The following is a 140,067-nucleotide window of genomic DNA, read 5'->3' as shown; positions in this document are numbered from 1 at the left end:
AACTTTCATGGCCTTCGATTGGCGCCGGAAATGAGTGGGGTACATCTAGTCTTCTCTCTTAAGTAAGGCGTCAGTAAACCAGTGGTGTCCGTTTAGGGACACCGCCAGCGCGATGAGCATGCCATAAGGGTACCATACTTATGTATTATTGGCGTCTATTTTTCTAACGCATTCGGTTTGAAACCTAATGCAACGTCGTTTAAAAAATCCCTGTATGGTGTACACGAAGCGGCTTCCTTATTTGCTCTGACTAGAAAATCTGGTGTTCTAGAATGAATATCATAGGTTACAAAACCAAAGCCAGGCACGTAGCCAGGTTTGTTTCTTTTTTGTTCGGGGGGGGGGGGGGGGCAGGGCCTAATTGTTCGAAGAAAGTCTTTCATACCTGTACTTGTGCTCTATGCTCTTGGGTTAATGGCCGACATGTAGAGCCGATATTCAAATGAGTTAGCCCGGACTTGTCCGCGAACTGCAACTGCTGTAGAAAACGGAATATACATTTGGCGCCACCCACAGCGTGCCGCCTGTTCGGTGTTATCTCTGCAACCAAGGACGTGACGTCGTTTTGCGAGCGACAGCGTGCAAACAGAGAGGTCGCCAAACGACCAGCATCAAGTTGACATTCCGCGGTCCTTTACGGTCTTCCAAGCACATGAAAGGGTACGACGGGACCAACTTGGTGTACTGTGCTCATTCTTTTTTTCGTCGGGATTTATTGTGCTATGCGTTCCTTCTATACTGATCTTTACGACGCATCGAATGCGCTGACAGATGGAGAAATACGGTTATACGCGCGCATTCGAAGTAACTGGTTTAGGGTTGCGCTGATTGGTGAACCTCCACACTGATCCTGCCGGTGTCGTATACACCGACGGGATCAGTATACGGCGCTGACTTCCCGGTGGTCAAGTCGCCGAGTAGTCAGGTTTCACATCGAACGTCCAGATTTATTTTTCGACTTTGCGCTGCTACGGGCGTACATCGACGAGGCAGGTGAGTAACGAGAAATATTGAGGCGAAGTTAGCTTTGCAAACTAATGCGGTAAGGTCGGATTTCTTTGTTATAAAGAACCTCGGCGGGGTACATATACTGTTGTATGTTGTAGATCAGTTACGTTTAATGAGTTTAGGTAAGCGACGGAATCAGCGTTGTTGAGTGAGTGCTGCTAATGCTAATGTAGGAAGATAAAAAGCAACGCAAAAATGGATAAAGTGGCAAGGCATTCTTTCATAACTGAATCTTGAATTGGAATGCTTATTTCTAGGAAGAGAAAAGTGGCACTACTTTCTGCAGCCCATAGGGGAACACGGCTCAGTGCCACCGGCAGTGTAGTAGAGTGGTATAGAAAATAAAGCAGGGAGGAGATCAATAGAAGAATAGGAGAGATAAGAAATAGATTTGAACCAGCGTTCGGAGTGGAAACGTCGGCGACTTCCGTCTACCAATCTATAGAGAATTTCTAGACAGAGAAACGTTAATTAGTACTGGTGGAAATGAAAACCATTGTTTCATCGCTTACATCTTGGGCCCGCCTTACCCTGGCGCTGATAGAGATTCTGTGACGCCGCAAATGTTGCGATATCTCTTTGCATTCGAGGTATTTGCTTGCAGCAGAACTTTCCCAGGCACGATTCCCGTTATGCTATTCCATTCTAACTATCAAGAGGTGCCGATAAATGACCTGGGAATAATGAACACTGGCGGGGGTCCAGTGATGGATGAATCACCCACGAGGGGTTAAGAAACTCGCATAAGATGACAGCTATGATATGCATGATTCGGAGTGTGGCATAAAGGCGCAAGAGACACAGCGTTATTGGTATTTTTCTCTGCAGTGACGGCTCAGGGTTTGCTGGATACTTTGGATGCTTTGTCATGGAGCACTCTAGTCGTCACCGCAATATTATCTTAGCAACATCGTACTTGAACATTATGTGTGAAAACGAGTGATTCTCAGCGGATAATAAAGGTAATTGAAATTATAATTAACATATTTTTAAATAATAAATGTACTCATTAAGACAAAACGAGTTGCAAAGGGCTCTGAAAATACTGTTCTGTACGTATGTCTGCAACATGAAGAGGTCGCACCGAATGAGTGAAAATGCCGCGCTGGTCGCACCGCCGATAACGCTCGCGGGTCAGAAAGTTTTCGGGAGCATTTTATAATGCACACAGTGCAGGGGACGACAGCGTCTAGACGAATGACGGATTGCAGAGCGCCGGCACGCCTCGACGCCAGCCTGAACGGCTGCATGCCCATAGGCATCCATCCCTGATCGCAAAGGACACACCGGGAGGGGCAAGATTGATCGCCTGACATTTTGCTCACCTCGCCTTTCCGAGCTTTAATCCATTTCTCCTTGCACTGCAGCCTCGAGGGTGACGTTCTGAATAGTTTGCTTTACTTTCTTTTTCTTTTTTTTTCTTCTACATGGACCAGCAAGACTCCCTTTCGTCCGACTGGAGCACAGCACTCCAGACGTGTGCCAGGCAACAGCTGTGTTTAATTAGCTGCCCAACTAATTTGTCGCGCTCGGCTTACATTTTAAGTGCCCTGAATAAACAAGTGATGAGGACGGCTTGGCTTCTCTCAGGAGAACGTTTTGGCACTCTCTCCCTAATTTTGCCTGCGCAGCCTGCGAGTACTTTCGCCTCGCTAATTAGCGAGTGGTTATCACTTATCAGCGTATATCGTGCTGACAAGCGCTGCTATTTACAGACATGAGATCCGCGCACCAGTTCACGCGAAAAGTAATTATGTGCATACACTATCCCATGTCGGCTCCCCGAGTTCCATACGAACCTGCACTCTCACTTGTGCTCGTCATAAAGAAACCGCGGAACGGGCGGGAGAACTATTACAAAAACTCTATAAATCATCAAAGTTAGCTATTTCTTGTCATATAAGTTGTGCTGGCAACCCATCTAAAATATGCACTATCCGCCATAAACTGACAACGTGAGTGGATAACGAAACCAGAACTTTTCTGTAAAACGCAATGCTATCTAATATGCCTCTATAGTTTTCATTTCGCCAATCATTTTCACAGAGACAGAGAGAGAGAGAGAAGCAAGGAAAGACAGGGAGGTTAACCAGACGCACGTCAGGTCTGCTACCCTGCACTGAGGGAAAGGGATAAGGGGAAGAGGGATGGACACAATCACGAGCACACTTGGGGGAGCACATCCAGTCTACAGGCGGTAGCTCTGATCTGTTGCTTTCACGTACTTCAGTAGCGCGTCAGTTGCCTTCTGCGCTCTCGAAGCACATGTCCAAGGTGCTGGAATCTTGTCTACAGAAAATGGTCTGGAGTCCAGTTGGTCCAAAAGCAACCGGTGAAACACTGACCAATCCGTAGTAGCCAAAAGCGTGTTAGTGCATGAAAAGAGTCTTCAGGTGTTCGGGATGTGTACGAGTTGTCTGTATAGCGACGCTGTCAGTTAATTTATTCAGTTTGATTGGCGCTCATGGTTTCGAGATGTATGGACTTATATTCTATACTGAAATAATAAAAAATGGGCATTTTATTCGTTATTTTAGCATGAAGCTGTGAATAAAATCTATAGGATTTCTTGGAGTCGTGCGCGTCGAGGATTCGAACACGAGATTAACGCCTCTCGGGGCGGTCACTCCCATCTAAGCTAAGCAGGAGGCCAGCAGATTGCAACATGTACTGCGGTGAACTAATCGACAAGTCGAACAAATGGACTCCAAATGTAGCAAAACACTAGTTCTGCGGAAGCTCACAAGGCGGAGACATGTTCCTGAATGGGACCAGTTTATCAACCCACCAGAGTCTGTGACAAATTGGATGAAAATATTTGGATAACATTGTAGCGCAAGAAAACGGACAAAAGAAGCAACAAAGAGACGGACACAGCGCCATAAAAAAACATAAGAAATTGTCTTGTTGTATAGCATATTTGGTACAACAAATTGTTCCCTGCTTGGGTCCTCTTTCGTTCGCTACCAGTGTTATTCAAATAAGCCATACCAACGTGGATGAAACTTTCTCTCCCTTTGTGACCTTCACTCCCCCTTACGGGCTGCCGCGGGACGTTTTTGTTAGGTATATATGCTGTGCTACGCTGCTGTAAGAGTTTTGTATAAATCATTTGTAACACCGAACAAGAATATTAGTAACAAATATGGTCTGAAGCCGTCCAAGCTTGTGTTCGACCAGATGCATGCTACGCGTGGTTTGGCATATATGTACACGCTGAAAACTCACAGGTGGCCAAGGTGGAAGCCGAACCAAGGTGGTAACGGTATGCTAAAGCACTCATATCCCTCATCACAAATTTCCCACTCCTCTGATGCATAAGCAAAGCAGGGTGCGGCGTAGAGCTTGCGTCCCGCGTACCATGCACTCTGGCTGCCCCGCATTCCTCTGCCTTCTTCAGAAGCGATTCCGCAAGGACACTTGAGTATAGCAGGCAAGCGCACACACCCTCCGGCTGCCACTGCCTTGCACGCATTTCCCGTCGCTTCCCGAGGGCAGAGGCCAGCACGCAGGACACCTGCATACCTGTCCGGTAGGAAGCGGTATCAAGACCCGCGGGCGACTATACACACGTAACCAAGGGGCGTGCAAAGGAAAAATGGAAAGGAACGCTAATGGCGACGTGCCGGTTTTTCCGCGCCGCGCAGAGGCGACAATACATGCTTCAGGAACGCTCGCGCACGCCTCGTGCTACAGCGCGGCAACATATGCGAGCGGCACGTGAAAGCTGTATAGGCGCGGCAGTACACGGGACGGAAAGATAGGCTAGCCGGCCGGCGCCGAGATCCATCATCGCACCTCGCGCGGGCCGCTCCGAGGCGCCTGTAGCTATACTCGTCAAAAGTGGACCAGCGCTTATCAAAGCCGCTTAGTTGCTCCTTATACAGGAAACCGCAATTTGTCGTCGCGCGAAGCGCACGTTTTGCTGCTCTTCGCTTGGCGCGTGGAGAAACGAGATAAAAAGAAACGGGTGCGCTCGCCTCGGTTTCCGCGCCTTGAAACGAGGCGGCTACTCATCACCGCTACCTCCCTATACTCCGCCCGGATATCTGTGGAGCCATCTGATCAGATACGTGCGTTAGGTGCAGGCCACGTTCGAACGCGATACATCAAATTTCGATATTGATATGCATATGAGGCGGCTAGCGCTGTCTTCCAGTTCTGGTGTACCGTTTCGTCATTGCCTTCCCGTATATGAACCATGCAAATTTTCCCCTCCTGCATATCACTCTTCCTCGTTTACATTTTGTAGCAGCATCACTTAGGGCACTTGCGAATGTATACCGGTGCTCCATGTTTCGAGTTGCTCGCAGACTATATTCACGAAAATGATCTACTAGATGAGCTGTCTTAAAATCGGGTGTCTCCTAAGCAATGATGGTGAATCGAGAATGACTTCCTTCTTGAAGGGGAACCTTATTTAGAAGCACACATTTTCGTGTGCTACGCTCTGCGTGCGATAACCTTAATGCGAATATGGCAAATCGTAGTGGTGGGTCTATTATTTTACCGCATAGGGATTCTTGATACACACCCGGACCTAATTACACAGGCGTTTTTTCATATTGTTACTGCCGAAATGCTGCATCGAACCCCCACCTTCGCGCTTATAGCTGCGCGACGCTAAGCAATAATAAAACATTGTTAGCGCTTGTCACCGCTTGTCCTGCGCGCTTGCCTGTTTTCAGTCGTTATCCGATTCGCGCTGTGGTTATAATGAACATCAGTAACCTCGCCTACTTTAGCGCTATATTGCACACACAAGCGGTGATTAAAAAGTTGTTTAACTCGGATATCAGGAAAACTGCCAGACCTTGGAAAAAAATCTTTTTTCAGCGTAATCTCCGCTCACACTAACGCACTTCTCTCATTTTAATAATAATAATATCTGGGGTTTAACGTCCCAAAACCACGATATGATTATGAGAGACGCCGTAGTGGAGGGCTCCGGAAATTTCGACCACCAGGGGTTCTTTAACGTGCACTTAAATCTAAGTACACGGGCCTCAGACATTTTCGCCTCCATCGCAAATGCAGCCGCCGCGGCCGGGATTCGATCCCGCGACCTTCGGGTCAGCAGTCGAGCGCCATAACCACTAGACCACCGTGGCGGGGCTTCTTTCATTTTCCTGGAAGCCTTTTGATACCATGCAAAAAAAAAAAAAAAAACTTTTTCCTGGGTGCCATGCCACTCCACTGCGGCAGTTTGAAGCTAGTTCAAATCATCAAACCTCATTCCTCTTAGGCGTTCCTTCAAATTCGGAAATTAAATAAAAGTCACTCGGGGCCAGGCCGTGACTGTAGGGCGGGTGGTCCAGCTGTCAGGAAACACACTCTCGAATCTTAGCCTGGACAACACGAGATCTGTGAACCGGGGCGTTGGTGTGCAGGAGTAGGACACCTCTTCTCACTAATCCTCGGTGTTTTTACCCGTTGGATTTACGCAGTTTTCAAAGAACGTTGGCGTAGTATTCGCCTGTAAGTGTCCTACTGTTTTCAAGATACTGAATGATCAGGATCCCCTTCGCGTCCCAAAAAAGTATCGCCATCATTTTCCACCCTGAGCGTTGTGTCTTGAATTTTTTCGGGGGAGGGGACCCCGAATGACTCCTCTGCATAGACTGCTGTTTTGTTTCTGGGTCCCACTGATACAGCCACGTCTCATCCCCAGTCACAAGGCGGGATAGAAAATCTTCTGGGTCGCTTGAACAGAGGTGCAAAAGTTCCCTTGATGAATGCACGCAGTGGTGTCGACCTTGCGCTGAGAGGTTCCGTGGCACCCATCGTGCCGAGACCTTCGACATACCCAAAACATCGTGAATGATAGTGAAAGCACTGCCATAAGAAATCTTCAATTCTCCGGCTACTTCGGACACCTTCATTCGGCGATCATTCATGATAAGGCTCTCTGCTGAGGCTGAATGGCCCAAATCGGTTGAAGTGGTCGGCCGCCCTGACATTGGGTCATCTTCCACGTGCACGCAGCAACGTTTAACTCATTCAACCACTGAGTCACTGTATTATATGAAGGACATTGGCAGCCATTCACATTCACCATGCTACTGTGGACTTCTTTGGGGGAACTTCTTTCTTTGCACAAAAATTCGATAACGATCGGGTACTCGAGCTTAAAATCGTTAGAGGACGCCATGTTTGACTGACTGATGCAGACCAAGTAACGAACTGGAAGGCTTTATGCTCAGACTTTGCTAAGCTGCAGAGATGACCTAAAGAAAAGGTAAATAGAGATCGCTGTCAGATATTTGCCAAGCTACAAAACTTTTTGATCACCCCTCGTATAAAATCGTCATGACTAAGCAACCCGTACTACTTATTTGCTTTACCGTTCATAAAGCTGTCAAAGCTATAATCGTTACACATTGCGAGCCAGGCCATGCTGCAGAGGCCGAACAGAAAACACATGACAGCGAAGCCCCGTTCGAGCAGTCGAGAGGGAGAATCAAGTACTAAGACCTATCAACTTCGAGTGCGCAATTTTCAGAACGGTCAAGAAGAGCCCATCGTAGCAGTTCTGCAGCGCTGTGCGTCGACTCGAAGTGCAGAGAAGCTTCCCCGAAACGGAAGCCAGCTTCAGGACTGAATGGCTGCCTCCTCCAGAAAGATTAACCGCAGTCGCTGTATACATCGGTGAGCGCATGCACGGTGCTTCAGCCATGCTTGCGTGGAGTGGTAGCTCGATGCATCATGACGCGCGGTAAAACACCGCAGGCCCGTCTGGCGCATACGTCTTCGCGGGACCGCACCGCGTGTGCCTACCGTACACCGTCCTAAGCCTCCAAAGGAAACCGCTCCGTGGCTTGCAAGAAGAAGGTATTAATGCCCTCACGAGGACTCGCGAAACACGGAGGACGCAGCGGCGGGTGGTCCGGAATTAGGGGCTCGCACCGAGTCTTCAATCCATCACTGTAATCCCGGGGGGCACCCTCTTATAATTAAAATGCTCAGCCTCCACAGCTGCTCTACTGTGCTGCTTGTGTCGCTGCTGTAAAGTGAGGCGAGAACACGCGTTCTGCAGCGCGAGAGCCATATACAGAGGCGCCCCGCCAAGGGATGCTTTATAACATCCTTGGGAGCACCGAAGCAGAGGAAGGCAAAACCTCGGGTTGGCATGCGTCCTAGGTGCGAGGTGTTCGCGTCACTTCATGAAACGCGTGCCCTCTTCGTTTTAGCTAGCGTACAGGCAAGACCTCATCTTGCAGCTGCTCTTCTTTCTGCGAGGAGATGACGAGCTGCGCAGGTTGCGCAAATGATTCCCAAAGTGCGCGGAAAGTCGCCCAAGTCATGTCACTTGGACCGCGGCGAAGTAATCATGATGTTGTTTCTGTACGCCATCACCGTACCTCAGACTCCACAGCACGCATTTCGCGAGACGGGGTGTATATAGGCTAAATGCTCGCGTTTGCGCGCAGTACAACAAAACATTCCAGTCGCGTTTTGGGATCGCAGAATGGGGGTAGCGTTTGGGCGCTCTCCTGCGGCGCCTCCTCGCATTTCCACAGTTGCCGAGCCTGACTGATTGGCGGAGAAACGTCGACAACACGGCGGCTGCGGCGGCCCTGAAGATCGAGCGACGCGCACCCCACGAGCTACAGCCATGCCGCCTTGAGGCCTCCTGGTGCCAGTATATGGCATGCCTTCCCGTTTACAGCCAAAGCTACGTGCGCGCCATTCCGCGTCGCGCGAGATCCTGGAACGACGCTAGGTCTGGGCCCCACGAGCAGCCGCGGCAGCCCTTTAGCTCCAATAACGCGGGGCTCCATAACTCAGGGTTCTCTCGCTGCGGGATGGAGCCATCAAGACAATCCACGCCCACGGCACGGCCTCTGCCGCGTTTACGGCGGAATGCCGTCAACCCTGCGCTTCTCTTCTTGCGCGCGTGGATTCCAGGACCATGCCGCTGATTCGACAGAAGAGGAAGAGTTGGGGTGGCGCTTTTCCTGCAGCAAAGGGTTTACGCCCAACCTGTCTCTGGAACGCGCGCAGTTGCGGTCTTTATGCTTCCTCTCTCGTTGCCACCAGTCGTTAGAGACTCGTCTCTCCTTGGATCTCCTCTTCCTTCGTATAATTGCCGTTACGACGCTCACAAAAAGGGCAACTCTCTGGCGATAGGCATACCTTATTTCCAACAGAGATCGAGACTTCCCGCGCATGCTTCGCTGGAGAGCTTCCATGGACGGCCGCCATAACAGAGAGCGCCAGATTAGGGAACTCAAGAGCATTGGATTCCGCATGCGTAGAGAGGGGGCTTCCGTCCAGGCAAAATCCGGGCCGACTTTCTATTACTGGTAGTCGAGTCACTTGCGTCCCCTCTAGACTCTCGTGAGTGCTCGTGAGCCTTTCTAAGATGCAGCAGGAATTGCAGCACGTGCATTTTGCAGTTACGTGCAACAATCGAGAGGGGAGGTGCTCTCTGTTCCCGATCGAAAAGCACATATACTTGCATCCTCGCTTGTGTCTCAAAAATGCCTACGCTCCAACACAGCCAGGTCTTCAAGGCGGTCCTGCCCTACTTACATGACATCGGGTTGCAGCCTGTTTGCAGAGACATCCTCCCCCTCATAGGCGTGCGCATGGTTCCCTAAAGGTGGGGGGGGGGGGGGGGGGGGACAAAGATTCATCCCCCCCCCCTCACGTTGGTCAACTCCAAAGAACAACATGCTTCACAATGAACGAAAAAAAAAGAAATTGAAGTGAAATGAAGTGATGACACGTTTTTCACAATGGCCTGCCTTCGGTCCCTGGCTTTTCCGAACATGGGAAGTAAGCAGTTCTTGAAATGCAATATCAGGGGTCATTATCGGCGAAAATATCCGCGGCCATAACTGAGTAAACGTATGGGACAGCTGTGCCCCCTCTCCCCCTGCCCCCCTCGTGCGCACACTGATGCTCCCCCTCACCTGAATTATTGATGCTGCCGCTCTCCTCTACACAGTGCAACAGCGAGGTTAAGGTGTCCTCCCCGAAGAGAGACAGCTACTACACTGTGCAATTTTCTCTCCCCTACTCTCTTCCATAAATGCGAGCTGTGTATTGTCGCTCCTGATCACCACTTATTTTGCGACACGCCTTTGGCGGCAGTGGCACGCCGTCAAAGGCCAAGCGAAGCCGTGCAGTCTATACAGCCATGTAGCGAAATTGATACAAAATAGTTAGCCACATAAGCGTTCGCTTTAGTGTCCACAATGCAGCCTGAAGCAAGACGGCAAACCCGTGTCTCTGCCCATAATTCCAGTGCGGGCTGAACGGCCGTGCAGGCGGGGCCGCGCAGACACGCGAGATAGCCGCGATTCCCGGCTAGTAGTTATAGTGTAAAACTCGCGTACGTGTGGGAAGACGCTCCTGCTGCCCCTCCGCCCTGCAGCGCTCATCCGAGGCGTCACTTTTCTCACATACGTATTCCGGCCATGTGCTCGCCCACTCGTAGCGCATTTACGAGCGCGGGGTACTTTTCACCGCGCGCTGATTTTGACGCCACAACTGTGTCTGCCCTTTCGCCTAGACGGGTTGTCTTTTATTTCTTTATTCCTTTATTTTGCGTATCTGTACTACCTCCTCCGGGCACACCGCAAGGTATACCATCACGTGTTGCCCAGTGGTGTAGCAGCAAGCAGAGTGCTCGGGGCGTGCAAGCCGCCCCCGCAGCTTCGTCATATTCGGCGAATACGGCACTCCACCCGACGAGCGCTTGCTTCTCTTCCTCCGTGAGGCTGCATTGAAGCTAGCTTCATCTTCTTCTTCTTCTTCTTTAGTTTTTCCGGCGCCCTCGAACGATCGCAGAGGCGGGGGAGAACGCGTGGCAGCTATACGGGAAACGCGCCCGCCAAGTTCGCGATGTGTGGTCTTTTTTGAGGTCGCTTTGCACGAAAACTCACGCGTGCCGTTGCGTGTATACGTCGTTGAGAGCATGCGTATTCCACATTACCCTTGACCCGCACGTATATTCACTTTTTTCCGACTGTATGTTGTTGCCGTTCTCGCTTTGTTGCTTCTGACCAGAAGACGTGAACCGTCATCGCATCAAAAGGTCGCGTACATACAAGCAATATCGTGCTTTTTGCAATCCATCGACTCGAGTGAACGCCTCTAGCACTTCCTGTCTCTCTGTCTTGCTTGTTATTTCTCTCTCTTTCTCGTATCTTTTGCACTTTGGCACACCCATAAGTAAGGTAGTCCCGAGCCGCAAAATATAAATCTAGTCAACATGGTCGTTTTCCCTCTCGTGTTGTTACTTTAAATAAAACGGAAAGGCTGGGCTACTTGGTTTGAATTTGAACCCGCCATACGTTTTAAATATGCAACACCCAAGGAAAGTTGTGCAAACTGATTATACATAGAGAGCGATGGCATGCAGTCGGTTGCTGCCGTACCGTATTGTCCTGTTTTTGCACGTACTTATACACCTGTCCTACGCCGCTACTAGTTCTTGTAGATGTCACCGTGAACTCACATGTCCGCAAAATGCATCCAGTGAAGTTCGTGAGACAGATTCTTTAGTCCACTAACGGTACAACGTGTGCAGGCGTTTGCCGAGAAGTTTAGTTCCGTTGAACAAGAAAATCATGCGCGGAAGCCTAGGCCGGCGAACTTCGCGCAATAGTAAATAGTGCTGGGTGGCTCACTTCACGAAGCTAACGTCACTGTGATGATTGGCGTTTCCATATTGGCGACACAGAATACCACAATTAGGCGGCATCCTATACACATAGCAGACCATGCACTGACAGTCACCTCTTGCATGAACATGCTTTACATTGTACAATGTGGAAGTGTGCACCTATATAAGAGCGGTGGACAGAGCATGTCACCCAGCCAGTGGCATCTGCAAGCGTGATCTGGACGGCCTCCTTTAAGGCTTCGAGCAGAGCGGGGCGTGACAGGAAGACAAATCGTTTACGGTCTTCGACACGACGTCGCGACCAGAGACTTAATTTTCGTAGAGCCGAGAAAATTAGCGGGTATGGATAGGGCGGCTCACCGTGTGCTGCTCGAAGGATATTTTGTTCACTTGCTCTCAGAGCGCATAAGCATACCGCTTCTCGGCAATACCGTGCAGTGCTACTGAAGCATGAACGGGCAATTATCCGACATAGTTTGCCGAGTTTGCAAAGGTGGACTTTCACGGGAAAGACTGAAGATTCCTTAGAAGCAGCTAAAGCACCAGTCAAAAATGCTTGCGGCACTTTTAGCAGACCCACAATCGGGCATAGTGATCACATGAAGTGACAAACATAGATTATGGAGAGCTACACCGTTTTCAGGCCACCTCGAAGACGTTAAGTATACTCTCACCCATATGCGCCTGATCATGAGTGCCGGTCACATTCCTGAATGAGTGTGCGCGTTTTTTGCGGCGCTTTCTTTCCGAGACGTGCTTCAGTGTGCAGCCACGCTTAGCCCCATTCCGCGACGAACTCGTATAGGCATTATCCTCATTAATAATAAACCGTAACCGCTTATCTGACGTAAGTGGACGTGTAGCTAGCCAAGCAGTTTCGTTCTTCGCCAGACGGATAGCAAGGAGTGTATAGTACTGAAGCAGTGCCGTCTTTTTCTTTCCCCTCTTATTTTCTTCATTTCTCGTTTCACTGACCAGAGAGCCTCATAGAACAGCAAGTTATAGATATTCAAAAGGCTTCAACTTCATAATACATGGCGGTGAACTCACCGCACTATTGAACGCCAGGCCGACGAAGGTCCCCGAAGGAAAGGCGGGGAGATCGACAAGGTTGAAAAATTCGATTTGATACTTTACAGCTCGAAACATGGGGGGGGGGGGGGGGGGGTCGTAGAGATATAAGAAAGTAATCAAAGACATACAAAGTCAACAGGCACGCGATTAAAGCCGGTCGCGATCATGGCACGTTGTCGCAATGCACGATCACGTGCAGCACAATGAATACCAACTCAGGCTGCAGCAGTATGTCCGGGCCTTTTGTACCTGGAAACTGTAGCAGTAACTGCAGGATTTCATCACTCTTCGCTGCAATTGCTTCTAAGGTTTGCATTCCGGAGCGGATTGTTCTCGTCTAGTGTATGTCAACATGTCGTGGGCTGTCCAAATTACGTCGACCCTCATATTTCGTCACTCGCACTCCAAGCCGCCGGTAAGGCAAGAGAACTCTAGGCGGAGCCAAAGCACCTCTTCTCTCCTACATGTATATTCAGTATCCTTGCGGGAGAAAAATTCTCACTTGCGCTTGAGTGTGGGGTGACCTTGCGTTACCAAAGCAAAGCATCAAAGGTTCACCACCTCAGAGTATATCAACGTATATCAGACTAGCCTTTCTCGAACGAGGCGCTGAGACATGGCTACTACCATCTAGAGTTTCCTGCAAAACTGATGGGATTGAACTCTAGAGCTATAATGAACGCATAAAAGAGCTGCGTACGTAGCGATTAAATCGATCAGAATGGATTAGCTTAAGCTTCGTTCTTCGCACTTCAAACAGCTTCCGGACTTTGATCGTTAAACGTGCTCATTTTGTGAGCAAATGCTGTTGTACTACATGTCTGCAACAATTTGCGATGTTCATGCATGCGCGCCCGAAGTTGTTGCGAACAGTTAATAAATAACGACGCAACAATGTACCAAGGTCGAAGCACGAAGGTTATGTTAACTCTTGCACTGCTACTACATATCGTTCCCATGGTGGCTTAACGATCGCCGCGCCACGGCTGCCTAATCTATACAGAGAAAACTGTGTGGTCGCGTGTATATAGATAGACCGAAGACAGCAGCGTTATTTTTTTTTGTGCTATCTTGCTTGATGTCAATCGCCCGCGCGCATAGAACAGGAATGCCTTGTTGCTGTAAAGGTTCATTACACCTTTCTAACCTCATTAATATTAATTAACGCCATCCTTTGGTTCGCGCATTTATTTACTGTTCCATTGTGACCTGCGGCTTACTTATTACCATCTTTCTAATATTATATGAACATTCGCGAACTTAACTGGTTGCCAGAGAATAACTTGGACCATTCAAGGTCAGAGGCAGCAGGGCAGCAGAGCCGATTTCGCAATCGTTCTCCGGGAAACGTCATCATCCAGGGTCGGCCAACCCGAAGTTAAACAGCGACGCAGCCGGAGGCGTCGCCGCTGTGACGGAGGTTCCCTCTTCTCCGCTGTTGATTCAGCGAGCTCATCCGTCAGCGCACTCTGAGGGGGCCTCTCGCAATGATTGTAATCAACCCCGGAGTCCTCCCCAACCTCATTTTCATTTCTCTAATTACACTTGCCGCCAGCGCGTGGTGCTCCCCCCGCTGAGCCCTTCATTCCCCGGAGAAGCCTTTCACTATTTCGCACATACACAACCCACTTAAGGTCACTTTTCATCGAGGATCCCTTCTCAGCAGCCCCTCTCCGTTTTCCATCTGACCCGTCGCATGATCTTTCGCAGTGCCTTTTGGCAGGCTTGGTAAAGAGCGCTCTCTTTGAAGCCGGGACACAAGAAGCGTGAAACTGAGGTCAGCGGTACAAGCAAAGATTTGAGTGTTATGTGTACAAGACTCGCCCCCCCCCCCCCCCCCCACCACCACCCCCGCCTTATTCATTTCTGGACTATAGGAACCTCGAGGAAGACTTGGATTTGACGTTGTTGGTATTTGCTGCGTGACACGTTTACCGCTAATCAAATGCGAGCACAGCTCGAGAAAAGCACGAGCGAACGAAACGCGAATTCGCGTTTCGTTCGCTCCTAGTCTCGTTTCAGCCAGTCCTCGTCTTTCACTGGCTGAAAATTTTCCATACCAAACATCGTTCCTGACTGAGCTCTACAGGCAGAATTTAAGCAGCCGGTTGCAGTTCGGCATCTGTAGGTTGTTAATCTTGGGGGCGAAATAGTCATAGGACAGTCGTACATGTGGAAAGGAGCCGGGTAATGTCAAAAGAGATACACAAATCTCGCAGGCGAAACACTGTGAGTACGCCTGCTGGTCAGTACATATAGCTGTTACTGAAGATATGCGCACGTGTCTGCTAATGGAAAGGGAAAAGGCTCGTGGCTTCTGTTGATGCTGTTGCAGCAAGTCTTGGATCGGGGGCCAAATACCCAAGAGTTTTCGCAGAAAAATGTCACATTTACCTTCGGCCCTAAAAGAGGCTCAGGTTCGGTGCCCTTGCTAGTACGTTTCAATGCAACGCAATTCCTGTGCAGTGTTCGCTAACTGTATTGCTCTCGCGGCAGTTGCAACGCCCTCAAGACAAGTCTGTGAAAGCTATAATGATGATACTGCCAACGCTTGCAAGGACGCTGCGGCACAGATTGTTTTTGCCTGTATGGAAAATATACCAAATTTTCGTGACATGACACTGGAAACTCGAGGTAACTGCAACGCACTACCTGCACGTTTGCAGCGTCTACAGGACTACACCTTTGACTGCAGCCGGTACGGAGTCTCAGGCTTTACTGCGCTGCACGTTTTTACCGGTCCAAACAACATGTGCGTAGCTCAGAACGAAGGGGCGGCGGGCGCCCGGCACGCGTGTTGGCGCCCTGCACACGTTGCGGGGCGACGCTTCGACCGGAAGTTGGCCATTACTGTTCCTCGTTTTCCGGCGTCATTTAGTCGCCGCTGTTCTCGGGACTCGGAGAGGCTCTAAAGAGCGTGCCACTGTCGTCACCTATTTTTCCTTTATCTTTTTCTACCCATAGCTTAGCCTTTGTTCGTACAGCCGAGGAGAATGACTCCACAAAAAACTGAGGGGATATCGTGGATTTTGTACCCTGATACTTGCTCTCAGGGAGCGGCAGTTACGCTGTAGAAACGTTTCTTCGTCCGAAGGATCATGTAGTCATCCCACTGCCGCCGTTTGTTCTCCAGCTACAGAGCTTCGTGCTCTGACTTTGGAATTGATAAAGCTTGGACATTCTCTGTCTCTCCTTTGCTAGTTCTTTTTGTTGGGACATCGTTCACAAAGTAACTAACATACGGCGGTGACGACTGCAGCGAACTACATCGAGCTCACCAGGAAGCGATAAAAGATAAGAACCTTTCACTGCGAACCACTCAGTATAGTGTGGAGAGCATTATGTGCTTTGAGTACTCTAAGTGACGTGTAAGATGAGTGAGTGAGTGAGTGAGTGAGTGAGTGAGTGAGTGAGTGAGTGAGTGAGTGAGTGAGTGAGTGAGTGAGTGAGTGAGTGAGTGAGTGAGTGAGTGAGTGAGTGAGTGAGTGAGTGAGTGAGTGAGTGAGTGAGTGAGTGAGTGAGTGAGTGAGTGAGTGAGTGAGTGAGTGAGCCAGCGATTTAACATATAATGAAGGTATTTGATCCTCTGGCATGGTGGGAGAATAATTTTGCAGCGATCTATCGCATGTAAAAGGCATGCAAAAATGTAGCTACATGTGTTGGTCTTCTCAGATCACGCGATAGCGTATCCGCTCATCGTAGGCGTTTGTATGATTGAATGTACGTGTACCTATGAAGCACATCGTGTAAGACATCGAAAAAAAAGTAGGATTCTGTAAAATATGCTGCTAAAGCTTGCGCCTAATAGGGAAGTGCAGGATAGCTGCGCGAAACAGAAAAATCAGACATTCTACTCCATTCCTCATGAACGCAGCACATGGGGAGGCTCGCCCAAAGAAAAACCGAGCAAGAAGCATGAATCGCATGCGCGCGATTTGCAAGGATAGGATGGAACACAGTACAGGCTTTGTACTAAACGGAGACAGTCGTTATCGTGGGTTTCCCCTCAGAAGCAGTTCCAGAAATACAACACACCCTTTCAGATTTCCAGATTTCCGGAAGAATTGGAAGCAGCCGCGTCTGCATTGAAATAACTTGCACAGACTGGCGTACATATCTCACCGCACCACTTCCGAGCCAAAAATAGAGGCCACATAAGCAGTCTTCCGACAATGCCGAGTGAAGGGAATGAATTGCATATGCACTTCGCAGACTAGAACACGGTTTTTTTCGCACAATATTCAAAATGTGGCACGCACACGTGCATCTGTGTTATTCGTGTAAAGTTCATGCGAGTGTGGTTTTTAGAGGGTGGTTGGTGAAGGCTTGGGACGATGTAATATCAGCAAGGCATCTCTTCGATGTGTTCGCCCCCTTCTTGGATATAGTAGGCAGTTTTAGAATAGCATGCGCAAAGCTTCGCGTTCGCGCTTGTCGCAACTGCGCATGCGTCGTACGCTACCCTCTTGCGGGCCCCCGCTAAGTGACGGAAATAGCGGGCGACCGCAAAGACCGCTAACTTAGCGTACACTATTCTGAAACTGCCTAGTAAGTGGTACTTCTTCCACAACGAGCATGCGCACAGTACGCGAGATGTACGAACTGTTACACAAATACGGCGCAGCACGGAATCGAATACATATAGTTGACCAAAGGGGCTTTACTGTTGTTGACCTCATAAGTCCTCATGACTGACCGTGGGTGGATCTTGTAGTGCATTCTTGTGCGCTATGATTGATATCATCGAGCTTTCTTACATGCGGCTTATATTTCAAGATGTCAAGTGTAGAAGTTGGTGACCTAACCATGCGAAGCCCTTTGCACAGCCAGTCATGGCTACCAACCACACAAAGAACATAAACTCAAAGTACGCGGGTCATCGTAATTGATGTACTGAAGGTGTTTCCTATTTCCGCATGTTTCATAAGTGAAACTACGTCTATACAGAAACACTTACGCTTATGAATTTCGGGGCTGAAAGTTGGGATAGTTCGTTCAGCGTTAAGAAAAAAAAAGGTGAGCGTCTCTTTGTATGATTTCTTCCTTCTGTTAACGTTTTTTCTTTTTTTGTTGTTAGAAGCTTTCATAATGCACTTGGCTTATGAAGGACCTCACAATCCGAGAAAAAATTGTGGGCAGTTTGCACTAAGTGGCGCAAAGATTGGCACAACGAATCACGGACCCGTCGCCGCTCGTACTCCCCGTCGACTGATACGTCTAGCTTCTCGGGAGTACGCAGCTAGGTTATACAGTAAAGAGCGGAGGTTGCGCGCAATGTCTCCGTCGGTGGGCGTCGCTTAGCTACAGCGCATGCGTGGCTTGGCCAGGTGGTGCGGGTATCTGGTCGCTAGACGATGCGATGCTTGCTTCCTGTTTCTTTCTACCTTTTAGGGGCGAAGCTCCTTAAGGCGGCACCCATTCGTCCCTCGTAGTTGTCGTAGTCGTAGTGCGTAACCAGTCGTAACGCTAGTACCAGATCTTGACCTTCAAGGTGGTGCCGGTGGGAGATTTTTCCTGTGCGTTGTTGAACAATAAAAAATTCGCAGCGTGCGCGTTAACTAAAAGCCGAATTCTTCTGTCTCTCATTCCCCCTTAGTAGCCATTGACATGTTCCAGTAGGAAACGTTAGTAGAAGTAGAAGTGTAAGTGTTAGCTAAAAGCCGACTTCTTCTGTCTCTCATTCCCATTAGCAGCCATTGTTTACCTCCAAGGTAGTGCCTGGTGAGATTTCTCCTGTGCGTGATTAAACAATAAAAATTTTGTTCAAAACGCCGTTGATTGATTAAATTAACCAACGAAAGACGCCAGATGTTTTCTAAAAACAAAACGAAAGAACGCCAGATGTTCCTAAAGCAAAACCAAAAGACGCCAGCTGCTTAACGAAAGACGCCAGATGTTTTCTAAAGCAATGGTTTTCTAAACAATGAAAATTCACAGCGTACATGTAAAATTAAAGTGAGCTGCATGTCGTCATAACTCATCGAACCTTTAGTATAAACGCGCCCGATCTCACGTCGGTGATGATGTACTGGGCAGAATTCACGGAAGATTCACGGTTTACCGATGAACCTCCGCAGCTTCGCCCACTCATCATCATTCACTCCGTGGATATGCTGTGATTTTTTCTGTCTTTCGTTGACCTTCTCTCTGTCTCTCTATTTCTTTCTGCATTTCTTTCTATTTTTTCTCTTCCTCATTCCTTCTGTGCTAGGCCTTACTCATTTCTCTCCTCCTTTCCCTCCTCCTCACCATCACATCTCTCCTCCTCACACTCACTTCTCTTTTCCACCCCCTTGCTACACTATACTGTACAATGCTGCGCTATGCTCTGCTAGCGTGCCTGGAAAGCCGAGTGGTTAGGATCCTCGCCTTCGGATCAAGGGTACGAGGGTTTGAATGCCGCCTCGTGAAGAATCTTTTTTGCGGCAAGAATTTTTCTCTTTCTCTTTCTTTATATCTTTCTTTCCGTCTCTGTTCGTTTCTCTCTCTCTCTCTCTGTACTCGTTTTCAGGTAGCCGCGCAGTGGCACATACCCGTTAAGATGATTGTTTTCTGCGATCGACTCGCAAGGAACGATTTGCTAAACAGTTTCGCTTTTAAAAAGATTTGATACAAACAATAAATTCAGCTTAAGAGAACGGGGGCTGGCTTACGAAAGGATTCTCCCAATTCGATTCTGTTCATTTGGTTATCACCAATCGGAGCAAGTGACATATGTTCACGATGACGTAAGAGTTCCCTTGTACTGTGCAATCACGAAGGTTTAAAAGAATTAAAAACGAAACGGTTCTTTGCAGAATATGGCCTATAGCCGCCGTTTGTGAATACCGCCCGCTAGACGGCAGGCCCTTTAACTGCGAAAGCCGACGTACGCTACAACAAACGACTCTTCGTCTGACGGGTTCTATGAAGCTGCGGCCTTTCCATGAACCTTTTCGGCACCCTGAAATATTTGTCCAATTTGTCCCTCGGTTAGGCGACGCCAGCTTTCCACGAGCCAGGCCGCTCGCCAATACGCTGCACCGTTTTCGCCCAGACATGCTGCACGAACCATTCTCGCAGCTCGCGACGGCGCGTTCGTCGGAGCGGAACGCGATCATCATACACGCACAGCTGATGATGGTTCGCAGTAAGCGGCCTGGCCTTTGTACGGGAGGGAGGGTAGACGCCTATCCCGAAACCAGCTCCATCGCCGCTCGAGCAAGGAGTGGGCGGCGGCAGATGCGGAGGGCGTCCCATGTCTGCTGCTGTCCGAAAACAAAGCGTTCCCGTTGTTATCCATACCCAGCCCCTTCGCGAAAGCCCTCTATCGGTCGCCTAATTACCGTCGCCTGCTGGCCGCTCTCGCAAGATGGGAGCAAGAGGGTAGACGCAGTGCACCACCGCGGCTTTCGTTTCTCAGAAACTACAAGGGGGCTTCGCTGAGCCACCGCTTCCGCCGTTTGCTCGCTGGCCTTCGCTGCCGTGTAGGAGCCGATGAAACCATCGCGTGCGCAAACACACAACTCGACCGCGTTGTGCCGAGCTCTCCCGCGGCTTTTTACGAGCGCTACAATGATTCGACACTTGTATATACTACGCGCCTGCGCACTGACACTTAACACAGGCTCTAGCCGCGTTGCTATATCGGAGGCCATTTGCCGGTTCGCAGTTTGCTTCTTTGTATTCTTGGCGGGCCCTTGAGGCGTCCTTCCTATTCCTGATGCGTCAATCGTCAGGAAGACGCTTTGGCCACGTGGGCACCACGTATATAGCCATGCGTCTAGATAAGCCACAGAAATAGCGTGCTTGCAACTGAGTCGCGGCGCCTTGGAGAAAGTGGATAGAACGTCACTTGGTTGCTATGTTTCACAGGGTACTGCGCTTGCGAGTATTCTCGGTTAATGCGAACCATCATACTCATAGTGATTTACCTTCGCTATCGAATACGCGCCACATATAAAAAAGACATCAATACCGATTTTTTTTTAGGGGCGAAGCTCCTCTTAGTCTAACCTTGTCACGTCTCCGTTGTCCGGCGTAACCACCTTTGCAAACTGCCCACTACTTCGTGTTTGCAAACATCCCACTACGATCCATCACCGATACATTACTTCACCGACCATAACGCCGTTATAATGAAAGGGGAACGGAAGCCACCTTTGGAAACTGCCCACTACGTCTTTGCAAACATCCGACTACGACCCATCACCGATCCATCACTTCACTGACCATAAAGCCGTTATAATGAAGGGGGAACGGAAGCCACGTCTAGCTACCACTTACGATTAATGAAATTTCTTGTATAAATGTATACAGTGTTTGTCACGTCTTTGAGGATGTACTGGGCTATTGCTTTGATTACTGCCGGGCGAAACCACTGAAGATTTCACGGTGTAACCATGATTGCTTCAGGAGCTTCGCCCAAGCTCTTCATCATTCACCCGTGGATATGCTGTGAATTTTTTTTTTCATGTTCACCAATCGCAGAAGGAGTCACTGCAATGTATTGGAACGCGCTTCAGGACAGCTTACTGCTGTTTTTGCTCTCAAATGCGCTTTGTATAAGACCCTAAGTCGCTAATGTCGTGGCACAATCTGTAGTAAAACGCCCCGCCATGGTGGTCTAGTGGTTATGGTGCTCGACTGCTGACCCGAAGGTCGTGGGATCGAATCCCGGCCACGGCGGCTGCATTTTCGATGGAGGCGAAAATGCTTGAGGCCCGTGTAGTTAGATTTGGGTGCACGTTAAAGAACCCCAGGTGGTCGAAATTTCCGGAGTCCTCCACTACGGCGTCCCTCATAATCATATCCTGGTTTTGGTACGTTAAACCCCAGATATTATTATTAATCTTTAGTAAAATATGATAGTGAGATAATGCTTATCGTTAGAATATTTTCTCCTCGCTGCTGTATCTCACAGTAGAATTAAGATTATGTCGGTATGCGAGAGAATAATTTTGTGTGGCCTCTGAGCTAAAATTTGTTTTACTGATACCTTATATATATGTTGAACAATGAAGAACAAGAAAAAAGATAATATTAGGAGAAAGGGTAACGCGCCGTGTTTTAAGCAAGGACTATTACCTGATGACCTTGTTTTCAAGCACGGATGCGTCAACTAGGTCGTGAAAAGCGTGCGACACCTCTCTAATGGCTCCTAGCGTGCGAACCGAATTCACTGAGTTTTGTACCGCTGGCGCTTAATTGACCTAGGCTGTATGTATATATAGCGCACGTCGGTGTCGTCAAACGGTGTAAGACTATCTTGATAGAGCCCGCATAAAGCTGTGGTCATTAGACACGTGTTGAGGTTGTTACGAGCACGGGCTCTAGCGTGTCCTCTCGCTCAAGCGACCGTAAAAGTATCACAGCGCGCAGTAATCACGTCTAAATGAGCTTCGCCACCGACAACTATAGGCGTACAGCTTGTGCCATTAAAGAACGTGACTGCAGCCATAGTAGGCTTGTCGTAGCGAATTCTCTTTTTGTCTGGCAGCCTTTTATTTTTTTTTTGGAGACTGTGAAGATAGGTGTGGGCGCGTCACCAGTGAAATATATGCCATTTCTTTTGTCGGAAGAACAAGAATATCAAGTGCGAGGGCTTAAAGACGTATTACGCGCCAATTATCTTACCACTGCGCGAATAAATAATTTTTTCAATGAGAAAGGCCGTCGAATCTGAACTAAATACGGGTTGTTCTAAAGGGGTCTTCAGCTTTAGCTCGCGACGTTGCATATGAAATCTCGTTTTGTCAGAAAAAAAAATTGACACACTTCCTGTTGGATTGTTTCATTCTGGCATCAGGCAAGTGATTGTAGATACCGAATAGAAATAAAAGATTAGCAATAAGGTCGAAGTCTGGGTCAGTGGGTGCATGACTCTGAGGCAAAAACCAGTCACAAAGACGCCGGACAAGGGAAAGCGTCACTGCTTTCCCTTGTCCGGCGTCTTGGTTTTTGCCTCAGTGGAAAGATTAGCCCTTTGGATAATGCCACTCAGACGTTCCTTGTAGAATAGCCACCGTTCTTACTATTATACAGGCGTGTCACGAGACACTTTCCCACAATGCACATGAGGAAAGCATCTGTTAAAAGAAAACGAGGAGGAAAAGGCAGAGAGAAAAAGACGCACGTGCTTGTGAAAGGAGCCGAGGACGACGCCATCGAAAAGCGCGGCGAATCCCACTATGCCTGCAGGGCGCGGTGTTCGTTTGATTCGTCGGCGCCATGTTTTGTCTCCTTTATCTTTTTTCTCAGGCATTGGAGAACCAGAGGCATCACCCAACTACGCCTTGTCTTTTTTCGATCTCACTCCCATTCACAAAAATGCGCCTTGAGCATTCGGCGGCATCTATTGAGATCACATCTGCCCTATAGTCGCACACAGGATCCCCTCTCCCCCCTCAGTCCTTTTTAGTGCAGCGTTCGCATTGACAAGTACGCGCGCCGCTCCACCGCAAAGGTGGTCCTCCTTAATTGGGAGTGTCCGCGCGCCGTCTTTGTCGCCATTCAGCGTGCTAGCGCGTCTCTCTTTTTTTTGTCCCTTTGTTATCCGAGCCGTGTTCTGCGCGCAGAGTATTCGGCAGTACAACTCCCTGGTCGGTGTAGTAGGCTGCATGACGTCATGCGTTCCGGTCTTTCCTCTTGACCTTCTGGGCTGTGCACGCCAGCAAATGAAAGAAACCTTCAGGAACGCGTTCGAATGCTAACACTATTAAATCGTCGGGGCATTTTCGTATGGAAGGCGCCAAAGAAGCAGATTTATTGTGTAATGATTGCTTTGTGTAAGTATTACCTCATTTCTTGTTTTGTTTGCAAGTAGCTATAGCTGAGCAGAGTATGCTAGTACTTAATATTACTTGAGATAGTTAAGACCTTGATATAACTTCATTACAGTCATCCCGGCTTGCACTCCTGCTCGCGGGCTGTATCATCAAAAAAAAAAAAAAAAAAAGAAACGAAGAAAACCACAGTGCAGGGAGAAAACTGGCAGTTCATTGAAAATCTACGTTAGCCATACTTTCTAGATGCTCTGTTCGGTTTTCATGCAACGCTCACGAACACTATTCAAAAGATTGTGGCGTCGGTAGAAAAAATGGTACATGGCCGTTTACGAATAAGTGGCCTTCTTCATCGTCAAATAATATGATCATACTTTCATAGAATGGACGAAGAAAGGCATTCTCCCAGCTACCATTACTACATGAATTAAATGTGCACCGAATCAGCGCGTATGAATCCTGAGCGTGCTACCACGCTTTATAATGTGAACCATCAACAAAAACAGTGTTGAAATGCCCTTTCAGTTTACTTAGTGTGCCAGGGTGGCCTACAGTGCTTTCAGTTGGCATATATATAGATACTGTTCTTGAATTAAATGTTCAGATCCCATCTCAATTGGTTCACGCCATATCTGAATAAAGTAAGGATTGCAGAAGCGTAGACATTCGTTTTTATGTACCTTGCATCGATTGCAGTTTAGCTCACGTATTGATTACACTTTTTGAGCACTGGCTGTACCAGGCACGTAGCCAGGATATTTTTTCGGGGGGGGGGGGGGGGCCAAGGCTTAATTGTTCGAAAGAAAGTCTTTCCATGGCAAAAACAAAAAAAAGTTGCCTGGGAATAGAGAAGGCTGGAAAAATTTCGGGGGGGGGGGGGCGGGCCCCCCGGGCCCCCCCCCCTTGCCTACGTGCCTGGGCTGTACCTTTATAGCAGTACCACACCAGTTTTAATATTATTTTTTTTTTATGAGACGTGCGTGTGAGAGAAGTTAATTTGCATCATACGTGATGCCCAACAGTTCTCGCTTAGGCTAACAGAGCACGGCAAAATAATCTGACATCAAACAAACAAACAAACAAACAAACAAGACAGGCTAGCAGACAGCAAATAATAACCAAACACACCACACGAGTTATCAGAAAGACCACTAAGCGATGTCGCGACTGGGATTACCTAGGTGGCTTCAGTACCATAGTAACCACCGCAAGGCATCGACCAACATGTGACTGGATTGCCCATGCGTTTCACTGTGAACTTCTAGAATTAGTGTAATGAAACTGGTGTGCTCCAAGGAATTCTTTACAAGTGAACACGAGTTGAGTGCTAAGCGCAACCGTTAATTGTTAACTGGAACCGTCAATTCCCGTATGTGCCATCAAGTAGTTACTTAAACACTTCATTAACGAACGGTTAACTCATTCATTACATAGCCGATGTGTCGTCGATGCGATTATCATTGTAAAAATATTGAAACTTTCCGTGCGCGTCATCTGACTTAAAGGGGCCCTGCAACACATTTCTTAGTTATATTGGAATAGTCTCATTATTGATGTATGACTCTTCACGAGTCATATGCCGCAAAAATTTTTCGAATCCGTCAAGTCTAAGTGGTGTTACCAAATTATAGAGATCACGTTCCGCAGCTTTCTCCCTCCACTCAACGCCGCGAGCGCGCGGAAGCTGCGCGGGGCGTGAAGGGAGGGAGGACGGAGGTGCGAGGAGGCGCCGAAGAGTTACGTCAGCGCCGGCGGCATTTTTTTTCTTCATTTTTTTATCTCTGGCGTCTCGGCGCAACCACGTGGTCTGTGGCGCTACTTCCGGTCGGCTTGCGTGGTCGTCGTCGAGCGGAGCCCATCGCACCGTGTATCACGCGTGCTTGAAAACTGCGAGTCGGTTTGGGTAATGTTGGGTGTGCACCTCGAACAGCCGTAGTGTTTTCATCGCTCTGCCAACCATGGACGCAAACCTGCGTGCGCGTTTGGAACGAATGACAGCTGAGACGCGTTTCGACCCACACTCCCATACAACGCCTCGTCGCACTGCTCGCGCTTGAATCGTATTCAACACGGCAAGCTGCGTGCACCCTTCTCCCAGTGGCGGTACTTCGATGCTATTTGCTCTTCGAATGCGGGCACGCAGTGAGTGCTGGCTGACAACAAAGAACTAAAGACTAGAAGAAAGGATCGTGGGGCATCGGGCCGGCGCGGACTCATCCCCCGGCTGTCTGAAGCTACCGTGAAAATGCGAGTCTGCTTGGTTGCTGTGTCGCGGTTTCTCGGGAACGGGAGACTACGGGGAGGATACGCCGAAGTACGGCTCGATGACATACTGAACAGACAGCGAACGGGACTCTCGCCATACAGCGAACACAGGTATCCTAAACCAGCTGGCGCCAGCATTGTTATCGGAGAAATGCTGCACCGCTGCCTCGGTCGGTCGTGAGAACGTGCCGACGATGCAGTTTCCAGCTGACGAGGCAACACTCGAACGGCTGCCACTCTCAACGGCAACCGGCGATGGTCAAAAGCACAGAAATATTCACGATTTCGGCACTGCGCATGGTGAAGAAAACGCAACCACGCAACTACGAGCAGACGGGCTGTCGGTGAGACCGGAAGTGCTAATATTAATGTTTGTTTGGTGTTTTAACGGCATAACACAATATAAACATACATATTATCTACTTATTGAACTCAAAATTAACAACGAAAGTAATTATGAGGGTGTTATCGTGATTATAACATCAGCCAATGGTGGAACTGCCGACAATCGCGTCATGTATTGCGGACTAATACATCATTTGTCGAGAGAAGAGGGAGCGGTTTTCAGCTGACTTTGAGAATTTATTGTAAATTCCAGGCCGCTCGCTTCGCTATAATAATTGGCTCGCGTGTTCTCGGGAGCCTCGACTACCAATTGGCGGCGCTTTTGGACCCTGCTCAAAAAGTGTTGCAGGGCCCCTTTAATGTCGTAAATAAACTTGACTTCACGTTTCGATTTCTAACGCAAGTTATGTCCGCTTGAGTAATCTAGCAACATGACTAAAATTGTGCCATCTGTGACATTCGATTGTCGAGAATTGTGTAAAAACTAAACGAATAGCAGCCGAGATATTAATTAATTAAACGAAACATATCGGGTCAATAAAATAGCTGTTAGTACGGGAGCGCCGCAGAAACAATAGTGACTAGATGAGTCTGCCAACAAAGCAGGCGTAGGTGAAATAAGCCATTGTGCAGTGAACACGTCTTCTTCACCCTTTTTTTTCGTTTTCCTTTCCCTCTTTTCTTTCCTTGTGGTCATCGTGATTTCTTTCTTTCCATCTTCCATCCTACCTGACGAGAAAGCAGGGTAGTCAAGCCCAAGTACGCCCTGTAAACCTCCTCGCCCTTTTACAAACATCTCTTAAGCCTCCCAGCTATGATATTTTTAGCTTCCTTTCTCTGCGCCACTATATTAAATCGTTAATGAGAACTAACAGACAACATCTCCTATACTTTCCTTGGCATTATTGTCTGTTAGTTCTCATTAATGTTGTGTCTAACAAAGAAAAACGAGCCCTTAACAGTAATATTCTTTCCTTCATTCATAGCAAGGGTCTCGTTCTGGCAGACATGATGCCTTCAGGCAGTATGCGAGGGATTATTGGTCAGCTGCGGGCTGGTAAAGATCACGTGCTCCGTGACGCCAAAAAGGCAGAAAAAGAGTGTTCCACACTCGCCGCCATGGCTGCGATCGGCGCTGACTAACACTCCTAGGTTTAAATGCACATATATACCCTCTAAAGTGGACGGGGGGATGACCGCCGCCGTAGCTCAGTGGTAGAGCATCAGACGCGTTATTCGAAGGTCGCAGGTTCGGTCCCTGCCGGCGGCATGTTATCTTTTCGTCCACTTTACTTTCTTCACATTTATATCCCAATTATTAAAAATAACATCTCCTATACTTTCCTTGGCATTATTGTCTGTTAGTTCTCATTAATGTTGTGTCTAACAAAGAAAAACGAGCCCTTAACAGTAATCTTCTTTCCTTTATATTAAATTGTGAAGGATTCCTCAAATCCCATAACGTGGTTGCCGACCCCTTGGAGATGATTCACTGTCGAGGCGGCGAGAGCACGTGTTTCCCTGCAGCGGTCAAGTGTCGATACAGCGCGTTCACCACTCAGGAGTTTCGGCAACTCTTTTGCTTTCCTAGCATATGGCTATAAAATACGTCGAGTAGATAGCATAATGAAGAGACAGCCGAATACGAGTGGGATTAATGGCTTGCGGGGGCGAGCGAAAGTGCCGCAATATTGCAAGTGGTTAAAAAATAAAAAAAAAACGACCTGAAGCTGTCACATTTCGGAAGCAAACTTCTTGATCAAAATCATATTGCCTTCGATATTGCTGGCAAGGCACATGCGGAACCCTCGAGAAGTCGAGTGCGTCCCCTAGCCACCGGATATTGCACACCGTGGCTGCTTGGCGTGCCCGACGTCTCTGATTGGTTGCTCGAGCTCCTGCTTGGTGCCCAGACAAGAAGCGCCAAGGCGGCAGTTCCTGTCTTCCTGCATGGACAGCCCCGCTTCAATAAAAATAGATCTTTCCCCGCACGCCTTCAAAATTCGCGGCGGTGGCACCGATTGCAGGCTGCTCGAGAAAGAGATTTCGAAAGTGAATGAAATGGAAGCGCGATTTTTTGTGTCTGAGCGTCTGAAGGCGGTTTGAATTTTATGCATGCGTGGCAGGAGGACCGTGCTGCCGCGTCAGGAAGTCCTTCCGAGTTAATAGTTTCACCTCCTGGGTGCATTGCATTATTCTCACCCAGGCTGTCACGGAGTGCAGTCATGTCTTTTTTTCTGCGTTTGTCCGATCCATGCGAGACCAAATATAATGTGATCGAATTGCCAGCAGAATTGTCGTCACACGTTTGTGCAAATAAAGGGGTTTGAATTTGTCATGATGGCCGAAAAACCATAAAGACGTCTCTAAATTATATGTTTCATAGAGCGAGGGGGGGGGGGGGGAGAGGGGGGTATGTTTCTTGCTGGGCAAATATGATATCCACCCGCAGTATATAAAGTGACGCATGCATGTAACCGGCTGGTGCGATAATATCAAAGCTTATTAGTTGTTTTTGGTGAATTCCCAGTCTAATTAAACGCAACTTTTTTTCATTTCAGACAAAACAGCTCATTTACGAACAATGTAATTATAAACGTATCTCTACCGGATAATTAAAGGTAATAAATTAACGTCGAGGCAATTATGTTATACGGCAGAAGTGAAACGGTAATTATTATACTCTTTATGAGCATATATATACCAAATGGGTAAATCCATAAATGGTTTAACTTGTCCGAAATTTTCGACTTCAGTTTGACGACATGTGTTTATTGTTGGTTTATTATTGAGATTGCCTGCTCACGGCTCTGTTCTGCCTGTTGTGTTTTCTGCAGCCTCAAGTCACGGAGGAGGCGGTGGCCGCGCGCCGCGCATCACGGAGCAGCCGGTGGACGTGGTGGTCCGCAAGCACGAACCGGTGACGCTCAGGTGCGGCGCCGACGGCGATCCTCCTCCGCGAATCGCGTGGTTTCACGATGGGAGGCCCGTGCGCAACTCAGCCACGCGCATGGTGTTGCCCGAGGGACAGCTCTTCTTCCTGCAAGTGCAGCACAGTCGCCGGGAACAGGATACCGGACTGTACTGGTGCACGGCCACCAATGCACTGGGCACGGTCCGCCTCCCGAAACGCAAGCGTCGAGCTCGCTGGTGAGTGAACCCCCGGCCTTATGTATACTTGCAGGCAATGGAAGGATTGGCGGTTGATTTGTGCGCGGTTAACGTCCATTAAGAAAGGTAGCACTACCGTTTACGCTCCTGTCTGTCTGTGCTCAAGCCACGCTGCATTCCACAAAGAGAACCAAAATTTCAGCCTTCTACGCGCGTGCATATTTGCCCGGTTGACATTCTAGAGGACTGCCTTTTGTTGCGATTGCGGTGCAGAGGTTTGTGTATGCTGTCGAAAAGTAGCGCCAGTTCTGACGTCACCGGTGACCGCATTCCCTCGTTGCCTGCATGCGTAGCACACGCCTTGGAACTTCCGAATATCAAGACATCTTTTAAGGATAGAAATGTGCAACATTCGAATGGAATAAACGGAGTGCGCTGCGCTTGTGCCTCCTTGGGAAAGAAAGATGCACTTTCGGTTTGTTCGTAGAGTAATAGATATTCTGAGCGTTCCTCAACATTCGAGGAAGACGGCACAGGCGAGAAGGAACGGCAGGGATGTTAACCAGCTAGATGGGACCGGTTGTCTGCTACCATACACTGGGGACGGGATGAGGGAGATATAACTATAGGAGAACGGGCGAGGATAGAAGGAGAGCACGCACGCACAAATGTCACACCACATCTAACAGTCCTGCTAACGTCCGTCAGTCTATTAACCGCCGAGAGATCAAGAAAACATTGGCATATTTGCTTTCCTACCTCCAATGGATGCGTTGTAAGCTAATAACACCCAACTTTATGGGGAAGCGGGCATAGTGAAAGTGCTCTCAATCGACGGCATAATGCTGTGTTTGATCTAAACAGCGACTTGAAGTTGCAATACAGATTTACATACATTTATGGCCTGACACTAGAACAAAAAAGTTCAGGTCTGCCAAAAGTTTGCTGTATGATACAATTCTTACGGACCATGATTACGTATTTTGGTCCCCGGAGAGCCGGTGCGTGCGGACGTTAGCAACCGTGATTTATGCACAGTTCAGTGACCGTTCGCACAGGTGAGGTCAAATATCATGAAAGAGAAAACCCACTCCAGGTCCCTAACCAAAGTTATTCACGATGTTGACAGTGCAAGAAGGAACGAGACACAACCTACGTAACTGCACCGAAAACTTAGTATTTCTGAAAGAGGTGCACTCACCCACGCACGCTCATGCACATGTATGCACGCACGCTGGCATACGCAATCGGAGCTAGAGCGTGTAGGTTGGCGTTTTACGGCGTCACTCGACGCGTCGCGACCGCGCAGCGAGATCGCGGGCATAATCGGCGTTAAAAGTCCGCGTTGCTTTCTCGTGCGAACGAGATTCCCTTTCTTTGGTCAGGGCGGTAGCGGCAATAAAGAAAACAGAACAGAGCCCCCGAAGCGGATGGCCAGTGGTGCCATATTGGGCACCGATAAGCCGGCGTGTGCGTAAAGCGGCTTTGAACTCGGACGCCCTTCTCGTGTCGTAACGCGCTCGTTCCGACCGCTTTTTACGACGCCGCCGGTGGCACAGGACACACTGCACCTGTCTGGCTGTGTTCTGCTGCTCGCTGCCTTTGCAGCCACTCAATCGCTGGACGCTCCCCCCCCCCCCCAAACCCCCTCCTGGAGAGAGCGACCACTGCCCTAATCTCGTTCGGCATCCTCTGCTTCGACGAGAGCTTGAACCTGCGTGCGTACGGGCTGTGGGCACAGAATACGCGGAGCGTTACAGATATAGAACGGCTGGTTGTGGTAAAAAAAAAAAAAGGAGCGATTCGCTGTCGTGTGAACGTCGCGAATGCCTCCGCCAGGCGCCTGGCGTATCTTTTATGCCGCCGACACCGCGAGCCTTCGGCCCCGGAAAGTCGCCGCGTGGGACCGACCAGCCCGTCGCGAAAATAGCCAGCTCGACAGGTCCGTGCAGGTGAGTGTCGCAAGAAAATCGCGGTTCTCGATGCTTATCCTCCTTTCCCTTTGTTGACGGATGCAAGAGAGTAAGACAAACGACTGTCAACCCAGCGCAGCCAAGGCTGTTTACGAAACCTTACGTGAACGCTGAAGTGAGGTGGAATTGCGAATGGAGATAGGAGTACGCATACCTCACGCGATATCGGTTTTGTTCACTGGCAGGCGAGGCCATTAAGAGAGGAATGTGCCATTCTCTCATTGAATATGAGGGTGGCGATTCTAATGGTGCGGGAAGGACGAAGACGCGATAAAAATGGTCGCAATCTGACAGACTTGTTTTCCGCGCTAACGAAAACGGGTGCTAAACCACGGTGTAGTATGTGCTGGAAGCGGGTCTCATGCCTGAGGGAGATACGCGAATATGTAGTGGTTAAATACACTACGAAGCCGCCGTGATTCGTCGCAATCGACCTTGTAACTGTTTTGATGCATGTTTGCAAGCAATCGTTTTCAAGAAATTTTGCTTTGGGCTCTATCACTAACCTTTTCAATGGTAGTGATAAGAGCCGTATGACTGGAATCCATTTGAATTCAGACGGCTAATTATTGCAGTGGGTATTCTCGTCTTTGGCTCTTTATGACAGGTGACTTCAGTATACTCAAAGAAGAAATGGCCCAGACTGCAATCCAGTTTCTGTCGTTGAGTTCATGATATATCTGGCGCAATGTCCACCTCAGCGTCTGCACTGGACTCTTAATGAAGTTATACTCTCTCTCTCTCTTACTTCCCGTGCTGCAAAGAGGTCAATATATATAAATCGAACTCAAAGCAGTGGTTAATATTCACTAATTAAGGCGCCACAGTGGAAATATTTGCCGGTAGCCTTGCATCTATTTTGCATATGCTTCATGAACCACCGGTATAGGGGCTAAACAACAAATACGGAGCTGAATTTATAGATGCGCGAATATATATATCCATATATATATATATATATATATATATATATATATATATTAGAGCTGTGCACGGGTCGTGTTTCCCAGCCCGAGCCCGGCCCGGGCCCGCTGACTTTGTCGACGGCCGAAGGCAAAGGGCTGCGAGCCCGCCCGGCCCGGCCCGACGTACGCCCGAGCCCGAAGGCAAAGGGCTGCGAGCCCGCCCGGCCCGGCCCGACGTACGCAAACACAATCCCGGGCCCGGCCCGGCCCGGCTTTTTGAAGGTTCACTGCGAAAACAAAACATCATTTTCCGTCAATTTGGCATTTTATTGAGCATATCGAATATGATCACACGACACACGACGAACAGTCTCTATTACACAGATTTACAAATTACAAGTAGACGGCCTCATGCCACCAACAATGGAGTTCACTCGCCAAAGCCGTCACGTGTATGGGGTATGCCCATGCAAGCGTCAGCTTGCAGAAGGCGATCTACGTCGAGTCGCTGTCGCGGCATTTTCCACTCATATCTAACGCGAACAGTCGCGTGGCGCCATCACTAGCTCGGGTGGTGTTACTTCTCTGTTGTCGGAGTGCTCCCCTTTTGTTTAAAGTAGCGAATGGAAAGGAAAAGCGGTAAAGGGCGGTCGCGGAAAAAGGCGCTTGCCTGCGGTGCTGGAAAACAATTCCCGCTCATTCCCTATATTTCGGGGCTTGAGTCGGGCTTTTGCGCCGGGCCCGAGCCCGGCCCGATAAAACTGCAAGTAGCTGAACCGGCCCGGGCCCGAGGTGAAAATGCGTCGGCCCGCCCGAGCCCGGCCCGCGGGCCGGGTCGGGCTCGGGCTTTACGGGCTTACCCGGAGCCGTGCACACCTCTATATATGTATAAGTATGAGAGGCAGCACTTCAAGAAAACATATTTATTACGTCGACGTTTCGGTCAGAGCCTGACCTTTCTCAAGACGAAAGAAAGGTCGGGCTCTGACCGAAACGTCGACGTAATAAATGAAGTTTTCTTGAAGTGCTACCTCTCATACTTATACTTATACGGCAACCAAAGGCAACCACTCCTTCAACTATATATATATATATATATATATGCAGCCGATTTAAAGGTAGGCACAGCAAAAACGTATAAAACAAAATTCTAGCCAGTTTCACGCCATAAAAGCTGTCGGACAGCGAAGATGTTGCCCCTTTCATTCGGTCCCTTCAAGTCTCTTCTTTCGTTTTGCCCAGTTACTTCTAAGTCATTTCATTGATGTTTCTTTATTTAAGCTGAATCTGGTCTTTACTTCCAGTCGACGGCTCTGGTCGGTGTGTGTCAAGGAGGTTTAAAAACCTCCTTGGTGTGTGTTACCCTAGACTCTTCTCTCTTTCTGCTAAGTCTTTTCCTGTCGCCCTCAGTCCGCCTTATGCCCACTTCCGGTGCAACAGCTCCCCTCTCAATCCGCTGTTAGAATCGGTCGCCTTACATAAGCACCATCACAATCATTACGTTTTCTTAAGTTCTTTGCTCCCACCTCTGGTCACGTGACCGGCGTGACACGCCTCCTACTTCTACTGCTACGACGACGACGGCACAGGGTAGACGAAGACAGCTTCAAATGTAATACTTTTCTGCGAGTTGTAGGCTCAATAATGCTGCAAGAAACTGAGTAGTGGGTTGGATACTGCTGCCTCCTCTGGTGATTCGTGACTACTACTACTACTACTACTACTACTACTACTACTACTACTACTACTACTACTAGTACTACTACTACTACTACTACTACTACTACTGCTACTACTACTACTACTACTACTACTACTACTACTACTACTACTACTACTACTACTACTACTACTACTACTACTAGTATACTAGAGCAAAAAATAATTACAGGAACACACGACCGCATGATCGACGCCCGTGCACAGTGAGCGGCCGCCATCACGGGCGAGCCAGGGTGCGCACTGCTGCGTAATTTATGCGGGACCGAGCTCATATATTGTTGCCCGCAGAGGATTTTGCGTATTTTCATTTGGCTGCTTCTTTCGCTCTCTTTTCTTTGCCACAGCAGCTCTGCGTGAAATATGAGGCCAATCAGTGAGCAGCAGCGAGGAAAATTAGCGTGTCCGCCATCTGCGTACACACGCGGGACGGTGCAAGGACCGAGCGAATGGAAACGGGCCCGCATCTCGCGGGATCGCGTATATCTGCCGGAATTTAGCTGATTGCTTCGCGCGTCGCATACGTTACGATGGTGAGGCCACCCATTCGCGCGTTTATTTCTCCATTGAAGAGTTTGCGCTTGCTTTCCCTCGTACCTCTCGTGTTTATTTTGTTTGAAGAATATTGACTTCTGGCGATTATACCGATGACACAAGCACCGCTATCGCGTCTTATCAGCTGGCTTCGACTGGAGACCGGGCACTATAATTACCCGACAAGTATCGCAATCTTTCCTGCGGCTCGGTGATACTCGGAGCTCTTGCCGGGATGGCGTAATTTATATACTACTCCTGCTACCTCTTGGATCGGGGAATTGGTAACCAGGGACCCTAGAGCGTGCGTTAAGTGTCCACCTGGTTGCGCATTGAGCGAAGTCTTATCAGCTGCTACAGTTTTGCTGTAGGAGTGTAGGGTCCTTCCGTGCTGATATGTTCGTGCTTGGGTGGAAGAAGAAAAAATACAAGGCTGTTTGCGTGAAACGCGCGGGCTCCTCCTTTTCTCCTTCTACGCGTAATGGTGGCGGAAACGTGAAAGCAACAGTTTATTACCTGGCACCAGTAATGTCGCGAGGAACGACGAAGGACATATTCAGCGAAACGAGAGCGTCGCATAATGTTCCAGCCAAGACCGTACGTATCAATGTGGATGGGACATATATTGTGGCAATCTGCCGGTATTGGACACGAGTCATTCATCCGAGGTCACGAGTGAACGTGTGAAAGGTGGACACCTGTTTTTTAATGGACAACAAATTCGCAATGTATTGTTGCAGTATCTCCATTACAAAGGACGTTCACTTGATGTTCTGTCATACGATCCCTTACGCTAATATTTCGAACAAATATAACAAGATGTGTCTAGCCAGCAATATCATATGAAGTTAATCATATCGCGATGCATATTGTACTGAGCAGTACCGAAGCCAGGCAGAGCTCTATATTCCATCACATATTTCGCGAGCACGGGATATTTCGCGAAGCTCCGCTGAGTTGCACGGAATGCTGAAGGGCGAAAGGCGGTATCGGGTCGGGGCCATTTCCGAAATGTACTGGGCATGAGGGGAGAGAAAGGAAGAAGGGGATATTGGCCTTCTTTAATTAAATGGGAGGAATCTTAAGAGAGAAAACAATGACGTGGGGAGCGACTCAGAGAACGAGGTATGCTGAGTGAACGGTAAACGGTAGTAACACGCTGATGAGAAAGGGAGAGTGTGAGAGAGAGAGAGTGTACGACAGCAGAAGAGTGCACAGATTAGGCGTCGTCCCGGTGGAGTGAAATATCTAGCTCATTTCCAAAAAACGACGGTGGCTCTTGCAAAGTCCGGAGAAGCCCTTCAACGTTGCGCTGAATCGCGTGCCTACGGCCCCGAAGGGCGTCGTGGCGACTGCCTCAGATTTACGGCATTAGAGAAACGCAACCAAAAATAAAAAAAAATAATCAAAGAAAATCTTGCTCACTGCGCCGGCACTTTAGTGCTTGAGAAAATGGACAGCTTTCTGCGTATCCCTTTGTTCTTGCCTTCCTCTTCTTCTTCTATGCCTCCGCACTTACGCACTTCTATCGCTCTCCAACGGAGTGGGGCTCTAAAACGATATTAATAGGCTTACGCGTCGAGACACGCGAGCTAAGGGTGAATAGCCTCGCCGGATTCTAGAAGGAAAATGTCCGGATTCCGCCAGCTTGACGGCGAACAAAGCGGTATTTTCGGGATTTTCTTAAACGGGCTTCAGCTGCTTTTTACATTACGTGCGTGCGTGTGTTCTCTGAGATGGCGTATGAAAGTGCTCGGACTGGACGGCGGGTACGTCCTTCTCTTACCTTCCTGAGATTTACCGCCTGAACGACGGCATTCATTGCGCGCGCGTGTCATCGTACCAGCACGGCACTTTCCTCGTGGCCTATTTCGTGCTTTAAAAAAAAAAACAGCAACGAGCACTGGTGTCTGTAAGTAGGCGGTGGCATGAAAGTGACTCTAACACTGAATTTAAGAGTTGCCTCGTACTCTCTCGAACTGTCCCTGAATGTTCTTCACGCGGCGTCAACCGCGGTCAGCTTCAAAATCAATCGAACGTTAAAGCTTTCTCCGTGAAGGAAATACTCGCAGGAGGCGAATAACATTGCAAAATGACATTGGCAGACGTAATTTCTGTAAGAGGAATTAGCTTTCACCATGGCACTATAGCTTTCACGAACAATTCACTTTCATCGCCTTGGGAAACGTAAGAAAAGCCGCTAGCGTCGCCAGCCGAGGAACCATTCTGACGTTCTTTCACTGGAATTGTAAAAACGATAAGACCCTGAAAGCGTTAGTCTACGCTCAGAGGAATCCGGCAAGTCTACAGTGTTCGATTTCGTGAGCGTGAGTATAAGTGGGTGGCAATAGTACTTTAAGGGACATCATGTGATGGTCGATTTTATCGCTATGCTGTTTGTCGGCTCTGCTTTTTAAGTCTGCGGTTTCCTGGTAACAGGGGCACCTAGCTCTTAATGCGTTACCGGTGAACAGTATTAAAGGAGTAGGAGTTAGCTTGGTATTAGGCTGGAACTGAGCGACAGGTGGCCTAACATTGTTTAATCGCGCCTCCCCAAAAAAACACAACTTATCCAGCTCACATTGGCATTGCGGCACATTGGACATTGCGCCGTGAAGCTGTTACATAGATATAGAGAGAAAACGTGTGGAGGAGTATGGAACGCACAGTACGACGAACACAGAGGAAGGAGAGCGCGTCTTATTTGGCGAAAAAAGAAACATCGCTGCCCAGTTTCATAGACAGTACGTATTCACCACATGGTTTCGTGGCAACTATATATATACTGCCGCGCGGATTTCGGTACACTAAAAAAAGTCAGTGGGTACAAGGAGGAATGGAAGATGAGGACAAACCTGCGTTTCTGTTTCGTTTCTTTTGTATTTCTCCGGGCGTTCGTAGAGCGACCAAATCAAAACGCTCGCACAAACACGCACGTGGGCACCATTGGAACATAGAAGAATGCGCGCCCCATCGAGAGGGCCGATGCGGGAGGTGGCCTCCGGGGGACGGCAATTAATTGCGTCTAATTGGCGCTCCCAAAAAACGTCGGCCCACTCGCTTCACGCGCAGACCAGCCCCAACAGGGCGCACATTGGAAGGGAGATCACCTCTCTTTGTTTTGTCTCTTCTATCTTCACTTTTTTTTCCTTTATTCCGTGGAACGAAGCAACGTGTGTGCTCGCGACTGCTGCAGCCCGCAGGGTCGACTGCAACCAGAGGAAGAACTATCGTTATGCTTTCCACACACGTAGGGCACGGTGTCCACGGGCACAGGCACACAAAAACACACATAACGCGGCGCTCGAAACTCCGCCCGCGTGTCGGCGGCGGTGGGCTCGTTCTCGGGGCGGAGTGCGGACCTCGGCACTCGAGCACGCAGCCCTGCGCGGCCACGCCAATTTGGCCCACGTATACTACCACAACGCGCGGGCCCACGCACCGAATCTGGCCTCCTCCCGAAACGCACAGGAAATTGCGATCGTATAGAAAGGTCGCGGCCGCGCGCTTAGGTTGCAGAGCAGCTGCTGCTCCAATTTCTTCTTCATTTTCTTTTTTTCTTCTCTTCCCTCACTGAGTGAGCAGCAGCGTTAGGAAGAAGGCGTGCAGAACGGGAAGCAGTGTTGTTGTTGCTGTGGCCGCGTGTTTGTACGAGGAAAGCGGCACTCACTCCGCGCAGGGCACCGCCGACTCTGTCCAGCGACAACGCCTCCGGGCGTGCACACGAACATACATCAAAGGACTATCACGCTCATCAGAAAAGGCGTGTCTCTGCCCGCGTGCGGCTGATCTCGGCCCCCGAATCTCCCAGATGTTTCGATTTTCTTTTCCGTGTATACGTACACGGCGGGTGCCGCACCATGCCGCTCCGATGGGTGCAAAAGCCTCGCGCGTGCACTCGTCTTCTCCGCGCGCGCGTACGCAAACAAACACGGCGTTCGCCATAACGGAGGAGATTCATCATACGTGGTCAGCCACGCGGACGTTGAGCCCGCGCCGCGCGCTTAGAATGCGAGCCGCGTTTCACGTGCGGCACGCATGCGCCTATACGAACACACACCACCGCCCAGCACTGATATCCTTCCACCCTTGCATTCGAGCCGCACCGCAGCCATCCCTCCATATCTCTTGAGGCAAGAGGGCGCTGCCAAGAGCATCGAGTCTCGTTTAATTAGCGTTCGCGTCTTTCGCCGACGACTGCAGCCCGCGGGCGATCGGCCAAGCTAAGTATACATCTTGGCCGCGTGGAGCGCGGCGAGCGGCTTCTTCCTGCTGTTTCAGAATTATATAGCGACCCAAAACGCTGTCGTTTGTGCGATGGGGCGTGTGTGCCGCATGCCTACTCTCAAAGGCGTTTATAAGGGAGCAAAGTTTGCTCTTTTTGAGCACGACGCATTTAGCCAGCTGTGAGGAATCTATAGGCACTATGCTCTTTACGCGCCAGCCAAAGAGGGATGGTCATTAGCATATAGGAGGAACGCTTGCAGCTCTGCGCTTATAAGCGGAGTTGTCGGCCTATATAATTTCTCACGGCCTTACGTGGGTGTCCGATGGAGCTGCTAAGATGGCGCAAGCATTGAGCAGTAATTCGGTCGATGACCGAGAGTTGTCGCACCTTCACCGATCTGCACCTCGTCAGGAAAAGCAACACCTGTGCATCACCTGGTCGACACTTCATAGCCTGACGAGAGGGCATGAAAGCCACGTACGTGGTGAATGGTTTTCCGCCTTCATTTTGAAGTCTACACGCACCTGGACGTAGCCAGGGGGGGCGTTGGGGGGGGGTTCAAACCCCCCCCCCGAAAATTTTCAGTTTTGCTTGCGTATATATCACGCACACATACAAACGCACACACGAACATACATAAAGTATGGTTGAACCCCCCCCCCCCCCGAAAAAAATATCTGGCTACGCCCCTGACACGCACCCACGCTTATTGTAAGAGTCACCGCTTAAGTTGATATAACAGACATGTTTGCGTCTAAATTATGTTATTCCAAAAATGGGCGACACTTATTTATTTTATTTTATTTCTTAAACATCTCACCTGTTTTCCTTTCCCCTTCAAAACAGAAGTTTGGAGTTCAGCCTATTATTGTCAGTGGCACAAAACAACAACATGCAGTTCATTAGGCGCTCGGATACCCATCGCCCAAAGCGCAGCCCGTAATTACTGCCAAAGCAATGCTTTAAAATGAAACACAATGAAAAGGCGTCCCATGGTTGCCGATCTGCGCGCAGGAAAGGGTATGTATTGAAGCTTGCCCTCCTGCTTTCCAATATAAACACGTGATCACAGCGATCACATTGCAATTCGAAGCACGCTACATCTGATACTGCTACTGCCAAACTCGATGATAAAGGACCCTGGAAATCTTTGGCTAAGCTCGCAAAAAATAAGCCGCGGGTAACCGGTCAGCCACGCCTAACATCACCATCCCTTTCTTCCTGCTCCTGCTAGTCTTAAGCTTCTAGGAACTGATCCCTGGACTAGCCGACTGCTTCCTACGCCACTAGATCACAGAAGGCATGCACGCGGAACCTGAAAGTGCGTCCAAGGCAGTAATCTCCGTTCACAGATCACCGAGAGGGCTCGCGCCAACGTGTGGTTTTCACGGTGCTGCCTATGCGGGAACCCGACTCTCTCAAATCGATATCCGAGAGCTTCGCGCCGATTGAGCCCTACTGCCCGCCTGAGTGCGCGTGTTCGTACGCGCTGAAGACCTTATACCACCGCGTTCGCGCATCGGTAGTCGTGGCCTGTCTTCACCCTAGCCGTTTTATACACCGCGGGATCAATCGCTCCCCGCCACGCGAAGAGCCGGATCGAGAGAGGCGCCGCCGCGACTGCGGATCCTCTCCCTTGTGGGGATTTATATGGGAGCCGAATCTTCGCAGTGCCGAGGACGGCTGGGCTATGGAAACTTTCTAGGCTTTTCGGGCTGTCGCTATTACTACCCGAAATACGCCCTGTATGTATGGCCGGCAGATGGTCGGCGAGAACAGGTACTGGGCAGGGCCAGAAAGTTCCCCAGGCGCCGCGGCGCAGTGTACGAGACCGGGAGAGCGCAGCCGGCTCGCAAGCATGGGCTTTACCGTGTCAGCGGTTAATAGGAGCTCTTAGTGATACGGCCGCCATCCGATGAGAAATTGAGTGCCCGAGTTTTCATAGTGATTATTGCCATCCACCGAGCTTTAGCGTATCTTGCCATTTTCACGTTTTCGAATGCATTACGGTATCATTCATAATCTATCTCCAGTATTCCAACATTCTTAGAAATTGACTACCCAGCGGATGTTTAATTCCATTCGTTAGCGTTAGCGGTGTTGTCGACTTTTCTTTAGTATGACTACGAATTAAAAAAAATAATTGTATGGTTAATGTGTTTTTCAGATTGTTGCTGTTGTGTTTTTCATGAAATATTGATGTCACGAGAGGCGTTGCAGTCTTACTAAATTGCGTTGCAGTATTTCTACCAGCTCTCGCTTTTACTAACCTGAATACTGAATGTGCACGAAACTATACAACGAATGGAGCGAAGTCCTGTTGATTGAACATGTGTCCAACTATGTGTTCTAGGAAATCAAGTTTCTGGCACATTTGCTGGCGCCATTTAATTCTTGAACTGAATTTTGCTTGATATATTAGAAAAAATTGGCCTTTTTCCGGACGTCAATGTTTCTTTTCGTGGTTATTGGGTGCCGCACATCCTCCCGCAGGAAACAGGTTAAGCTCCGCTCCTGAGACAAGCACTGGTTTACATTCTCTGCTTACTAGCCATTTTAAACTTATGTCCCAAGCAACAAACCTGCACTAACCAACTTGGAGTCACAAATGTAACTTGCCGCGCCCTCGTTCTCCTCATCAACGTCTAGAGACCATACCTTGGCTCAAGGTAATTTCAAACGTGAAGGCGGCATTCATGCACGACCTCACATCAACAAGTCGATCTTACAGCAAAGTATCACAAGGGAAACGCAGCGGACAGCCACCGCCCACCCAGCTGTACACGTAATCTGGGCTTTCATCTCCAATATATATGCCATATGCTGCGCTCAGATATGTATCCCACGCTAAAACGAATGCGATGCGCGCTGGAACCAGTTTATTCGTGATCGATCAACTAGTGTCTGAATCGGTGCTTGCAGATTAATTTCCTGAAATCGTGCACCTGCTGCGCAAGATGTGAAGACTGGTGCGCAACAGAGCACGCAGCGGCGTCGCACGAACTACTGCCTCTCGTTACAGGCCGTGAAGCGAGAGCGAATGTGCTTGTATGCGAGCAGCGTACGGAGAGTGCGTGAAACGTCCTATTGCATGTAATTTGCTGCTCGTCTTTCTTCTTTTGCCCGAAATTTAAACGCGGACGTCAGTGAAAGAAAAGAAAACGAAGAAACATGATAGATAAACCTCCACAGGCTTTGTGACGCGATAGACCTACGAGTAGTTGTCATTTTGTGAGGTGGTTCAATTTCGTCGCTCATTCCGTATACCCGAAACTAGCGGATGTATCGAATGTACGGGCTGTGGGCAGTCAAATGGAGTGTGAAACGATGCAGCAGAACAACACGCATTGTTTGTCAGTGCTGGTTGTGTCACGGCGATGCAGCTTAACAATGTATAATGACATTAGAGAGTTTTAGAATAGGGTACGCAAAGCCTTGCGTTAGCGTTTGTCGCCACTGCGAATGCGTCATATGCATTATCCTGTCGGGTATCCACCTCAAGTTACGAAAATAGCGTACGTACGAAACGAACGCTACCTTTGCGTACCCTATTCTAAAACTGCCTACTGTGATGTCGTTCGCAAGTAACAGCGATAGTGCGCTCGCTCGCGCGCGCGCTGCTTAAACAATATGAGTATGTGTATTCTGTATTCGGGTCCTCATATGCGTCCCTGTAACCAGGAAAACGTGCGATTTGTAATCGCAGGCATCATACGATACAAAACTAATTTCAAGTGTAATCTCGCTTTGTTGTCTAGCAACGTCGGCTTGTGCTTGTTAAAATGTGCAATGACTATGTATTGTGATTGTGAATACATGCCTACCTGAAGACGTACATGGAAGAGTTGGGAGCGGTGAAATAGCATGCTTGCTCTGGCGTCGCGTGCACACACAGGGAGAAAAATGCGCGGGCAATAAACCTCGCGTGTTCAGTTCTTCTTCGCAACCATTGCGTTTCAGTTCTACGCTGCGCTGCACCAAAGCTTTTGAAAGCCAGCTTCGTGCGCGTTTTTCTTCTTTCTTGCTTTCTATTCAGGCTACCGTTCCAGTCCGAGTCAATATTTGCTGACGCAAAGGAAAAATTAAAAGCTTCGCAAAAATTGGAGAGCAGAATGAGGTGTAGAGTATACATTTTTTTTTATGTTGTACCAGGCAAACTGTGTGTATATGCGCTGCCGGACAGCTTCTCGCCTGCCCTTACTAACGTTCCCCTTGGTAACCAGATTTCGTTGTTTGGCCATGTTATTTTATACTGCAGTGAAGTTTAATACGCGATGGTGCCTTGTCGAATGCTTGTTGGGGAGCGATACGTTACCAGCAAATTGAGGAATGGTACACACTTTATTCACGAAACAAGACGCTAGTCAGTAAACATGCAACACCCCCCCCCCTCATTTTTGTTTCCCATTCTACTTCATTTTTTGGAATTACTTGGTTTCGTGTCTGCGTTTAATGTAATTCATCTCTTGCTTATTACGTCGCTGCTGTTCTCTCTGACACCATCTGGTGGCATTCTCGTTGTTAAGTCACCGGCCTTTTGTTGACACTTCCGTCTGTAGTCTATATGCCATGCCTCATTCGTGCAAACTGGCTGAACAGTTACGTGTCTTGCTCCACAATTAGCAGTTGCGGGAGGCATACAGGCTCCAGCGCTTCCCCCCGAACCATTTTGATATACGTCGTTGGTTGGGCTCAGGTCGAAAGGAAAAAGTGCCCTCGTATTCTTGATATCACCATGTTTGCGGCATGCCTCAAACAGCAATACAGCATGGCGTACACAGCCGAAAACCAACCATTTAGGCACAGCATGTGTTGTGCAGTACTTCTGTTCGGCATAATAAAACATAAACATTCCAAAAACGCTCAATGTTAGAACCGCAACACACCGATTTTTAATATGAACCCGCCGGATTTTTAACGCTCTTTCAGCGCGAATTCGAATTATCAGCATACTCTATCTGTCGGCCGAAGCAGCCTAGTCCATGTAAAATCCACTTATGCACACACAAACATAGAAGCGGCACTAGCAGGAACGCCGGCGAAGCAGTGAGGCGCCCCGCCGATTGTGACAACGTAGGGAGGAGCACGGCCGAGTGAACGACCGCTGGCGATCCAAATTTCCTGTGCACTTTTCGTCGTCGTTCTTTTACAGTTTTGCCACGTCTTACGGAGTGATGTAGATATATGTATACCGCCGGGCCAGCAGGGGCGTAGCCAGAAATTTTTTCGGGGGGGGGGGGGGGTTCAACCATACTTTATGTATGTTCTCGCGTTTGTATGTGTGTGTGCCTACGCAGCAAAATTGAAAAATTTCGGGGGGGGGGGTTGACCCCCCCCAACCCCCCCCCCCCCCTTGCTACGCCCCTGGCGCGCAGGCACGGTCGTCACCGTGCGTAAGTCGCTGCTGTACACCGCCGGCCGCACGTATTCGTATCGGCTCGCCTTCACGCTAGATGTTTGACAACGTTGTCGCATGAAGAGAAAGACACGATTGAACTGTACTTATTCAGAAGACATTATTCTCTGTGAAACAAATTCTACGCAACATTTCTTTCACCTGCCCGGCAACGAACTCGCACCGGCCGCCGGTCGGCTTGATGCCGACACGTAGCGAAGCCTACTTCGTATGCTTCGTGTTGTACCGGTGACTCTGCGGGAATACAACCGCGAGAACCGCTTACTTTTGTTGGCACTGAGTGTTCTTCGTAGTTATTCCTAATTCGGCACATTGAAGCGAGAGATCCGCGGTGTCCGGACTGAAGGCTTGCACTTGTTTGGGTCCGGCAGCTCGACAGGGAAGAAACGTGGGTGAGCGCGCTCGCTCGCTGTGTGCGCCGGCGCGAGTTGAACTTGACTCTCATAACTGCTTCTATTCGTTGTAATAGTGCTTCGCTTTCACTTGGCGTGTAAGCCATGTAACCGTAATCGTGCTAGCCGACAGGGCCGAGAAGTGCAGCGCGGCAGCGGGCGATCGGCGCGCAGTTAATTGCCCCTTCTTGCCGGGCGTTTGCGCACGACACGCACTGTCTCGATTTAAACCGCGTTCGAGGCCTTTGGTTTACCGCCGATCCAATTTTGGGGCTTTTCTTTTGAACGTTTTTCCAACGGCCGCCAGGCCTTATTTCTCGCAACAGGCACGCCGCATCGCAGCGGTTGGAGTTCGGCCGTACGCGCATACGCCAGAACACACTCTTGCGTGACGAAGCGAGCACTATAGGTGCAGCCTGGGCGCGGCAGTCCGCTGTAGCGCTTTTAATTGCAATTGAAGTTCCACCGCCGATGCTTTTTTTACATCTTCGTGTGTTACGCGTCACGTGGCTGAGTGTAGGGCCCTGCAGTCGTTGTTGTTGTCAATGTTGTTTGCGTGGTTGGAGGGAGCAGTAAAAAGAAAGAAGCACGCTTCAGACGAAGGCTAGAGAGAGAGAGAGAGACAGAACGACTTGGTGCAGCCGTCTCACTTTCACGGCCGCAGACCCCCAGGGGTTCTCCGCATGCGACGTGCTGCAACGCTGAGCAAGGAGCGCCGCACATTGCGACCGTAATAGACAACAAATGAAGCGGCTCGTATACAACAACGAGTCGGCGGGAAACAAGAAGCCATCGTTTCCCACTGGAGAAAAAAAAAGAAAAGAAACAGAATCGAAGTCGATTTGAGGCGTGTGTATCGAGCTATCTAGCGCAGCGCGTGCATTGAGGCGACCGGCGGCAACTGAAGGGCGGGAAGCCCCCCGACTCCGCCGTCGGCTTTGCAGCTAGACGTTATCGATCTCGGCCACACCGCGATCTTCGGCAACCGACCAAGTCAAGGAGGAGGCGGAGAGGGCGGGGGAAATATGAACGGCGGCAGACGGGTGCTTCCGCCCTCCTCGCCGTTGCTAGCATGCCGCGCGGTGGCTAGACTGGGGAGAGTTGGGCCTGGTAGGGCCCCCTGAAAACGCGCTCTCTACCGATCGCTCCGGCTTCCGGCGGAGAAGCCAGCCTTCCAGAAAGCAAAACCCGTCCGTCGGCCCGTAATTACATAGGAGGTGGCCGTCGCGGGGGAAAGGAGCAACGGAGCTGCGTCAACTGGCTTCCCGTTACCGATGCCTTTTCGTTCATTACCTCTTTTACCCTCTCGTTACATCTGGTCAGGCACTGTGTACACGCGTGTTGAAAATCATCAGTTGTTTACGCGCATCTTTTGTCTGGCCAATAATACCGCCCGTAAAGTATCTGCGCGGCCGCTGGCCGTGGTATCTGTTGCATCGCGCTAACAAACGATTCAGTTCATTACTTCCTAAAGCAGAAGGAAGGCTAAGATTTGGAAAATAAAAGAGAAATACATAGGAACGGGCTGAAACGCGGCTACTGTCCCAGTCATAGGCAAGCAGTCACAGTAACCTCTCCAGAGTCGACGGGCACAGGGCATCATACTTTATTTCTTGTTTTTTTCTTTTATTAGATGCGAAGCAGCTCTTTGACTAGCCTTGTGTAACGCTGTCCCTCCGTCCGCACAAACGCGAGGCAACGCGCTTCCCTCGGCGCAGGTGTTGGAGCGGTGCCAAGTAGGTCACGCTGCAGCTGGGCGTTGACGTCACGCTCCCCTCGCACGCCTCCCTCGCAGGTGCGCGCGTACCTCACTCTCTCCCTCACCCGCCGGAGCGCCCGCAGCTGCCGGCTCCAACGCCCGCTCGCCTCCCGTGTCTGCGTTTCAAACAAACGTTTACACCAGTAACCACTACACCGAGTTTTGCTTCAAACGAATCTTCCAGCGCTCACCGCAGCACCCGCGTTAGCGCCGTTCAATCCGTGACGCCACCCGTGCGCAACGCTGCTGCTTCACATCCCATCAGAGTTCGCTTCGGGGAGATGGCCCAATTCTTTTTTTGTCCCGAAGGCCCATCGGACATTACATGGGGGGCAGGGGGGCATTTTAGTTCACAAGACACTGAAAATTTCATGCACGTGCGTAACAGAGATTACAACGGCGCCAATAATAACGATTGTTTTACTTCTGCAATGCTCCTAGAATATCACGATAGCATACTGGAAGCACTACAGCAAACAATACAACAATTTGCACATGCAACAGCCACAGCAACAACAAGATCACGGCGATAACAGTTGCACCATGAGCAACATGAGCACAACAACGAGCTCCTTGCAGCATGCAGTGCTTCTGTCCTTATTCGTTTGGGTGCCCAATCCTCGCGCCGCGGGCTGTTGAGTCTCTCGCAAAGCAAAGCCCACCGGCGGGTGGCGGGCACCAATAGCACCGCCGTGGCGTCACGGCGCAGCCATAAAAATCTGTGACAGCGCCAGGCACGTCGCCCACGGGTGAAACGCTCCTGAGCCAGTCTTTCCTCCCGAAACCGCTTCCCCATTTTCCTGCTCAAATACCTGCTTGCTTGCCAGTGTATGCCCCACTACCTCCGGCAGACAGAGAGAGAGAGAGAGGTGGAAGAGGAGGAGAGAAGAGGATTCAGGGGAAGTCGGGGACACAATACGTGATCTGCATTGTCTAGCTCCCTGGAATTTTCCTTCGCCTTCATCACCTATCCTTTCTTTTTTTTCTTCGTCACCGCATCTCATTTTTTTTTTTCATTGCTTTACTTTAACGTGACCGAAATCATCGTACCTTCCGCTGCCCGTACTGCCTCGCCTCATTTTTTTCTAGACAGGAGGGTTCTCTTCTTTTCGGTTGACGCCATAGCTTTCTCTCTCTCTCTCTCTCTATAACAGCCTCGTTCTTCTCCCTTCTTTAATGGGGCACGGGAAATAGGCGAGGAGTCGTGAGCACGGTTAAGAGGATCGATACCCTCGAGTTGCTCTTGACGACGCCGTCCAGTGCTATCGGAGCAGCGTTTGCTTCTTGCGACGGGAATATGACATTATTTCAAAGCGGGCCAAAGAAACCACGCCTGTACAGAATAAAACGTCGACGAAAATGGCCACAGCGAGAGGAATAAAGGCCTTCATCGTTATATGTATGGCGTGGGTGTTTTACGAAGGAGAATCTGTTTTGTCCAGGCTCTCAGAGAAAGGATGAAAAGGTCGGAGAGAGCGAGCGACCAAACACCTAAAATGACCTCGATGATCAAGATCAGTGTCCGACCAGGCAGGGGCACGCAGGTAATGATAATATCTCAAAAACCACGATATGATTATTAGGCACACCGTAGTGGAGAGCTCCGGAAACTTCGACGATCTGCACGCGCACCATCGCACAGTACACGGGCCTCCAATTGGCCTCGATCGAAATGCGACCGCCGCGGTCGGGGATCAAACCCACGACCTTCGGGTCAGCAGCCGAACACCGTAACCACTGTACCACCGAGGTGGACCGGGTTACAGGTGCTACGCAATGAGTGTCAGGTGAAATCGTATAGAGGGCCCTGAAAGGGCTACAGGTTTTATCGACCTGTGGTCTTTTACGTCGATATTGACATTCTGGCTTTGTTACGAACGCTGCTTTACCGAGCCCTAATATTTCGGCAGTCTGTAATGTCCAAGCGAAAGCTTTACCCATTGATAGTGCGATCAGAGAAAGAACACATGCTTGAAGCCGTTTATCATTACGGACAAATGAAGTGCCTTTTGTTCGTCATCAATCTCCGCTTTTTCTCATCATAGTGAACAAGAGATATTTCAAGGCTTTCGGTGTTTAGTACTTCTACGCGTATTCTTATTCCTGTGAACCCCACGCCTACATGCATATTACTTGGGGACAAGAGCGCTAGAAATATCACGTGAAACTGTCCGGCTTGGTCATATAGAGCACGCTGAGTAAATTTGCCGCTATAGTTGAGGCAATTTGAAAACTGTAGTCCTGTTTTTTTTTATGGGTAATTTTTTATGGGCAACGCGCTCTCGCAGAGAACGTTGTAACTGATTCCTCGGTGTGGTGTTTCATATCAAGGAAACAAACGAAAGATGCCGCAATAACTAAAACTATGTATGTCATCTAATACACAGAAGAAACAAACCGGTAGATTTTGTTTTTCTTTTTCAATTAGTACCCATAGAAGGGAGCCGGCCTGTAATTGAACACAAAATCTGAATTTCCAAGGAAAGATGTACAAACTGCGTAAATGTTCCTTGCACACGCTATCATCTTGTGAAAATCGTATTGCTCTTGCTAGCAAAATTACTATAAAACAAAGCCAGCCGCGACGGCGCCACACAGTACTTGTTTAATGTCGCTGGCGCTTCATCTTGGCGTGATTAAATGTAATTTGTCGTGCTCGACGCGCACTTTCGATCCAGTAGTGGGGCATATGAGTCACAGAGTTGCCTTGCCGCTGCACGCAAATCCAGATATATAGAGTCCAACTAATGTCATTGCCACCGTCCACCTATTCCTAAGAAACGCGCAGTAAACGCGCCGGACTGTGTATACGGAGGCGAGACACAAATATAAATGGACCGTGCTGCTCAAACGACCCATTCACCGGTGCCGCCGTTCATGGGAACGTCGGCTACCGTGGAATCGAACACCTGCCACGGCGGCGCCGTCTCTTGTGCTGGGTGTTTGTGCAGCATTCATTTGGCCTCCGGTGATGTCATCGCCATGGCGAGCGCCGAAACAGCGCGCATTGGAGGGAACAGCTGAAAGAGGGATGGTTACGGGAGTACGGTTGCTGCAAAGAGCGTTTGAGCGGCACTGCATCTCGAATTCTGAAGAAAACATCAGAGCGGTCTTTACTGATCGTTTAGCCACTCTTTCTGAAACGCGCAAGCAGGCGGCTTTCGGAGAAACAAGCCATATACAGTAACTCGCAGAACTTGTTGCTGGGCTAGTTGGTATGTAACTTCGCGAAAAAACCTAGACGCCTAAGCACCGCTTAAGTACAGTAACTCTATCTTGTGGCCCAAAAGTCGCTTTATCACTGCCTTCGGAGAAGACCACGGAACATGGCTCACAGAGACGTGGTGGCGCTGGCGGCGGTCACCGCTCTCAGGTGCCGCCACGTCGCCTAAGTCAGGCGATTATAAGGCATTTTGACCATGTCTCCTAAGACAAGGAGAAAACAGTTTTGAATAACCTGAATGAATGAATGAATGAATGAATGATACGGGTATTTCTTTTCATCTGAGAGTTTTTCAGAGGAGCAATGGTGAGCCATTCTGTAGTGCGCTTTCTTCTCCCTTTGCGTGATTGTAGTGTTTGTAGCGCATTCGCCTCAATTCACCTTGCAGTAATGTGCGAAGTCCTGCGTGCAGGCAATTCTTTACTTTCTCGAATTACCTCCCTTACCAGTATTTTTGCCGTGTGCTTTGCTCAATCCGCTGTTTCCTTAGCAGTTCACTACTTATACAGATTCTTTATGTTTTGTTTCAATGAATTAATATTACAAAGACTACAATACCCAGCCGACATTTCGCCCAGTAACACTGCTGCGCCGACGCAGGAGGATCCGTCAGTCTCTGCAGCCTAATGCTTCTGTACACTCGATGTCGATTATTTTTTCGAAGCATATGCGAATATTACCGGAATCATTCCGTTGAGCCGTGCAGGCGATGCTTCAGCGCATATACAAACAACTACGCGCCTTGCTGCGCGTAATGCAGCGCGACAGGCGTTTACCACCGACTCGGAGGCACTTTTTCTCTTTATTACGCCACCACGTTCGGCGAAAGACCGGCGCCGGCTCTTCAAAGCCGCGTGCCGACAGGAATAGATCGTCCGGAACGGCTGCGGGTGGCAGGTGTGACAGCTTCCTCTTCCAGGCGTGTGTGTGTTTGTGTGTTTGCGTGTGGCATGTGTGTGCGTGTGTGTGTGCGTACGTGCGAGGGCGTGGCCTCTCACCGGCGCAAAGCCGGGCGGTGGGTAATGGTGGTGGTGGTAGAAAACATTTTTATCAGGTGAAAATTAACCAAGGAGTTGAAGGTGAGGCGCCATGGCCAGACCCTCCGGGACGCCAATAAGGCGCCACTGAATCTTGATGTCAACCGTGCAGGGACTTCAACTGACTATATGTCGGTACAGAGTACAAAGGCGACCACACTGGCTGCTGCGTAGTCTAGAAACACTTTCAAAATTCAAAATGGCGCCGACACATGAATGGTCCCCGTTGCGCGCATGAGTAACCCTCATGATAATGCGCTAACTTAGGATCACACAATGCGCGTGCACATATTGATGTGAATTTCCTTGCAATACACGGCTTTCACCGAACCCAGGATGTGTAGCAGTGGCGTGACTGAGTGATACTCTAAACGAAAAAAAGAAAAACTGCACAACAACGTTGACATGGGCAACAGGAAACGCTCCTGAAAATGCACGATCACGTTTTGAGAAACAGAGCCGTATACGCAGAAGATTTGTTGTGAATGTCACTGAGTAATGGAAGAAGAAAGGTGAACTAGCACAAGTCGGCACAAACAAATACGCACTCTTTGGTACCGAAATTGTCAGCCTGTGCTTCGAGACAGTCGGTTCTTACCTTACGAAACTACAGCGATATGAATTCCCCTGCTTCTAACATCCTGCACCTCGGGCATCTCCCCCGCAAAGAAAAAAAAATAACAGCGACCGTCCCCACGACAGAAGAGCACAGGACAAGCGGTATTATACTGCTAGGGATGAGGAGGCGCCGCCGCACGGTTTCACTAAACCTCCGCCCCGCTCGTCTTCAAATTAATTGACCCTTTACCCTTTTTTAACACAGTCTTTACACTCAATGAATAATATACAATGCAGCTCCGCGCATTGCAACTTGCGCAATATTCCGAGCAGTTACGTGCAGTGTGATGCTGAAAACCAAAGCCGCTTTACACATGGATGACATTGTAGGGCTGGAAGAGGCGAGCATAGCCACTTAAGACAGTGCACTCCGGCTTCCTACAGAGCCGTCAGGATCGGTTGCGGCACGTCTAAGGACTGGCCGCCAAAAAGACGCTGCGTTTACGCGCCGTGCGCGCATTGGGGTCGGTATACGCGCCTAATGGAGGCACGGTTATTACGACTCGCGTTTCGGCGATACGTGGGCGAAATCGGGCACTGTCCGCTGCGAAAGCGCCGCGCTCGTATAAACCAGCGTGCGTGTTGCGGTGCTCATTCACGCAGTGAACTCAGGTTTTGGCGTGGTATGAAATCTGACGTTCGTGAGAGAGGAGGCGTTTCCTATAGGTAGCGTTCTTGTGCACAGCGGTGGCGCCCCCGTGGTTCGGGCGACGGCTGGAACGCGCGTTTCATTATTCTTCGGCCGCGCTACGGGTGGCGCCGTTCGTTGGGCCTATGGGTGTCCGGCGAACAGCAGGCAGGCGCCGCCGTTTCATGCGGGGGCGACTAAAAGACCAGCGTGGTTGCGCCGCGCGCGCCACGTGAGGCGCCAGGGCGCGACTCGTACAACTCATATACACGGGGCACCACCACCGCCAGGAATTAAACGTTCGCTCGCGTTTCACGCGGCGCGACCGTTGGCTTAGCAGTGGCCACGCTGCGATGCTGCAGCCGGACATGCCTGTTCGTGCGTGCATGTACGCAATCCGTGGTTGCACTACACCGCTGCTGCTCTTCCGGAAACGAAGCCGCCGGTGGCCCATTCCTTTGCCCTCTGGTGTTAGCCGCCGAGTGACCTGCCGCAATCTCTTCACTCTTCGCCGCCCTCTGGCCCTATCTGCTCCGTTCTGTCATATTCACGGCGCGTTTCGAGACCACCTGCTGGAGGTTGTCCCGGGAGCTGTAGTTGTACGAATAGGAGGGCATGACCTGTAGCTGTCGATAAAGTGAATCTCTCTGCTTGGATTTCATCTGCGTTCGCGCAGTGTCGAGAGCATAGCTATGCTAAAGCGAGGTGAACTGACACGTTGACGCCATAATGCACAGCGGTATTAAGGGACTGTGAAAAGTATAATTGCGTAGAGTTGTAATGTCACGGTCACGTTAGTGTTCGAACGCACAGTCGTATAGAGGTGAAAGCTTACGAAAGGAGGATGGATCCAGGGCAGTCTCAGTGTGTAGGGGAGTGTGGGAGCTGGAAGGTGGTGGGGTAACTGAAAGAACGGTTGCCAATAGACAATCGATATTCGTACTGTGTTATCTCTCCTCAAACTCGTTCAGTACCGTATTCTGGTTCCCTGGAGCTATAAAGCAAATTTGTGCTTTTAATGTGTCATTCAAAGAAAAATGGATTGTTACAACGCTGTGGCCAGATTTTTTCTGCTAGTAAAGAGTCCACTTTCTTCTCACGTGCTTCAAATACCGTAGTTACATTGAGAAAAATAGTTTATAAATTCATTCAGCAGGACTCCCTTGTGGCTAGGTGGTATCTTTTGGTGTTAATTTACTGGCAACATTGGCTGGCGCTGAGCAGCCTATAGCATTCCAGAGTCTTGCGTACAAGGCATAAAAATCTTCACTTTCCATACCTACGCAGTAATAGTCCCATGTACAGACCAGGCGCTGCCTACACCATAGGTCAACATTCTTAAAATATAAACTGAAGCCACAGATTACTGCGGTGTTGCTGTGTGCCTTCCAAGCATGCACGAAGTAAATCTAAGATGACTTATGCGAACGCGGCGCCGAAGCGATACATTTTCCACTCCGTATTTATACGGTGCCTCCCGGAGCGGTGTACCTTTCGGTGTTTCACACGCCACACACACACACAGGGCACACGCTGGTTTCTTACACACACCTTTCTGTCTACGTGTGTATTTAACACACACACTTTCACACACACACACACACACACACACACACACACACACACACACACACACACACACACGCACGCACACACACACACACACACACACACACACACACACACACACACACACACACACACACACACACACACACACACACACACACACACGCACGCACGCACACTAGTTGTAAAAAACATACATATAATGCAGGTGACTGCTGGTGCTCTCAGGGCCCACGAACCTGTACATGTCGTATTTTTCGAATCTTTAAAGCGACAGCTGTCGAGTAAAGAATATACGGGCCGATGATTTGCGGCCAGTGTCTACCCCCCACTGCCTGCTCCACGCCTGTCAGCGTCTATTATCGCGACTGCTCAGAGGTTACTCGGAGTGTGTGATTGGTGCGCCTTATAACTTAGGCCGAATGTCGTGACCTTACCACCGTCTTATCGTTCAAAACCACTCCATTGTATACTGCTGAGGCGCGGCTGGCAGCGGCAGCGCATCGGAGTGCTTTCCATCGGAGTTCAACCGACGAGTGTGTGCTGAGAGTAGGCGTAAAGTGTTCCGCAGAATGATCCAGAATGGAATGGATGCATTGACCCGTAGGACATTCGAGCCAAAAAAAAATTAAAATGAAGTGTCTTCCGTAAGCTTGCCAGAGCAACTCCATCGGCGTCTACACTTCGCCGCTGGACGCGCAATTCGACGGAACATGTTAAACAGGAATACTAGCAATTTTGGCCCTATAACATATGTAATTCGTGTATTTTACTCGAGTTGTTTACGTTGCAATAAGCCATATCTGCAAACCTCATATACAAGCAGTAATTTTTCTGTACAAAAATAAGAGCAGTTCTGCACAGTCATTCATGCCCTGTATTAAACTAAGTTAAAGCTTTAAGGTTGCGGTAAGCATTCTATACCGTGTACATGAATGTCTTTTTTAAATTGAGATAGAGTGATCCAGAGATACAGTATACAGACCAAATGCTTGTCGCTAATCTAGACCAATGGCAACCACCATCTGGCGTTCCGTTGTTGTTCGTTTGATTTTTGTCGGGGTGGTATCTGAATAAAAGACTTTGAAATGATTTGTCCGCGAACTTTAAGGGAGTTCGTTAATCACTTATATATTCAATTTACGCAAATATATCCATACAAAGCATCCATTAAAGAACAAAAGCTGTCGCTTCTTAACTTACATAAGCGTCGGAAATGTTCTGTCAAATCAAGTTAGAGGTCTTAGGGTGTCTTCTAAGAAAATTGTTGTTGCTCTTTAGTAATAAAACTTCGGCTTTGTCCAGTTGCTCGAATGGGGAGCTTAGCTCATAAGCTGCCTACTTCAGGAGACTAACTGCGAACGCTCACGATTTCCTATTATCTCCGCCACGGCGTTTTCCGGAGTGGCCAATGAGCGCGACTCCTTCGTTTTCGAAATTTTTAATCTGGAGCGAAGCAGCCTCGGAATTGGGAACAACTAGATGTAGCGAAACAGTAACAGACACAAAAAGATTACTAAAAGTATTCGCATATATATCTGGAACATGTTCTAACTTGGTATAAAACAAGCAGTGACTTCAAGCATGAGCAGCACGCACGCAGGGCGTGAGTTTATTATTAATCTTTATGAATCATTGACATCACCCTCCTCTAGCTACAAGGCTAGCTCACGCAAGTTGTGGATTGTCAGTGGCCTGTTATACACTGAAATAGTCTGTGCGGAGTGTGAAATGAACAGGTGTGGTGAATTTAAGAGATCAGTAAGAAAATGATTATACGCGTCACATGTTAACGGCAGGTTGAGTTTCTACGCTGTTCATGTCAATTTTCATGCATGTGTGCTTGCCACTGAATACTTCTATCGATTGCTGATAATTATTGATTCCTTATATTCAATTGAGTGTCGACGCAAAGCGTTCTTCTTCAAGATTATGAGCCAACAGATCGTGCTGGTCTAGTATACTTTTTATGCTCATTATGTTTAGCATTCCTAATTGTATAAAATTGTAGAAGTGAGTAGTGTAAATGCGTTAATAATAATAATTGTTGGGGTTTAAATTCCCAAAACCACGATACGATTCTGAGGGACGCCGTAGTGGAGAGCTCGGGAAATTTCGACCTCCTGGGTTTCTCTAACGTGCACCTATATCAAGCATTTCCAGCTCCATCAAAAATGCAGCCGGCTCGGCCGGGATTCGATCCTGTGACCTTCGGGTCAGCATTCGAGCAGCATAACCGCTAGACCACCTTGGAGGGTGTATGTAAATGCGTTAAGACACGATCAAAAATTAAAGGATTCAAAGCGAGAGGCGTATTTAAAACTATAAAAAGTATAAAAAGAAAATAACGGCTTGGAAAAGCATGCGTGTACCCTTTTGTAGCAGATATTCAAAGTGAATCAAAGTTAGCCAAGCTCTTAGAAACTGATGAAACCATGAGCCACGTTTGGCACAGTGGCAAGCCATTTGATTTCTCTAACGACGAACGCAAGCTGCACAGAAGAAATACGTATATTAACGCAAAAATCTAATTTCGACGATTCATGTATGTTTGCGAGTAGCACACACACGAGAAAAAGAAAAAAAGAAGAGGCATGTAGGTGGACCGAAACTAAAGGAACTAAATCTACTCTCGGGCATTATTAGACATTCTAGGGAGTGCCGTTGGCTCGCCTGCAAGGCTGTGCGCCATGTCCAGCGAAAATAGGATTGGAGAGGGAGGGGGAGAGCAGAATCACTGGCACACATTGAAAGAACGAAGCTGCAGCTAAGAAAAAAAGAAAAGCCGGACTCCTGCCCACCAACCCCCAGAAGTCTTTAGGAGCACTCTACCGCCGTTTGGTCGCCATATAAGTTTTTTTGCTTCGCGATGTACTTTGATCGCCGAAAAAGGTCAGCAAAGGAGAATATATATATATCACCTCTCAAAAAGGTTCTTCATGTCATTGACTGCTTGTTTTCCGTGTTGCTTCGTTTTGCGTCTGCCTAAAGAAACGTGAAGCGAACGCGACAGTGTAAGAGGGGCGGGGTAGGGGGGAGAGGGTAGATAGGAAAGGGAAGAGGGGTGGAACGATGTTGGGCGAGCAGGGTCGCGGCTTCGTTCGTTCTCTGGAGCGGACTCAAGCCCCGGATAGCCTGAAGGCAACATTGGCGAGGAACTTCAAACGATAGAAACAGTACGGTCCCGAAACAGTGCCCGCCCGTGCCCTCTTGGAAGAGAAAAGTTCTTGAAGATAAATTTGCTACAACTTTTTCGCGTTCTTTTTATCGGTACATCAGGCGATAAAAGAAACCGCAAAGCATGGTTGTTGTTCAGAACCCACTGTTTTAGACTTTCGTGTGCTTTTTTAGAGTGCAGATGAAAACAAAACGTAGGAAATGGAAGCGAGAAACACTTGGCTTGCCGACAGACATTCCCGGCGAATACCTCGCCCAGCAGGAAAGATGGCAGTCCCCATCTGCGTTGCCTTCTACCCGAAAAGCTTAAGGCATTCACATGTCCTCCTCATAAGGGAGTGGCAGTGTGTCTATTTCCTGTTGCGATGGAGCTGCCTGTGACGGACGCGACGTGGTCTAAGCTTGCAGTGGCACCCAATCTGTTCCATGGTATACATTCTATGGTATTTTCAATCTATTCCATTCCGCTTACGGAAGCATTGATCAGCGAGAAAACTAAAATATCCTAACACTTCGGCGCGTACCACCTTTGTTAAAGAATTTGCTTGTAATTCAGATGCTCTGATGCTTAGTGCTCTTGGAGCGCTATATTGCTTCAGCTATAACTCCTCCACTATAATGCTCTTGCAGCGAATGCGGGTTTATGTAATAAATAAATAAATAAATAAATAAATAAATAAATAAATAAATAAATAAATAAATAAATAAATAAATAAATAAATAAATAAATAAATAAATAAATAAATAAAATATCTGCTACTACAACAATAAACAAGCACAAACAACAGCGGTATCTAAGGATATCTTTGCTCCTTGTGAAGGACTGTGACTACAGGAAAAACAAGAAACTGATGATTTGTAACCTTTGCACAGAAGTCCCTTCTAATAAAGGGACACAATTTCATGCAACGCGAGCCGACATCGCGTGTTGTTTTACAATGCGTGAAATGGTGGCCTCCGCGGCGGCTTAGTCTTACACTGATATTTGTGAAGAGAAATAAAACAACTTCAAATACTTCATTTCAACTTTAAGATGCAGCATTCATGAAGTGCTAACAAGATGTCTCGCTAATACTGTACAACCATAGTACGTGAATATGGAACAACAAAACCTCAGCTCTAATGAAAACATGGCTACGAAGACGTAAAGACATGACTACAACCTACAGAACGGGTCCATCTGAAGTATATTTTCGTCGTATTAGAAGCTTGGTCCATCGCTTCACATTCGGGTGGCAATGAGCGCCACGCAGTCACGAATGCTGTTCGCCGTTTTAGGTAACGTGGCAGATTTGATTTTTAATGCGTTATGTTCCCATAATTCCGAAACGAGGGGGTATTATAGACGAAAATAACTCGCTCTCATTTCGGGGCTCAGAGCCATTCTGGTGGGGCTCTCAGCGATGAGCGTCGTAAGAAGAAGCTGTTTTGAAGACGGAAGCAGCAGCATCAACTCCATAGTCTTCGCGCGTGCTCTTTTCGTACTAATTTGGCTGCCCCGCGGGAAATAGATTACACCTTTTTGTTTCTCTCGCATTTTCTCTCGACGGACGTTACTGCGGGCGAAGCCCGCAATCGCTGCCGCGATAGCGCACTGACGCTTGTTAAGTTTTCGGGTTTATGTGTATTTGCTTCTGAAGTTGCTTTCTGTGCCTAATTTTTTTCTTTTCTCAACCAACTTCTCACACCTTCTAGCGCATCCTCCATTCAGCTTACCCTTCCAACCCAGCTCTAGCTCCACTTTTCACGGTTGTTGTTTCTTCTTTTTTTGAAGGTTGGCACATTTCTTCCTTTCTTTCCGAAAGAAAAACGTTTCCATTCACGTTTCTAACCGCTGACTGAGTTTGATTGGACATTATGTCAACAGTGACTTGATTCTCGTTTGTTCCTTGGAACCACGAAACAACTAAAAGAAAGGTATATAACGTATTCTGGAGTGCATTTGTTTCTTTTTCATTTTTGCAAAGCTACAGGTGTAGCGGCATCGCAGACTCTTTTTAATTGACCTAAATTGCACAACCTTAACGTCGATGACTATTCTCTGTTTTCACAGTAGTAACGATTTTCCGTTGGTCTAATCTCGTGCACGCACCTGAGGTGCGAGGGCTCTGTACCCCCCCTGGCGGTGGCCACATAATCCCTTTTATAGTGCAGTGTCCATTGATGCTTTGCAGCAATTCGGGGCCATGGTATATGTTTTTATGCCGACTCTCACTAAATAATTTCACTGAGGTAAAACCTTCGCATTAAGTCCTAGTGCGGCGATGAGTTCACAGAAGAAACCAGGTTAGCATTTTGAAGAAGCGTTAGCGCTCACCGCATTACAATTGGTCAGAGTGGGCGCACCGAGCGCGGCGCAACATGTGAAAACTTTTACAATCATGCTACAGAATCGTTCAATGTTATAAAAAAAAGTTACATGGTAAGCTTGGAGGCCGTCATTCTAATCAACGTCGGTCTGACTTAGATACGCATAAAATTCACAAAGTTTTTTTAACCATCGCTATTTCCTTATTAACCGTGAAATATGGCACTTCGGTACCCCAAAGGGCCGCTTATTTCTGAAGATATGCGAAAACATCTGCAGTGCACATCAGCTATTCCTGAACGCTCAGCATATTCACTCAGCAGAACATTCACTCGGCAAAGTATTTTATTTTGCTGGCGCTCGTTTTCCACCGATGCTTGCGAGTAATTTGTGACTGCAAACGATGTGACGAAAAGAAAGAGCGCTACGTCATAGAATAACCAAAATTCTGGCAAACGCGAGTGCTATAGTTTCGGGAGTGCTGCACGCTCTTCGAATAATAGCGCACGTGATGCCCCCCTCCCTCCCCCACTTTCTAACAACTTTCCTTGGTCGGCCGGCACGCGTCAGGCCACGTCAACGCACACAGCACGTGTGTGCTAGGCGCCTCCGCTGCCAGGTTGTCCCGTCACACCCGGCGCGCTGCCGCACCTCAATGGCGCATGCGCGGTGCCATCTGCACGCCCTCGTGCTGCCGCGCCTGGCAGAAATAAATGGCCGCGGAGATGGACGACCTGTCCGACGCTGTTTACATGGCCCTGAGTGATGCGCATTTTTCCCGCCTGCCGCCTGCTCTTCGACGTTTCGCAGCGTTTGATGACATCCCCCTTGCTGATCGAGGATGTAGCAACACCGGTACTTCATAACTTTGCCTATGATGTTCAAGCGTCGTCGAAAAATTTGCCGTCCGAAGGATGGGAAGGTTAAATGTAAGGCAAGAAGGTTAAACAGGGCTAGGCTCGTTTGTATACTGTACCATGTACTGGGAAGGGGTACAGTAATACTATGAGAGAAGAGAAAGTCCGGTATCGATGCCGCCGATGTACTAACAGTTGTGAGCTCTTTGTTACAGATGGTCAATCAGTATGGTACGTAGCGTTTAGAAATAATAGCCGCGCTATCGTGGCCTTGTTTAAGTGCGCCGCGTGAGACCAGTGGTGTCAAGATCTTGATCATTCTGAAAGCGCTTCACTTACTGATAGAGGCTGTGCGTTCGTCAAGTCTTTCAGGTTTCGAAGAGGCTCAGTAGCGACAGGAGGTGTTTCATAGCTTACTCGACACCGCAACTGCATGCATTTGCAGCTGATCATACATGCAGCTGATCGAATTTTTGCCAATAGATTTAGACAATTGCACGAAGCAGTACAGCAACACGATTGAGGGAAGGCGGTTTTTCTACGGCGCAGATATATGAGTGCGGCTAACATGCTTAGTATCGCAAGCTTGCTGCCGAGAGCATCATTCAAATAGTTCTAGTTTTGTGTTTTCAAGGGTAATTGATGTATATAAACTGGTTTCATAATCGTAAACACAATAACGGTGCTTAAGTTCGGCAGAAGTACTCAGAGTTTGGGAAAACTGATTACGTAAATCAGAAGAAAAAGAAAAGAGAGAAAAGTAATGTGTTGTGATGAACAGGAATATAATCTCTCTTGTACGTTATGTTGCGATGCCCATTAATTCGTCTTCGACGCGGACAATTATTTTACTTAGATGTTTTTACTTTCGTCATTGTTGTTGCTTTCGTTATATTTGGCGATATGTGATAATGGCAGGTCTGCTCGAAAAGGCTGTCGAACACAGTAGTTTCGCATTGCACGCACGTTTGTCAGTCGTTTGTGGTTACCATATTTGTTTAGCATAGCAACAGGCCTTTTTTATATGTATTCCCATTCTAGCGTCACATGTATGGATATGGCTCCGGTGTCTCAGGACCCCTTCGTCCGAGTGTCTTGAGACACTGGCCGACGCCATTCTCAGCACAGAAGGCTTCGAAAGCGTTGTTGCTTTTTTTTTTGCGGACAACTGGTCTTAGAGACAGACCTTGAGCAGTCTCGTCTTGTCGCTTCGTTTTGCTTTTTCTTTTTTCGTGTTCCTCCCCGCTCCCTTTGTTTTTGTAACACCTCTTTTCTAATAACTTTATTGCCTTTACCCCTTTTCCACAGAACAGTGTAGCCGGCCGGTCTGAAACTTTCTGACCTCCCTGTCATTCCGTCTATTCCTTCGTCCCTGGAGCCACTTATGCAGATTTCCCATAAACTTGTCCGGATGTACATTGCAGGTTGCATACGCGACAACAATCACGGACCTAGAATTCTGTTCGAGTGCCAAATATCGTGTCCCTTATTCCCCTTGTTTCTCTTGCATTCGCAGTGCTTCGCGACGAGTTCCGCCAGCTTCCAAAGAGCATCCACGTTGCGGGCGGAGAGTCGGCGACGCTGGAGTGCGTTCCTCCCAGGGGCCACCCCGAGCCCACAGTCACCTGGTTCAAGGACGGCGTCCAGGTGCAGCCGGGCACGGGGCGCGTTCGCCTCCTGGCTCAGGGCGCGCTCGTGATCGCCGACGTGCGCCCGTCCGACCAAGGACGCTACGTGTGCCGGGCGGCCAATATGCTCGGCACCAGGGACTCGCCGGCGGCACAGCTCTCTGTGCACAGTAAGCGATTGTCTCTCTGACGTCAAGCTGCGCACGCGCATGGCGCACATCTTGGATGAGGCGATCATGAGTCTTATGTTGCGTTCCGGTGATTAACTATGCTTACAACACAGGCACGGGCTATGTCGTTATGCCATATACGAGTTTATATATATGGCACAATGACAGAGCCGGTTCCCATGCCACTTAACTGACTCGCTATCTTCCCCACCTACTAGTCTGGGAAGATAGCAGTATTAGTAACCGAGTTGGGCGAGTTCATTTAGCATGATGATTACGGAACACATTTAAGGACGTGAATGCATAGATGCGCTTTGTTTGTCTTTCTTCACTCTATCGTCCACGTCTTTTAAGCGCATCTCCATCATCAACGAGATAATTAGTGCTGGTGTCTCCCAGAGCCTCTCATCTAAGCAACGTGTTTGAGGGGTTGTGTGCTCAGTGTAAAATGCATTGTGTCACGGTTAGTGAGGTTGACTTTCCACCACAGCTACGCCGTATTTCGTCCGAGTCCGGAGATGTGACGTCACTGGCGGACAGAGTCCGTCGAGTTCCAGTGCAAAGTGAACGGCGACCCCAAGCCGACGGTCACGTGGAGGAGGCAGGATGGCAAGATGCCCGTGGCAGGTGAGTACGTGACGAGAAACTCTGGAGCAACGCGGTTGGTTCACCAGCCTAACAGCTTCACAGGGTCACTTTTCGCGATGCAGTGCTTTGCGTCAGCCTATAGCGTCATATATATTTGCGTTTTGCACAGATGTAGTACTTGTGGGTGCTTATAGGCTGTACGCCAGGATTTCTGAGGCCCAGAAAAACGCAAGTTACAAAATGCAAATCCTTTGCCGTCTCGCCCAGTTTGAGGCCGGATTTCCCGCATCAGATTACGCCTGAGGACGGCAAAAGCTCGATTAACAAATGTTCTTTTAGAAATGGAAGCAAGAAAAGTGTAAACGCGAGTCATTAGGTTTAAATGGAGATATCGACGTAATTTCCTGAAAAGCTATAGCAGAATGTACTGGTGAAGTGGGCGCTGGCGTCTAATGTGAGCGTTTACCTATTCAACAGTTGCCCTCTGAGATGTGCGTGCTTGTTTCTCTGCAAAAGTATCATCTGTGCGGGAAAGCCATCCCGCTGCTTGCGTATTACAATATCGGATTGGGAAATAGGAAAAGAAACACGAAAGGAAACGACGAAATTAGCATTTGAATGTCACACATTCTCGATGAATGTTATAATTTTTTCTTCGTGCTTTCTTAAAAAAACTAGATATGCAGAATATTCTTGTATTTCTTTTACTCGTGCCTTCTTTCTTCGTGATTTTCTAAACAGTAGGTGTGTTGAAAGTGTTATCTGCGAAATGTGCGCTGCAGGTGTGTGCCATTTCTTTGCTTGTATTAAATGTATCAGCAATACAAACATCTTGCAAAGTGTTTGATTAAAAAAGAGAAGGCGACCTGACAACTGTTGCTTTTCTTTCAGGGCTTATGTTCAAGAGGACAAGAGTTTGCACATTAAGAATGTCGCTCTCGCAGACGAGGGAACATACATTTGTGAATCAGAAAACATTGTTGGCTCAGTCTCTGCGTCGGCGACATTAACAGTGCACTGTAAGTACCCACTCCTTTATATTAGCACAGCATCATACAATTCTTTCCTGGTTTTCGACTGAGTCTGGCACAATGACTCCATTGTCAAAGTCAAAGTCAAAGTCAAAGTTTATTTTCCATTCTGTCGTACAGAAAGAAAGGACTGTGACTGTGTTAAACAGCTTGACTAGTTCACAGCCCATACAAAAAGCAGAAAATAAATATAAAGTAAAAAGTCGGAGCTAGCAGCACCGTGGTAAACATGGCGATATGGCACCTCATGCCCCACAACAGGGCGTACACATTGCAGTTGTGATTTTAATACATATACGAACCACAGCGAAATTATTACACTGTGTAGCATGATAATGCGATTGTCATCCAGTATAAGACATATACACTGCATAAAAAGACATATAGATTACAACATTATACATTATATAGATTACAACCCTAGAAGTATCTACATGCAAGTCAAATATATATCTACCCTGAATGTACTATTGAAAAGATCAAGTATTATATTGCAAATAATTCATGGATGTCGTGGTAAGCAGTTGAATAAGTCAAAACCTTTTAGATCACAATTTCAGCGGAAGAGTGTGATAAACGCTGTTTGCCGGAGTTTAACCGTGTTTTATCAACCTCCCACTTCTCTCCATGTGGGGTAGTTTAGATTCCTTGCACGCAGGTTGGCTAGACTGCGTAGAATTTTTGTGTGCCTAATAGTTTCTGATCTGAATTTTCTAATTACGTTTATGAAGCCCTAGCTGCAGAGTATGTTTTAGGCACTGTGTGCAGGATCATCGTCTGATAGCTGCAATGCACATCTCAATGCAACCAATGTCTTTGCGTTGAATTACGCAGTGTTCAAGATTACAGTTGACGATAACAGTCCATTCGCTTTCAATGAGTCAGAAAGAATGAGAGAAGTTTCGCACATGTTTTCATAATCAAGTGGAAATATTTTCTTCATGATATACAATGAATGAACTCTAGCCGATGGCTGCATCAAGAACAAGTGAATCGCCTATCGGCAGTGTTTTTGCACACACTGTTTCTTACATTGCAGATAATGAGTTCTCATAGTGAGTGGCGATCTTATCAAATTGTTCCTTGCGTTATAAAAATTATACTGTGATCCATGCATGCAGCAAGGCTGCCTTCAAATACGACTACGTTGATAATCTCCCCCACTAACAGATACTGTCCTGCGCGTTCATATTTTGTTGTTTCCTGTCATTTTGCATAAATGTAGAATGGGGAAATAAATAAATAAATATTCTCCCTATTTGTCAACATCTGTCTCCACGAACGTTAACTATGCTGCTTTATTACTGCTCGATTAATTTTTGGTGCAAGCTTTGGCATAACTTCGCTTTACATTGTCCTTCCCCAATACGAGCCGAGGCCTATCCCTACAGCCCGCTGTTGCGCAATATCTAGATTGCAAGGCCTCCTCTAATCAAGTACTTGTAAGTGGTTTCAATCAGTTACGGCTTCGTACACTATGCTTAACATGTAAACTAGCCGTCGACAAAACTTATCCGCAGTGTTCAACGTCACTTCTGGCTTCTGCTGTGAACAAATACGGTATTTTGTCTAAAAATAAGAACGTAAAGCTGCAACTTACGCTGCTCTCTGATGATTTTCTCCTGCTAATATTACGGGAATACCAAGTTGGAAAACAGCTAGTAACATTATGGTAAGACAACCCGGACCTACATAGACTTCAGTTTAAGCGAGAACTCAGCTGAATGATCCCTAGTGAACCATTTACAAGAAGGCTGTAGATACCTGCTCACATTTTTTCTTGTCTCATTTCAGCGCGTCCTACATTCCGCCTCACGCCTCAGAACCAGAAAGTGGGGCTCAACGGTGTCGCCAAGTTTGACTGTCTTGCGACAGGCAACCCCCCACCTTCCGTGTTCTGGACCCGAGAAGGCAACCAGGTTAGGATTATTACAACTCTGTCATTATACATATCTCACTAATCCGTACAAGGAATAGGAGGCCATTTTTGTCACATGCCAAACATTTCTAAATGAGTATTGGTTCACTCTGAAGCGCAATTGCGCTTCAGCGTGAATCAATACTCATTTAGCAATGTTGTGCAGAACTTACTGAGCATTAATGCTCAGTAAGTTCTGCACAAGTCAACATTAGTGCGTTGGGAATTGAACTCGCACTGATGAAGATTTATAGACAGGAACAGCAGATTGCCAAGTTTTCTGAAGCTTCACAGAATACGCCCGAACTGTCGCACGATCGCAAGAAAGAACCCTTTTGCGGTCAAACAACAAGTATTTCGGAATTGGTTGATGAAATTGACAGGTGTCTGCTGGCTAGCCCAAACATGGCGGTTTCAATACATTTGAGTAAAAAAGAAACGTTTTTCGATTCTTGCTGTTGTGCCTTTAGTCTAAATGACGTACTTGTGCCGGTGGCCGCAATTAATCAGACCTATATAGTCACACGTGGCAGCCTAAAACCTCGCCTCCCCAAATTTGCTGCAATTTTAACCGCGCAGGTGCTGATGTTCCCGGGCAAGTCACATGGCCGCTTCTCGGTGAGCAACGAGGGCACGCTGACTATCAGCGGTGTGCGAAAGGAGGACCGCGGCTACTACGTCTGTTCGGCGCTGTCGGTGGTGGGCTCGAGCATGGCCAAGGGTCACCTGGAGGTGACCGCGCTCGCCGACCTTCCGCCTCCCATCATACGACTCGGACCGGCCAACCAGACTCTGCCGCTGCACACGGCCGCCCAACTGCCCTGCGATGCGACTGGCACTCCCAAGCCCACTGTGCAGTGGCTCTACAACGGGGCTCCACTAAGGATTGAGGAGAGGCCCCGATACACCCTTCTGCAGTCCGGGACGCTTCAGATACAAGGTGAGGGCATGGCTCCATCGAGAAATGTCAAAGCCTGTGCAAAGTAAATATATAGGTACGCCAAGAAGGTTTGGGACGCATTGTTCGGGGACGCATTCTTCTTAATGTTACCACACACAAGCACAAGAAAAATAAAACAGGAAGAGACAGCACTCTCTCCTGTCTATTCCCGTTTTTTCGGTTTGTTTTCGTGCTTGAACAGCATGAAATATAGGTCGGCAGGAAACATTGCTACACCTCATATGGTAGTTATCTGACATTTAAAGGCTGCGATGGTTTGCTCTTAATAGTCTCAATTATCTCGCCGTGGATAGAAAAGACTTGGAAAATAAAATTGGTCCAAACAACATGTTGAAAATTAAACCTATTAGCTACTAATACCAACATCCTTCTGAACGTCGTAACAATGGCCCCACGAGGGGCCCTTTTATTCGTGCCATTCTTTTTTCCTTCAAAGATCTCCAAATGTTGGACAGTGGAGCGTACACCTGCAAAGCTTCGAGCGAAAGCGGCGAGACGTCTTGGACAGCGTCGCTCACTATTGAATCTCCGCATAATCCCAACGTCAATTTCCATCGCTCTCCTGACCCCTCCACGTTTCCTGGCCCTCCTTCTCAGCCGGTGCCCGTAAACACAACAGAGACATCGATAACGCTTGCCTGGAGACGCAGCGAGAAAGTGGGCGCGTCATCACTCAAAGGATACACAAGTGAGTTGGTGTTATTCATTCATTATTAACGAAATGCAACAAAATGCATTGAAGAAACTGGTAGTAAATGACAGCCATGTTTCTTAATGACCAAAGTGAACTAATTGTTTGGTTGCAGTTTTCACATATAGTAATGATATAACAATGACGTATAATGAGATGCAGTCTTAGCTTATGCGTGGCCTCATTAAAAGTAACTTCTTAGTGTTCACTCGAATATCTTCTGGAAAGAACACAAAATGTAACACGCCTCCGCTGTTTTTCATTTGCAGTTGAATACTACAGCAGCGACTTGCAGAGCGGCTGGGTCCTGGCAGCCCACCGAGTACTTGCTGAGAAATACACCATCCAAGCTTTGCGTCCCGACTCACGTTACGTTTTCATTGTGCGAGCAGAGAACTCTCACGGGCAAGGTGTCCCTAGCCCTGTATCTGAACCTATACGAACTCTAGGTGAGTGATTTTCCACCATGAACTCGCTACGTTATTCAAGTTAAATTAAATAGCAGGACTGTAGCGTTCCTCTAAACCACATTTTGGCTCATGAGGAACATCGTTGCGAATTGCTCCGTATAGATTGTAACGGTTACTCGTATTCAGACTTACGTGAACGCGCTTACGTCTCTGTTCCATCAGAATGGGGACCCCCCGGCCGCGAATTTATTCTGATGCATTAAGCTCAGTACAATTCCGTAACTAAACATTTTCTTCGCACATCACAAACAATATAGCAGCAGCTGTGCGCCCCATGAACTTCAGTTAACGAATTAGACATTGCCTAATGTGCGGCATCGTATCGATTTAGGAAAGTTTTTCAGTATAGCTGTATTCTTTCTTAAACTATCCAATGATCGTATAGATGCACGAATACACTGTCCGACCGGAATATCTATAGTCGGATACAACTTAAGAAAGTAGGATAGTCCTAGTCTGAAGTGAATACTTGAAATAGAAATGACAGCCAGAAAAATGTTCGGTAAGTTACAAATGATGCACGGTACACATCAAGACCGATGCGAACGGTGGAACCAAAAGGAAGTTGATGGTGGGCTAGAGAAAATAGCTTCCTATAACTATTGTTTTCAGTGGTCTTAGTAAATCTGACAATTTAAGTAACCAGGCTTCGGATCTATTCTTTATCAAATATCCAGAGTGTAGTAATATCCAGAGTTGTAGTTCGTTCAGTAATGATTATTTCATTTGGACATGAACCGTGCACTTGATGTAAACTTTGAACATGCAGCTCGTTGTTCTGAAAAGTTGTCATGCGCGAAACACACACTCACGCAAATATATATATATATATATATATATATATATATATATATATATATATATATATTATATATATATATATATATATATATATATATATATATCTATATATATATATATATATATATATATATATATATATATATATATATATATATATATATATAATATATATATATATATATATATATATATATATATATATAGACTTGGTGAAAGATTGTCGCTTTTCATCGCAATCGCTGTCAGAAGTGATTAAGTGCGCGACAAACCTCTCAGTAACAAGCAACAATGGCATCAACCGCCGCTAACTTAGGTTAACATACATTATGACGTATCCCAAGTACCTGTCTCAGGCGGCTTGCAAACATTTTTGCCGGTCAGTATAAGAAAACGACAATATTTATAACGCACAGCTGCAAGAAAGTTATGCTGAATGAGCAGTAAATTGCAATAAATTTTCGTCGGGACGAAATAACCGTTAGCAGGAATGACTCGTTTGCATTTTCTTTTTCAGGAATGGCGCCACATTTTCTCCCCCGAGTTCAACCTTGACGAGGCACGTGCAAAACTCAGCGCGTGCATTGTGTCCCTGCAAGACATACGGGCTGTCAGCTCAACAGCCGTCAAGCTCAACTGGAAGGTGCGCCCTATTGCTTCATGAAGCTTCAGTGTCGTTTCATTTAAGGCATTGTAATCTAATCTACACAGAAGGAACTTGAATTTCAGTTGGCACCAGCGATATTTTTGTCATAAGTCGTGGTATGCATGCATTATACATATAGTAGAAGGCTGGTTCTTAGAGGAAATTGATTATGCCGGTCAGATGTAACTTCAAGTGCGTGTGAGAAATGTCTTGCTGGCACCTTGAAGTGCGCTTACATGGACGCTCGCTTGGATTATTTGCCGGTGGCACACCTGATTTTCGATATATTAGACCTGTGCTGCAACTAACGCATTTAGCGAGGACTCAAAATTTTGACGCAGTGAGTGAAAATCGGCCAGTGCATATTTCTTTTGTATGAGTGTGCCAAGCATTATGCTGATATTATGCATCTTTTGAGAAATACATTTGCGTCATGTTGTTCAAGTGCATCAGGAAGAAGGAAAACCTCATTAAAATGGACATACGTACACGGCCCCAAATGCAAGTTCTTAGCGCAGCTAGCTTGAGTTCGCGTTGTTTCTACATTGAAACCGTATCCTGCACTGCCGAAAAGCCGCTCTGTTCGCCTTGACAAATCGCTGTCTTTCTTTGTGTCGCTCAGATCCAGGGCATGAGGGACTACGTGGAAGGCTTTTATATTCGGTTCCGAGACATGAGTGGCGGCTCGCAAAAGTACAACATGGTGACTGTGCTGAACGGCGCAGGAGCACTCTCATACGTGCTCAACGACCTGAAGAAGTTCACGAAGTACGAGTTCTTTCTTGTGCCCTTCTACAGAAGCGTCGAAGGCCCACCAAGCAACTCGAGGAGTGTTCAGACCATGGAAGACGGTAAGTACGAAAAGTTTCTTTGCGTACCATGTATGTATGTATGTATGTATGTATGTATGTATGTATGTATGTATGTATGTATGTATGTATGTATGTATGTATGTATGTATGTTGTATGTATGTATGTATGTATATGTATGTATTATGTATGTATTATGTATGTATGTATGTGTGTGTGTATGTATGTATGTATGTATGTATGTATGTATGCACGTAGCCAGGATTTTTTTTCGGGGGGGGGTGTCCAAGGCATTGTTCGGAAGAAAGTCTTGCCATGGCAAAAAGAAAAAAATTGGACTTTCGGGAGGGGGGCTGCCCCCCCCCCCCTCCTTGCTTGCAGTGTATTATGTATGTATGCACATTCGCACTTTTCGTCCACGTTGTAGCTTGTTTCCGATTATAATTGCCCTAATTTCTTATGTGCGTCACGAATTCTTTGTGCGGTTGTGACACTTCGCGAACAGCTTTACTCGCAGGCCTAGCATATGCGCACAAAATAAGGTGTGGCCGGATAAAGGGCGCACCGATGATTGGTTGGCGTAATGGGGAGATAGGGTTGACGACATTGTGCGCAGCGATGAAAAGGAGCAGGTCAGCCGACGTAGACTGGTAGGCAGAAGGTAATATTCAGCAACTTTCTGAAGGTTACATGATAAAGCCGTGAATATGAAAACCATGTACGCCAGGCCCGTCCAGCTAATTTTTCTCGGGGGGGGGGGGGGGGGGAGGCAGTCGAAAACGAAGACTCTGAGAAGAAAACCTTATTGTTTATTTTTGGTAAAAACTCTACTTAATCGTTGGGGGGGGGGGGCTGGGCCCCTAGGGAATAAACCCCCGGCTAGGGCTTGGGTCCATAGATAATCCGCCTGACTAAATCCTAAATAAATAAATAAATAAATAAATAAATAAATAAATAAATAAATAGAGGAGGCCAGGAGGAATAATCCAACACTGATTTGTCAGAATGTCGATCGCGCTGGGAAGTCATGCCGTAAAGTAGTTCAGAGCAGGCCAGTAGGTGCTCGTCATTCCAGTCAGCAGTTAGCCTACAGTTCGTCCTAAGTAAACAGCTAAAGAAGCAAATTGCTTACTGCTGTTACCGAAGCGCCAAATTACAGCACACCACGTGGTGACATCACACGACTCTTTCCACAGTGCCCACTGCACCACCCGAAAGTGTGGAAGTGCAAGTTGTGAATGGCACAACGGCGACCATCTTCTGGTCACCTCCGCCGCCTCAGCACCGCAATGGAAGACTTAGAGGATATAATGTAAGCACTTTTGTCACCTTTTCTTGACTTTGGGGCATGTTTACACGCCACCATATGCGCATATTTTACGTTAACCGCATTGCTTTTATTATGCAGTTAAAGATCGTAAGTTGTAGACGTCGTGAACTGCCGTTATAAGCAACCAAGTAGCATTCATGAGCTATTTGATTGCTTATAACCGCATTCATGAATTTGATATTGCGTTTGTTTAAAAGAAAACACCGTGCACTGCATTGCCCTCTATTAATCGTGAAATGACAATAACAGGTTGAAGTAATCAGGAGCGAGCAAGTGAAACAACAACAGTATGGCAGTGTTTGAACAGTTGTTGAAGGTTAAAACAGACAATAACATTTCATGCAGGTTTACGTGGACGGAAACTCTTCCAATATTCACCTGAACCAGAGCACGAACTCTACGACTAACAGCCTTACGCTAAACAACCTGAAGACAGGAGCTTCTTACGAAGCACGTGTCGTGGCGCTGACTACAGTAGGTGGTGGACCAGCCAGCAGTGTCGTCCAGTTCAAAATGGGTGAGCTGTGGTACTTTCCTACAATTTTCTAAGGGCACCATGCATAATTCATTGCATCACCTTTCGTGCGACGGGAGTAACGTGAGCGTCAAGTGTGGCTTTCGAGGAGCCCTGCAACACTTTTCCAAGTGGTCATCGAATGGCTTCATTAAAGGAGTTTATTGTCTCACGAATCGACTGCCGCAAAAATGTGTAGACTCCGTCGAGTACGAACGGAGTGTAGAGATTTGTCGTACGCGTTAAGCGTTTCCTCTCTCCTTTTGTACCAGCGACCGCGCTGAAAGCTATGCAGAGGGGGGGGGGGGTATGACAAAGGGCCAGGAAGCTAAGGGAGTAAGCGGCAAGTGGCAAGGCCAAGGCTCCCGCGGCCATGCGATGCTCAGCGTCTGTCCTGTCAACTTCCTTCCTTCTGTTCTGGCTGTTGTGGGCTGATACAATTTACAGTATGTTGCACCAATTGGCCCAGCATGTCACCATCTTGAACTACGTTCGTTCGTCAGCGCGTGTCATGACTTGAGCAGCAATTCTCTTTTTTATTTTTTTCTTCGAACGTGCGACTTACTTTCAGTGTGATCGCGAATGCGCCAGCGGGAACGTGGCGGCATCCCGTGGCGGCCGCGTTAACTATGCAGCTCACGATGCTCTAATCAGTCAATGGCCGTGAACATTGGGTTTATAGAACGGTCCTTGGGGTTTATGGCATCATATGTCGAGAGTAGAGTGAGCGATTTCTAGCTGACTTTGAGAATTAATTGGAAATTCCTGGCCTCGTGCTGCGCTATAATGTTTGGCTCACATCTTCCCAGGAGCCTCGACTACCGATCGGCAGCGTTTTCGGACCATGCTGAAAAATTGTTGCAGGGCCTCATTAAATGTCATGCGGGGAACGTTCTACTAACGTGTGTTGCAGTCACATGGTATCACACAACACGCACACTCATGTGGGGGTACTGAGCACTCGACAAGGCTACAGTGTAGAAAGATGGAGGGCACCTTACCTTCCAATGGAATCATATGCACGCCATATCAATGTGATCATCACAAGTGACGCGACGAGCGTGTAGACTCTATATCACGAGAAGAAGCACTGACCAGTTTCATTTTTCGCTGCTAACGTGCCGCAAGGCCAGGCTTTAATCCAAGTGTACGAGATCACGTTCGAATATGGTGTTATCACCATTGAACTAGCGTCGACACGTTTCCAGTGGTAAACGCTGCGGTGCCATCTGGTAGACGAAAATGAAGAACATTCATGTCCCTCGGTGATGTCGTATTCTGCGCACTGACAACACAAATTGCGGATCGCAACAGAAACAACAAATGCTGTGGTACAACTAATGAACGGCTTAATTTAGCACTTAATGTTATTGTTGTTATAGTTAACGTAACGGAGTTAATTAAGATCGAAGCAGTCCACACGGGTTCCCGCCCGCTTCTATCGAAATTACACCTTGTTATTGAGATATTCCATCAAGCACGTCTAGATTTTTGCAGGCGTGCTGTTTGGTGTGTGCTCACTCATAGCGCGGAACTTGGTTCCATAATTCTCACTGAAAGCTTGTGTGTCGAGAAAAATTACTGGTGCGTATTCACGAGTCGAACTGCCAGGCAGTATATTACAAATGTCCACGCTACTCATATGGTTACTTGCAGTAGCAATCCAACGACACGCGTCTTTCACTACGAATTCGTACCGTGGGTTTCACCGTTCAGCGCATTCTTACATACTAATTGGTAGGTTATTAGTGTCAGGTATTTCCTGAAAGCGTTTCATTTTATTTGTCTTTATTTATTTTCGTTATACAACTGTGCCAAAATGAAGATTATGGTAATGTAGATCTACCATGCATAAGATCTACAGCCATGTCAAGAAAGGAGATGCGAATGGCAGAGAACTCACCCGGAAGACAATCGTCTAGTTACGCATTAGGGCATAATTACATCGTCTGTAACAGCAATACGAATTCGCAACTGAGAATTAGGTACTGAACATGCGATGGCTTGTCAATATGGGCAATTCTTTTTCTACTTTACAGAAAGCCCAGCTGCATCGACATCACTTTCTACACCTTTCCAAAACATTGTAACGCAGTCATGGTTCATTGCACTCTTTGGATTCTTGCTACTCGTGGCTGTCACAATTTTCGTCCTTCTTTTGATACGAAAACGAAGGCTGCAACATGCAAAGTCACTCGCAACAGGTAAGCAAGCGAAGGCGAAAGAAGGGTTTATATTATATTGTTTTTTTTTCAACCTCCTGCCTAAGAAGTTATATTACATGATCCAGCGAACGTTTTTTCTTGCTTTCTTTTTTCCTTATGTGATTTTCTAGCATTTCCCCGAAAAATGTTATAATTAAATAGTTGAAAGCATGTACGCCCACCTTCTGCAACTTATCATTCAAGAAATCAATCAATCAATCAATCAATCAATCAATCAATCAATCAATCAATCAATCAATCAATCAATCAATCAATCAATCAATCAATCAATCAATCAATCAATCAATTTTATTAAGTAGATATACACACTCTCCGTTAACATCTCCACACATTCATTCATAAAAAACGTGACATATCTGTTCTTTGTCTTCCCATATTATCTTGTTTGCAATTTACAAATCACGCTTTTCCTTCATTTTCCTCCTAGTTCCTGTGCATAAGCAAGAAGACATCAGGTAGGGTAGTTGTGCTTATTAATATATTACGTTTGCATCACTGCTTTGTGTTCACGCTGACTTACACATCGCATGCCTGTTGCACGCTTCGAGAAAATTGTGCTGCCAAACCAATCTACTGAAGGTAATAAAAGTATTGCTTTCCTTGCTCCCCACTTCAAACTCCAGCAACTGCTTCAATTCCCTCAATGGTCGTCCTGGCCTCAGTCCTCACGAAGCCTTGTGGATTAACCATAGTGCCTGGAGATCCTCTGACCAATCCAAGGACCCATTTTGTGAAACCAAGCTTCTTAACAAAATGAGCTGTGCTACGAATGATCTTAATTACTCTAGGTGAGTTGCTTCCAAGCATGTCATTAATACGCTTAATGCTAGCATGTAACAGTAATGGTAACCTGGAACTCGTTAGTGGAACTCATTGCTATGGCATAAGCAATATCGCACAATATTTTCGGCTTGTGTTCTCAGAACGTTTCACAATGAAAATCGATTGCTATCCAGAGGTGCTTTTGAGCTGAGACTTTAGTCTACAGTAAATTCACAAAACGGAAGGAGTGAGAATTAAAGTATGCAAGCTTGAAACATAAATAAATCACTAAAACCTGCTTAAATGCACCTGGTGGAATTTGTGTCAGCTAAGAATTATATATGCATGAACAACTCCTGAACAAACAGAAATAAAATCAAAATATATGTGTTAAAATTCACAAAACAGAAGAAGTAAGAATTAAAGTATGCAAGCTTGAAACATGAAAAACTAAAACCTGCTAAAGTGCACCTGGCGCAATTTGTATCAGCTAAAATTTATATACGCATCAACAACTTCCCAACAAACAGAAATCAAATCAAAATATGTGTGTTGCATAATGTGTATAACTATTTGTACAAACTGATAACATTGTCATTGCTTTCCTTTATTTGCAGTGTCTATGCACCTCTAAACTGTGGGATCAATGCGCCTGACTATGCAGAAGTAGACGCTCAGAGCATGACAACTTTCTACAAGAAAGACCTTCCCTCAATCCCGGAGCCCTATGCAACAACTACGTTGATAAACCCATCGCTCCAGAAGAGCCTAAACGGTTCTGTAAGTAAAAGATTACTGTCGCATTATTTTATTCAGGAAGCGCTTATGTCTGAACCATTTATGCTAAATGAAAGCATGTTATGCAAGAAAAGTTGTCAAAAAAAATCTCTAACGTACTACGGGCGGGCTGAATAACTCTTGAAAAAGGCACATTGTACATTTACACAATTTTGTGTAACAAACATGCGTTATGTGTATGCGTATACATTTCTATAGGTTTCCTTTAAATATATCACACATGAGCATTGAAACAGGCTGCTCTACTGCTTTCTATGTTTTTTTAACTTATATCGTAGCATCCTGATTGCGTAATATTAGAAAGGCACACCAATGATGCCATTGGGAGGATTCTGGTGTAATGGTATTTCAGTTCTGATTGCGCAGACGAGATATATTCTCAAAAGGTGTCACAAATATTGCCAGATTGCGGAGGACATCCATACGAACATTTGAACTATTTTGTTTGGAAACATTGTGAAACGGCGTCAAAGGAGATATTAATCGTAAATAGGCTTATTTATATTAAATACAGTAACTTAGTTGAGGTAGCAAGTTCACTTTTGTGAGACAAAACATTTATAGCGCTGCGCGGAAAACTCAACTGTCGTAAGACCGACATTTTTGGCATGGCTTTCACGTCAGTGGATTTCTTCCTACCCGGCTATTATCGTACGCCGTTTTTCAACATATTTTTAATGCATCACTATTGAGTGCAACGTGTCTTGACTTTTAATATGCGAACCATCTTGTGGCGGAGTTCAAACCGGTGGTGTGCGGCGTGACCTCCCTTACTGCGTCTACGCAATCCCTCTCCACACGCCTCCGCTCATCCTCCCCATCTCCGGTCCCCCTCTCCCCTCTCCCCTCCCTCTCTCAACGTCCCCTCTCTCCCTTCCTCCTCTCTACTTCCCAGCTCCCCTTCCCCTCTCCGCTCCCCCTCTGAAACGCGGGCTCGACATGCCAAAACGCCAGGCACGTAGCCAGGATTTTTTTTCGGGGGGGGCCCAAAGCCTAAATGTTCGAAAGAAAGTCTTTCCACGGCAAAAAGAAAAAAAAGTTGCCCAGGCATATAGAAGGCTGGACGAATTTCGGGGGGGGGGGGGGGCCCGGGCCCCCCGGCCCCCCCCCCCCCCCTTGCCTACGTGCCTGCAAAACGCTGCTTCGCATCGCCTCATGGTCGCTTTTAGCGGGAGATGGTTGATTTTTTATTGTTTTTGCTGCGGATATTAGTCTGCTTTGTCAAGTCCAATTGCATGAACTTGAGACCGTTATTTGACACGATGCCAATAGAATGAAGGGTGTTTGCTAATGTTTTTTTTTCTCACAGGCTAAGGATGCTCGCAGTGGGAGCTCTGCCGAGGAAGGAAGCAGGAAATCTGAGAAGGCATTTGACCTAGAGCTCGCGCGTGCGAGTGAAGGTGAGAACTTGTCGTGCGTTTAATTTTAGCTAAGTGATTACGCAAAAGAATTGCTTAAAACAGCTCTAACGTGAGCAGGGCATGCTTGAAAAAACATAGCACTTATTGTTTTGAGGATTTTTTCCAGATGGGATTACAGATCGGCTGTTGGAATCTGACAAGCTTGCCAGTCCAGCTAGTGACTCGGGAAGCTACACAACAGGTAAAGGTTTTGTTTATGATACGTCATAGTTCACGTCAACTCTATAAAGCAGATAAATTTGAACACAAGAGCAACTATTTCTACTGAAAATTAGATTACAGTCATCTCAACTACGAGAGATGCCATGCGACTGTTAGCGAGTGTGGTCACAGAGGCAATACATGTTGAACTCTTCCGTATAGCTTTCTTTTAGTGCATTGAAATTATGACTGCAAAACGTTGCAAGTAAAAATAATCCATTTCTGTTTAGTGATTTTCGTTACTTCACTTACTGCCCTGGGTTGGTTTATTTTCCGCATTTTTTTATCTTGATGGGTGTTCGGAACTTAAAACAATTTTTTATTGTAATAATGTCTTAACGGTTATTATGGCAGTTTTCATGTAACTGCTCATTATTTGTACCACTTAATATAATAGCTGAGCTCGCCCTGAGAAACAATACAATGCATCCAAACACAGTCATATCGCGCAGACTAACTCGATGCACAATCACTGTGGCCAAAGACAATGCGTTAATAGAAGCACTTTGTAGAACTCCATGGCGTCACTGTCGTTTCAGATGAGTATGGAATGCCAATAAAAAAGTGCCGCCAAAATTTTCTCGGGGAGGGTCTTCGTCTAAGGGACCAATGATGAATTGGTCGGAACTTATCCCTCCGCCACCTGAGCAACCACCCAGTGAGGCTGGGTCTCCAACAAGTACTCCAGCCTGCCTCCGAGCGACGCCACCTCGCAATGTGCAACTGAAGCAGAAAGTGAGTGCTGTTTGAATAAGTGTATAAAATATAATGCATGCTGTCTAGGCTCTGCATTTGAAGCTGTAACCAAGTGGCATTCAACAGGTACCTATTCCAGTATAAAATTATATTTATAAGTATTTCGTACTTAGCACATTAATTCGTTTCTTTTCAACTTGAGATCTGCCTGCGTGACCTAGGGATGCCCGTCGTAGCTGTTGTGCTATGTCACTTTCAAGAGAAGCACCGGTGTATGTTATATGTCACATTTTTGTGAAACATCCTATATGCTTACGGCTTTTATGTAAGGGAAATTTTTAACGCGGCTTTCGTATGAGCTATGAATAAAATAACGCGTTTATATAGAATCCTTCAAGGGCTTTATGGAGGGTGGTTTCGATTGAGGAATATTTGTGTATATTGTACGACTGTGCATAGACATACGGGACATTTTCCTACTAATGCATCGAAGAGAGGTAGAAGCTAAATCTTCTTATTATGCAGCTTCTTATCTTCTTAATAATGCAGCTGGTAAATAAAAGAAAGGCTCATGTTTGCGGAGACTTTGTAGTTCACTGCGGCGTCCACTGTGTGCTTGACCTACGAAACGAAAACCTTTTCTCACCCCTTGTTCATTTTGTCACCTTTTATGGTTAAATATATTATAGCACAGCGAACGATTGTTTCATTTTTCAGCTTCAGATAAATGGAGCACAGCCAATGTCCAACATGAGGGGAGCGCACGGTCAGCCTCGAGTAGAAACGCACTCTCCAAGAAGCACTCTCAACCAATCCAGCAACAGCCTAGGAAACTCCTATGGAGATTCGTATGAAAATGTCCCGCCATTCTTTCCCAAGGGACAAAGGTCCCTTCTCAAGCCGCTGCAGCCTCAGCAGTCACATCGGCAGCAGCAGCAGCAACAACAACAGCTGTTCAGCAACCCTTTCATAGACAGGGGAGTGCAGTCGTCACTACCATCACTCATCAATGAGCCCCGTTCCTCGATCCCTGCTACAGAACCAACAGGATATCGGTTCGGTGCCGCCCAAGGTAAGCATGAACACTGAATGCCATTGAAAGTGTTATATAGTATGCTCATGTACCTCGATGAGCGAAACAGTCGTGTGCTTAACAAACAATGAGCTTCGCATGTGCGTCAACAGAAGAATTCTGATAATGAACTGTTGCACCGACTCTGTTGGATTAACTGCTCTTAAAGGGACCAACAACCAATTTTTATGGTGCCCATCATGTTTAGCGCAACGGAAAGCTTACCGGTGAGAGTGTCTAATCACGGAACGGTAACATGGAAAGCGCCACGAAGCATTTGCAATCAAAATTTTTCTATCTGCGGTGAATATGAAGTCCTAAACACAAGTGACAACCCATGCCGCAGACAATGAGCGCGACAGCTGTTCGTGTTCGAGTGCGGTGGTTTGCTTAACCCCAATTAAACACTCACCCGAGGGGGTCCCTATTTCTTCTAACCTCCGCTCTCACCTCAACGTACCCCCAATCCCGAAGAATATCCACCCTTTGCGAGACGAGAAACGCAGAACGGCAAGGGCTCGGGCCCTCGAGAAACAGTATAGCGAGGACCATGACGTGGTCTACGTGGACGCAGCGGAATACGCGTCAGGATCCCGTATGGCCCTGGCGGTAGCTGACAGTCAGGCAAAGCTTCTAACGTCGTGCTCAATCATCACCAATTCCTCCACAGAGGCAGAAGAGGCAGCCATCGCGCTTTCATTTGTTTCTACATCTGCCTCCACAATCATAAGCGACTCAAAATCAGCTATCCTGAACTATGCCAATGGCTTCATTTCCCGCACCGCTGCTCGCCTACTACGCTTCTGGCAGCCCCAGCGTTCCATAACACTCGTCTGGACGCCAGCACATGCCGGCCTCCCTGGCAACGAGGAGGCTCATTCCCTAGCCCGAGGTCTCACATTCCGGGCAGGAGAAATGGAGCCCTCTCCACAGGCCGAGGAGCGCCTGCTCTCCTTTCGAGATATTCTCTCGTATTATCGGGACCAACGAAGAGTATACACCCCCCCAGCCCCATCCCTAACCATAGCACAGGCCGCACATTGGCGACGCCTACAAACTCAAACTGCTCCATACCCCATATTACTAAACGTCCGATACCCAGACCAATTCTTCTCTTCATGCAAACTTTGCGGCAAACCAGGAGATTTCCTACACATCCTCCTCACATGCCCCACCTTCCCTCATCCCCCATCACCGGCTGTGGCGGTGTCTTACTAGGAGTCCATCATGACCAGCACTTCTGCTTTCGATCAGCGCCGGATCATCTCCTGCGCGATGAAGAGGATTGCGCTTCAGGGACTTTCCTTCGCTTTGTAAGGGTGCCCCCTCATATTGAGGGAGCACCCACGTGCCATGAGGGGGCTGGGCCCCCACGTTCACACACTGGCAATAAATGTTTCTACCACCACCGGTGGTTTGCTGTGCATCCGTGCACTCCGCGCGCATGCGCCGCGACTTGACATGTTTCAATGGCGACCGCGAAGGCAGCGCCGCTTCTCACCGTGCAACTCCTTTTGCCTCCTAAGCAGCACAAAATAGAGCCAGGATAGATAATAATATACATACTCTAATTTTCAGGACTAATTATGGCGCGCATGACAGCATCAGACTACGTGACTACGTACAGGAAAAAAGTGATCGGCTCCATAATCCAGCTTCAAGGCTCTTCCGCTAGGCTGCGCGACATACCGGTTTTTGTTAGAGTTACTGTATATGCTACCTTTAGGTAGCAGAGTTGCGCATCTGTCTTCCAAACGCCGCTAGCAACCATGCATTGCGGAGAAGCTGATGCTCAAGCCAATCTTTTCATTTTTCGACGCCGCCGCTGCAGCGAACTGAATTAACACCATTCATCGATAGCCAATGTTTATCGCCGGTATTCGACACACCAGACATGTTAATCGGCGACACGGTAGGCATGTCGCCTGCAAAAACGGAGTGCGACTTCACCGCATAGCTGTGGTTGCTAGCCAGACCTATGCGCAACTCTGCTACCTAAAGGTAGCATATATAGTAACTCTAGTTTTTGTTACTTTTAAACATGATTTAAAGATTTAAACCCTATTCACAACGCGAGAAGGATGCTGGAATATGTCACTATACTTCACTGTCTTTTCATTTTTACCAGGATCTGATCACACGTTGTCGACCAGTTGTCGGTCTCTTTAAAGGGACACTAAAGAGAAACAATGAATTGGTTTAGATCAATAAAGTGTGCTCGGAGAACTCTTGTGTAGTTTATTTCACCACCATAGGTTTAATATTAGAGGAGAAAACCAAGTTCAAAAATTTCATTTTTAAATTTCGCGCCGAACTTTGTAATTCGTGACGTAAGAGGTTTCAAAGAGCATTTAATGTATTTTGGCGCCACTGGCTCGACGAAATTTCCACAAACTCGTTATGTCAAGTCTCTGGCCCCCTCGGAGGACAATGTACTTCGATTTAACCGATTAGGAACTACGTAGGCCCAAGCAGGCGCCGTCAAAAATATGTGACGTCACGACAAATGGCGCGGGAATTCCAAGGTGGCGTCGTCACCTGTATTTTCCTTTTGCGCGTTTTCTCGCTTATTAAGCGTCTTCTCGCAGCAAGCATGGTGTTTTTGGTATCGTGGACGACTACTTTACTAATGCGAGAAAAATAGTTTTGCTCTTTAGTGTCCCTTTAAGAAAACTCGCAGTTTCATCGTGTAGAGCTAGGACAGGCTGTTCATTGTGCATCATATGTGTCATAATTGTGTGAATGTAAAATACGAAAAGCTCTAATGTTTACCCACGTCAGATAATATTGTTTCTTTTCTTGTAGGCTATATCTACGAACCAGCAAATGCTGACTCGGATGTGGAGTTAATGACACGGCCTCGATCGATAGAGTCCAGCATTGCCGGTGACACGGATTATGCTCCAAGCCATGGTGAGAATTTGTAGCCACAGAATTTAGTATGGCTTGACATTTACGAGCTAGAAAGAGCAGAGCTTGGGAAAACCTGGAGGTTTCATGGACTGATAGCGTCGCTACGTGTTTTCATCTTATGTCAGATATAGACTTAAATACTCTTAGAATTTCTTCCTGCGAGGCAGCATTACCATGCCTTATTGTTGGCTGGAGTACAGAGCTCATGTTCGGTTGTCGTAGAAAATCAGTGTTATTGCGGTGTTATTTTCCTAGAATTATTTGCCTTTTAGAACCAAGAACTGTTCATTTACAAGCCGGTTTAGACTGAGATTAGTGCCCGTTGAAAACATAGACGGTTCTACAGATTTTAATAAATGTACGTCAATAGATGTAGGCCAGTCTACGTGAATGTGGCCTTTGGAAGTGCGCTGTGAAGTAAAATGCAAAGAGAAGAAAAAATCATATTTTTGCCTCAGTGAATGCTATAGTGACAAATTGGAATGTTGTACGATGTAAGCCTAGCGGTTAACTCATTTAGCCTCCGATCTTGCGTAACTCGACAAACCGCTAGCGTAAAGAAACGCGGCCGCTGCAGCGATCGGAACAACCTTCGTGGTGCCTATAGCTTCAACGCTAACTGAGCTGTGAGAACGTTGCACGTACAAGGTATGGGCCGTCTGCCGATCCCTGTCAAGACAGGGCGCGCGCGAGCGCGTCCGGCCTTTCTTAGTACGCAGTGACTGCTGGAGCCACACAGACCCGCCCACCCTACCTCTGGCATAAGGCGCCCCCTCGCCCTCATAGTCCTTCCGCGCAAAGGAAGACGTCCGAAGCGTTTCCTTTCCGCTTAAGCCGCGATCGTCGGCCGCCCTCGCAGAACATGAGAACGCATAGAACGTAAGGCGTGCTGAGTGATGTTATGACCCTTGAACTCTGTATGGAACCTCACGGCAACGGCGCCGATGATGACAAAAACGCGCCCGGAATGTCCATGTAACTGTTATCGTAATAAAGGGCGACGGAGTTCGTCATGTGAACGCAAGTCCCATCGATCTGGCAGATGGAAAAACGGAGAGAAGGAATGCCGCTTGCGGAGGCTAGCCGAGGCAAACGAGGAGAAAGGCATGGTAACAGGCCATTTCAATTCCTTCTAAATCTTCCAATAGCAAACAGAGCCGAAAAATCCTATTGACAAAACGTTCTCTAAACGACGCCTTACACCCTCCAACAAGTTTTGTAGAGGAAGGATGTAATAATTGTTTAGGAAGGCACATTTTATAAAGTTGGCGAAAAAAAAATGCACGTATGAGATTTATGGAATCGAAGCCGTTACAGGCGCAGACAGCAGTACATCATCAAGATAGACTCGCGTGAAGAAACAAAAAATAAAGAAATACAAAAAGGTATAACCAAGACAGAATGGCTGTACAGCAAGTAAAGCACTGATTATAACAGACATTCTATAGGTGGCTAATGGCCGCCGCAACGAAATGGGAAGCCAACAAAGATAATCGCCATCTCGTGATGGGTCCTTTAATGTTGATCCTTCATAACTGCCCGATGAACAGCTTCTGCCAGAGGTGCCCAAAAATTATTCTGACTGCATCAATACACAGCGCCATCGTGGGCCAGCACAACGGAGAGGAGCAACAGCTCTTGCACCAGCGGCCGTTCCAGCCGCGCAAGTTCGTATGACGACCCCGTCTACAACGAGGTGGACTTTGCGAGCGCCGTAGCACGAGCCGCACAAAATGCTGGTTTCCAAGTCAACGGCTCAGTCATCTCTACAACGACGCCGACGCCAGAGCAAGGTCAGTTAGCTACGACTTTGAGAGAGCCTCTCCGTACTTAACGCCTGAAATGAGATTAGCAGCGATAAGGTTTGCTAGCAGATAGTTACCGTAGATAATAAGAGGAAATTACGAGGTGACACACCTGTGCTAACTGCGAACTCGGGTTATTTGATAAAGAAATGTGTTTAAGAACGAGAATGATGTTATTTTGAGTTTGACAAAGCTCGTACCAGTAAACGTACTCACGAGATTAAATCTTCGGCGTAAACTTAAGGGCAGAATGAAGTAGTTCCTTTTGTTCTACTTTAAACGGAAGCATGTGCTGTCTCGTTATTCTCCAGGTGCCAAACGCGGCGTCCCCGAAAGACAGCATAACCAGCAAAATCAAAAAGTCACGAACTTGCCGCTGAATGCGAGCAAGACGTTAACACATCAGATGAGGAATACTGGTAAGTATGACAGAATGAGAAGTAAAAGAGTTCCTGTGGCCTGAACAAAGTTATCGCACAAAAAAATTTCCATGAACTTCAATACCTACATCTTTTTTTCAGAAACACATCCCCAGAATCAGCTTTTCTCTTTAAGCCTGCCTAGTCAGAGGACGTTAGAGGACCAGCGTCCTGAACACGATGAAAATAATCAGCCTATGCAAAGCAGTGATGGTAAGCACTCTTATGCGCCCCATGAATATTTCGCATGGCTTAACTGGAAGCGCATGTAATGTAGGGAGAATGTGAAGTGGTTTATTCATGATGACTAAGCATTGAAATGTCTTTTAGTAAAAGATACCAACTCATTATAGGCCCAATTTGAACGAAGAGCAGCAGCGTAACTGCAAAAAAATATAACTAAAAACTGCACATGTCATTGCCTGTTATTGAAAATAGGCGTTATGCAATTCTTGATGCTATGTATCTCCACGATAACTGGTGAGAGAATATTGATTGCCTGTTTCCTTTTTCGCTTGGCGCAAATGGTAACAGTTACATTATGAGAGTTACAATATGAGAGTGAACATCTTAAGTGGCGCGTTCCCTAAAAGTCGATGATGTTCGGCGGTATTTGAAAAGCATTCAATTGGGCATATTGTGTTAAGCTTCATAATACACTTCATTATGAGATCAAAATGCGATGCACCCATGTATTTATACTTTCGCAGAAAGAAAACAACCTTTGGCGCTCATAATTCCCGGGATATGTTTAGGGCAACTACGCAATAGGCGCCCGCGCATACCAGTGTGATAGTATATTTGCATAACAGCTACTATCTTTAATATTAATGAGTGTTTGTGCGAACGCTCCTAATTGAGCTAACCATTATAGCGCACTCGGCTTCCTCTACCTACATACTTGCCTTTTTCCTGGTTGCGCTATTGAATTCCTAATAATTACTTTGCTAATTTTACGTTATCATTGACATGAATGCACATGCATTGAGGTGGCTATTTATTTATTTTTTATTAGGCGCACCATACAAACCACCTAGCTTCCACATTTACCACGATCCTCCACACCTAGTGACACCTCCTGGAAGTGGAAGAAAGCAGTGGAGAGCAGTGAGCCGGGATGGAGAAGTCAGCGCTCAGATTTTAAGGTGAGGAGTAATAGCCACGTCCCTTTTCATAATTGTAAAGCTAGCTTTCCTGCCATGCAGTTTGCCCAAGTAATGGCGGCTAGTCACTTACTGCAAACAGCGTGTTCTAGCGCATTTTGCTTACGCTATGACGTGGAAAATGTAGACTCGGCTCTCTTGACATAAATACGCATAATAGACAAGCCTCAGCACGTGCAACTAGGACCTCGTCTCCACTCTAAGCAAGTGAGGTGCCGCCATTAGTTGTTCAAATATGCAGCGCAGAGAAGCGCACTTGCGGATTATGAAAAGGGTCTATTTCAGAACAGCGTTGTCACAGAGCGACGTTTTTGTAACAGAAAATTGGCCTAATACGTGCTAGAAGGCTTCCTTATCATGCTCTGTAGCCTGCATAGGTATGAAGGCATGTTTTCGAAGGTAGTTGAACAAAATTGAGAGCAGGAAATCCGGCGGTATAATGAGATATCGAGACGAGCTTAATCGTGATACAGAAGCATCGGTAAAGACGAAACACGAGCAATGAAGGCATCATTAAACTAGTTTGCATACATAGAAATCTGGATGGTCCATGTAAGAAGTTTAAGTCTGAACTTCAGCTTAATTATGAGCCCGCATATTACATCAGCGTTCTTATGCAAGAAATTCGGCGATCCACGGTCTCAAATGCCATAATACCATGGAAAGCTTCACGGAATTCCTTTTTTCTTTGCATGCTTCCAGTGGCCATTTGTACCATGGATCTACATGAAGTGTGTCATTTCAACACGAAAAAAAAAAGAACGAAAGAGACACTTCCGTTCCGTCGAGACACAATGGCGGTCCTGCATCAGGACCACCGATCAAGATCCTGCCACGTACACACGGATGCAAACACAAGAAGTTAGTGGGAAATACCTGCTGTGTAAACGCGTCGATGTGACTTGCCAACCAAGTTCCTTCCGTTGCTGTCTGAGAAGCAGCTCACTTCAGTGCGTCAAGTCCGTCAAAGTATGCAAGTGGATGTGATGTGTGCCAAAATGGATACGCCATGCAATAATTAGAAGAAAATCAAGACACCTCGGGCATCAAGCCTCCCGTGTACCACAGGGCGAAGCTGGTGTGTTTGTGTTTTCGTGCGCGCGAGTGCTTGTGTGGTGCGTGTGAACTTAGCAAGAAATGTAAAAAAATTATATATATATGCAAGATTTTGTTTTGTAGATATGCACGCGCGAAGGCGATCGCAACATTTTGTATGTGCTGACTTCAATCCTGTACAACGGTGGACATCGTCAGCGCCCGCCTCACTCTTACTGTGCTGCCATTTCAGAGCATATCACTACTGGACTGAGCTCTGCATATTGTGATTGTTGAGTGGGTGCTGCGGGACACTCTTCCTACGTAGCGCAGCTTTTTGCCGAACTCTTCAGTGATGATCACCGATTTGTGTACAGACGACAGCATCCTTTCCGTGTGGGCCAGCGTACCCTCGCTTTTTCTTTTAATTTATTGTTGAAGACTTTTCCTAATTCTTACTTAAGATGCGTGTACAAAACCAGAAGACAGAATGAAGTCACAGAAATAAAAAGTCACTATTGTTTACCTGCTGAAAGTCTGAGAAATGTGTTGCTCGACAATAATAGCTCGTCTTCTTTTTTCTTTGTGTTGTTCTGGGTTTTCGAGATTTCATAAAAAACATTTCTTTTTTACTTATACATTCTCGTGTTCAGTTGATTTAATTTACTCTATTTGCCAAGTGCTACAGCGCTGTGACGCTTTCCTTCTTTGTTTTATCTGTGGCATGGGCACCGAAGAATTCATTGCTATCTTTCCAACCCTGTCTTGCGCCGGTGCGAGTTGTCCAAAAAGCCTGATAAAAATAAAACCGTATATAAAAGGGATGGAGCGAGTTAACCTAAGGGTTCTATATGATAGAGTGGACATTAAGGTATGCCGTAAGTTAAAATTGCAGTCATATAATTAGTAGAAAGTACTATAAAGAACAATTACGCCCCAGAAACCCATCCGATAGGGCTCGCTGCGCTAAAGGTCCGTGGACATCTGACGAGTTGACGTCACATCTTTACGCATGTTTACCCAAGAACCGGTGCAAGTGCCACTCCCAGGCACCTAAGTCTTGCATAGGGTAGCTCTAGGTGTTTTTTTACGCATGTTTGCTTTCTTGCAACAACGTAGTGGCCTGGTACTGTTCTCTACGAATGCGTAAGTACTATTGTCGTTCATTATCAGTGTACGTGTCTTTTGTTCTTTTGACGAAATATTTACTATGCTTTTGTAATTTACCGCTCTGTATATAGTTTGTTGTAATACTCCTTCCGCTTTGAAAGAAAGTGTATACCTGACATTGAGGAAGGGAAGCAATACTAAGAAAGCTGGAGATTGAGAACGTGTCAGTGTCGCACGAGGGCTTTTTTTTTCGCTCTTCCATGCTTTATTATGCTCCATGATGTATTGACTTCAACAACACCACCCCAGCCCCCTCTCCACCGTGTTGGTACAGTGATTACGGTCCTCCGCTGCTTACCCGATGGTCGCGTTTTCGATGCCGGTTTCGGCGGTCCCATTTCGATGGAGGCGAAATGCTAGAAGCCCGTGTACTGTGCGATGTCAGTGCACGTTAAAGAACACCAGATGGTCGAAATTTCCGGAGCCTTCCACTACGGCGTGCCTTATAATCATATCGTAGTTCTGGCACATTAAACCCCAGGTATTATTATTACTTTTTGCACTGCACTCTTTAGCACAAGATTGCGCATTACGGGCACCACTTATGAAATCTGCCGGCAAATGTCTCGCTCATGCGATAAAAAGTAACATCAGAACGCCGGGTCACTAATGCATGATTGGAACGACGCTCGGCGACCGTAACGTATATAGTTGCAGCTCTTGCTATCGCTCGGGGTGCTTGCTGTGGACGTCGGTGCCTTATGGCAAATTTTACAAATCGCACCCTGGTGCGACGTTTCGTACAATCATCGCAGCGCCGGGGGTCCTGGTGCGCACCAGTGTAATTTGTCGAAGATGGTATTAATTTTGCTATTATGTCGCAGTTGCACACACGCATGGATTTTTCAGTGAATCCGTATATGGCTAGGCAAAACCAAAATTCCTCCGTACTATGTGCGCAAAAACTCCTAGCTTGTATGCGGCACAGAAATTGGGCAGACGCCAGTACTCACCACTGGACCACTTGAAGTGAAGAAGGGAACACACGGGTGGCAAACACCAGTTAAAATTTCCGAACAGATGTAACCAAACATTGAGAAAAACTTGAATAAGCCGTTGAGATTAACCAAGTGATAAAGACCGACGCCACACATTTCAGCATCGCTGGTTGACTATCTGTACTGAATGCTTGGGTGGTCATTTGTTAAGGGTGAATACTCAAAGTAAGGTCCCTTTTCAAACATTCCAACTCTATTTATTTGCGTATGCCCTCTATATCCTTATTAGGTTCAGGTCGAGGGAGCGTTGCCTGCGTTTTAGTCAGTCATTTTTTATTGTTGCTGTCCACGTGTTAGCCTAAATTTTTGTCAATAAATGTTACGACAAAAGTAATCAGAAATCTCAGCAATATAACTTAGCCAGCCTACTCATACATTTTTTCGTAACCTCAAAAATTCAGTTTCACCTCAAGGGCGAAGCAATGAATGCGATAGCAACAAATTGTAGTGTTATACGAAGTGAGGCTGGCAGCTAACTGCTTTGTATCCGATCTCGCGTAACTACAAAACGCTGGTGTAAGAGAGTACGGCCACTCCAGGAAAAGTTGCTCTCCGCATAGTCACTTCGCGTTGAGAGCGCAGCGCGTAGCGCCCGCTGTGATGGCTGTGGAGATGGCCGCGCCAGCGATCGCGACCGCGCCCTTAGATTCAAAGTTCAAAGTTGCTCCTCGCGCGACCCCCCCCCCCCGAGCGACGGAGGGTGCATGGGTCTTTTTATGCTGGTTAAAATGGGCGGGGTGCTTCCTGTCTGCTTCGACGACAGGCCTCCCGAGCGGGGTGATGTTATCGCATGCACCCTCCGAGCGACGGAATTGGGCCGGCTCGTTTTATCTATCCTTCGGCCGCCTTCGTCGTCCCCGCTCGCGCGCTTTTACCCGCGGTAGAACATACGATGCGAGGGGGGATCTTATCAATTTGGACTTCATACGGGAGGGACATGACGGCGACGGCAAAAACCCGTCGAGACTGTCCATATAATTGCTGTCGCAATAAAAGGAGTCGGTTTAGAGGTAAGACCATGAGATCTAAAGTTACCCGGCCTTTTTTTTTCAGCTTTTTGCGACAAAAAGAGGGAAGAAGAAAAAGAGATGAGCTCGTGATGTTAGAGGAAGGCCGGAACACGTTGCCTTAGTTAGCTTCACTATATCATTTCCAAATAAAAAAGAAAAACGCAAGCTGTGCTGCGCTGGTTCAGCTTACTTGGCATTCCCCCTCACCCCGGGGGGAGGGGGGGGCGTACTTCTCGTTTTTTCGCCAATCTTAAAAGGTTTGTCCTCATGTTTCCTGACTGCTCTTTTTTTTCGTATAGCGACGGAAGACATGTCGTCGCGACGTTGGACGTTGTGTGGGGGAAGCAATACCTCGGCCTAGATTAATCCGTAGCACCAATCACACGTTACGATGCCGCAATCGCGGGTACTGGATATGACAAAAAGGTCCGTACTTCAACGTATACTGCAGCCCGTGGCTTAGTTTACTGGGGCACGCTAGCTTATAATATTAACGTATGCTTTAATGCGGGAGAATTATATCCGCCCGAAGCGGGAAATCCTGCGTACGGCGATAACATCCAGTGGTACTAAAACCCACGTTAACAAGTCATGACGTCACGTTTCAATATCTATTGAACCCACCTCTTAAACACCTCATCGTTAATTTAACCCTATCTGAAGATTTGGTTGACCAACGTTAAAAAACGACCTGGCCCATTCGCAAAATCTACTTGGGCCATCCATTTGGGTGGCCCATTCTCAAGTCGATTTAGCCCAATTCGAAACACATGGTCATGTGATCACGTCATGTGACAGCGACGTAACTAAGTAAGAAGCTTAGGTTGCAAGATCACATTGATGAAGTGATCACGTCATGTGGCCATGTCAGGGGACATGGACGACGAAATAGTACGAATAGTTGACATGCCCAGAGATGCCACGGCCTCGCCGGTCTGCTCCGTGTGCCTCTGTGTGCTCCGCTCGGTTTTCGCAATCGATGCTCGTAAGGAGACTTATGCGCCTCTGTAATATTTCTGTTAATTTAAACATATGGCTTTTCTTTTTGCGCTTACTGACGTTATTGCTACCAGCAACTGGTACAGCAGATCTTTTCCACGCCGAGAGCCGCTGAAGAGCTATATTCTTTATGTCAATATTATGGCGCCTATGCCTTTAGGACCAATCCTCATAATAGCAAGAAAGGTTGCGACTAACCAATAGAATAGCAGCTTGCAGAGAATTACTTCGCATCACACCTTTTCCGCATAGCTTGAGCTTTTTCTTTCGGGTGGCCGGGGGAGGGGGCTTAAGGATAAAGTTTTCGGAAGGAATAATTCGCAACGCGTGTCAATTTTTTCTTGCCTGAAATCATGGAACTTCCCCAACGAGGGCAGCAGACAGACAGCCACGTAGATACGCCTACCAAATAAGTCAATCACGGCCCCTAACCTCACATGATCCCGCCAGCGACGTCACGTGGCTGGGTCCTGGGACCGAATTCTCGTTCGATCGTTCTTGGTGACACTGCAATTTTCGCGATAAATCACGAGGCTACCGGTGGACCCGTCCGGGCGTCTACACGACTCACAACTGTTTGGCACCGTGCCAACCGCGATAACACGAAGGGCCATTAACGTCATTTCGCGTTGCCAGTGATCGCGACCAACGCCGATTTCGTGAAAATCTCGCGAATCTGCGGCCCCCACTGACACGTAAGACAGAGCGACGCCATTAGCGAGGCCGTCTTGTTTCGGGCTCAGCGCGGTGAACATTTCGGGTTTTGCGTTGTTTGTCGAGTGGTACTGTAACCTGGTGCGTCGCTCCACGCTGTCGCTCAGTTAAGGAGTGTGTGCCCCGCTGTTGCGCGGTTCATGAATGTTATCGAGCGATTCTTCGTTTGGTGCAACGTAGTGGTCGACACAGGGCAGCTACACCGAAGCAACCACGGGGAAATCATTGTTCTTCGCACGTGCCATAACTATACGTCGTGACTTGCTTTGCGCCGTCCGTGAACTGCACTGCGAGCCTGTTTCATCGAGGGTAAGTAGTGCTTTTTTGTAAGCAGTATTACACTTTGCAGCTAAGCAAAGCACATTCTCTTTGCGTAAAGCAAGTTAGAGCAACAGCTGATATACACAAGCCACGGACGAGAAGGAAGCAAACTGTTAACTCGCATACATCGCTGTTCGTTATTTACTAGTTAATATTGTAGTGCAAAAGTGGTTCCGCAGTTTTACTGTGACCTCCTAATTGGTTTCGTAATCCTACTCGTGCTTTGATCTGTAAGACATCCTATACTGTTGCTGCGAAACTCGCTTCACAGCAAGTCACTCAGTTATTACTAATTCGTTATGCGTGCAGCATGCTTCTAGACTTTCTGTGGAGTATTATTACGCCGTTAGTTATAACATTGTTGTGACGGGGCTCAAGAATTCTTCTATTTTGGGTGAGATGGATTAAGCACTTTTCCGTAAGATTTCGTTGGCTTCGGGTGTCTTTTGCGTGCTAACTTATAAATGTGTCTGCTTCAATTTTTGCTCATTGTACGGGTATTTGTTATGCTCTGGTGTAGCTATTTCTGAAGGTTGAAATTTGAACAATTCGTTTCCGTATCGGGATTGTTAGGGTGGCATAACTGCTCAAAGGGTCCGCGTAACTGAAATGAAAACGCGACCGCCTAGCCTCTAACACCTGCCGTTCCTCATTTCAGACAAGATTAGCGCAGCCTTTAGCTCTGTCAACCCCATAGCCAAGCTGCTGTGAGTATTAATTAAATACACGGCCAAGGAAGCGAATGTACTAGTTCTACAAAGTGCAGAGCAACAGCTGATATACACAAGCCACGGACGAGAAGGAAGCAAACTGTTAACTCGCATACATCGCTGTTCGTTATTTACTAGTTAATATTGTAGTGCAAAAGTGGTTCCGCAGTTTTACTGTGACCTCCTAATTGGTTTCGTAATCCTACTCGTGCTTTGATCTGTAATTATCAGTTAATTCTCCTCTACCCAGATCCACAGCCCCGTAAAAGCACTATTGCGATTCCTGCAATAAACCCTTATGTACAGTGTCAATTTTTATGAAAGGGAACACGGGAGCGCATGGCCTGCGCGCTCCGGCGGCTGCCGTAAGCTCCGTCAACCGACAGCTAACGAAAGCTTGCCCGCTTTTGGCGTCATCTATTGCCTAACAAAAATAACGAATCATGGCTGGTTGAGAAGCGCCTTTAGATAACGCTGCCTCTCGGCTCGCGTTAAGGGCAATTCCTGCAGCTCGCGCAGTGCTGGCGCGCCACGCTCGATTTGTTGACAGGCAGACGACGCGCTGCCTGCATCGCCCGTTACGCGAGCCGAGATGCAGCATTATCTAAAAGCGCTTCGCAACCGGCCATGACTTGTTATTTTGTTTGCCAATAGATGACGCCAAAGCGGGCGAGCTTTCGTTAGCTGTCGGTTGACGGAGCTGAAGGCAGCCGTCGCAGAGCGCAGGCCACGCGTTCGCGTGTTCCCTTTCATAAAAATTGACACTGTACATACATAGGCCCATAGTTTATATGCAATGACCTACGATGTCCATCGCCGTGCTTTTTTGCCTTAAGTATTTAAACTTTTGACACGCTATGTACGGAATTGTGTACACCACTTGTTTTTGCCATTTCTAACGACCAGGGGTTAAGAGAGAGCAGACACATTGAGCTTTGGATGAAATGAAGCTTCTGCATAATAGATTTGTCTTGATTTAACTTCATTTTTGCAGTGTACTGTTGTATTTGATTTGTTTGCTGGAGGCACTGCACTGTTCGACGAGTCGTTCGACGTGCCCCTTCCCATCGAGCCACGTCAAAAGTGTAATTTTTATTTGCTCCAAATGGACATACCCGAAAACAAATTTTCACTGTGTTTATGGCGTAAGATTTCATTCTGCTATGCAAAAACCGAGCATGAATGACTTCGTAAAAAATAGATACTTCATTACAATTGAATTAGAATTAATTACTATAACAAAAATAAATTAAGGCATTATGACGTTGTTTTTGTTGCAATGGAATATCGAATGCCTTGAAATAACTGTATCGATTTGACGCATTTACAGGCAGTTCTTCATAGGTGGCGTCTGAAAGGGTTAGTGTGCGCAGCTTTCCGCAAAGGCAGGAGGCTATAGTAAGGTCAACGCGAAAATATAAAGAAACGCTGTTGCAGGGTATCGCCTGTCCTGGCTGCGAACATTTCCTGGTGCTGATAAGAGTATCTCTCGCATGACAGATAACCGGCGTCGCAGCGTATGCGCGCGAAGATGCATTGATGTGTGTAAAGCTGCTACATCTAGGTCCTTCATGCATTGTAGTGTATCCGCGCACTAAAGTGAGTCTTTTTGCCGGAGCACTGAAGCTGACGCTATATCGTTAGCTCTAAGTTTTTCAAACATTTGACATATGAATGCATGTGACCATTAGTCAGGTCAGTGGCACTGAATGAGCTATCTCTTCTCTCTCTCTCTTTTTTCTCTCTTTCCTCCTCTCTATTTCTCGTCTTTCTATTCCCCTTCCCCGAACCCCCAGTGTAGGGTAGCCAACCGGAAGTGTTTCTGGTTAACCTCCCTGCCTTCTCCTTTTTCTGTTTCCTTCCTTCCTTCCTTTTCCTTAACGCAATTAAGCCTGCGCGTGTCTGGTAAGAGCAAGTTGACAGATGTAGAATGGGCTTAACCAAGCTATGAATGCACTAATACCAAAGATGTCGCGCTGTTGTATGCCCGTGCAAATCTCGTTTTATGAAACATGTTTAAAGTGAAGATGCTTGTTTCCTGACTGGTTCCCCGTTCTTTCACCGGCTCATACACGTCTCCCCGCGGCTTTCTGGCGGTACCGACAGTGCCCCTGCTTTCCCTTCGAATAGTATAGAGAACTCACGATTCTATCGCAGCGCCGTGAGTGCATTTGTATACACATAGCAAGCTTTCCTCTTCGAGTCGCGATTGGTTTCCCAGCTGCAGCAAGAGAGGTCAATATTTGTTTCGCTACCGGAGCTTCGGGATGTCAACTCGCCGTCTTTGACATTTCCGGCCGTGTCCTCTGTTTCCTGGGGCGTCCTTTATTTCGTCGGAACTTTCTTGTCTTGTCTTGCCTTGCTTGTAAATGTCAAAAGATGGCTCGTCGTCATCTTCGATGTTGATCGGGTGTTGTCAGCGCACTGTCGTGAAACGCTTACCGCCCTTTCTCGGACCCGGCGCTCGCTTTATTGTCGGCAAATATCGAAATATAAGCTGACCCTGTAAGGTGATTGACCTCTGTCACGCTCAGTGTCCGCATCCTCGGTCCCTCTTCTTCCGCTTCTTCTCATGTGGTAATACGGGAGAAAAGACATATTGCTCTATCGTTTCGAATCTTGTTTAAAAAGACTAGCTCTTATTCTCACGACTTTGTCAGTGACCTTCTTGAAGGTGCGGCTTCATTTTCTGCGTTATGCCTTGCACCGGCAAGGAATCTAAAAAAAAAAAGTTTTGTATTTACGTGGAGGATAAAGAAATCAGATCGGCTATCAATGCTGTTTGGTTGTAGACTTCACATTTCTGTACAGTTGAGGACGTAAGCGTCTTAGTAATTGTTACGTGCCTACCAAGATTTCCATCTTCTGTCTCATCGTAACAGTGGCTACAGTGCCCGGCTCCTGACAAAAAGGTCGCGGGTTCGATCCTAGCCGCGGCGTTTGTATTTCGATGGAGGTGAAATCTAGAGACCCTAGTGGTGTGCGGTATCAGTGCACGTTAAAGAACAGCAGATGGCCGAAATTTCTGGAGCCCTTTACTACCGCGTGCCTCATAATCACGACACAAAAGTTTGATGACACAAAAGCTTCATGACACAAGTTTCATGACACAAAAGTTTCATGACAGAAAAGTTTCATGACACAAAAGTTTCATGACACAAAAGTTTCATGACTCAAAAGTTTTTTGTTCTTTAGATCAGACAGGGAGGGAAATTACCGAAGCGTTTCATGTGCACGTCAGCGAAGGCTCCGTTAGCGCTCCCTCGATCGCGCTCTCTCAAAAAGAAATTAACTTTTTGAAGGCAACCATGTTAGCGTGTACATAATTCTTGGCACGTGTTGGTGGCACTGACAGGCTGATATGCTTTTTCTATACGCTTTTTGTCTACCATTTTTTATTACGGCATTCCCTCCGCCCCTTTTGTGTTCCTCGTTTCTTTCCTGTACGTAAGTCTGTCCGTTCTCGAAATAAGGTAGCTGTTAGTTTTGCGTATCAACCTGTGTTGTCCCTCGTTTTTTTTCTCGATCGGTCTCAAACCTTGCAGCGCATTACAAGATGAAGATGTTCCGGCTAGCCCCTGTTGCAGCGTTATTGTCATAATCACGTTGTGGTTTTGGCCCGTATAAAACCGCAGATAGTATTATATTATGAAGACTTGTGTGCAGAAAGTCGACCGCTTTTGTTTCTTTAATGCGCGATTATATTTGTTATTTTGGTGTGTTTAACAAATGCAAACAATTATATATTTATAATGCATTTCATTATTTCTTTTGACATTAAGCTTCGTGAAGCATGCAGTGCCTGAGGGTCATTTGAGTATCCGCGGGCATTACTGCTTGGGCCGAGAAAACGAAACCATGGACAGGTTTAAAAGAGATACGCACTAAGGTGAATACGCTTTGCTGCGAACTGTTCGTTGGCGTGTCGCACATTACGGTCGCGAACCTCTCAAAGTAAACAATGGAAGGTGGACTTTGATCTTTCCAAAGGGAACATATGCACCGAGAACTTTGTTTTATAACGTATTTTGTTCACTATATGGCTTGCACCAAAGCTGCAGGAAATGTCTTGTTAGAGAAAGCCGAAGTCTTACTTTCTAATTTACCCGCATTGACAAAAGGCTTTTCCATTAATATGACGTCAAAATTTCAATATATTTAGGATCAGGCAGTCTCTTTTACGAAGATATCAAAAGTTCGTTTTACCTGTGACCTTGTCAGTTTTAGCATGATATGTGCTGCTGCAGTTTGTCAATAAATTATCATATAGGCCCGTGCAGAATCTGCCGACATCTGTGTATGACGTCACAAGTGCCACATGAAATTCAAGCCCGTCGATTTGTTCCAGCCTTTTTTTTTTCTGGCTTACGAACACTCTACTCCTGTTACATGGATAGATGTTTCTAGGTTTCTATAATTTAGTAATTATGCATAACATAGAAATTATAGGCTTCAAGTTACATTACCATCTGGCGTCCCTTTCACACGGGCCATGGGTTTGTGCTGTGAAGCAGGGTGTTCTGGAGTTCCGCTCCTCGCCGCGGTATCTACAATTTGGATTCGGGCAAAATTCTAATGCGTTAGAGTGGTTAGATTTGTACGTGAGTTAGAGAAATCCAGCGGTAAAAAAAAAATATCGGGTGCCCTCAACTCTAACGTGTCCCTCAGAATCCAGCTGAGGAGCTCCGATACATTAAACTGTAAAATTTGGTGTCCCTTTTACAAAAGGCGCTAGACGTGCGCTCTGCAGTCGCAGTCATACTGAGCCTTTACAGTTTCAAGGAGTGTGAAAGCGGACTTGAGAGGAGAAAATATAGACGACAAAAAAGTGCATCGCCCTGACTATCCCTCTCGTGGAGAGACAATCGACAGCTTCACACAGGAAACCAAGTGAAGGTATAAAAGAAACAGAAGAAAAAAGTTCAGTGAAACTGCCGAAGTGAAGACCGACGACACGCTCGTTAATATTTTACTTTTTATTTTGAAATAGGGTTAATTCCTCACTAGGTATCATTGGAGAGCTGTGAGCAAATGCATAAAATGCTCAACGAAAGTGATGCCGGCCGTAGAACAGGTGCGCAATAGGAAAATAGATACGTAGCAATTAGTTTAATTCTTGCAGAGCCAATAATCCAAACACATAATCAAAAACAGCGAGAAACATCAAGCTTATTATAACAGAGAGCTGAGCTAGTTGGAAGTTATTCCTGTGAGAAGACTAGGCGTGTAAACACGCACACAGGAGAGACGTCCAGACAACACAAAAGCCGGCGTTCGTGTTTTTTCTTCTGTTTCTTTTATACCTTCACTTGCTTTCCTGTGTGAAGCTGTGGATTGTCTCTCCACGAGAGGGATAGTCAGGGCGATGCACTTTTTTGTCGTCTATATTTTCTCCTCTCAAGTCCGCTTTCACACTCCTTGAAACTGTATAGGCTCAGTATGACTGCGACTGCAGAGCGCACGTCTAGCGCCTTTTGTAAAAGGGACACCAAATTTTACAGTTTAATGTATCGGAGCTCCTCAGCTGGATTCTGAGGGACACGTTAGAGTTGAGGGCACCCGATATTTTTTTTTTTTACCGCTGGATTTCTCTAACTCACGTACAAATCTACCCACTCTAACGCATTAGAATTTTGCCCGAATCCAAATTGTAGATACCGCGGCGAGGAGCGGAACTCCAGAACTCCCTGCTTCACAGCACAAACCCATGGCCCGTGTGAAAGGGACGCCAGGTGGCGTTCGTGTTGTCTTCTGTCTTGTGTCCGTGTTTGCACGCCCAGTATTTTCGCTTAGGGGCATCAAGAACAGGCGATATGCCTGAGCTAAACGGCCTTTCCCACGATTTCCGAAAAGAATTCTAGTGTGGGCTGAGCAACAATGAGTTTCTTCGAGAAATTGTAAAAAACAAATTATTCTGCAGTCCTACCTGTTAGAACACCGATACGATTATGAACACACCTTAGCAGCGGACTAAATACCAACAAGGGCACAACCTGCAGATCCTGAGCGTCCATCGAAAGCTAAGTACACGGCTTCCCTTGCATTTCGCCCCCATCAAAATGCGGGGAGCCGGTAATGGAACTCGCGTCCTCGAGCTCAGCAGCGCAATACCTTAGCCGCTGAGCCACCACAGCGGCTAAGGAACTTTACTATCTCACTGCTTGTCGGAAGAAGGGGAAGCGGAGCAGGTTATTAGTACAATAAAATAGGGAAGCTCTTGGCAGAGAAGGACGCTCGATGCCGTCGAAGGAGGAAGCCTCCATCGGAAGGGGTTGCTGCAGCCCACTCGGTTGTGAGTCGATTGCGCGTGTCCCCGGTGCTCTGCACAGCGAGGGAAAAGGGGCGCCGAAGGGGTGCATCCTAATTTCGCGGTCCAGCGGCCACGTTCCCCGAGCGGTACCCAAAGAAGGAGAAGCTCTCTTTAAAAAGAGCAGCTCGCGTCGGCTATCCCCACATTCTTCGGCATGCGCGCACGAGCTTCAGATTCTCCGTGGAAGGTTGCAGGACGTGCGCCTTCACCGGCCGCGACTGCAGTTTTGGGCAAGGGGGGGGGGGGGCGATGAAAGTGGGGAGAGTAATCGACGCTCCGATTTGGAAAATATGGAGACTGTTGTCGTCCGTGCTAAGCTCGCCGCTATCGTATTTGGTATTGCGAATGGCACACGTGCATAATCACTGGCTGCGCAACACACACATGGACAAATAAAGAAATGGACACCAAGGGCGCAATGGTGTCCATTTATTCTTTTCACCCTATTGCCAGTATTGTTTTCAGTACTCGCCCAATTTTCAATACCGTTGCTACAAACTTGTTGTACACATTGTCCATTTCTTTTTTAAATGCGAATGCATCTCTTAGTCGGGATATGTCAGGCGTCGGTCGGTGTCCGCGCGCCTCTCCGCTCTCACTCCCTCTCCCATAGCAACAGCAACAACAGATAAGCGCGCACGCTTATCCTCGCCCCTAGCAACCGGAGCAGGTGGTGCGGGCGGAGTAGCGGAGAGTGAGTGGAGAGGAGGAGCGCGCTCTGGCGTGTGAGGGCGCTCGCATCGCGGGAGCTCGGCGGAGCTTTCGCGTGTGTGGAGAGAGTGTAGGAGAGGGGAGGTGCAGTGCTTCGCCGCTCCTTCTCTCGCCGTTCGCTCTCTCTCCTCCTTGTGCCACCGCCTCAATGCACTGCGTTTGAAACACGTTTGTAGCGTTTGTGCTGCCTTGGCACAGCCAGAAAACAGCACGTTCTAAATGCGTTTGTGCTGCATTGAAGGCGTTGGCAACATCCCTGAGGTGATTACGAACGCACGTAGGAAGCGTTCGTTAAAAGGGGCGCCCAAAAGGGAGACACTTGAGCGCGTCAATGTGTCCAGCTTTACGCCATTAAAATTACTACGCCGTGAACTCTCGGCGCAAGAAATGCATTCGCATTTTCTCACGATTCCCTTCGGGGAAATGGGGGCATTCTTTTTGTCCATGTGTGTGTTGCGCAGCCAGTCGTGAATCAGTACCGACTCGCCCATTTGTCAGTACTCTTCTTAGGGCTTGACTGCTGCCTTGCGCTTAACACTGAACACTTGCACTCCGCGGACGTACACATCATTTGAAGAATACGAGCCTCTTCCTCTGATCCACAAATACTGATCTCCAACCATTTTTGAAGCACTAACTGGGCTTCTTTCTTGGGCACTTGTTCTTACGCTCCTGAATTTTTAACCCTTACTGAAGGCTTGTCCGTTATATTGATCATCAGCCATAGTGCTCATAGATTCCGGCTTCAGGGTTCTACCCAAGCTATTTTAGCATTATTCAGCGAAAGTCTATCCGTAACGCAGCACACATCTGCTATCTTTGTCTTTAACACCTGATCACTACTAACTTACGGACCATTCGCGATCATTAATTTTGTTTGCTTGCTGACAAAGAGTGAAGGCAGGCTGAGAGATTTAGTCGTCTTATTTTACGTGGAATTTCTTGCTGTAACAAATTTAAGCAGTTACGAACCATTGACGTATTTCTGGAACCAAGCAGGCGCATTCTGATATTTCGACCCACGCGAGCTCTACGCTCTCCTTAATTATGGAACATTAATGGTCGTATCTACTGAGTCTGCAGATGAAACATGCGGAGCAGCATCTTGATTTTCTAACTAAACATGTGAAATTTATATATTATGTAGCAAGGGTTTTATAGCGCTGGTACGTTTATTCGATTCAATTAAATTATGCGTTGCACTCATTTCATTTATATTTTAATTGAGACTATATTGAAAAATAATTTATTGCAGAAATATTTTATAATTTCGCTCTGTTTATGGAAGGAAAATATAACGTGCGTTTTTAAATAGCTGAGGAAAGGAAACGTCGAAAAGAACAATTTCACTAACCATAATTTCTAAGTGCAACACGACTACTCAACAGAGGTCGATCCGGTCGTTTCAAGCCTAGCTAACGTGTCAAGATTTTTGTCAGCTAAATAGTTCCTTACACTTCGAACATCACAGTGCCGGTGTTTGGACTACCAAGGAGTGGCCCACCTTTTCCAGCCATCATTTATTTCACGTATTCTACATCGCGGAAGATACATAGAACTGCTCTTCCAGTTGCTTAACGTTTCTGCTTCGTCTTCTCTACAACCGGGCAAGCGTGGACGGGAAACGGTAAACTCACTTTATTGAATCATCGTCCCATCTTCGTCACTCGCTTATTTTTGTTTCGGTGAAACCATTTCTCGACCTGTTGTGTACAGAAGACAGCGTAAGTATTGTGCGCTGTCGCAATACGAGCACTCCCTCTGTGCAGCCCTCTCGTTCAGAGGTAGGACAAAGAGTCGAAAGCAAAGTCCACAAAAATCATCGATATTTGAAAGAAAACGCCTTAGCGTACGTCAAGAAGCGCCTGATCGGATTGGCAAACACTGGACACTCTGCGTTCGTCATTTCCTCTGTCGTCCTGTGCTGAGCGGGACATCCCTTGCAGGGGCCATAACGATGCTACGCGTTGTGTCCATGGCAGAATCGGCGACGATAGAGACGTAGAATGTTTTCAAGACAACGTGAACTGAATAGGCGTTCAATAGAGGACACGCGAACATTTCGCCGCTTCTACATTGCTCTTGGAAGGCATATCCACCTTGTATGGGCAAGGGGATGACGTCACAACGTTGCGTGTTTCCCAGTCAACAACAATAACAACGAAAATTTGCAGCAGGTTTAGGGCGGCCTGTTGGAATATTCACACAGCGAAGGTTGTTCGCATCGTGTTGCGCAAATGAAGATCTCAGATGCGCCGTGACATGACATATTTTACGCGGCTTCTTTCGCTCATTTTATGTAGCGTGGTTTACACGATATCCGAGATCATTTGTGGCCTAATTTGTCTCAGAGACCTTTCCCAGGGAGCATATAACCGGAAGCGCAAATTGGGAGTAATTTAAGAGAACGAATGTAGAAACTGGAAATGGACGCGCGACCGGAAGTTCACGGCAGTGTCGCTGACACTGACCACGCTGTCACTGTTAGTCACAGGGGCAGCATGGTCATCAAATCCTGTGAGAGGATCACAGAGGAAGTTACGCCTGTAAAGATGTGTGAGGTGGCACATCTGTGTACGATGCATTTTATAGCTTGTTGACTGTAGCGGTCTGCAGAATAAAACTGCCACCTTTTGGGACGTCCCTTCTAGTCCCTTCCATGGAGATTTCCTTGGCTACCGAGTTTTACAGCGAAAGCTGTTATGAGATCATTTCACCGGCCGTTTTTGGCGCCGTAGTTGTCCGCTGCCGCCGCCGCCGCCGCCGCCGGTGTCTGTAACCAGTATGGCTCGAAATAAGAAAAAAAAAACGAAATAAGAAAAAAATTCCAGGATGGAACGAGGTTCGAACCTGGGCCCTCTGCGTGGGAGCCCAGCATTCAACCTCAATGCAATAAAGTCTGAGCCATGCCGGTGCTTGAAACTGTTTTGCAAAAAGGTGCTATGCAGGCTTCATGTCGGGAAGGAACCACATTAGCATATGCAATATAGCGTGGTAGAAGAGTAAAATAAGCACCAAGCGTCGCACAACGCGAATTCTGTAACCAGGCGTCGCACAATGCGAATTGCGCAACGAGTAGGTTGTTGAATGCTTCCAACCCATTACAAAGGGCTCTGCCATAATTCTTCGTCGTCATCAGGCACAGCATCAACAAAGTGCGCATAATGCATTCATGCGTTTATCAGGTACCATGGCTCTCCGTAGAATGACGAAAAATGGCACAGTGCCTGCTGCCCTACTTCTAAAAAATTATCCATAGCACACTTGCTCACAGTTACCTTTTTCCCTCCTTTTTTTTCCCTCTTAAGATGCCTTTTATATTAAGCATTCCTCCAAAAATTTGTAATTTGTGTGAAATTTTCTTTTGTACTATACTTGCTTGCTATACTTAACTCAGACACTTCTGTTCGATCTTATTACAATGTGTATAATAACTGCTGTTATCGATGTTTTTTACTAGAGCTAACTTCGGTAGGCGCCCTTTAACAAATTTGCTGGGTCCCAAAAGTGTGTTTTTTGTAACCAATACATGTGTTATGTTAAATAAAATTTCAAACTTTCAAACAATGATTTATACCGTAGTGGGTTCCTCGCAAGTGCACTTGTAATCGTTGCCAAGGAAGCCCATAAGCGCATGATCCATTTCCTCGGGGTCTGAGTAAAATTACAATGATTTAGAGCGTAGTGGGTTCCTTGCAAGTGCACTTTTATTGGTTGCCAAGGAAGCCCATAAGCGCATGATCCATTTCCTCGGGGTCTCAGTAAAATTACAATGATTTATAGCGTAGTGGGTTCCTCGCAAGTGCACTTGTATTGGTTGCCAAGGAAGCCCATAAACACATGATCCATTTCCTCGGGGTCTCAGTAAATTTCTTCGCCCTCCCACGTCTCTCTCCCACGTCGACGTATGTTATACAGCATGACGGGAGAGGGAAATAGCGATCGGGCGTCACCCAATGCAAATTACATAACTGGTGGGCCGTTTAAAGCTTCCAACCCATTACAAAGGGATGAGCCTTAATTCTTCATCGTCATCAGTCGTCGCATCAACAAAGTGCACATAATGCCTTACAGACGTGTAGCTGGTGCCTCGCTTCTCCGCAGAATGACGAATAACGGCTTAGTGGGTGCTTCCCAGCTTCACAAAAAATTGTGATTTATGGCGTAGTGGGTACCTTTCTAGTGTACTTGTATTGTAGCCCCAAGAAAGCTTACAACGGGCTCTAGAAACGCCGCTCTTCCAGCTTTCGCTGTGACTGTGCTGCGATTTCAGCGCAGGCCTGACGTTTTAGATGCGAAGTATCTTATGGCGGAGTCCAATCCGGTGGTGGTGGTGGTGTGCGGCGTGACCGCCCTTACTGCGCATGTGCAATACCTCTACACTCACCCTCTCCCCTCCGCCTCTCCACATCCCCTCCACTTTCCCTCTCCCCTCCCCCTCACCACTTTCCCTCTCCGCTCCCCCTTTCCACTTTCCCTCTCCGCTCCCCCTTTCCACTCTTCCTCTGAAACGCGGGCTAGACATGCTGAAATTCTCTCCTGCGCAACGCCGCGATGAGCACCAGCGCATGGGTGTCCCCTCCCCCTCTCTCTCCTCTCCTACGCTGCCCCCCTCTCGCACACCTGCCGACTGCGTTCCCCGCTCGCCCTGTGAAAATTAACGGCCAGGCTAAGGGAAGACAAGACGTGCGTAGCGTTCCTCTTCGCTTTCCACGACGCGAGGTCGGTAGCATGCACAAAGAACGCCAACGGAACGCGATCGTGTAAGTGCTCCGGCTTCGCATCGCCTCATGGTCCCCTTTAGCGGGAAATCGTGTATTTTTTTTTGTTTACACCGTGGCGTTGGGTTACGATCGGCCCCATGCATAATCGTCTGAGACAGGCAGTTAGCCTGCACATGTGCCGCTTGCATGTATCGTGTTATAATTCCATATTCTTGCTGGTTCCTTCTTAGCCATTTTGTCTTGAGTAGTTCTATTTCGTTATGCAAGATGTTAATATTAAAAGATGAATATATATCCTCAGACGCATCTAATGCTTGGGAACGTTAGAGTTTTAGCATAGAGGCATGTACTTTGGCTGAATAAAGAATGCATGCTCAAACATTGGAGTTAATATGGTATATTCACTCATTGAATAATGGATATACCTAGATTAAATTACAGTGCAGCATCTTTAACGTCTTTTTGATGTATTCGCGGCCGCTTAATATATGTTATTTCATTTTTATTTGCTGATTTTCTTGTTTGTTTGTGATTTTAGTTGTTAAAATTTTTTTTCCCTGATACCTTTTGTTTCGCTTCTTTTGACCTTTTCTTTCATTGCTATTTAGGCCTTATCCTTGTTTTTTCGAGCGCGAAAACAACGCGATACCTTGCTTGTTTGTAACACCACCTGTCTTGTTTCTCCATATTGGTTCCCGAGAGCCTAAAGACTTATGGTTGTCTCGTGCAATTCGTGGGGTCGTTCATGGCGGTAGCCGTCCCATCAATCTACTTAGTTTTGCAGCTTCCACGCCGTGCGCTTCGTTATGCAATGGAGAAAAAGGATAGTTGATTTGATAATATTTGTACTCTATTGATCTACACTGAGCAACAGAGCTTGCTACTGCTGCTGCAAGAAAAGAAAGAGACCTCAGGATGGTTATATATCTGCTCGAGAGTCGGCTCCTGAGTACGCGTTGGAAAGGCGTCAAAGACTTTGAAATGTAAGAGCCCGGAAACAAATATTCATGCGGCGCGAGAATGCGCTCGGTAGCGCCGCGGCGCAGCTTGATAGATGGCGGAGCCGAATGAATGTGCGCCCGTGCTTTCTCTTCCCGGACATCGACTGCAGTCGCGGCGGAGATGTAGAAAAGGAAAAGCGAGGGGCCCGAACAATACGTGCGGAGGAATGGGCAAAAGCGATGGATGCGTGGCGGCAGCTGGTTGGCGCAGGCGGGGAAGAAAGCGAGCGCTACAAATCATCGAGAAAAATGGCGTCTCGCCGTATTCAGAATTTTTCTCGATATTTCATTGCTCTCGTATACCTTCGCTGCCCTGCTCCCTGCGCGCGGAGATATCCTTTTTTGTCTCGGGTGTTTCGTTTTTAAATTGCGATTTGTTTCTCTCGTCATTTCAGCGTGCCGGTGGGAGATGAAGGAATTGGGGGGCGTTCCTCAAATAAATGCCGATGTCTTATAAGTTCGCATTTCGCACGCTCCCCTGCAATGTATCGGCCGTTTGCACAACCTTGTTTTATTAAGGTGAAAGCCTTAGATGCCTCCCAAAACGCGAAAAGTGACAATCGTTGTCGGTGGCGTCGGTGTGAACGCGATTGAAGGAAAGAATCATGACGTGGATGACGTCACCATATGACGCCATCATGGCGTCATAGGTCGCCAAAATTTGGGACGTCATCATGGCGTCCCATCACATCAAATGGGATATATCTGGTACATACTCACAGGGGAGCTTATTATGTCGAAAAAACAAAACGACTTAGAGTACTGTATTCTCTACAATGGCAGAGCGGCAAACTGTTCCTGCAAACAGAAATGTTACGCGACAAATGACTGAAGGTGTTCAAAGAAAAAGGCGGAAGACTCAGCGTACTACTCACTCTACATGGGCAAGTGGTAAGCTGTTCCGAAGTCTGTCAGCTGTATAATGAACGTGTGTTGATAAGAATGCTTGACAATTTGAAGTACAATGAACTCCACTACGGGATCTCCGAGAACCGTCCTTTATACTGTTAGAAAAAAAAGGTAAAGAATTCAGAGTATTCAGAGTGCTACGTACTCTACTATGGGGCAGCAGTAAGCTGTCCGTATATGCATTGGAGAAAAGTAGCGTGTTTAGAAGAAGTAGTGAATGATTGAGATTATTCTGCGCGGTAGGATAAAATATTCGGCTATAGGAAATGGGGAACACCCAAGAAAGGTGTCCAGTAAGGAAAGGCGAACGACTCAGTGTACGACGTATCCTGCTGTGGGAGAACGATAAGCTCTCCCTCGTTTAGAATCTAATAAAGCTCTTCCGTAAAATGCATTGAAGACCACACGCATTAGTAGACCTGACCGAGAGAATAAGAGGTGCATTACTTCGAACACAGAATTGCTGACAATAATGCTTTGTGTGAAATATGGCCCCACCATTTATGCACTTTGTGCCGTCATAGGAATGATGGTCGTGCGTCTGCGAGGCCTTTGCCTGCTGGCGTTGATCGACGATTGGTCTAAAACATGAATATGGCTGTACAAAAAGTGCATGTTTCTGGGCGAGTCGGTCGTACACATCATTAAAGAGGGCGCTGCACAAACGAAACACGGACACGGAAGTGAACGAGGACGGGCGCAAACAAAAGTTGCCCCTTCTTGTACCCTCATGCCGACGCCCATGAAACAACCCTGGTTGTCTCGCATTGCCTGCAATTCGCGCACCTGTCATTTGGTGCAGCGTACTACCTGATACATCTACAAAGAAAAGTTTATTGAACAGGTACACGCAATAGCTAGCGACGCTTATAAACTAAATATTTATAAATAGCGTCAGTGTAACTTACACAAACGCTATAGACGCAATCTTACGCAGACTGCCGTAATACATTCGTACCACATTTGAAGAACACAAGGATAAACTTATCGACAGATACAAACGTTGTCCAGGCGTGTATCATTCATTGTCTTCCCATTTTCGCGCGCGATTTCTCCACGTTAATCTTAGGTGACAACGGGAGACCGGCGTATTGGACGCTGTAGAAACCGAGATGCTTGGCATGAGAACTCGGTCTTTAACTATATGAAATGAAAACGAAGCATAAAAATAGCTTTTTTGGTTTTTTTTTTTTTTTGCTTGTTTGACCAAAGATGTCACAGAATTAGGAGACGCCTTTACATTCATCACGCCACCCCGAAAGATGCTCTTATGCTTGGTTAAAACGCAAGAACAAACGTAAGCTCCGTCCACAGCCATCCCGGTCCCACCCAGAGAAAATTTGCATAATCACCCCACCCAAGTCAAAGCCACCTAGAGACGAAGTGCATAAATCTGAGACGTCAAGCTCGTTTCGCGTATTTCAGATAGGTGATTTTGCAATACAGACGCATGTTCTTGTCACTACTTTCCGGTCGAAAAACTAGAGTGAGTGAATACGAACTTAGAACTTCGTGGCGTATTTCAGCAAAGATTCTGACATTACTCTCGGTGAGCCATAATATTCTACGTAGGAACGATGAAATTTTAATTATTAATAGGAACTTTTAGCTGGGCATTGACGATCCGCTCCGGTCAGACCGGCGAATGCACACGAACGCGTAGAAGGAAATGTAGTGCGCGTGACTCAGTTAACACGCAAATACGATGAAAGAACTGCAGCGCGCGCGCGCAGAACGATCGTGTGACCGGCGGAACGTAGAACGCACCTCTCGCTCCGCTCGTGACCGGAGCCTGAAGGTGCGTCCACTTGGTTTCGCCGTCGTTTTACAGCTTCCCAAGCTGAGCGCGTCTCGGCAAAACGCGTGCGTCAAAAACAAGAAATCTATGCAGTTCCCTGCACTCTCTCGGTACGCTAGATCTGCGAGGGGCTGAGCGTAAGCGACACTAAGATAAAAGAGCCTAATATGCGTAGTATGTACAGGTCCCCACAAAGTAATGCGGAGCGCCGGGTCGGTGGCCGCTCGTCGGCGGAGCACACCCGCGCAAAAAGGCAGTCGTGATCTGCGCCTGCGCGGCATCTCCAGCAAGCAAGCCTCTCTGCCTATTGTATCTAGATAGGCGTTACCTTGCGTTAAAAAAACATGCTATTTGTCCCTCCTAGCGCTTCGACAACACACCCGGCGGGATCGGGGCCTGTAGGCTTCAGCGTGCTCGTGCTGTATGCAGCAGAATCTCTAAACGCAGGCGTAACCTTAATTATCCCTCAGTTATGAACTTTTATTTAACTGTCAATAATTAATGAACTTATGTGAGCTATTATTATTCTTAATCTGGCGTGACCAGTCTTACCAAGCAGTCTTAATTACTTTTAATTGTATGTAATTGCGTCAATTTAATTAGTAATAAAATCTAGCACGTTTTCATAAAGGTTTCGTCTGACGTCCGTGTTTTGGTATCGTTAATCACTCTAATTTCGTTGAAGTAGCTTTTGAATTAGTCTTAGTTACTTGCTGCTTAATTAACTTTCACATGCTTTATTGAACTGTAGAGGTGCAGTATGCCGCTGTCTGATTTTTGCCTGCAAGTGTTATCGGCGACGGGCCACCGGACAGTCACATTCCGCGTCAAGGGCGCCGACGCCAATTAACGCGCATGCACGGGCGCCTATGCTCCACGACGTGCACACGCGCGCACAGAGCGTTTGAGACACCACATACGTACAGCCCCCCTTTGAAACGCCAAAAGGCACCCAACTCTATTCTTTTGGAGCAAGGCAACACTTATCTAGATGCATTGGAGAGCGAGGCGAGCTTACTAGGGGCATCGCGCATGCGCAGACCATGGCTCCACTTTTTAACCGGCGCGCTCCGCCGACGAGCGGCCGCTACTCCGGCGCTCCGAATTACTTTGTGGGCACCTGTACATTAGCAGCGATAAAGAACTGATGGTTACACCAGAAAACACCTAGAACGACTCTCTTGCACAAATTAACGGCTGGCGTGCCGCCGTTCTGGGGCCGGAGCTTTTACTTATTCTGAGGTTGAACCGACTATATAGGGGTGCATTGTGGTTAAAAGGTTGGGTTGTAATTGTCCGCTTTAATCCATTACATTTTAACGGAAGTAGGAGGAATGGTAATTATAATCGGTTAGTTATTTTCTGTAATGTGTGCAAGTCTGCATACTTAGCATTGTCACGCCATTGAGGATTCGCACACTCTATAACGACCATCTCCGCACCACACACCACACCATTTGCCATTACGGTATCCTGTTGCCGGGCAGATTTCCCTGGCACGAAATATGGAGGGCAGGGTTGGACAAATTTCTCTGATTCGGGCCAATTTCTGTGGCACGAAATGAAGGGGCAGGTTCGGTTGATGCATGCGGAGTACACGAAATTTAGAACGTTCGGCGGCGAAAAAAAGTACAGGGATATTATCTGGTTTTGCCAGCAGCAAGTAAAAAAGAAAGATAAGGTTCTCGTTATATTCTCGCGCCTGCGGTGAAAATGTCACATCACAAAATGTTATCCTAGGGTCTATAGCATCACACATGTAATCTTGTCCGAATAAACGCAACACTTACTTGAGAGCCTCGTACGCCACTGATTCGCAAGGTCAGAGCATTCCGTCATTAAACAAGAATGCGCAAGATATTGTAAGCCAGTCGTGCTACTGCGCTAAGAACAGAAGCGCTAGCGGTTTCCCCTGAATATATATATATATATATATATATATATATATATATATATATATATATATATATATATATATATATATATATATATATAAAATGCACAGTCAAACATTTTCGTAGCTTCAAGTATAGGTCCTGGGTTTCCTGAATTTAATTGGTAACCCTCCAGCGCTCGTGAGTTCGTCATCCTCGAATACTGAAAGGCTGAAACATTCACGTCCAGTGATTAGGCCTACATAGAGAGGATCACTCAGTGTTATTCGAGCCCTCATTAGCCAGCCCTCGCTAATGACTTCAGAACGTTGTAGTGGTATGGAAGACTTCCCTGGAGTGGAAAGAAGAATCGGCCAGCACTCATAAAACCAAAGCACATCTAAGTAGGGCGGCTTAATTATCTTCATCGGATTTTTCTCTTTCTGTGGGATGAGTGACGACCGCATGAAACTCATATTATTATTATTGAAGAATAGGCGGCGATGGAGATGCCATTTCCAGCTACGTTAATTAACGGCCCCAAAGTAATTAGGCTATTTCAGGATGCTCGAACTAACAGTGTTAGAATGTGTTGTGGCGGTAGTTGTGAAAACGGGAGGAGTGCCGTGAGGGAGGAAAATACTTTCAAAGACGGTGCACAAGGCCACAATTTTATGCATTTTATGTGTTTGTGCTGCGTCCTAATATTGAGGTGTTCTCGTTATTAACGAATCAAACTCGCCCAAGAAACAGCGCTCCTCAGTGCAAGTGTGGCTGCTAAATGACCAGATGTTTTTAAATGAAAGCTAATGCAGACCATCGAGCAATACATTAACTGAAAAAAAGAAAAAAAAACTACGTCATAAAAAACATACACACTATTCGCAGAACACCTAATTAAAACGAAGCTTCTACAACAACCGGGAGAAAATGTTTAGACGTATGTAAGCTTACCACGCGCGATAGCGTTTTATCGGTTAACTGAAGAAAAAAAGTACAAAAACGCGCCAGTTCTATTATTTCCTTAGAAGTTACGAAATGATCCGTATTTAAAAATGTCTTTTTTTTTTCACCCGACCTGCACAGACCTGATTTGGCTAAACTTTTTGTTGTCCAATTTGCGTGTTTATGCACAGTCATGCCCCGTACGAGTTGCAGCATGCTGCCCGTGATCAAAGCGGCGCCAACACTGCACGGTGGCGCCGGCATAGAAAAAAATCAGTGACGTAAACAGTGTTTCGACTACTGGTATTTCCAAAACCAATTTCACTTTTGCCGGTGTTACAGTTATAGGCTTGGGGCCCCTTCAACAATGACCACCGTGTTGCAACTCATATAGAGCGCTACTGTACGTGACAAACCAGTAGCACTGAGAAAAAGGCAGACAGAAAGCAACGGTAATGAGATATGCCATATGGTTTTACCATAACGGTTGATGAACACGCCGGGTTCTTTAGAATATAGGGTCATAGTTTTTCGTAGAGATGTTCAGCGCGAAATAAGCACTTTCTTTAGTTCCGCCGGCCGCAGCGGCCGCAATTCGATGAAGGCAGAATGCTAGAGACTCGTGTACTACGCTTAGATGCCCGTTATGGAACACCAGGTAGTAAAAATTTCTGGATTTCTTCACCATATACGGCGACCCTGATAATCAAATCATGGTTTTGGAACGTTTGTTTGTTTGTTTGTAGCATACCAATTTTGGCACATACCCACTCTGGGGGATTTGCCAAGAAGAATTATTGTAGCCTGTGGATGATAATTACATAAACCCCAACATTCTCCTTCTTCTTCTTCTAATAATAATAATAATAATAATAATTTATTTATTTATTTATTTATTTATTTATTTATTTATTTATTTAACGTGCCCAGGAACAACCGTAAGGTCTTTGTGCAGGCGCACGCAAAAAAAAACAATAAAAATAAACTATACAATACAGACAGTCTTCAGAAATAAAAAGAGCAAATACACGTAGACAAAGAGAAATGAACACAAAAGGGGAGGAGTAAAATAAGACAACACGAGAAATATTGAAGGGGAATGAAAAATTAGATTGCATATATACAACTATGCGGAAAGACGGAGAAGGGAAGACTTTGTACATTGTGCCATACTATGTCAAAACAGTGCAAAGCTCGGATAAAAACAATGATTGTGGACTATGAAAAATGTCAAGATCGAGAAAATTAACATTATAGAGACTTTGTATTCTGTGAACGGTAGAGTGTTGGAAGAAGCAGGCGGGTACATGAAACGGTCTGTTCTCTCTGGTTAACTTACGCGGAATTCGAAATTAACACAATTGAGAAGTACAGGGCAGGATATGATACCGTGGACTAGCTTGTAAAGAAACAAGAGATCAGAACGATTTCGTCGGCAGTGAAGTGATGGCAATGATAATAATTCAGCAGTATTTGAACGAGATTTTTTAGCAAAGCGATGGTTATATATGCTAAGGAATTTTTTCTGGACTCGTTCAATGGTGTTACCGCTGGATTGAGCAATGCCATTCCATATCACGGACGCATACTCCAGTTGAGGAAGACATAGCGCGGTGTACAATTTTCGGAAGGGCATAGGAGAACGGAATTCTCTAGACAATCTGCAAACACAGCCTAGGGTGCGAAGACCCCGCAAAGCAACACGCTTAACGTGAGCAGAAAGTTTAACGTGCTATCAACAACAACACCAAGATCACTGATCTCATAAACCTTGCACAAGGACACAGAATTGACAGAGTATTGAAATGACACGCTAGATGTTTTGCGAGTGATAGACATGAATTTTGTCTTCGAGGCATTCAGAGAAAGGTTATTAGCGTTGCACCATTCGGAAAAAGAGCGCAAATCTGACTGCAGCAAGCGACAGTCGTTAACTGAATGAATTTCCTTAAAAATCTTGATGTCATCGGCATACAAGAGGAAAGAAGAATTATGAATGGCAAAAGAAACATCATTAACGTAAATTAAAAATAGGAGTGGGCCTAATACTGACCCTTGAGGGACCCCACTAGTCACTTATACAAAGAAGACGTTTGGCCATTTACCGCTACATAACAATATCTATTGAGCAGATAGCTCTGCAGGAGATTCACAACCGACAAGTCAACATCAAATTGCGCAAGTTTAACCATAAGCAGTGTGTGGCTGACTACGTCAAAAGCCTTGCTCAGGTCACAGTAGAGTACGTCAACCTGTCCTCTCTGAGAAATAGGTGTGGAGATCTGCGTCATGAAACTAGCAAGATTTGTGGTAGTTGAGCGGCCAGCGAGAAAACCATGTTGATTAGGAATCAATGAGCTTTTAACACTAAAAGACAATATTTTGTGAAGAGCCAGCTCGAAGATCTTTGATGTGGCACATAGTAGAGAAATCGGGCGATAATTAGAAACATCTGTTTTAGAGCCCGACTTAAATACTGGGAAAACACGGGCAGTTTTTCCACATGCTAGGAAATGTGGAAGTGTCCAGGCAGTTATTAAATATCGTAGTCAGTACTGGGACAAATATACTACTATAAGCTTTTAGTATGGCGGAGGGGATGCCATCTGGGCCACATGATAAGGATGGTTTTAAGCACTTAATGCATTCGCAGATAAGATTTTCATCCAGCGACAAAGCACTGGGTGAGCGAACTGCCTTAGGCTGTCTGATATCAGTGCTAGAGTCTGAGGCCTTATAAACGGATGAGAAATGTGCGGCAAAACAGTCAGCGACGGCATGCACTTCTACCCCATTTGAGTCTAGTAGTCTGAAAGACTCTCCGCTTTTGCTGGACCGTTTACGTACATACTTCCAAAACTCAGCTGGCCTGTCAGAAGCGCTTTTTTCTAAGAATTCAATATACGAACTATGATCCCGTTTATATAGGCGTTTAGCGAGAGTTCGAAAAAAGCTGAACTCTTCCTTCCACTCGCTCGATGGAGAACATTTAGATTTCCTGTGTGCGCGATCTTTATGCTTCAGTGCACTGATAAGTTCAGATGAGAACCAGTGGGGATATTTACGTTGTTTATGTGTGTATTGGGGAATAAAATTACGCATGCTGCTCAGTACAAGCTCCGCAAACTGATCAACCTGGTCATCAACATTCGGTTTGTCAGTAACCTGTGACCAGTCAACGGTGGACAAGTGATGATAGAGGCCCGTGTAATCACCTCGCCTGAACGCAAATCTTGGAGATTTGTTTACGTAACTGCTGTAGCTCGTTGTTTCGGCTGATGCAGATAATCTTACGTTAAGTGGTGGGTGGAATTTGTCCGGACGTACAAGAGAGACGTTGGAGCGGGAAACTTCAAGGGGTTGATCGTTTGACACACACAGGTCTAAGACGTTGCCACTGGAATTGACGACTGAATTATGTTGCACTAGGGAATTAAACGCCAGAAAGTCCAAGAGCAGGCTGCACTTTTTCTCTGTGAAATGATTGTAATGAGAAAAGGTAAGCGTGCTCCAGTCAATTCCAGGTGCATTGAAATCCCCAAGAACAATAATTCTGTGCCCACTATGAGAAGATATCACAAGTTCAATAGAAGACATGACATCGTGAAACGAGGCAGGGGAAATGCTGGGCGGTAAATAGAAGCATCCAATCAACAATTTTTCACGGCGCTCAAGGTTGATTTCTAGCCAGATCGATTCTTCGATAGTTTCTAGGTCTTTCCGTCTAACGGATTTCAGTGAATTGTCAATGGCAATCAGCACGCCACCGCCTTTCTGTTTGGTTTCACTGAAATCTCGGTCACGGCGGAAGGTGGTGTAGGTCGGGGGAAAAAAGTCCGATGAGGGAATTTCAGTGCCGAGCCAGGTTTCAGAGATAGCAATAATAGGAAAAGCAGACGAAAGAACATTAGAGAAAAACTCGAGTGTCTTGGTACGCAGACCCCGAGCATTTTGGTAGAATATGTCTACGTCACACGGCACTTTGGATTCCAGTCACTATCTCAGAGGGATGAAGCATGTCATCGCGCAGCTCCCCACGAAATGGCTTGAAGAGGCATCCGAGGGGCCACATCGAAGGGTCATTCAGGCGTTGTAGTGTTTCCTCGTCAACTTCAATATAGAATGAAGAATATGACTGGAACTTTGTTTGAAGTCGCCGGCAGGAGATGGGAGACAGATCCAATGAAGCAATATGTTTCTTAATGTCAGCAGTAGTGGTGTCCGGGCTCAGCTTCGTAACAAAAATGGCCTTTGGCCATTGTGGCCTTTGTGGCCGTTGAGCTACAGATATAGTGGATGTTTTCATAACTCCAAACGAGGCGGGTTTAATAATAATAATATTATTATTATTATTGTTATTATTATTATTATTATTATTTACTTTCTGCTCATTTCTAAAGAGTTTGTACACCGGTAGCATTGCGAAATCGAACGTTGACTAGTGAGCATTACAGAGACAGCCGCACAATGAAGCTAACTTTCTCTGCGTGCCTACATTCGACAGTTGATGCTTGCGGCTTATATCATAACACGAAACGCAGAGTTTTTGATATCCGAGACCCGACCCTCACACAGGAAAGAGGAGATTTTCTCCGGTTCCCGAAGTCAACAGCATTCTGGAAGAAACAAATCGCAACAGGATCAGAAAAGCGTCTGCCATACGAAATTGCCGCAAACTGCTGAACACATGGTAACGGAATAACCAGCAGGACTCATTGGAAGTGCTCGTTCTCTAGAGACTCTGCCATTAAAAGCAGCCGGCGGAGCTATTAACTGGTCCGCGGTCCAGATAAGCAATAAACGCTTGGGGTACTGGCAAAAAAAGGAGTGGGCAATAAATTCATACAAATGCATTCTCTACAGGTGTAAGTAACAGTAGAATATAGAAACAGGGGCTCGCATAGAGAGAAAATAATCGGTGAGATTGCCAGAATGTTGAACTAAAATGAAAGAATTAACGCCTTATTATAAAAAAAAAAACGGGCTACGTGGTCACTCGTCACGGTCCCGTTTCAAAGGCAACGCCATTCAAAGCCATCGTAATTATTATAATCGTAGTGATATGACGAAAAATAATACAGAGACTGCTCCTATGCTTGCATTCCGGAGACACAGTGCACACACACCTATCTTGACACAAGTGGCGCCGTGGTGCGGCTAGTGTTACGTGCGTCAATACATTCGGTCATGAGTTCTAATTTCTTAATTTTTAGTTGTCTTTTTGCACTCTTCGCTTACAGATGCGATTCAGCGATTATTGTGAAACAGTATGGGTGACGGGACGACTGAAAGAGACAAGACAATGCGCCGACTCTGCCACTCGTCCATTCACCAGGACCGTTTTGCCTTAATTAAGGTAAAGCAACAAGCTCACCTAAGAAACTTTTAATTAGGTGATTTTTTTTCTTGCCACTGAAGATTGTACAATGACCTTGCAATAGAGAACAACAGTAGCAAAAAAAATAAAAATAAATAACGGGCAGTTTGCACTAAGTCGCGCAAGGCTTGGCACAGCTAAGCGCGGGCCCGTCTCCGCTCGTACTCCCCGTCGACCGACACGTCTAGCTTCCAGATCGGCGACTTCCTCCTCGTTAGTGCACAGCCAGGCTATGCACTATTGGCCTGGTGTGCGACCGATGGCGGCGCTGCGAACGGCGCCTGTATGACGTCAGAGCGGGGATTCGCGCGCTTTCGTCTGCTACGTAGGCCCAGCGCCGTGTTGAAACCACCGTTGTGGTAAATCTCAACAAAAAAGCTGTTCAATTGGTTATATTGCGTATGGTGGCTACTGACGCTGTTAGAACGACCGTGGGACTGCTTTTAACATTCACTTAGAACTACAACTCTTTGTTCTTTAGAACTGCGGCCGCTTGTCGCCGCGGAGAGTGCTGCGCAATGGTGAAGTACTGCTCTGTGCCTCAGTGTACTTCGTCCGCTCGTGAAAAAGGCGTTAGCTTTCACAACTACCCTAATGACCCAAAGCTAAAGAAGTGCATCGCGAGCTCAGAATGGGAAAGCGCTTCCACGCCTTCATTGACCGCGTGCAGCAAGCACTTCGCGGACAGTGACTTCTGTTACCCACCGTACGTACGACTCTTAGGTAAGCTTTTGTGACCGTGTTTAAGCGCCCCGCCAATATTTAAGGCGTTTATGGCACGCAGGCTATAAGCATAGGTGACTTACACCAGGTGTGGTGCCGTCCCACAACCTGCCGCGAAGGCCCCTAGACAAAGAGCCGACGACGCGGCCTCCGGATCGCCTCGCGCAGGAAAGCGCGCCTCGTGAGCTCAGCTGAGCGGCGCAGGATATCTGAGACTACGGCTGCATTTGGATGGCGTACATACGTATTTTACTTATGAAGGCAAGCGCGCGCCTAGCGGACTGCTTATCATGATGTCATAAGCGAAACCTGTTGCCGCTGTTTAGTGCACATTCTCTAAAAGTTTTCACCTCAGGCAGTGCAGACGCTTTTTTAAAAGCGGAGCTCTTTAAGCTTTTCGTTAGGCTACGTGGCGTGAAACTGGACCCAGCTTGCCTTTGCCACGTTAATCTCTGTGGCCCTGTGCGTGGTATAATCAGCGATTAACTATTTGTTATATTCTAATACCCATGCGACGGCCCTGTGCGGTATTAATAGGAACTACGACGCAATATCGTTCTCACTGAACCAACATTACGGGACAAACTGCGATCATGGGCATCGGCAGGGGGGTGTGCAACAAGGCGGCACTTGCGCACTTGTTTGCAGGACGAAGGCAGCGGCGGTGATGCGATCTCCGTTGACGGCCTCGACCACGCATTCAACAACGTGGCCTGCGTCGTACACTGCCTCACCCTCGATGAGGCACCGCTACCTTTCACAAGCTTTATCTACATACTTGTAGATGCTGGAGAAGGGCGCGCTTACTGAAATATCGAAAGCACCACCCAAACTAATAAGTATCGTACGGCGGAAACAAGATAACGAGCGAGAACACTCACACATAGTTTCACTTTCTAACCAGCAATGCGGCCGGTGGTATCGGCGCACTCGTCGACCATCCGGGGGATTTCTTGGCCCTGTCGATTGGGCCGCAACTAAAACAAGTTCAAGATTGCACTCGAAAACATTCGTTGCAGGCGTTAGTTGACCGTCGCGAGGCTGTTCGTTCGACAGAATTCCCGCGTGAAGCAGACGATCCGCATACAGGAGCAGCGGCTGCTGCAAAGTGGTTGAGAGCGGAGCCCCCGCTCTGACGTCACACGCGAGAGGGCGTCACTCCAAGATCTCGAGGCCAATAGAGTGGAGGTTGCGCGCGATGTCTCTGTCGGTGGGTGTGACGTAGCTACTGCGCATGCGCGGCTGTGCCAAGTGGTGCGGTATCTGGTCGCTAGCGAACGTGATGCTTGATTCCTCTTTGCTTCTTTCTCTCTCTTTCGTTGATGTTCTCTCTCTCTCTCTCTTACTTTCTGCATTTCTTTCTCTCTATTTCTCTCACTCTCATTCTTTCTGTGCTACGCTTTACTCTCTCCCCTACTCCTTTCCCTCCTCCTCATCATCACATCTCTCCTCTTCACGCTCACTTGCTTTTCCCACCCTCTTGCTACACTATACTATACAAGGCTCTGCTATGATCTGCTAGCGTGCCTGGATATCCAAGCGGTCAGGTCACTCGCGTTCGGATGGAGGGTACGCGGGTTCGAATCGCGCCTCGTGAACAATTTTTTTTTTTCAGCAAGAACTTTTCTCTTTCCCGTTTTTATATCTTTCTTTTCGTCTCTCTGTTTGCTTGTTTCTTTGTTTCTTTCTTTCTCTCTCTCTCTCTCTTTCTCTCTGCACTCGTTCTCAGGTTTGTTACTGGCAACGCCGTAGCGGGGAGTTGTGGGATGCGCCCAAATTCTGTGGCACATACCCGTTCATCACGATGATAGTTTACGGGCACGGTCACACACTTCACGCCGAGCTAGAAACTTCCTCAAAAACTTTCCACTTCTTTCTCTCTGCACTCGTTCTCAACAAAAAAAAAAAGACAGGAGAGCGGTTAACCTCATGCATATAAACAAATATATAAATAAATCAAACACCAAACTGAAGCAAATATGAAGAAAATGACATTATTGGGCCGTTCACTGGTAACTGTTGAATTTGCACTGGAACGTTCACAAGTACACATTTTTGTCTAATGTGAATCCACAGTACGCCGCATAACACATCATATTCGTATATAACTGCGCATGAGTGCTCATCACAAACTCTTGTCTATTTGAGTGTCCACTAAGAAATCCTTTAAAATGACTGTCCTTGCTGCAGATATTTTGGGGGCCATAGCATATTAACTTTTGTCATGTAGAATGCGCGTTTCTAAACGTGCTAGTTTTTTTCTATTTGTTCCTTCATTTGTGTACTTTGTACATTAGAGAAGAATGTGCCCAATGTTCTTAATTTCATGTCCACAGCAGCACTTCCTTGAATAATAGTAATTCTTGGGATTTTAAGCCCCAAAACCAAGATATTATTATGAGAGACGCCGTAAGGTAGGGCTTGGAAAAGTTCGACCACCTGGGGTTCTTAATCGTGCACCTAGGTCTAAGCACACGGGTCTCTAGAATTTTGCCTTTATCGAACTACGGCCGCAGCGGCCGGGATTCGATCCCGTGACCTTCGGGTCAGCAGTCAAGCACCGTAAGATACTTCCGTGAGTTGGAGCGATGTATCCTATGCACGGAACTACTTTCGTACAAGGTAAAGAGAATGTCAGCAGAATCAAAAGAAAACCACAGAATTCATATAAGAACACAGTAACTCCAACAGGAAGTGCTCCGGTTTCTTGACAAGGTCCTCTCGTGTCTAGTGATAAGGTACCTTTGAATGTGATTTATATTGTTGCCGCGCACGCTGATATCGGCTGTTCGCGTTTTCTTCAAATAAAGTCACTTCTTAGTCCACCGTACTTCCTGTTCCTCCTGTTTGCTTGTCCAAATTATCTAAGTTTGTTTTCTTCTGGTTCAGCTGTCATGCCCTCTACCTTGTACTATGTACAAACTCGTCCAACAAGCCACCCTTATGAACTTGTTTATTTTTACACCACTTTCAGTTGAAGACTGTGAAACAGCGTCCCTGTACGTTTTGAGATGTCTGTTGCTACTGAGACATTTCTTTGTGGGTCACTTTTCTCGTTTAGTCTTGACACTAATTTTCACTGGAGGCTGTAGTTTGAAGCCCCTTGACCGCCTCAAGACCTCCTCGCCCCTTTCGCGCCCTCGCCGTTCTCCGCCGCTTTTTCTGCACGACGATTGGTATACTTCGCGGTTGCCCTTGGAAACGCGTGGATCTTGCGTCTTGCTTCGTTCGGCGAATTTGGGTGCCACGCATGCATGGCTGGATGGCAGTCATCATTTGGATTTCTCGTGGAATGAGAAACAGGCAACATGCTGGGGACGTTCGCATGATCGCGCTCGATTGCGATTGATATCGACTTCTAAGTAGAGGCCGGAAATCCTCGCTTTAACAGCGAATCTATTAAAACCACTTCTCTGCAATTCTGAGACCACATCACAAAGTTACTTTCGCGTCGAGAAGATGAAGACATGGACGGACGATGTACTTGCCACGAAGTCATTACAAGATGCCATGCTGTAAATACTCGTGGTGAACATGCGCGGGCAGGTAAGGAAAAAAAGATGGTTGATCGCTCTGTCATAGAAATCGGTATAACGCGAAAGTAAAACGTGTCGTCACAGAAGCAGTTGATGAACGCGGTGTTACAGCCAGGTGAGGCAGGCGCGCGTCGCAGAGCTATTTTTGGTTTGGATTATCATGATGCTTTGAGCGAGGCCGACGCTTTTACGACGCTGGGGGTATGGTCGCCACCTCGCGGTGTGTTAATGCATTGACAAAATTGAACTTCTATTGAAAACGCGCCGAATGGGACGGACGTGTAACGCGTTGCCGGTGCTAATCACGCAGGCCACAGTAATGACGAATTGCTTTACTTTACCGCTCCCAGAGGGCAACACCACCCCGCCGACCGGGAGAGTGGTAGATATAAAAGGCGCGTTTGTAAAGTCTCTAGAGTCTGTGACCATGGCGCAGTGGATAGCGTGCCCGGCATTTGCATCGGTTGTTGCGGACCGAGCCATCGTGGATTCGATGCCCGTTGACAGAAATTTTTTTCCTTGCATCTGATCGTGTAAATTTTTTCGACGCCATTTCCGTGACAGAAATACGTCACTGAAATCTTAGTGGACCCCGGCATAAAACACTTTCGTGTTAGAAAATCGACACACAGTGCCACAAGCAAAACTATACCAGATGCAAAAGTAAAGCATGTTATCGTGTGTTATAAAGGATGTCTGCACCGTAGAGGTCTCGTCAAGCTCCTTTTCATTTAGTATGCCCCATTGGAAAGGCTTTGTGAGAAAACCTACCCCTTCAAAAAACGTTCATTTCAGCGTTTTCGATGTAGTTATTACCGCTTTTAAAAATCTAAGCCACGTGGGCGCGCAAGTGGCCCTAAGTACGCCCCTCCATTCATTTCTGCGGAGCGTCCGTGGGAGGCTGGAGTCGAAGCGGCAAATGGTGCTGTCGGCAGCGGGCACTGTCAGGGGGCGAGGAGAATCGAGGAGGAAACGCGCGCGCAGAGGAGAGTGTCGCTACTTTCCTAAATCACGGCCGGACTGGAAAAGCGCGCGAACGCTCGCTTGCCTTTCCAGTCCGGCCGTGCCTAGATCAAGGGACTTTACTGTAGTGCACTTATAGACTCCGCCTGAGGATTCACCCACAGCCACCTGCCTTCGCTTCGCGGTGCCAGGGATCGACTCCTCAGCTTCGACGACATAACACTCTTTTACCGAAATTCCCGCCTAACGAACCCCCCACCACATAAATCTCTCTCCAGAATAGGCCAGGTTTTGTGGCGCAGACTTCTAACGACCACAGTCACCACTCCTTTCCTTCTCTCCCTTATTACGCATGGTGAAACTTCTCGACATTGCAATTTGTGTCCTAGCACCAGAGCCGACTTCAATCACGTCTTTGTGAATTGCCCAAACAAACCCAAGCCCCCGTGGCAAGGGTCAGCACACCAGGAGCGATGGGAGGCTGCTCTGCGCAGCTCGCAACCGGAGTTACAGCTTCGGGCAGTGGGCTAGGTCAGAGGGGTCGCCGAAGCACAGAAGTGTCCGGCCAACTAGAGCGGCCCGAGGGCCGATCGTCGTCCTGCTTCCACTTCCCCCCACACCCCCCCCCTCACATGATTCTTTCATGAATCAATAAAGTTGTTTACCTACCTATCTACCTACCTACCTACCTACCTACCTACCTACCTACCTACCTACCTACCTACCTACCTACCTACCTACCTACCTACCTACCTACCTATCTACCTACCTACCTACCTACCTACCTACCTACCTGTCCACCCACCCACCCATAAAACCGTCGTACGACTGCCGTTCACCTCTGTAGAGGGTCGTGCCAGCTAATTTTATTTCGAAGCTTACGTTTTCTCTGTTAATTTTATGTTACGTGTATATTATAAAATAAGAGATAGTCGTTTGTATTCTAAGTATATGGTTTGCGTGAGCAATCATCTAAGAAGCTCTGTTACAACTTTTTTTGATTTCAAGTTCAGCGCCTAAAACCAGCGAAACAAATGCATTTCTTTACGGTAAGATTAACATTAAGCGCGCAAATGTGTTTGACTTCGCAAATGAAACAAACGTTTTTATATTGGGGTGTCTCTCGGTTCGTATCATATCCTCCTTAGGGACAGCTCACTGCTCTCCTTTATATAGCATCATGATCAGCCTGACTGAGCCCACTGCAGGGCAGAGGCCTCTCCCATGTTCCGCCAATCAACCCTGTCCTCTGCTTTCTGCTGCCACGTCGTACCCGCTGTAGAGAAGCATTGGAACGCTCTAATGGGTCGTCCTCTCAAGCGCCTCCTAGTGGGTCACCCTCTTCGCCTATCCTCGGAGAGCACGCCCCTCGTGCTCGTGAGAGTCTGCGAGTCTGCGCTCTGTCGTTGTGCATCGTCGCCGTCAATCTCGCCGTCAATAAACGTCTTAACAAAGTGGTGGAGAGTACTGTACCGTCACCACAACTTCGGTCTCCATTCGATGCCCCTGGAGCTTCGATCCCGTACCGTGCCATCTACCATGCCGCAAGACGCCGCTCAGCAAACGCCGCCTCCTGCTCCGACCACTTGTCCTGGTGTCCCCCGCATCCGTGACCCTCCTGTCTTCACCGGCGCGGATGGCACCGACGTGGAGGACTGGCTCACGATTTACGAACGGGTGAGTGTCCCAAATAAATGGGACGAAGCAGGCATGCTGAGCAACTTGGTTTTCTACCTCGCGGGTGTGGCAGGCATGTGGTACAACAACCATGCATCCGATTTCCCGACGTGGTCCGATTTCAAGACCGCCATCGTCGACGTGTTTGGCCGCCCTGCCGTCCGTAAGCTGCAAGCCGAACAGCGGTTGCGTGAACGGGCACAGCAGGCCGGTGAATCATTCACGAGCTACATTGAAGACATCCTTGACTTGTGCAAAAAAGCCGACGCGAGCATGCCGGAGTCTGAGAGAATCAGGAATGTTATGAAAGGCATCGACGACGATGCCTTCACCATGCTGCTGGCCAAAAACCCTCGCACAGTGGCAGAGGTCATCACGCTGTGCCAAAGTTACGAGGAGCTGCGCCGGCAGCGCTTGATGACCCGTCGACCGCCATCACGCGATGCTGATCTCGCGGGCTTGTCGGCCATTTCCGACCACTCCACCTTGCTCGCCGAAATCAAGTCGTTCGTGCGTGAGGAAATTGCCCGCCAGATCTCTCTACTGGCTTTCGCTCCACCGCAGCGTGTTGACCAGCCGCCCACTACCCTCCTGCCTCCTCTCCGCCGAGCGATTCAGCAGGAAATCGCAGAGGTCATTCCTGAATACCACCAACCGCCTCCAGTGCATGCGCCACTAAGCTACGCGCAAGCTGTAGCCAGGCCGCCCCCAGCGGTTCCTGTGGCTGCACCGCGAAGTTACGCCGAAGCCGTCATCGGACCCCAGGCCTTCGACGCGGCTGTGCCGCCTACGTACGTCGACGTCGTCCCCAAGCCCCGACTCCTGCCCACAATGCCCTCATATCAGCAGCCGTCTCGTCCGTCCCCTTCTGCGACATGGATGGGACCCGCGAACCGCTGGCGCACTTCTGACAACCGCCCCATCTGCTTCGCGTGCGGTTGCGCCGGTCACGTCGCACGCTACTGCAATCGTATGGAGCCGCCTCGGGTCGCATCAGCCCTGCCCAGCCAATCAAGCCGACCTTATTATGACCAAGCGCCGCCTATGTCACCGACGTCCCGCGCCGCAACATCTACCCGCCGGTCACCGTCTCCACGACGTCGCTCACTGTCGCCCATGCGGCCACGTCCGGTCTCACGTGACCAGGAAAACTAGTCGTCGCAGTCCACGAGGCAAGGGCTGCGACGCTATCGAACTGCGAAAGCCCTCAGCGAAGCCCATCGAACGTGATAGACGTGTTCGTGGACGGTGTTCGCGCATCTGCCCTTATCGACACTGGAGCCTCTGTATCCGTCATGGACGCCAAACTTAGCCGATTACTGCGAAAAGTGACGACGCCACTTTCCGGTCTCTCCCTCCGTACAGCCAGCGCCCAAAGTATTCACCCTACAGCGGTGTGCACCGCCCGCGTCATTATCCAGGATGCTCTGTACGCCGTCGAATTGATCATAATTCCAGCCTGCTCTCACGACGTCATCCTAGGATGAGATTTTCTCTCCCTCCACGACGCCGTCATTCATTGCGCACCAGCCGAAATAAAGCTCTCACCGTTCCCTGATTGGACGCCGGCAGACAATCCATCGGCTGCGGGCAAGGTACATGTCAAAGACGACACCAAGGTGCCTGCAAACTCGTCAACGGTGGTGTCAGTCTACTGCGCAAGTCTTTACGACACCGTTGCACTCCTCTCGCCATCTGACCGTGTTTGCACGAGGAAAGGCTTGCTGGTGCCTTTCGCGACAGTGCAAGTCACTCAGGGCAGCACCTCTATTTTTGTTATCAATCCATTCCCGTACAGTGTCACGTTGGTGCAAGGGGAATGTCTCGGTAGCGTGGAACCCCTCGAAGACGCACAAGTTATGGACGAACCAGATGAAATGCACTGCCACAGTTCCAGTACGCTCGGTGCTGTTTCCACGTCTGGTTCATCACCCGCTGATATATTTGTTTCCTCCATTGCTGACAACTTTACGCCAGTCCAGCGTTCCCAGCTTCTGGGCCTGTTGGAAGAATTTCGCTCTTCTTTCGATGTCGCTCAAACTTCTCTCGGCCGCACGTCCGCCGTTACGCATCGCATCGACACTGGCACCCAGCCGCCACTGCGGCAACGTCCATATCGCGTATCTCCCACAGAACGCCGTGTAATCAACGAGCAAGTCGACGAGATGCTTCGCCGCGATGTTATTCGACCTTCTAACAGCCCCTGGGCGTCTCCTGTCGTTCTTGTGGCGAAGAAGGACGGTTCTGTGCGGTTCTGTGTGGACTACCGACGACTTAACAAGATCACTCGCAAGGACATGTATCCACTACCGCGAATAGACGATGCAATTGACAGCCTGCAAGGCGCAGAATTCTTTTCATCTCTCGATTTGCGCTCAGGGTACTGGCAAGTACCCATGGCTGATGACGCTCGACCGAAGACCGTCTTTGTCACGCCCGACGGCTTGTACGAATTCAACGTCATGCCGTTTGGGCTGTGTAATGCACCCGCCACCTTTGAGCGCCCGATGGATACCGTTCTGCGCAACCTGAAATGGCACACATGCTTATGCTACCTCGACGACCTCGTTGTTTTCGCTCCGGACTTCTCCACGCATCTTCAACGCCTGCGGCATGTTTTGACGCGTTTGAGCGAGGCCGGTCTGCAACTGAATCTAAAGAAGTGCCGATTTGCAGCACGGCAGCTGACAATACTCGGTTACGTCGTGTCCAAGGACGGTATTCTCCCCTATCCAGCCAAGCTTCGGGCCGTGACAGAGTTCCCCAAACCTACGTCTGTCAAGGAACTGCGCAGTGTTAGGACTGTGTTCCTACTTTCGGCGCTTCATTCGAAACTTCGCGACTATCATATCGCCGCTGACGAAGCTCCTCGGAAGTAATGGGCCGCTCAGTTCGTGGTCGTCAGAGTGCGACGAAGCTTTCGCGAAGCTCCGTCGTTTGTTGACGTCGCCTCCCATACTACGCCACTACGACCCTACGGCCCCTACAGAGGTACACACAGACGCCAGCGGTGTTGGCCTTGGCGCTGTCCTTGCGCAGCGCAAGCCAGGGTTCCCTGAATATGTCGTGGCATATGCAAGTCGTACGCTTACCAAAGCCGAGACTAATTACACCGTCACCGACAAGGAATGCTTGGCGATTATCTGGGCCCTTACGAAGTTCCGACCTTATTTGTATGGTCGCCCACTTGATGTCATCACCGACCACCATGCACTATGCTGGCTGTCATCATTGAAGGATCCATCAGGCCGCCTCGCCCGCTGGGCACTTCGCCTACAGGACTACGACATCGGCGTGCTGTACCGCAACGGACGCCAGCATGCTGACGCCGACGCACTCTCGCGCTCCCCCTTGCCTGACGACAATACCCACAGCTCAATGTCTCACAATGCCGTTTCTTCCATCGACATTCACACCATCGCTACCGAACAGCGCAAGGATCAGTGGATCGCTTCACTGATAGACTTGCTCACTGATCCATCGGCAACACCATCCACTCGCGCGTTGCGTCGTCAAGCCCATCATTTCGCCATTCGCGACGACCTCCTTCACCGACGCAATTATAACGCCGACGGCCGCCAGTGGCTACTAGTAATACCCCGCAGTCTCCGTTCTGACATATGCGAATCGTTCCACGCTGATCCGCAGTGTGCGCACTCTGGGGTATCGAAAACATACCACCGCATTCGCCAACGGTACTTTTGACGAGGGATGTACCGCTACGTGCAGAAGTTCGTTCGCTCCTGCATCGATTGTCAGCGCCGCAAAGCTTCAACGCACCAGTCACCAGCAGGTCTACAGCCTTTACCTTGCCCTGACCGGCCGTTTGGGCGCGTTGGCGTCGATTTGTATGGGCCACTTCCTCTGACGTCGGCTGGTAACCGCTGGGCCATCGTCGCTGTAGACCACCTTACGCGATACGCCGAAACTGCCGCCCTCCCCGCGGCTACAGCGCGCGATGTAGCCTCCTTCCTGCTCCACCGGTTCATGCTGCGCCACGGTCCACCCCAGGAGCTGCTCAGCGATCGAGGCCGTGTCTTCCTGTCGGAAGTCGTCGAAGCCATCCTCAAAGAGTGCAACGTTGTTCACCGCAAAACTACTGCTTACCACCCGCAGACGAATGGCCTCACCGAACGCTTTAACCGCACGCTCGGCGACATGCTATCGATGTACGTCGCCGCCGATCACACAAATTGGGATTCGATTCTGCCTTTCGTCACCTACGCCTACAATACCGCCCCTCAAAGCACCACTGGTTTCTCACCCTTTTTCTTATTGTACGGCAGGCACCCGTCGCACACAATCGACACAATCCTTCCATACACGCCGGATCGATCGGAGTGTGCGCCTATTTCTGCCACAGCCAGACTTGCTGAGGACTGTCGCGAGCTAGCCAGGACCTTTACTACGCAGGACCAAGAGCGGCAGAAGAGCATTCGCACTGCCACCAACACTTCTGCACCCACGTTCCTCCCTGGAGCGCTCGTATGGCTCTCGGTTCCTACCACTGCAATTGGCCTCTCTTCCAAACTACTACCAAAATACGAAGGCCCCTACCGTGTCGTCGAACGCACATCCCGGGTCAACTACCTGATTGAACCTATTGAACCATCTTCCGACATGCGCCGTCGAGGGCGTGACATTGTCAACGTGGAGCGCCTCAAGCCCTACCATGATCCGCTCATAGTGACCAGCTGTTAGGTCGCCAGGCGGCTCCCTTTTCGTACCCGAGGGTAATTGTAGAGAAGCATTGGAACGCTCTAATGGGTCGTCCTCTCAAGCGCCTCCTAGTGGGTCACCCTCTTCGCCTATCCTCGGAGAGCACGCCCCTCGTGCTCGTGCTCGTGAGAGTCTGCGAGTCTGCGCTCTGTCGTTGTGCATCGTCGCCGTCAATCTCGCCGTCAATAAACGTCTTAACACCGCAAACTTCTTAATCTCATCTGCCCACCTAACTTACTGTCTCCCCTTCGCGCATTTGCCCTCTCTTGGAATCCTGTCTGTTGCCCTACGCGCTACATGCCCTGCCCATGCCCATTTCTTTTTCTTGATTTCGACTAACATGTCTTTAACACCGGTTTGGCGTTAATGAGCACTAACAGACAATATTGTTTGTTACTTCTAAAACTTCTAAAAACATCCCCTATACTTTCCTTGGCATTATTGTCTGTTAGTGCTCATTATTATTGTGTATAACAAAGAAAACGAGCCCTTAAAATTAACACTTCTTTCCTTCATTCACAGCGAGGGTCTCGTTCTGGCAGACTTGATGCTTTCAGGTAGTATGCGAGGGATTATTGGTCAGCTGCCAGCTCGTAATAAGTTCACGTGCTACGTGACGCCAACAGGCAGAAAAAGAGTGTTCCACACTCGCCGTCATGGCTACTGGCGGCGCTGACTGACGCTCCCACGTTTAAATGTACATATATACCCTATAAAGTGGACTAGGGGATGGCTGCCGCGGTAGCTCAGTTGGTAGAGCATCGGACGCGTTATTCTAAGGTCGCAGATTCGGTCCCTGCCCGCGGCAAGCTATCTTTTCGTCCACTTTTCTTTCTTCACATATACCTTACAGTTACTTCTAAAAACATCCCCTATACTTTCCTTGGCATTATTGTCTGTTAGTGCTCATGAATAACAGTTGGTAACATGAAAACCATGGCATGCATGTCGTGTACGTCGTGATTTACATGCCACGCTCATGGTGCATTCGCGGCCGTTTCGCTAGATTGATATACACCGAAATTGGCATTGCGCGACGCGACTGCATTACGAACGTAAACGAGAGGTGGCAACATGAAAATAACGACATGCAAGTCAAGTACGACATGATTTGCTCATGCTGCATTCGCGGCCGTTTCGCTAGCTTGATATACACCAAAATTGGTACTGCGCGACGCGACTGTATGACAACCACAAATGCCAGGTGGTATCTTTAAAATCATAATAATGAAAGACGAAAGACGACCGGACCAGAGAAGGCCAGCCGAACCGTTTATTACGCCGTGTCAGCCTCGGCGCAAAACACGAGGAAGAAGAAGAACAGGGATGATGATGGCTATGTACAAATGAGAAAGATGATGAAGTACGTTAAATGTGCTTACACTAATTTCCCCCCTCTTCGAAGCGGCCATCCTGGCCGTAACTCAAGGATCGGCTGAACGAGTAATGAACGGCTTCATGCGGGAGACGTGAACAATCTCTGTGCTTACGACGACGGTGGTCAGTGACGGACTGAAGCGGGGTGATGAGATAGTTCACTGGGGAAGTTTGTCGTAGAATGGTGTAGGGGCCAATGTACCGGTGAAGAAATTTCTCGCAAAGTCCAGACGTTCGAACCGGGGCCCATAGTAAGACCTTATCTCCTGGATAAAAGGCCACGTCACGTCGTTTACTGTCACAGAGACGTTTTCGTTCCTCTTGTGCAGCTTGCGTGTTTAGACGAGCAATTTCACGGCATCGCGCAACTCGAGCTGCAAACTCTTCTTGTAGGGAAGTACTGGACGGAGCAGGCGCAAAGAAGAATGCCCTGTCGAAGACGCAGGAGGCAGTCCGTCCATGCACTAGGAAAAAAGGACTGTAGCCAGTAGATCGTTGTGTTGCAGTATTGTAAGCGAATGTGACGAATGGCGAAATGTTGTCCCAGTTTTTGTGGTCAGGGCGTAAGTACATGGAAATCATGTCAGAGAGCGTTCGGTGGAAGCGCTCAGTAAGGCCGTTCGTCTGCGGGTGGTATGTAGACGTGGTTTTATGCACCGGATTACTCGCCCGCAGGACGTCGTCGAGGACCTCCCAAATGAAGGCTTTGCCATGGTCACTCAAAAGAACGCGCGGAGCTCCGTGGCGCAAGACGATATAGCGCAAGTAAAAGTAAGGGATTTCCGCAGCGGTACCAGAACGAAGAGGCGCAGTCTCGGCACAAAACACGAGGAAGAAGAAGAACAGGGATGATGATGGCTATGTACAAAGGAGAAAGATGAAGTACGTTAAATGTGCTTACAATATGCCTATCATTTACGGCATGATTTGCATGCCACACTCATTGTCAGATCGCGGCCGTTTCTCTAGATTGATATACACCAAAATTTGTATTGCGCGACGCGACTGTTTGAAGAATATAAGTGACAGGTGGTAATATGAGAACCATTACATGCATGTCATGTATGGCATGATTTACATGCCATACTCATGGTGCACTCGCGGCCATTTCGCTCGTTTGATATACACCAAAATTGGTACTGCGCGATCTGGCTGTGACGAACATAAATGACAGGTTCTAACATGCGAATCATGTTATGCATGTCATGTACGGTATGATTTACATGACACTGTCATGGTGCGCTTCCGGCCGTTTTGTTAACTGGATATATACCAAAACTGGCATGGCATGACACGAGTGCGTGATGAACATAAACGATAGGTCATGCATTGTGCATACCAGAATATATGTCTCATTAGCATGTCATATACCAGATTGTGGATGCATGCGTGTATGGCAAAAATGCGATATATGGTGAACTAGATGGCATGGCATGAGTGATTTAATTTGGCTCAAAGTCAAACAAGGCGATGTATGCAGCTCTTTTCTGGCTGCTTCGCATTAGATCGATTCCCACAGTGCGTGGGATCTGCCGGATGTTTTGTGCTTAAACTCTCGCGCAATGCGAGGTAACTAACCGGAACCACATTTGGTCTCACCGCCTTTCTGCAAATCGGTCATTACCCTTCGTTACACTCCTTAGTTTAATTTGAAGTAATTGCATTTTTGAAAGGAAGGAGCCGACGTGATGTGGGGCTTGATCGCTTCAGTGGCGCCGTAGTTGGTCTCTGCAGAGTGAATGTAAGAAGTGCTTCATTGTTCCGCTACTCAAGCTTGGGAAACCACTCGACGCGCGAGAAGCACAGAAAAAAGGTCGTGGAGCGGTAGGAAGCGTTGCGACGTGCTCGAAGCTGTGAGCGGACGTGCCGCCTTGATTGGCGCAGATTCGGCCTGGTGATGGATGGTCCCAGGGTTTGCGATGAAGGGTGCCATCTGACTGGCGACCCTGCCGTTGGCGAAAGCGTGGTAGCCCGACTGGGAGGCAAAGGCTGGTAACGAAACCGAGAGCTCGATCGATGGCTGTAACAACAACGACAAAAATTGCGTGTGAAAATTAAAGACTTCAGAACTGCATAGGCAGCCTCTGTGATTGTGTTTCACTGCGGGGTGGTCTAGTAGCTATGGTGCTCGACTGTTGATCCGAAGGTGGCGGGATCGAATCCCGACCGCGGCTGTCGCATTTCTGATGGAGGCGAAAATCCTTCAGGCCCGCTTATTTAGAGTTAGGTGCACGTTAAATAACACCATGTGGTCGAAATTTCGGAAGCCCTCCCTTATGGCGTCCTTCATAATCATATCGTGGTTTTGGGATGTTAAACGCCAATAATAATTAAGGAAAGAAGGTGACTTTTAAGGGCTTGTTTTTCTTTGTTAGACTTAATGTTAATGAGAACTAACAGACAATAATTCCAAGGAAAGTATAGGCGGTGTTATTTGTAGTAATTAGGATATAAATGTGAAGAAAGTAAAGTGGACGAAAGGACAACTTGCCGCCGGCAGGGACCGAACCTGCGACCTTCGAATAACGCGTCCGATGCTCTACCACTGAGCTCCGGTGGCGGTCATACCCTCGTCCACTTTGTGGGGTATATATGCGCATTTAAGCCTAGGAGTGTTAGTGCCGATCGCAGCCATGGCGGCGAGTGTGGAACACACTTTTTCTCCTCTTGGCGTCACGTAGCACGTGATCTTCTTACGAGCCGGCAGCTGACCAATAATCCCTCGCGTACTACCCGAAGGCATCAAGTCTGCCAGAACGAGGCCCTCGTTCTCTAGAACTTACCTTCACATTTATATCCTAATTACTACAAATAACACCGCCTATACTTCGCATTATTGTCTGCTAGTTCTCATTAATATTAATTATTCTTATTCTTATCCATGATTGTATATTAGCGAGCCAGGCTTCTTCCGCAGCAGATGCGGTCCTCAGCAGTTTCTCCTTCGTCCGTGTTGTTTGCGCTGCTTTAACCATAATCAGCAGTTTCGTTTTGACTCCGAGCGTAGGCCGCGCGCGTGCCTTCAGAGCTGTGTGGACGCTATCAACGCGTCGTTAGCGACTGCTCGCTAACAGTGGATACGGCACTGAGTTCCTTTGTTTTGACTTCGGGCAATTCGAGCGATGTCACAAGACTGAAATATGCTTGAAGCTGTTGAAGATGAAGAGCGTTCAGACGCAGTCGGCATGCCGGAAGAAAAACTCGCTTGCTACATCGTGATGGACGAACGATAAGTTGCCGATTATTTTTCCGGTGAAAAAATTGTCGTCACGTGCGCGTAGGTTGGGTGTGGCTGTACGTAGAAAGGAAGGGCTCCACAGCACGCTTCGGGTTAATAATAAATGTTGGCGTTTACTGTCACGAAGCAACGATATGATTGAGAGACGCTGTAGCGGAGGGCTCTGAAAATCTTGACCACCTGAGGTTCTTTAACGTGCGCTTAAATCTAAGTACACATGCCTCTATGATTTTGCCTCCATAGAATTGCGGCCGCCGTAGTCGGGGTTCGATCCCGCGAACTTTGGGTCAGCAGCAGAGCACCATAACCACAAGACCACCGCGGCGGGTGTATGTTTCGGATCAAGAAACGGAGTTCTTAGCCGCGGTCGCATCTTGAACGAAGTCGCGAATGTCAAAAATTGCGGCTTTTACACTGCTCCTATGAAAAATAAGTACAGAATTTAAGTATCTGTAAAGAAAATTAAAGCGAATTGTTGTAATAGACATTTGTTTATTGTTTTCTCGATACTTTCGAGAATTCAGCCGGAATGTCTTGGGACTCGGCGGAATTCTCGAAAGTATCGAGGAAACAATAAGCAAAGCTAGGGGGAATGAACAGGGGCAGAGGCCAAAGCCTCCTCCCCCGTCATTAAAGGGGTATTCAGACGGGGGAGAAATGCTCGGGGGGTAAAGGCCGAGCCTAGTGACGTCAACTCGCGAGGAGAAGTCTCCACAAATGCCCCCCACTCACACGGACGAGGCAAACAGAGGGGGAGACCAGTGTTACTAGACTACTCTGGTGGCTTGCACCACCCGTTTGACGAGCTGCTGACGACGAGCTGCAGACGACCATCCAGCTGCAGACTGGACACCCACTGCCGCTCTCTGCAGGAGCAAGTGCAACAATGTGGCCAAACAAGAGCCCGAAATTCCGCCACATCCCCACCGCAGGGGGATCGTTTGACCTTTCGGCGAAAACGTCCCCGTCTCCTCCGAGGAGGCGCGGGGAGGTCACGCCCACTCGCTAATCCGTGACGTCGCGGTCACGTGATACGCAATCCCCCCCTCTCCCCCGAGCATTCCTCCCCCGTCTGAATACCCCTTTAAGCTAGGGGTAAGGCCGGCGTTGCAGAAAACTGGGCGCGTGGGCACCAGAGAAAGCTGGTCAAGGAGCTCCTAGCATCACATAGCCATGCGCAGTATAGTATAGCAGTAGGGCGGGAAAGGGAAGTGAGGGTGATCATCGAACTCCATTGTAAGGCTGCCGCCAGAAAAGGCTACGCATTTTTTTTACCTCGGCGACATTTTTGTTCTGCCAACTCGAAAGATGCTCTTTTTGGGTGTGGGGGGCGGGGGGGGGGGGGGGTCTGCGTATTCAGGCGTTTCTGCTGCGCGTCTTCATGGCCTTGTCGGCATAGGGAGAAGTGGGGGAGCCGATTTACCGTAGTCGAGGCGCCTGCGCGTGGTTTCGCGGAGTTTTCGAACGGCGCGAATCATCGTCGCGAATCTGGTGTCTGACGCGCATGGGAGAGAGGAGCCAATCACAACGCCAGAGGCCGCAGAGAATGAGTGAAGCACCGACGTGGAACTTTTATTATAGTTCGGTTCGACAGCCGCCGCTCCTATAACGTCTGTCATGCAATAAACGATACGCGTACATCCAGGGCTACATTTTTGTTTCGCCCGCTGAGCCTGCTCTCGCCCCTACGACCACGGTTGACTTGTCCCTATTTGTGTACAACACGACAGTACCCTCAAGCACTTGATGGAACGGCTCTTCAACATTGCCAACGAAGTGCTGACGAGAAAACAGGTTCCTCAGTCGGATACCAACATCAAGATGCGACTCTTGCTGAGTGCGAACAACGGACTTTACTAAGTTGCGAATATGTATCCTGGACATTATTTTCTACTCACACTGCGGTATTCAATCAGCACTCATTAAACGCCTATGTGTTGTTCTTTCGATGTGGTTTCCTGTGCAAGAAACTTATTTATATTGGTGCATGTGTGGGAATGTCTGTTTGAATATCTGAAGCGCAGTATTATGACGGCGCATTCGAAGACCGACGTGGATAGTGGCCCATGTGTTGAACCTGTAATAGACGAGCACGAAAGTGGCAGTTAGACATGTCGGTTGTCTATAAAAAATTCGCCTAGGAGCTTTTGTTTAGATTCATTTTATTTACATTTACCTACTGCCGACGATGTCAGATTCGTAAAATATGTAGCTCAATGTTAGCTTTAAATTGCTCCCCCTATTTCGCCTCGGGTTATCCGGCACTATATTTTGATTAAAATTTCAAATGTGTACGTAAAAGTAACGACACGTTCCAATTTTCGAAAAGTAAGTGGAACGCGTTCCTTTCGCATTCAAGGAACTTGTAACGGGAACTCGTTCCGGGATTGGGGAGGAACGAGGAACGATCGTTCGTTCCTGTTTAGAGGAACGTGTACAACACTGTTGTGTAGTATAACATAGCAAGGGGGTGGGGAAAAGAAAGGGAGGGTGAGGAGTGATGTGGGGGTGAGGAGGATGAGAGAGGGTACGTATAGCATCGCCTTGTGCAGTATATTATAGCAAGGAGGTGGGAAAGGAAAGGGAGGGTGAGGATTGATGTGGGGGTGAGGAGGATGAGAGAGGGTGACGTATAGCATCGCCTTGTGTAGTATAGCATAGCAAGGAGGTGGGAAAGGAAAAGGAGGGTGAGGATTGATGTGGGTGTGAGGAGGATGAGAAAGGGTAAAGTATAGCATAGCCTTGTGTAGTATAGTATATTAACGGGTGGGAAAGGGAAGTGGGGGTGAGGAAGAAGGAAAGGAAGAGGGGAAGGACACCAGCTCCGCTGTTTCCTCAGTCTTCACACCACTAGTGCATATATGCACCAATCTTCTTTCGCGCTCCTTTTTATTCTCCCCACGCCACTTCACTTCTCACGATCGCTCAGTGCTGCTGCTTTCAAGAACAGAGGGAGATGTAAAACCAGATACTCAAATGCTTGAGTGTGTAGTGCCGAAATTTCTTGGGTCTCACTACTGGATGCACTGTACGTGCCTGACGACGGAGAAAAGTAAAATAGCGTTCTGAAAGCTGCTGGTGGAAACCAAGTGCGTTTCGTATAATTTCATGCACCTTTGGTTTGTCGTACAAAATATATCTATATACATGCTGACGCAAACAAAATGTAGGTAATGGTGTAAGTTAATTGTTCAGTAATGCAGGGCGTAACAGTATTCCGAATGCCATTGTTATTTCGTTTTACAGTCGCGCGAGGTAGACACTAACGCTTCATTGTAAACAATGGGCAGTAACGGCCTGCACTTTCTGAGCACCAATTCTCGTTTATTGTGAATTTGCTGTGAGTTTTATTATTCTAGTGGTTAAAGTTAGCAGGACAACACATGTTTAAAAATCACACCGCAATCTCCGCTTGTCCGTTTTCGTCCGGTTACGCTTGTCCTCCACTGGTGCTTAGGCTGCTGTTGTAGCATACGCACATGCTACAGATGTACCCAATGCTCGCAAATGGAAACCCGGGCGGACGGCCTCACCGGCTTTCAGCCTGCCCATACACCGGCTTGCAGCCTGCCATAGTGGCCGATGCCGCTTTCCTGCCCGATTATATATACGTGGTCGATGCGGAATGCTGGAGCAGGTGGCATATCGTATCCCTAAACGGCCGGCCGCCATTCAATCTGTGACGCACTCCCTCTTTCTCGTTTTCGCTACCGCCTTGTACTAAGAGTGGCGCCGCAATAGAGTACAGTAATGTCGAAAGTTGGGCGAGTTGGTGAAAGTTCATGATTAAATATGAAGCAGCGCACGACGACATGGCACAAAAGGAACGAACGGGACACCGCTGCACTCTCAACTAGTTTATTTCGCAGAAAAACATGGTTAATATACAACAAGACGGTGTACCACGTGCCACAATGACGTTCAAGCTACATCACATTTTCTAAAAAGCACACTTCGCAATCGCTCAAAGTTATCGATGCTTGGCTAATGCAGTAATCTTTTCTTTTTGCGATGTGGAAGGCCTCGATCACTTCCCTGGTCACCTGATCTCTGTGACTGGAAAGTATTTCCGTCTCCGCAATAGAGTTTTTAGCAAGTTACGGAAATACGGTACGCAAATACGGTAAGGCAGTACGGTACCGCTGCCTCCTTTCCCGGTCCGTTGAGCGGCCAAAGCACAACCTGCTGGAAAGGAGGAACGCTACCGTACTGCCTTACCGTATTTGCGTACCGTATTTCCGTAACTTGCTAAAGACTCTAATATCTTTTGACCGTTTGGTCCCGCGGCCGCAAATGGGGACATGCCGACCGGAACGGGACATTGCACTTATTGTACTTGCCTTTTTTACATCCCACTTTATTATTTTTTTTGCTGGTAGTAATGCGACTCTCTTACAGTTTTCGTGCTTTCTGTTCGGCAATATAGTTTGTACGAACGCCACGTACTTATACCAAAGCGCCTGTCCTCATTCGATCTTTATTGCTTTCCTGTCTACACTCTAAGCCAAAATGGGAAAATGAAAGTAACTGCGGGTTTTAGTCCTAAAAGACCAACTGTTACTCCCCAAAAAGACCAACTGGAACAAGATGGCTGACATGTCTCAAGTTGGGGGAGTAACCGTTTAGGGTTAGGTTGGATGAGAGCACAGAAGGACGAACGGCAACATTTGCTCTCGGCACGCAACCGTTGCTCTCCTGCAGGACGCACCCTGTATCGGTCGATGCATGGGCCACATTTCCTTGCGGGCTGGCGTAAGGAAACTACTTTTGTAGACTGAAGAGAGAGATACGCACGCTAATAGGAACATTCAGCTTGTACGTACACTTTTTAACCTTACCGTGTTACCGGAACACATGTTTTAGAAAAGTTTTAGCTCCCCGTATGTAAACGTTTACGTAAGTACGTAAACGGATACCTTTACGTTTGAATAAACCATGAAATGGTGATGATAACTGCACTTCAATTATATTTAATTTAAATAGAGTTGTATCACCGCTGCGGCAAAATCACGAGGGTTTTTAGCGTGTACAGTATCCCGGTATCCGCAAAGGGGTGTCGAATACAGAGTTATCCGACGATGGTGTCGCCATCTTGTGACGCTTCGTGCAACTATAGTATGGGCACGTTTGTTTTCGCCTAGTGTTTTTTGAGGGAAAAAAAACGATTGAAAAGATAACTCATTCGTAATTATGCCGCGGCAAGGCATTTACACCAGAAGTAGAACGCACGATGTTTCTGCAATAACAATTTTTTGCTTACCTGGTTCATCTTGTTCCCGCTAGATGGCGCCACCTATTCAGCCTGTCGGGGTATTTACGTCAAGGCTTCTCACGTGCTTACAGCTTCGGTATTCTATTTCAACTCACTTTAGTGACTTAACAGCTGAAACAAGGTGATCGCAATTGGCGCTCGCACTTCGGCTACTTTTTACTCGGCGGCTGGAGCCTCGGTAAAGCGGGTATCGCGAGTAGCCGCGAACGAAGGTGGATTTCCGAGATAGGGCCGTATACGGTAAAGCCAATCCGGCGAGCAGTTCACGTTCCGTAAAGGCCCGCGCATGCACAGATTCCTTCCGGCAACTCGTAACACGGTAACGTAAAGCTAAAAAGCCCCTAATACAAGCTAAACGTTCCTAATAAAAGGCATGGTTGCAACTAGAACGCCAGCACCTGAAGCTGCTGTCGTCGCAAGCTAACTAGGTGTGTTTGCGTATAACACTTGGCATAAATATATAGCCTGAGAATGTGGCAATAAAATCGAAGCTTCGCGAGATTCCGTATATACTTCACGACAAAGAAGCGGTTGAGAGAAGTACACAGTTGATAGACTTTACATTTGCGGTTTTTTGCTGAACGGCCGTCTCCAGTACAAATCAGCAAAGCCCCGACTGCAGGGTTGCCGCAGAGATCACGCAACGAACACTTTTATCGCGATGTCGCAGAAAGACTGACAGCGAGCTAATGCCGCTGCCCCCCCCCCCCCCTCATCTCTACCTTGTCACTTGCTGATTTTGCTGGAGGGCAGCTATCGCAATCGGGTCCGGTAGTTTGACTTTGTGTTTAATCTCAGAGCAAATGGACGTTATCAGCTCAAGCTGTGTTGTCTTTCAAAGGGGAGGTGACTCTTCCGCGAAAAAAAAAAATTATTAATATTGATATTAATAATATAATGATAATAAAGAAGAAACCACCTCCGGGCAAAAAAAAAAAAGAAATTGCTAGGCCTTTTAGCTAGCGCAAAAGGGACCTCTGGCAAAGCCTGTGTTTTCGCGAGAGACTCATTACCTGACGTTTTCAGATGTTTACACTGTTACTTTCGATTCTCTTTTGAACATCACCAATGGTTCTGCACGCTATGTTCATTTGCTTAACGTGTCAGAACGCGCAACGACCCGTCGGTACATACAGAACCCCGTTTCCTTTCAAACGGGGCCGTAGCGTGTGGGTGGCTTAGTGGTTAGCGTACGCGCATGGAGATTAAGGGGTCACGAGTTCGAATCCTGTGTGTTGTTGCAAATTTTCTGAAATTTATTTCTGAGTGAGATGTCTGTATATCGTTTGTGCATCCTAACAAATATCTGTATAACCTCAATATTGCTCTATAAGTCAATCAAAAACGAATTTTTTTGGCCCCAGAAGAAATTAAGGAGTAACGGGAAGGAGCATCCGTTGCTCCCTTGAGGAGCATCAGGAAGGAGTAACAGTTGGTCCTCAAGGAGCAAGGTGGGGGGACTAACCGTCATCCCCTGAAGGAGCAACTGAAAGGAGAGCAACGGTTCATCCCCTTGCCGTTGCTCCTTTTCGGAGAGTAATGGGAGTGGCATGCACTTGCTCCCTCAAAGGAGGAACCCCTATACCCCCATTGCTCTCTTTTGGCTTAGAGTGTACATTGCGCCTTTCCTGCGCCAAACAGTGTTCTTGACGCAGGACAATAAACGTGATTTTTCACTTTGTTTATCACTGTGGCATTGCTTTCTGTCACTGCCTGGTCAGGCGTTATGCTGGTACCAACACCTCTACGAGGTTACGAGGCTTTTGACCGGTCAAATCAAGTCACTTCAGTTACAGCTAAGAGACACGACACTTGTCCTTGCTATATTCATCGGTCCTTGTATTCGCCTCAGAAGTCCTGCTGTTTCCTTCAAATTACGCTGAACCAAGAAGCCCGAACTTCCACGTTACTAAGCTTAAAGACGATTCGCCATCGGCTTTACATTTTTGCGAATGTTTATAAGTGTTTTCGCTGTGGGAGCCCGTCGCTCTTAATGCAGGCTGTCATTCTTTTAGACGCCATATTGTCGTTCCTGTCATTGCTGGTCATCACTTGGTGTCGCCAATGTGAATATCACCTAATGGGCATACTCTTTGTCCCAAGCCAAGAATCCACAGATGAGGCATTCTTAATAGGTAAAATGAAGCTTTTTTAATATTGTTACGGAAAATGACACGAGGCGTGACTATTTACAAGTGTATTTACGCTGATGTGTACAGCATCGAGCAAGATGGAGGACAGCACCCACAGCAGACAGCCAGGCAGTCCTCTTTGTCGTCTTCTGTACGCAGAATGTCTGGCTCTTGATGGGTTAGCTACGTAGCATTACCCCCGGCGGTAAAAGCGCCGTCTCGGTGCGCTTTAACCATGTTCTTCAGAAGGAGGGCGGTATTGTTTTAGCCGACTGACGTGCACTACGTCACTGGGCGTGTTTGCAGGCGGGCTAGTCTGGGAAACGGGAACGATCTCGTAGGTGACGTCCGTTACCTGGCGGACGATACGGTACGGACCCATGTAGCGGGATAACAACTTCTCGGACAGGCCGACACGACGAACCGGGCACCACAGGAGAACTAGGGAACCAGGCGAGAAACGAACGTCGACATGCCTGCTGTCGTAGAGGGTCTTCTTCTGGGCTGCTTGTGAAGCCGACAGCCTAGAGCGGGCTATCTGACGCGCGTGGTCGGCACGAGCGATAGCATCCCGTGGCGTATTCGCTCGGCGGAGATGGAGTAGCCGGAAGTAGGGTGTCAGTGGTAACGTCGGATCACGACCATAGAGCATATAAAAAGGTGAGTAACCGGCGGTATCATGACGCGATGAATTGTAAGCGAAGGTCACGTGAGGTAGCGCAGGTCCCAGTCATGGTGGTCAGATGAGACATACATGGAGAGCATGTCCGTGAGAGTGCGATTTAGGCGCTCGGTGAGGCCATTTGTTTGGGGATGGTAGGAAGTGGTCACTTGTGCTGCGTTGAGGAAGAGCGTAAAAGATCGTCAATGACTCGTGACAAAATGCGCGGCCACGATCGGTGAGCAGTTGACGAGGAGCGCCATGGTGTAGAATGACGTCGTGGAGCAGAAAGTCGGCAACGTCAGTAGCAGTGCTGGTGGGGAGCGCTCGAGTGATGGCGTACCTGGTCGCATGGTCTATAGCAACGGCGACCCCACTTGTTGCCGATAGTTGGACTCAGGAAAAGGGCCGAGAAGGTCTACACCAACACGGAAGAAAGGTTCGGTAGGGATGGAGATCGGGTGAAGGAGTCCAGCAGGGGGTGCGGCAGGACGCTTCCGACGTTGGCATTTATCGCAGGAGGCCACGTAAAAGTCGAAAGGACCGGGCGAGACAGCGCCAAAAGAAGCGGCGCGGTTACACGGT

General features: G+C 47.6%; 1 pseudogene; it reads left to right on the top strand.

Moving 5' to 3' along the window:
* Window positions 1–28,955: 28,955 nt before the first annotated feature.
* Window positions 28,956–86,148, top strand: LOC119394267 (roundabout homolog 1-like; annotated as a pseudogene).
* Window positions 86,149–140,067: the final 53,919 nt, after the last annotated feature.

This window comes from Rhipicephalus sanguineus, chromosome 5 (assembly GCF_013339695.2).
Source record: "Rhipicephalus sanguineus isolate Rsan-2018 chromosome 5, BIME_Rsan_1.4, whole genome shotgun sequence".
Taxonomy (NCBI): Eukaryota; Metazoa; Arthropoda; class Arachnida; order Ixodida; family Ixodidae; genus Rhipicephalus; species Rhipicephalus sanguineus.
This window is presented reverse-complemented; position numbering and strand designations above follow the sequence as displayed.